This window comes from Miniopterus schreibersii (genome assembly GCF_964146895.1).
Source record: "Miniopterus schreibersii genome assembly, chromosome: 10".
Taxonomy (NCBI): domain Eukaryota; kingdom Metazoa; phylum Chordata; class Mammalia; order Chiroptera; family Miniopteridae; genus Miniopterus; species Miniopterus schreibersii.
In genome coordinates, this window is record NC_138110.1 from 9,480,344 (window position 1) to 9,624,522 (window position 144,179).

The 144,179-nt window shown below is 43.6% G+C and overlaps 1 protein-coding gene across 1 annotated transcript; it reads left to right on the forward strand.

Annotated features, from left to right (window-relative positions):
* The first annotated feature begins 34,838 nt into the window (after positions 1 to 34,838).
* B4GALT5 (beta-1,4-galactosyltransferase 5) lies at positions 34,839 to 105,257 on the forward strand. Its single transcript, XM_081150174.1, has 9 exons — positions 34,839 to 35,173; positions 86,765 to 86,899; positions 95,664 to 95,777; positions 96,608 to 96,732; positions 97,558 to 97,674; positions 98,300 to 98,487; positions 99,186 to 99,308; positions 101,411 to 101,512; positions 102,650 to 105,257. The coding sequence occupies exons 1-9, from the start codon at positions 35,059 to 35,061 to the stop codon at positions 102,795 to 102,797; spliced, it is 1,167 nt and encodes a 388-aa protein (XP_081006300.1). The 5' UTR covers positions 34,839 to 35,058; the 3' UTR covers positions 102,798 to 105,257.
* Positions 105,258 to 144,179: the final 38,922 nt, after the last annotated feature.

Consider the following 144,179-nt stretch of genomic DNA (forward strand, 5'->3'; position numbering starts at 1 on the left):
CCATAGTGATTAATTCAATAATGACCCCAGCCAGGTCAGTGAGAACCTTCCCTCAATCCTTTACTGAATTCATGCAGAAGAAAGTACTCCTTAGGGTGGCTGGGATCTGCCAAGTCCCTCTTTGTCACTTGCTCAAGAAGGAAGCCGACATAGGCAAATCTGAGCTAAGAGACTGGGCACAACCAAGCTCCTGGATCCAGCCATGCCTGAAATGCCCGTAGACTTTTCCATTATGTGAACTAATATATCCTGTCTCTGCCCCCCCCCCCTTGTTTTTTTTGGCTCAGGCTAGTTAAGCACATACTGAGAATAGAGAGTCAAACAGTGGTTGTGGTTTAGGCCATGGTCAGAGCCCATCCCCTTACTTTTTTTTACTTTCTTTTTTTACTTTCTTTAATAGCTTTATTGAGATATTAAATTCACTGAATACCATATGACTCACCCATTTAAAATACTGAATTCAATGGCTTTTCATATATATATTCAGAGTCATGCAGCCACCTCCACAATCAATTTTAGAACATTTTCACCACCCTTAAAAGAAGCTTTGCACCCATTATTAGCCACTTACTCCCCAACCCCTCTCCTTGCGGCCCTTGCCAATCACTAATCTACCTTCTGTGTCTAGAGATTTGCCTAGTCTGGACATTTCATAGAAATACGATTATATCATATGTGCTTCTTCGGGCCTTTCTTTCACTTAGCATGTTTTCAGCATTCATCGGTGTCATAGCATGTATCACTACTTCACGCCTTTTTATTGACGAATAATATTCCACTGTATGGAGAGACCACATTTCATGTATCCATTCCTCAGCTGAATATTTGGGTGGTTTCTGTTTGGCTATAATAAATAATGTTGCTATAGACCTAGTTAGTGTACATGTTTTTGTGTGGACATGTGTGTTTTCTATTTGGAGGTATATACCTGGGAGTAGAATTGCTGGGTGATATGGTAATGCTGTTTAACCTTCTGAGGAACCGCCAGACTATATTCCAAAGTGGCTGCACCATTTTCCAATCCCACCAGCAAAGTATGAGCCTCCTCCACAATCTTACTTTTGCTGTGTGACTCTGGCAAGTTGTTTCAACCCTCTGGGCCTTAGTTTCCCACATCTGAAATGGGGATGAATTGTTGTGAGGATTAAAAAGAACTCATGTATGTGAGATTTGGGTCAAACCTGAGTTCTTGACCTCAGTTCTCATCTGTAAAATTGGGATAGCAAAAGCATTTCCCTCACAGAGTTCTGAGGATGAAAGGGAACTCCGGAGGCCAGTAGTGACAGGACACACTCAATAAAAGGTGGCTGTAGACCTAGTTATAATGATTCCCCTCTTTCCAAATGAACAAAACTCGCTTGCACATTTGTGTGCTGTGCACCTGGCTGTATCACATGTATTAATGCTCTCTTGATTTTTTAGTTGGAATTCCTTTGCCTCGTGAAACTCTGGGAGATTGGTGGTCAAATCTGTGATGATCAGCTGACATTTGGGAACCTTCAGTGTGGATCAGTGGTGTGACATGATCTGCTGATGAATGACACATTCGCTGAGATAGAGCAACTATGCCAAGCTTTAAGCATGAGAGTGTGAAAAACCCATGACTGAGTCATGATCCCAAGGGAGAGGATGAGGGTGGGGAGGTAGGGAGAAGACTGATTGGGGCTGGGTAAAATCACAGTTCCCTAAAGGCATCTGCCTTTCTCTCTGACCTCAACACTTCCTTTCCCTCCTCCTAGGGGACCCATCAGTCAGAGTAAATCACTTGCACTTTCTGGAACAAGCAATGCTCTCCAGACTTTGTACATGCTGTTCTCTCTGCCAGGAGCACCCTTTCTGCCCATGTTCTTCCTGTCACCTGGCATAGTCCAGTTTACCCTTGAGATTTCCTCTTAGAGGTCAACTTCTCCAGGATGCTTTCTGCAGTGGGGATTTTAATCTTGCCTGTGCACATTTGTTTCCTCTGGTTCAGAAAAAAGCATCTCAGTTTTCCTTTGGGGAACCACTCCCTCCCCCGCTCTTATCCATGGGTTCAGGGATGGGCCCCTGGCTTCATGGGCATGCCTGGCCAATCAGCATGTTTGACTCTCCTGGCCACAGTGATTGGTTTCTGGATGGGCATGTCAATCCAGAGAGGCCAATGAGAACCATTCTTGGGATTTTGGCTGGAATTGTTGGGAAAGAGGATCTCCTTTTACACTGGGTGTGCCAGTTATAAATATAAAGCAAGCTTCCAGTGGCTGCTGGCCATCTTTGCCAGCATGTGCAAAAAGCCTATCCAAAAGTAAATCCAAAACAGAGGAAGCAGAGCTTAAAGATGGAGGAAGGGAAGGGAGAGGGAGAGAGAGAGAGAGAGGGGGAGAGAAGAGACACAGAGAAATATTTATTGACATTATTTGAACCCTGGATTCAGTTCATGCCTGAAGGCAGTTTTATATGATTTCTCAGAAACCAGTAATCTCCCTGCCCCTCATCATTTATTTGACTAGTTGGGTGGGTATTCTACCACTTACAACCTAAATACTCCTAACTAATACTCCTCTACTCTGGGCTGGGATGGGTACCCTTTTGGGATCTCTCATAGCCCCCTTGCCTCTATTTTCATTGCCGTTATTAGGTTGTGTCATAACAATCTCTTTGTTTGGTCATATCTCCCATTAAACTCAAGGAGCAGTTGTATGTTGTCTACTGCTGTATCTCTAGCACCTAGCCATGCCTGGCACTTATTAGCATGTCAATAAGTTCAATTTTAATTGCCTTTAAAAAAATTACAAATGAATTCATGATAGCATATATGCAAATACACACAAAACAATTGTAAAGCTTTTAATGGGTCCATATGGAAATGCACAAAAAGAGTGGAAATATATCACCCATGCATCATGGTGTAAGTTACCTTGCATCATGGTGGTTACAAGAAGAATGTGCCTATGTAGCAGTCATTATTTAAAAATTAATTTAAGCCCTGGACCCTGTGGCTAAGTGATTAGAGCATTAGCCCATGAACCAAAGAGTCGTGGTTCGATTCCAAGTCAAGGGCATGTACCTGGTGGCAGGTCCCCGCCCCAGTTAGGGTGCGGTTGGGAGGCAACCAATCAATGTGTCTCTCTCACATTGATATTTCTCTCTCTCTCTCTCTCTTTCTCTCTCTCTCCCCCTTCCTCTCTCCCTTCCACTCTCTCTGAAAATCAATGGAAAAAATATCCTTGGGTGAGAATTAACAAAAAAAACAGAAACAAAACAAAACAAAAACATTAATTTGAAATGAAGCGTAACAAAAGCAGCACGTGCTCTTTGTAATAATGAATGTTCACAATTCAAAAAGTATAGTTAAAAGTGAGCTCCCCTGCCCATCCCGATAAATATTTGTTGAATGAAGAGTTGAAAATCTTAAGTATAAATAGTTGATGAATGATTGAATAAGAAAACTGTTTTATCCAGAGACCTCAATTTGAGGTGACCCCCTTCCCCCCTCCCCACCCCCAGGGGGTCAGCTGGTTTCCCTGAAAGTATGGGCCTTGGGCCAAGGTTTTATTTCTTTCCGGGATGGGGCCCCTATTGAGGAATCTTTTTCCCCTGGAGCCTCAGAGAATGACTCACAAGGTTTTGCTTTGACAATTAGTTACCTAGTGACCAGATAGTCGCCTCCTGATCCTCAAACAGGTGGGTTCTATGGAGACTCCCTAGGGTCGGGGGGAAAGGGGGTGCTGTGTAGCTGTGTGGCCAGTGGCTGATTGTTGTTTCTCAAGAAACAGCCTCCAGCAGACACGCAGCTCCTAGTTGTAACAAATAGTGGGGAGAGTCTGTTGGCCCAGACAGTGGGCTCAAGGTCCGGTCCTGCCAATGAACTTGCTGTGGGACCTCTCCCTTCTATAAAATGAAAGGAGTATGTAGCCGACCCTGGTGTTTGCCTATCTAATAACTGTCCTGCACCTTCTTTCTTGCTTATAGAACCTCACTTCGGGGGAGGGGGTGCATTGGGTGGCCATGTGTGGATTTTTTATCAGCTTGGGAATTACCAGTTTGGGAGATTAATTCTAATCCCTGATTTTACCCTTTACCATCTGGGTAAGTCCTACTTCCATAGCCCTGGTTTCCTCATCTGTAAAATGATGATATTACCAACCTTAGTAGTTTGTAGCATGAGTTAACAATGGTTCCCAATTGGGGGTGATTTTTTCCCCTCAGAGGACATGTGGCAATGTCTAGACATTTTTGGCTGTTATAATTGGGGGAATGGGGGTGAAAGGAGGGTGCTACTGGCTGTTAGTGAGCAGAAGCCAGGATGTTGCTAAATATCCTACAGTGCACAGGATGGGCCCCACTACAGAAAATTTATCTGGCCCCAAATGTCACTAGTGCCAAGATTGAAAAACTCAGGTTAAAAGTATTAATGTGGCATGTGTTCTAAGGGGGGTGGATGGCAAGGATACTTTTCTATTGCCTTAGCACAAAGTTGCCCACAACATAGAGTTAAGTGGAGAAGTTCGGAGAGCCAGAGAGAGCTACACTATTCCTCATGAGGGTGGTGGGGAGAGCAGCAGTGGTGCCAGTATCTCTGTGTATGACCCCCTGGGAGAAGCCAGCTGGCTGCCCTGGCAACCCCATCGGTCAGACGATAGTCCTATGGCCACACCCAGTGTCAAGGGAGGCTGGGAAACGAAGTCTTTATTTTGGGTGCCCATGTGCCCTGCTAAACTTGGTGTTTCTATTACTCATGAAGAAGAAAATAGATTGGGGAATGTGGAACTGGCAGTGTCTGCCGCAGTCAGCTACCATTTATTGAGCTCCTGCTGTGTACCAGATGCTTGCCATCCTTTGTCCATTTAATCCTCACAAGACTTATGGCAGATGAGGAAGCCAAAGCTCGGAGAGGACAAGGGACTATCTCAAAGTTACAAAGCTAGAAATGTCCATGCAAGATAGCAACTCAGGTTTCTGTACGCTACTTTGTCAATGCTTGCTGATGGGCTCAGATTGAGTGGGCCACCCAGTTGGCTCCTTAGATGAACAACTGTTTGTTTGATCTGCCTAACAACAGTGCCTTCTTCTGATTACAGAGCCCCAGCTTTTGTTTGGAAAATGTAGAAGATGCTACTGGTGCCGTGGCCATTGTCATAATCTTCAATGCACATTGGCCCAACCTTTTTCTCTTTGTTCTAGGACTTTCTTAGGTCACCAGGAACCAGCGAGCTCTTGCATGCCGAAAGTTCTGGGCAATTAAAACTTCTTGAGAGCAGCTCTTAGACAACTATCAGGAGTTGGTAGATAAATCCCTCACTACTGCAACCCTAAAATGGGGTAACTCTGAGGTGCCTGTTCTACGCTGGTTCCCATAGTTGGGTAGAATTAAGCTCCAATGGCTTGCAGTGGTAACTTACTCAATTACACATCCTCTGTTCACTGCCTTCCCTTCCCTGTCTCATTCCCTCAACTCCCTAATGGTTCTGCCTGGGATCATCACCCAAATAAGCTACTTGTACCTCAAGTCCTTGTCCTGGGGTCTTCTCCTGGGGGAGCCCACTCTGAGGGAGGAAACTATTCTCCCCATTCTCTGGTCTCTTTTTATGCTGTTAAAGTGGTACTGACCCCACCCCCAACTCCAGGGATGGGCGGGACTCAGATCTGACCAATCACCACCATAACTCTTTAGCTACCTTGAATGGTTCAGAGACCACCATGTGACCCCCAAGCAGGCCAATGACAACTTCTTCCTGAATTTCTGTTGGAACATATGAGAAAAAGAATATTTTTCTGCTATGGTCTCTAAACTTCAGGATGTTGGCTCCGGGGCCCACATTCTCTGAGAGTGAAGCCACCTCCAGAGGATAGGAGTGCTGAGATGAAAAAGAGTAATCAGATCCTGATGGCTTTAAGTGTGTCTCTGGTTCCAAGGAAGTATATAAATAATTTTAAATGTCATTTATTAGACTGAGACATCCTGAGCTCTCCTGTTCCCCACAGGCAGGACTACTCCCCACTTACTGCCTCCCTACCTGGCCCCTCAAAGCTGCAGGGCTTGCAAAATCTCTGGGTTTGGCCAGAAAACAGTTCTTGCCTAAGTGTTCCAAGTTGCTTTAGCAACATTGTGGAGCAAGGAGAGTTACCCAAGTTTAACCTTACCTTGCCTTGCCGGTACTCACGATTGAGAAATGAGCTGCTTTCATTTCCTCAACTCCATAGTCATTAAGAAAGAATGAAAGGTATTTCCCCTTTTCTTTGCCAGGCAGCTAGCTGGGACATTGTGATGGAAAGGTCCGAGTTTCTTTTACCCCCAGGCAGAATTAACAGGCTCCTTTTTCCACAAGGTTGAAGGGTGGACAAGACTACTACACTGGGGGACCTGGAGGAACAAGTTCCTGGAGGAGCCAGGGTGACTCAGTCACAATCTTTGGGGACCAGACATAGGAATATGCCTTTCAAATATCCTTCTCCAGAAGTTGAGAAACTTAGGATTCTTTTTTGTAAATGACCGAAAACCCATTTGAAACTGGCTTATGCAAAAAGGGCAATTTATTGGCTTCAGTAACTGAAATAAAAAAACAAAACCCACCCAAGTTAAATAACTAAAGAATTCTGGCTGGCCCAGCCGGCGTGGCTCAGCCGCTGAGCGGCAACCTATGAACCAGGAGGTCACGGTTCAATTCCCGGTCAGGGCACATGCCCAGGTTGCAGGCTCGATCCCCAGTAGGGGGCATGCAGGAGGCAGCCGATCAGTGACTCTCATCATTGATGTTTCTATCTCTCTTTCCCTCTCCCTTCTTCTCTCTGAAAATCGATTACAGAAACATTAAAAAAAAAAAAGAATTCTGGCTTTAGACCTGCCTGGATCCATGAACTCAAACAAGGTTGCCGGACCCTATCTTGCCATCTCTTGGTTTTGCTCTTCAGTGAATTGGCTCCATTTTCAGTCTCCACTTGACAAGATGGAAACCAGTAGCTCCATATCTGCATCCTACCAAGCATAGCAGTTCCCCCTTATCCATGGGGTATATGTTCCAAGATACCCAGTGGATGCCTGAAACCTTAGATTATACTGAACCCTATATATACTGTTTTTTCCTGTACATACATACCTTTTAACTTAAAGGAAGCAGTTTATGGGAAGTGCAAGATTTTATTACGCTACTCAGAATGGTGTATAATTTAAAACTTATAAATTGCTTATTTTTGGAATTTTCCATTTAATATTTTTGGACCACAGTTGACCAAAGGTAACTGAAACTGTGGTAGGCAGTTAGACAGACATGAACAGAGCAAGGACAATGGGCCAGCAACAGAGGGCCACCAAGGCAGAAAGCCCCAGGTTCCTAGAAAAGGACAATTGTAGGGTGGGACCTTGCCCTCAAGATGACCTTTCCTCCCCTAGCATAACGATAGTCACGTGGTTTGGACCCCCTGACCTTTCCTCCCTAGAGATAACATCTAGGCCTCAGTTGTATTTCAGCTCCAGGCCCAGAAAAGCAGCAAAACCAGCCACAGCTGACCTCAGGACCAGCTGCATTGGATAACAGACCCTTCCCTGGTGCCAGCCAAGCAATCAGTGAGAACACAACCCGGAAAGAACACCCCTGGAAAGCTGATGAATAATTCTACTCTTAATTTTTTTTATTTTAAATATATCTTTATTGATTTCAGAGAGAGGAAAGGAGATAGAGAGAGATAGAAACATCAATGATGACAGAGTCATTGATTGAGCCCACAACCCGGGCATGTGCCCTGACTGGAAATCGAACCCCAATCGCCTGGATCCCAGGTCAACGCTCAACCACTGAGCCACGCCCGGCCGGGCCTGATGAATAATTCTATTGAGAGCTTCCCCTGGGACCTCCCCGAAAATCTCCACCCTTAAAACCCTTAGCCCAAGCCTTTCCTTTCCCTTCCTCCTCCCTCTTCCCCCAGGAACTTTACCATTAGCTTCCTCACTCCCAAGCTCCAAGGGCCCTTCCTTGGCCTCTATAACTTGTATCTTCAGCCCATTACTTCTAGGAATTACTTCTTCCATCTCTGTGATTTTATAAATAAATGTTCTCTTATAGTTTGGGTCTTGGCTCTGAATTCTTTCCTAGCCAGAACTCAAGTACTGAGGTTGCTGAACCCGGGTCCAGTGTGACCCCACTGGTCTAACGCCTGGTGCCCTTCCCGCTGTCTACAACAAAACCATGGAAAGCGAACCTTGGATAAGGGGGGACTACTATACAAGTCTGGTGGGAAAGAGAGGGTCATTTCTTGGAAGCTTCAGCATGAAGTTCTAGCATTTACTCTGATTGAACTAACTTAGGTCATGGCCCATCTCTAAACCAATCACTGTCACTCAAGGAAGGCAATGCTCTGATTGTCCAGGCCTGGTCACATACCTGAACTTCAGGGACTGAATGTGGGTGAGGTGAAGTTCTCCTAATAAAAACTGGGTGCTATGAGCAAACATAGGGGAACGAATGCTGGGCAGGCAAGGACAATTGATGACCAAGAGTGCCTGGTCTAGGCCATGAATCTCAGGGGCTCTGGGCTTCTTGGCACTCTTTCTGGGTCCAAGTTGTTCTTTGGTCCAGATCACGAAAGGAGAACCAAGGTGGCCAATCAAGAGGTCCCCAAAGCCATGAAACAGACTCTGTTGATTGCTTAATTCCCCTTTTCCTTGCCAATGGAACCTAATTTTGGGTGATAAGGAACAACATACCAGGGCCAGAGAATGAATTCTGATTGGTATAAGTCAGCCATGGCAATCTTGTCTCCTTTAGTTTTTATCTTGGGGTAAGCATGGAACCTATTCCTGGCCAACTTGGCGACTGGGGTAGTCTGCTGAGGGCTTCTGGGAAGTATTCTCCATCCTGTTCAAAGAAAGAGAAGATTTCTCCCCAGCCCCTTTTCTTTTACACACACATTCTTCCATCCTTTAGACACTGTTGTTCTAGGATGTAACATTTGAAGCTACAGTAGTCATTTTGAGACCATGATGGAAAAACCAACGGGATCCTTGGGAAGCTCATATTGAGATGCTGAAATATCCAATTCTTAAAAAAGCCTACCTATTGAATTATTGTTACCTGAGATAATAAGTGTCCTAGTCATTTAAGGCCCTCTTAATTGAGTACCCAGTTATCTGCAGCCCAAAGCACCCTAATGGTTTCACTCTAGACTATAAAAGTTGAAGGCAGGGAGGGCAGAAGGGCAGAACAAAAAAGGCTGTCACTTCTCAGAGATTATTCTGGTTCTAAAGCTGGTCAGGCCTCTTCCACTTTGCTCTTTGAATGTTCTATTATGAATCACTTGCACATGGTAAACATTAATAATTCATTAGGACCCTACCACTATGGACTGAGTTTTGTAAACTTCCTTGTAAGTCTGAAAGTTGCCTGAAGCCCTGTGCAAGCATCTACAACACAAAGGATAAGAGTGGGCTTGCCTAGGAGTCTGGTTGTTGACATTTTTATCTTTGTTTTTCCAGTGTTTTATTTGTTAATGATATCAAACCTACAGAAAAGCCAGGCAAAAATATGACAAAACACACCTATATATTGTTTACTAGATGCATCTATTGTTAATATTTTATGTTATCATTCTCTCTCTCCCTCCTTCCCTCCCTCCCTGTTTAATTTCTGAACCACCTGAGCATAGTTACATATATCATGGCCCCTTACTAGTAAATACTTCAGTGTGTATTTGCTAAGAATAGGAACATTACCTTACATAACCCCAGTAGAGTTATCAACCTCAGCACCTTTAACATTGATAAAATCCTTTAATCTACCATTTCTACCATGGTTTTCCAACTTTGCTAATTGATCCAATAATGTTCTCAAGTTTTTTTCTCCTCAGGTACAAGATCTGTTTAGGGTCAGACATTGCACTTAGTTGTCATGTCTCTAGTCTCCTATAATCTGGAACATTTCACAGCCTTTCTTTGTCTTTTATGACATTGACATGTTTGAATAATACCCACTACCCCACCCCTTGTATTATTTTTGTTTTTAAACACTGTTTCTCAGTTGGGATTTGTCTATTATTTCCTCATGATCAGATTCAGTGTAGGTATTCTAAACCTGGCTACTGATTTTGATTCTGCTAGAACCTGGCCATACGCTCCTAAGCAAGTTACACCTCCTCTTTGAGTCTCATTTCCCCTATCTGTAACCAAAAAAAAGGTTGGATTAAATGATTAAAATTTTCATATGACACTAACCCTTTAAATTCATTCTTTCATTTTTTTTCCTTTTAGAAGAATAAAAGGAAGTAATAATAGAAGTAAGTAGCTGCTGCCAATTTGGGATCCATTCATTCATTCAACAGATATTTACTGTTCACCTATAGTAGCCAGGATACTTCCTATTGGAAGGTCCAAAAATCCAACCCATACTGACTTGAGCTCCAAAAAGAAAAAGTCCAGAGATAGATGGGGCTTCAGGCCATGCTGGATGCAGATGCTCAAGTGATGTCTCATGAAACCTGTGTTTCTCCGTTTCTTCACCCTACTTTCCTTTCTGTCAGCTTCATTCTCAGGCTGGCCCATTATGCGCTGTGACAAGATCATCTCCAGCAGTGCCAGGCTTCCAAACAATCAGCTCAGCAACGCCAGTGGAAAGATTGCTTCTGCTTCCCATTGTTCCAGCAAAAATCCTGGGTCAGGCTCTCATTGGCCAGAACTGGGTTATATGCCTATGCCTACACCAATCACTGTGGACAGGAGGGTGGGATTTTCTGGATGGGGGCGTGGATTAGTCTCCTTCCCCAAAGCAAGAGGTGGTGTCTTCTCCTAGACTGTGTATTGGTCAGGGAAGCAGCGTCACTGTGAGTGATTATCCCACAGGGTAAGGGATTTATTATAGGAAGTAGGCCTCTGACAATTATGGGAGGAATCGGAGAGTAAAGGCTTGTAAGAGGACTTAGAGAATCAGAGAAGAATCACCTGTCAAACTGAGAAACGAACCGTGTCCAGCTACAGAAGTGAAACTGCAAAAGGAAGTTCATGGAGAGATCTATAGGAGCAGTTGCCTCTGCGAATCTACAGATAAGCATCTGGTCAGGAGCTCAAGGCAGCTTTTGGTCAGCAGGGCCACGGGTTAAAAAAAAAGAGCTGGAAGTAGAATAGTTGAGAGCAAGGACAAGTTCACCAGTCACAAAAAGAGATAGTTACAATCTGGGTTGTTAAGTGTTTTAATAGAGGAAAGCATAATGGGTAATGGGAGTCCCAAGGGTTTGCTGATTCTAGTCTAGAAATCAAGGAAGGCTTCCTGGAGAAGACAACATTTGAACAGAGATCCGAAGAATGAAGATAGAGCCAGATGAACTGAGGGAAGAAGAGAGAAGAGGAAATAGCACGTGCAAAAGTCTAGAGGTAAGATAGGACACTTGAGGACTAAAAGTAGTTCAGTCTGATTGGGGTGTAAGTAAGGATGGTCAGGGTTGATGTAAGGGGCCAGCGAGGGCCAGATTGCAGGTCTTATAACAAGGACTTTGAACCCTTCCCTAAGAGCAATGGGGAGTCTTAGAAGGACATGAAAAAAGGGAGAGGTAAGTGTCATATTTAGGTGTTGACAATTTGGAAATGGGAGGATTTTCTAAGTATCTCCCTTCCAGGATAAGTTCAAATACTTCCTTCCATTTGGAACAGCAAAGTGCCTGGAGGTTGGCAACTTCAAAGTTGTTGCAGTGGTTCATGGTGTTCTCAAGGACCCAGGCTCTTCTCATCTTTCTGCCCTGTCATCTCCAGCAGTTGGCATTTGGCCTCAGAATCGTCACCTGCTACCGCAGCTGCAGTGCCACACATCATATGATCACAGGACATTGATCAAAGCTGGAAGGAAGGGGTAGGGGCAAAGGGTTTCACCTCATGAAGCTCTATGTATCTTATTAATAAAGTGAACCCCCTAATTTCTCCTGACATTTCATTGGCTAAAAGCTGGATCATGTGCCCATTCTGGACCAATCATTGCTGAAGGGGAATGGATTACTGTTCCTATTAAAGCTGGATCATTATTTATCTGCTGGGATTGGAGAGCAACCCACCCTCCAAAGATCAAGGGATTTCTACCCCTAAACTGAGCTCTAAATCAGGGTTCTTTGGAGTGTTATGCTTGTGAAAAAATATGGGAGGAAGCCAAACTGGCCAAGGGAGCCTCAGGCTGGAGTGCAGATCTGATGGTCTTGATCAACTCAGTGGGAGTTACAGAATCTAGACTGCTCCTAGTCCTGCACTGTGCTCAGTCATCATTGGCTGGAGCGACTCAAGAAGACCATGGTCTTGGCTTGAAAATTGAGACAGATTCCATAGAAGCTGTAGCTGGAGGCTGTCAGCTAACAGCACTCTTCACTGGAGAATGGCAAGTTCTTCCTTGAAGCTGTGCCCTTCCAGAGCTGCCCAGTATCTGGCCTGTGTGTGCCCAAGGAGGTCAGCCTTGAGGTGACACATCCATTTCTGCCAGGATCAGCATTGGATTTGACACAGGGAGTCAGAAAACCAATTGAGAGATTAGGCTCAATTCAGAAATTCAGTTTCTTTTTTATTTTTTAAAGCGTTTCCCCACACTGAATATTTTTATTATAGTAAAATTATAACTTGCATATATGCACAAAGAAGAAGATAAAATCAGTCATAATTTTTCCACCATTGAAAAGATGATATTAATAAGATCATAATAGCTAACATTTATGTGCCAGGCACTGCAAAAGACAACTCATATTCATTACCTCATTTAATCCCAACACTGCTGCTTAAGTAAGTTACTTAGTCCCTCTATGCCTCAGTTTGCTCATCTGCCTAATGGGGAGACACAATATATTAACCACATGGGTTGTTCAGTGGATTCAAAGAGTTAATCCGTGTGAAGTGCTTGGAACATTGCCTGGTTCAAATAAATACTTAACAGAGAGTAACTATTATTTTCATTACATGTTCTCATTTCTTTATCCACAATTCTGAAAAAAAAATTTTTTTAAACTATGAAAGCCAACAATTTCCCAAAAGCCTGGTACCAAAACTTATTTGGGAGCAAACCTTTATTGTCTTATTGAGGCTCTTTATTGTCTTGTTGAACCCACTTAGTGTGAATATTCATATGTTTCATATCAATGTGTTTGATTCTGAGATTCTATAACAAAAATGGCATATATACCACATTACTTTTCTAAAATCTAAACATTTCTAAATTTTGAAACACTGATTTCTGATAAGAGACTGAACTTGTGCTATCAGTCCTCACGGCAACTCTGTGAGGTGGGTGCTATTAAAGTCCTTATTTTACTGAAGAGGAAACTTAAGTGCAGAGGCATTATATTCTTAGCCCAGGGCCACCTAGCTAAGGGATGGGAGAGGGAGGTTGTGAACCCAAGGCAGACTGATTCTTAAAATAGTTTCCTTTATTGCAAGACTTTCCAGAGCCTTTAATATCCTAAGATTCTCTGTAAATCTCCAGGAGGACGTTAGAAAATATATCATTCCCCAGACTTATAGACTGTGAATGTCAAGCTTGTTTTTCAGAGGAGATCTCCCAGTGCTAACACTGAGGACCAGGGAGGTCCCTTAGAGGAGATAAGGACTCCTGGGCCGACCAGGAGCATAAGACCAAACTAAGTGCACACAGACAGGGAAATCCTTGGCGACTCCCACCCTGTCACCAATTGACTTCATAGGACTTCAAAAATATTCCTACTTCCTGACTTGTACAACAAATGACAAAACCATCTTTGAGGTCCTTTAGTATCAGGAACGCAAGCAGGAAAAATTCTGACTGTTCCTGGAGTTCCCAGATCACCTTCCAACTCTTTAGTAACCAAACTTGTCTTTTTTCACTGTCCCAACAGCCTCTCTGAGACTATTTCAGCTAGGGCCGGGCTTGCCAGATTCAATTTACTTCATGCACTTAAAAGAAATGTAAAACTCAATTGTTCCACTGACTTTGGAAGTTTTGCCTTCTAATTTCTGAAATGGTGAAAGCTGATCCAAGATAAACAAAATTCAAGCAAGATAAAAATATCCAGAAAACATAGTCTTCCTCTCATTATTACCAATTTTGCACATCTCCTTCCAGGTGAATTTTATACGTACATCAGTATATACTATTGTATCTGTTGAGATGCGTTTGGCTGCAAGTAAACAACAATATCCAACATTTAAGGGAGCAATGATATCATCAAGGATCCAGATCCCCCCCCCCCACCCGTTCTGAATTCCGTGACCTCTGGGCCTACACTTTGTGTCTCTTTTTTTTAAAAAAAAATTTTTTATTGATTTCAGAGAGAGAGAGAGAGAGAGAGAAACATCAATGATTAGAGAATCGTCATTGATCAGCTGCCTCCTGCATGCCCCCTACTGTGGATTGAGCCCGTAACCCGGGCATGTGCCCTCACCGGGAATCGAACCGTGATCTCCTGGATCCCAGGTTGATGCACAACAGCTGAGCCACACCAGCCAGGCCACCTTGTGTCTCAATATTGGGTAATTCAGTAGTGTGGGTAGGAGGAGTATCCTGGAAGTCACTCCCATGCCGGGACAGCAGGCAGCACCTTCACTGTGCATAGAAGAGACTGTGAGCGCCACGATGACAGCCACTAAACCCAAACTGAATGGATTCCCCAATTTAGCTTCTCTTTAGCTGTTCCTCCCAAAATGCCCTGGCTCCCTGATGCCAGGGCAGGGAATGCTGGGAGTTGATGGTTTTGGTGATTGCAATTAAAACACCTTATCTTTGCTATTCTAGTCATGTAATGACTCCGTGGACACATTGAAAGGGCTGGGCAATAGACTGGCCCTGAACTCTTGTTTCATTCTCATCACAGTAGAGCTACCTCCAGATTTAAGGAAAGCAGGACCAGGCTGGGAGATGGGATGCATGTAAAGAGTGAGTATAAGAGAGAAATCGAGAGTGATTCTAATGAACTTTCGGGCTTAAGCAACCGAGTGTTCAGTAAGGGAGGAAAAGGTTCTGGGGGTTAGGAATCGAAAGCTCAATTCTAACAATGTTAAGTTTGAGATTTCTATTAGACATCAATAAGTAACAGTTGGACACAAGAGACAGGCATTTATTACCTCCAAACTTCTTGATAAGTAAATCATACATTTGTAGGTTGTTGGTTTTTGAACTTATAGCCAAAAGTACTCCAACAGATATAATATATGCATATACATATGTGTGTGTCTATATTTAAATATAGGAATCTATCATCTATCTATCTATCTATCATCTATCTATCTATCTATCTATCTATCTATCTATCTATCTATCTATCATCTATCTATCTATCTATCTATTATCTATCTATCTATCTATCATCATCTATCTATCATCTATCATCTATCTATCATCTATCTATCTATCTATCTATCTATCTATCTATCTATCTATCATCTACCTATTATCTATCTATCTATCTATCTATCTATCTATCTATCTATCTATCATCTATCTATCTATCTATCTATCTATCTATCTATCTATCTATCTATCTATCATCTATCTATATCTATCTATCATCTATCATCTATCTATCATCTTCCTATTTATCTACCTGTGGTTCATGCATTCAGGGGATGGGAGACTAGCAGCTGTGGAATGGGGGTGGGGGAGAGACTAAAAGGCTTACTTTTTCTGAATACTTTTATTTTGTTTAAACAAGAAAATGGAGGCTTGGATGTAACTTGCGTAAGGTCATACAGTGAGTGGGTGACATAGCTGCCATTTGAAAGGAGGTTGGCCTGGCCTCAGAGTCCAAACTCCGTCTATTCTAACAGACTCTCTCCTAATGGAGCTAGAAAGGGAAATGAGTTCTTCCAGGAAAAGCGCTGATCTTCTTGCCTGCCTCTCCCTGGGCTGGCTCCTCGGATGTCTCACTGTGGCCTCTCCTGTGGCTGAACATCAATAGCTGCCTGAAGGGATTCCTGTCTGTGGCTGGAAAAGGCTGTGTGCACTCTCCTTCCCTCTGATACAAAAACCACAAAGCCTACGGCTACAGCTGCAGTGAAAGTGGTCCCAGAAGGCCCCCAGACTACCCACTTGTCCCAAATAAATGGATTTCTCTTGCCTTCCTTTACTTAAGGATTAGAGCTGCTTGGGATTCCAGTCGGAGAAGCCCAGCTCTACTACCACTGATGGAGCTATGTGCTCTTGGGAGAATTACTTACCTTCTCTGTGCCTCGGTTTCCTCATCTGCAAAATAATATTAAAAACAGTAGCTATCTCACAGGACTGTCATGAAGTTTCAGCGAGTCAGCAGATGGGAATCACTGGGTTCTCTGTCTACCTGGCTCACCATTAGTCCACCTGCATCGCTCCTGCCTCACACACTCCCTCCCCGTACAAGGCCTTAGCACCAGCTGTTCCCTCTACCTGGAATGCTTTTCAGGTCTTCTTCCAAAAACAGCACCTTGATTTCCCCAAGGGAACTACAACCTCTCTCCTACTTTCTGTTCACGGTGATTAGCAAAGCTGATTCCATTTCCACCTGGCTCTATGCCAGCCCAATCACACCTTATCCCCTGAGGGTGATAAGTGGTTGGTTCAGAAAAGGACAGATGACCCCATTAGAACCAATAGGACTTCATTCTGGGATGTTTTGTTGACAGCAGTGAGAAGACAGATTCTCTTGGCCCTGTAATTGCTGAGAGGGCTGGAGCCACTGGTGCCATCTTGTCCCCAGAAGGAGAGGCTCACTGCTGAAATGGAGGAAATGTACCTGAGGCATTATTTTAGCCCTTGGATCCAACTATGCTTAAAGCTGATACTTGAAGCTAGTCTTTTCAATTAAGTGATCCAATCAACTTCTTTTTTTCACTTAAACCGATTTTAGTTGGTTTTTTGTCACTCACGCTCCTTATTAATACTCCTCACAGTGAGACCCCCTTTTCACTTGAGCTAGTTTGAATGGGTTCTGTCACTTATGACCTAAAGATCTTGGACTAGAATTAAGGATTGAGCTTCTATTCTGATGACCACGCTTCTGCTCAGTTCCCAGTGACTGTATGTTCCAAATTTCTGGCCTTACTTCCTTCTCTTGACGTTCTCTTTTGAGAACTTGCCTGAGTAAAAGAGAAGTGGGACCTCCCATTCATCAAGCGATTACAATTTTTTAAAAAAACATATCTTTATTGATTTCAGAGAGAGAGGAGGAGAGAGATAGAAACATCAATGATGAGAGAGTCATTGATCGGCTGCCTCCTGCACGCCCCACACTGGGGATCGAGCCCAGAACCTGGGCATGTGCCCTGAATGGGAATCAAACTGAGATCTCTTGGATCCTAGGTTGATGTTCAAAGCTGAGCCACGCCCGGCCGGGCAAGTGATTATAATTTTAATCATCACGGCTGTCCTCTGAGGAAGGTATTATAACCAGCCAGAAGTGAGATGGGGATCAATGAAGGCAGGGCTGTATAGATGAGGAAACTGAGGCTCAAGTCACTGGTAAAGTGACTTGCCCAATATTATCCACCTAGTAAATAGCTGATTTGAACCCTGATCTATATGACTTCAAAACTGGCCTTTAACCACCATCTCGACTGTTCAATAGCAAGAATATGCCCATGCACAGCCACCTATCTAAATGATATGCATCAGAAGTCCCCTGCAGACTCCAAGTCTAGGTGTTTATCTTAAGAAACTGAAGTTGTGCTTTGCAATATGGAAAGTGAAAAACTGGAGACAACCTAAATGCCCCTGAATGGGGATTAGATAAAGTATGATATAAGTTGTTCTAGAAAAAGTTATATATATTACAGGTTAATGGTGAAAGTCATAGGCTCTAAAATCAGACTGTCTTGAGTTCAAATTCTGACTCTGCTATTTACTAACTGCTATTTACTAGCAGTGTACTAGGGCTCCCCTGTCTCCACATCCTCCCAGCAGGAGTCGTTTGTTGATTTGTTGATGGAGCCATTCTGACAGGTGTGAAGTGATACCTCATTGTGGTTTTAATTTGCATCTCTGATGATTATCGATGTTGAGTATTTTCTCATGCAATTTGTTTTCTTATTACCCATGATTGCTTTGGCCTATAAAGGCAGACCTGAGTTGTGACAGAGACCCAATGGCCCACAAGACAAGGTATTAACTAAGTGGCTTCTTACCTAAAAGATTTGTGGACCCCTGTCTTATTTGATTCTTATGACATTTTTAAGCCCCTTTGTACTAATGAGAAGACTGGGAAGTTATGCTACAGCCAGGGTCACATGGCAGGAAAAGCTTGTCTTGGAACTCAGGTATCCTGGCTTCTGAGTTTGAGGCCTGGCCACTGGGCTAGAACCTTCCTTGCTAGCTTTCTCTGTGCCTGGGAATCCCCCAGCTTATGGCCCATCAGCACTGTTACAGTAGAGGCCGGTCCAGCATGAGAGTGGCCGTGTCTCCTCAGATGGCCTTGCGGGGCGCCTTGCCAGGCCCTTTTTTTCCCCTGGAGCCGAGCCTAGCTCACATAGGCCACTCTGCGATGCTGTGGGCAGGAGGCCTCTCTCGCCAGCAGTGTTTGGTTACCCCAGTGACATTCAATTGTTCCTAAGAGAGGAGGCCCATTTTTGGCAGCTCCTAGACCTGGATTCCAGGAAGCTCTGCCTGACTCCTTTTCTGTTTGTTTCCAATCAGCCAGGCCCCCTGTATCACTTTCCACTGGGTTGCGTAAGTCCGCCCGCCGCTCTCTCTCATTCTCTCTCTCGCTGTTATCTCTATACCACTCTGAGCTCATCACCGGCCTGGGAGGAAGACACGGGACCTACAGGGCAAGGGCAAGGGAGAGGGCATGTCAGCAGGAGTTTACTGCTGCCCACAAAGACCCAAATGGCAGCTTGGCCCAGCTTTAAAGTTTCCAGGGATGGGTGTCTTGAGCCCTGAAAAGAGACTCCTGGGGTGGCAGTTCAGCCCTGTGGATGAAGGACCCATGCCTGTGTATACACCGGCACAACCTCTTGACCCTTTGCAGGGTAGTTTGACAGGAGCTAGTGAGACAGGCTAGTAAGCCAGGACAAGTGGAATAGGGAAACTGAGGCAGAGAGCTGAACAGACTCGCAGAGCAATTTACAGCAGATACAGAAGGCCACCTCCCTAGAAATAACATCTAGGCCTCAGTTGTATTTCAGCACCAGATCTAGAAAAGCAGCAAAACCAGGTGGGTGACACCAGGACAAGGTGCAGTGACTGACAACCCCCTGCCCTGAGACTGACCAATCAGTGAAGACCACGGCACTGGAGGAGCACACCTAAAAAAACTGATAAATATTCTGCTGAAACCCTCCCCGAGACCTCCCCTAAGATACACTTTTGAGAAAGAGATAAAACCTCAGAACAAAGGACTTAGCGAGTGCTCTTCCTCTGGGGAGCACCCTTCTTCCCCCACGTCTTCCCCCACAGGAATCATCTCCTAAACTCTAAGGGGCCCCACCAGACTTGCAACCTGGGAAGCAATGGGTGGTGGCGGCTCGTAGCGGGCTAGTCCCCTGAACCTGACCCCAAGGCCCCCTTTTCTCTGACTTCCCAGAGAGCTAGGGCAGCCCAGCCTGGGCTCTCCTGCTGCTTCTTCTATACTAAGCCCTTTTTGGTTTTATGTCTTTAATAAGCGTTCCCTCATAGTCATCTGGACTCGTGTTGTGACATTTTTCCTTCACGAAGTCAAGAACCCACACACTACAGGCCGGCCCTAGGCAGACTTGCTTAGAGCTAGGTCCCCTTTCCAGTAACACCAGGAAAATTGAAATTAAACAAACAACTCTGGAGGCAAGTGCCTGAGTTCAAATACTGGTTCTGCCACTTACTGGCTGTGTGACTTTGGGCAAATTACTGAATCTCTCTGTGCCTCAATTTCTGCATTCATATTTTGGAGATAATAAAACCTCCCTTATTAGACTGTAATAACAACTGAATCATTGTAAATGGCTGAGTACAATGCTTGGCACATAATAAAGGCTCAATAAGTACAAGTGATTATGATTATAATTATAACTATTATCAATGATATTCACCAGAAAGAAAAGGTCATATATGTGCCCAAGAAGATATGAATAGTGATATTCATCGCAGCACTATTTTTAATAGTGGCAGATTGAAAACCACCTAAGTATCTCTCTATAGGGAATGGCTAAACAAATTATGACATGCCTGCACTATGGAACTCTGGGCAGCAGTTATAAGGAATGAATCAGATCTATCTGGCCTGATATAAAAAGACTTCCAAAATACAGTGTCCAGTGAAAGGGAAGTGAGAAGCATATACAAAGCATGAAAATGTATGTAAAACACAAAAATGCAAAACACTCTAGGCGTAATGTACATAGCACCATCTGACATAGTTGTCACATTTAAATGTAAATTAGTTAAAATAAAATAAAATTTAAAATTCAGCTGCTCCTTGGTGGCATCAGCCACACGTCAAGTGTCCAATAGCCACATGTGGCTAGTGGCTAGTGGATAGGACAGTGCAGACACAGAATATCTTCATCACTGTGGAACTTTCTATCTGATGGTGCTGGTCCAGTTGGGTAAAAAAGCCAAACTAATAAAAAGCAATTACCTTGGCATGGAGGGAGCAAGGATCACAGGATTGCATTTCTCTCTCTTTTTTTTTTCTCTTCCTTTTTGTTCATCCTCACTCGAGGACATTTTTTCCATTGACTTTTTAGAGAGAGTGCAAGGGAGGGAGAGAGAGAGAAACATCAATGTGAGAGACACACATCAGTTGGCTGCCTCCTGCACATGTCCCAACAAGGGCCAGGGATTGAGCCTGCAACGGAGGCATGTGCCCTTGACTGGGAATCGAACCCGTGATCCTTCAGTCTGGGAGCCGATGCTCTAACCATTGAGAAAACCGGCCAGGGAAGCATTTATTTATTTATTTTAAATATGTATTTATTGATTTCAGAGAGAGGAAGGAAGAGGGAGAGAGAGAGATAGAAACATCAATGATCAGAGAGACATTGATCAGCCATCTCCTGCACGCTCCCCACTGAGGATGGAGCCAGCAGCCCGAGCATGTGCCCTGACTGGGAACTGAATCACCATCTCCTGGATCATAGGTCGATGCTCAACTGCTGAGCCACGCCGGCCAGGCAGCATTTATTCTTTCAACAGATATTTATTGACACTCTGTTCCAGGCACTATCTTCACACTGCGACCACAATTATGAATAAAACAGGCCCAAATCTCTACACTCTTGACATTCTGCGTCCAGGGGGTGGTCTGTCAAGTGGAAATGGGTGCTGAAATGGGTGCTGAAAAATAGAGCAGGGATGTAGGTAAAGAACACTGGAAGATGACACACGGTGGTCATTGAACACATTTTTTTCATTACCTGCATTTTTTTAGAAATGAGAAGACTGCTTTATTTGTGTAATTAAAAATTTATAGAAGGAAATAGAAGTACCTCAGCCCTGGAGAGAGGAAACCTGGATTCCTGCCCGGTTCTGTCCCTAACTTGTGTGCCCTGTGCTTTAACCTTTCTGGTCCCCCATTTCTTTATCCCAATGGGCATTAGACAAGGGCTCCGAGGCTCCTCTGTCCTGTGGTTGGATGCTTCCACAAGTCTCTGCACCTGTCCAGGAAGCCCAGGGATAACTGGAGACCTTTGGAGGTGTTAACATGTAAAGAAAGACTCTGCAGGAATCACAACAAATTAAGGAGGAGGGGTAGGAGGAGGAGAGGAGGTGGGGAGATCCCCCCCACTCCACCCACCAGTCAGCAGAGGCTGGGAGCTTTGCCTGAGGGCTCTCTGTGCACCCAGGTTAAACCAACACAGAATTCTTGAGAAATTCCTGTTAACAGTAGTGCAGATAGAAACTCTGTAATATAATAGCTAATATCGCCCTAGCTGCTGTGACTCAGTGGATAGAGCATCGGCCCACGCATCGAAAGGTCTCGGGTTTGATTCCTTGTCAAGGGTGAGTACCTGGGTTACCTGGGTTACCTGGGCTGCAGGTTGGATCCCTGGCCCTGGTAGGGGCATGTGCGGGAGGCAAGTGCGTGTGGGAGCCAACCAACCGATGTGTCGCTCTCACATCAATGTTTCTCTCTCTCCCTCCCTTCTCCTCCCTCCCTCTCTTCCACTTTCTCTAAAAATCAATGGAAAAAATATCCTTGGTGAGGATGAACAATAACAGAATAATAATAATAGCTAATATTGATTAAGCACTGACCATGCTCTGGGCATCCTTTCTGTGGAATAACTCATTTAATCCTCATGACAACTCTATGGAGGTGGATATAATTTATCAAGCCCATTTTACAGATGGAAAAAACCTGAGGCTCCAACAAATTATATAACCAGATTATTGGGTGGAGGCCACCCAGAGGCCAGCCTCCAGAGCCCTAGGTCTTACCACCATGCTTCAGTGCCTGCTGTTTACAGTCAACTAGAACATAAACAGAAGACATAAAGGCTTTTGCTTGTTTAAAGCAATCCATGCATGTGTTCTGGGTGCATAGACCAAGTGAGGATTAATTCTGATTGAGGATGTTGGGTTTTCTTGTTTCTGCCCTAACCAGCCACTCCCCAGAAGCCAAAAGAATCCTGTCAGACCATAAACCTCCCATGGCTCCCAGCTTATTCATTATAAAAACCTCACCAGGATCAATGTGGCCTTCTGTGATGGCCACCACCCTCTTCACCTCTGATCTCCTCCTGCTCCCTCTCCTCTTCAGCTAGTCGTTCACCCAGTTGCTCCACCTTGACAGCTTGGCACTTCCTCTGGGTGTTTATGAGCTGTAACCTCAGCCACTGAGGCTTCCTGGTGGAGGTGAGGTCTGAGCTGAGGCTGGCAGGGTGTGTAGGTGTTAGCCCTCAGTGCATGGGAAAGGGAGGGGAGGCCTTCAGGGAAAAGGCGAGAAAGTGAGGGAGAAAATGAAAATGTTTCATTCAAGGGACATAACGAAAACCTGCGAGGTCCATGTTCCCGAGAAGAAGAAGTGAGTGGGAAATGGCAAGGAGGAATGAGAAAGGTGGGCAGAGATCACTTCATGCAGGGCCCGGCACAAGAGTAAGGTTATTTGGATTTTTTCTTGAGGGCAATAGGGAGCTATGGAAGAGTGCTGAGCCAAGGAGGGGTGCATTTGGATTTGCTTTCCCCCAGCCCACTCTGTTTTTCCAGGATGCGCTTGGCTGGTCATGGATTGCCATCTGTTTTAGCTATAGGTGACCCTGTCTCAACTCCATCAATAATTCATCCAATAATTTTTTTAAAAAATTACTTCTTTTCCCCTCTTGAGGTGTGTGTGTTTAAAGCAATTTTAGGTTTACAAGAAAATTCAGAGGGAGGTATAGAAATTTCCCCCATATTCCTTGCCCCTCCACATGCGCAGACTCCCCCATTATCAACATCACTCACCAGAACGGCCCATTTTTTTACCCAGGATGAACCTATGTGGACACATCATTACCACCCAAAGTCTATAGTTTATCTTAGTCGTACATTCACTCTTGGTTGTACATTCTATAGGATTTTTTTTTTTTTTTTTGCTATTACGACCCATGCAATAAATAATTCCATACAAATGTCATCTCACAGATATGCAGGATTATTTTGAGGATAAATTTCCAGAAATGGATCAAAAAGGTATACGTATGTATTATTTTGATTGATTTTGCCAGGTTGCCTCTGGAGAGGTTGTGGTGATTTATTCCCCGCCAGGAATCGTGAAGGTGCCTGTTGCCTCAAACTCTGATCACCCAGCATGTTATCAAGCTTCTAGGACTTTGCCAATGTGATAGATGGATGGAACACACTGGGTTCTGTAGTTTTCATCTGCATTTCTTAGAATGAGAAGAGCTGAGCAGCTTTTCATATGTTTACCAGCCATTTGATTTTCCTTTTCTGTGAGCTGTCTGTTTGCGCCCTTTGTTCATTTCTCTATTGGGTTGTTGTCTCTAAGAGCTCTTCTTACAGGAGGAAGAGTAGCTCTTTGTGGTATGAATTACAGGAATTTTTCCCTGGTTTGTTATTTGTGTTTTGACTTTGCACATGGCAGTTTTTTCTCCCCCGTCCCTCTTGTGTACTCTCTTTTCGCCCTCTCTTTGCTCATAAACTTATTTATTTTTAATTTTAATTAATTAATTAATTATAATCCTCATCTGAGGATATTTTTCCCATTGCTTTTCAGAGAGAGAGAAAAAAACAAAAACATTGATGGGAGAGAACATTGATTGGCTGCCTCCCGCACGAGCCCCAACAAGGGTCAGGGATTGAACCTACGACCGAGGTACGTGCCCTTGGCCAGAATGAAACTTGGGACCCTCCCTCCAGTCCACAGGCCGACGCTCTAACCACTGAGTCAGATTGGCTAGGGCTAACCTTTTTTTTAATGTAGTCAATATATCAGTCTTTTATGGCTTCTGGACTTCGAATCATAGAAAGTCCTCTTTCATATTTTCTTTCCTTTTAGGATGAATGCATTTTATTTTATTTTATTATTTTCATTTCATTTCACTTCTTTTTTTCTTTTTTTTAAGCCTTACCCAACGATGAGAGGAAGGGAAGGGGGGGGGGGAGACACATTGATGCGAGAGAGAAACACCGATTGGTTGCCTTCAGTATGTGCCTCGACTGGGGACCTGACCCAAAACCCAGGTATGTGCCGCACTGACCAGGAATCGAAGCAGCAACTTGTGTGTGCTCAGGATGACACACAAGGAACTGAGCCACTCCAGCTGGCCTCATCTTTTCTTATAGTTTCATTGTTTGTGTGTTTCACAATACAGCCAAAGGTTATCCTACTCTGTGTCTCATTCTGTTGCTTGCTGTTAACTGCTGCCTCATATGCCATCATGTGACTGATAAAAAACCCCATTTATTAGCCTGTTCCCCTCACAATGGAATTTAGGTTGCTCCTAACTTCCTCAGTGCTGCAGTGGGCACCCTTGTGAATTTCTCCTTTTGCTCACTTGCCAGAATTTCTTTGGTGCACACACCCAGAAGTAGAATTTCTGAATGTAAAACAGCATCTGATTCTGGTCTTAATTTGCATTTTTTCCGATTAATCCTGAGGCTGAGCTTTTTTTCACATGTTTATGGGCCCTCTGGGTTTTCTCTTTATTGCAGTAATGTTTCTTTAAACCCTTTAGTCCCTTTTCATTGAGGTGATTGTCATTTTTTCCTCTTATTGATCTGTGAGAGTTCTTTATAAATTCTGGATATAATTCCTTTGTATATTGGTTGTGAATATCTTCTCTCGGCTTGTCACTTGTCTTTTCCTTCTGTGGGGTCTTTTGTCCTATAGGAATATTTAATTTTTATATAGTCCAATATGTTAATATTTTCCTTTATAGTTTGTGCTTTTTGTGCCTGGTTTAGGGACTCCCTTTCTCTCCAAGTTCATAAGGATATTCTTCTGTATGTTCCTTTAATCATTTAAGAGTTTTTGAAGAAAAAAAATTTTTTGAAATCTAAAATAGTGTCAAAGCAGACAGAGATGCTTTTATGTTCATTGAAATGGGGTATGGGTTAAGAAAATTGAGAAACATAGCTATAACCTCTGCCATCCCGTGGCCTCTAGCTCAGGGCAACATTTGCTGTCATGTGGGTTGATTGATTATGGCTGGGCTCTGGGCTGTTAAGATCCTAGACTTAGATTTTCTCTCACTGCCTTTGATCAACACCCCTCATTCTTGCCTGTGGCCCTGGGGTTTAGCTGTGGCTACAGCTCCTCTCTCTGGCTCCCATTTCTCTACTTAAAGCAATGCTGCTGGCTCAAAGCCCTCCCCTGGGACTCAGGGGATGCATACAGGGAGAGAGGGGGAAGGAGCAGAAACAGCTGTTTTTCCTCTTTGAGACCATGACAATATCTGATTCCTCCAGACACCTGCCACAACATAATGTCCTTGGCTAATTGGCTTTCCCTGTTGCCAACATGGGAGGCCTTCCCTCCAATGAGTGGGTGATATTTGGAGTCCTGTCCAGCCCTTGGGAGTTTGGAGAGTTTCTCACCCCAGCAGTGAATGAACTGAGCCCAGCTTTGGAACGTCAGCTTTCTGTTCAGGAGCTGAGCTGGCGGGGAGCAGCACTGGGCTTGGCTATGAGAGTTCTCTGACCTAGCCATGGGAACTCTCCAGCATCCAGGGCCATGTTAGGATCTTCCTGGCCTCTAGCATTCTTATTGTTGAGGCTCTTCCTGGGCCTCTAGCACTGTTACTTTTTAAGGCCCCATCCACCTCCTATTAAGCATAACAAAATGCAGCCTCATGGCCTCGTAGATATAATTAGTTGTAACCATGTGAGTTCATAGGCAGTTATTAGTTGACCTAATATTATATTTGTAGACATTCTAATTAAACATTGATTAATTTCAATTTTTGCAGCTTCTGTTTTATATTTTGTAGTCTATTATTTTTCAGGTCTCAAATATATATATATATATATATATATATATATATTTTTTTAAATATGTCTTTTAAAAAGACATGATTTCAGAGAGAAGAAGGGAGAGGGAGAGAGAGGGATAGAAACGTCAATGATGAGAGTCATTGATCCGCTGCTTCCTGCACACCTCCTATGGGGATTGAGCCCGCAACCCGGGCTTGTGCCCTGACTGGGAATTGAACCACGATCTCCTGGATCGTGGGTCAGTGTTCATCCACTGAGCCACGCCAGCTGGGCAGGTCTCAAATATCTTTATGTGCACTTGAAATATTTGGGGATTCTGGGCTCTGGTCTATGGTGTCCATTGCTAAAACTGGCCCAGTCCCCAGTTTTCCTTCATAAGATCGAATTTGCCAAGGCCCCTACAACCCACAGACTCTCCAAGCACTTGCCAGGCACCTTCCAGTGTATTAAATCATGACCTGCTTTCAAATCTTCCTCTAGTAGGTGACATTGAGGGATATTTACAGAAATATTTTTGTCCTCTCAGCAGAATCAAAGAGTATTTGCAGGACCACTTCATCTGTGTAAAATCTGGATTGTGTTCTGAATCCTCTACATATAAAATCACAAGATATTTGCAGAATACTATATTGTGTATAGTCATGGCTTGTTTGCACTGTCCCCTCCTCCGTGTAAAATCAAAGAATATTTACAGAACACGCTCCTATCTGTAGACTCGTTAACTGTCAGTTTTCTATGTTTAGTGCCATAGAATGTTTACAGAGCACCTCTGTTCTAGGTAGAATCAGGGAAATGAATGCCTCCTGTGAGTAGGATCATTAATCATTTGTAGAGCCCTCCCCAAGATCACCAACTGTTTGCATAGCACATTGGAAGACCAAGGAAGATCTTTTCCATCTATAGAATTATATAATATTTGTAAAGTCTTGGCCTAGGTATAAAATCATAAAATGTTTACAGGGCATTCCCTGTGTATAGAATTTTAGAGCTTGTGAACAACTTTTCTGTGTAGAGAATTATGAACTGTTTGTGAGGAACACTCTCATGTATACAGAATCATGGAGTGTTTGCAGAGTCTCTTATTGTGGCCAGAATCTTGCACTATTTGCAGAACACCTGTATATAAAATCATTAAATGTTTGCAGAGCCTCTTTGCTTATCAATATGTATAGATTCTGTATAGATTCATCTGTATAGATTCAAGGAATGTTAGCAGAACCACCTTTTTCTCTGTAGTTGACTGAGCCCCCTACATATAGAATCATGGAATGTTGGCTGTATGGACTCATGGAATGTTGACTGAGCCCCCTACATATAGAATCATGGAATGTTGGCTGTATGGACTCATGGAATGTTGACTGAGCCCTCTACATATAGAACCATGGAATGTTACTAACCAATCCTCACTTTTTATATGAAATGTTTACTCTGCATCCCTACTTACATGCTGGAGAGAAGTGAGAGATGCAAAGGGTCATGGCCAGGTCATGGAAGGTCTTAAAGATCAAACGAAGCTTAGACTTTATTCCTTAAACTGTAGGGAGCCACCAAAGTCTTGGAAGTAGAAGACTGACACAATGAAAATTATGTTCCAGAAAGCTTAATATAATAAAGGAAGTAAATAGGATAAACTGAAAGGTGGTGGCTTATAAAAAGAATTTTTCAAAACAAAACAAAAATTAAGGTACTGATTGATTTTACTAAACTCAATAATCTTTAGTAAACACTTTGATAAAATATTCATTCTTTAGTGCAGAGTTAGCAAACTACAACCCACGGTCCAAGTCTGGTAACTCTTTTATACCAGTTCTTCCCATCTTACTCTCTCTTCAGAGGCGTTTTGTGGCCGAGGGTTAGAGCCCTGGAAAAGTCTGACCATAGCAACTGTGGGTGAGGCAGGAAGCCATGGGAGCCCTCATTCACTGCTGCAGGGAGTGCAAATTGGTACACCCACTTTGGAGAACAATTTGGAAACAGTTAAGCAGAAAACATGCATACCCTATGGCTCATCAAATCCATTCTTGTGTGTATGTGCTCTGGAGAAACTCTTGCCCTGACGCACAGGATACACACAGAAAGGCGCTGTTAGAGTTTTTATTGCTGTTTAACATCCACTCCAAACCAAATGGTATAAACAATAACAATTTTATTGTGCTCATGGATTTGGAAAGGACACAGTGGGGACAGCTTCTCTGGAGCTTTTGCTGTGGAGACTTGAAGGTTCGGATGGCTTGGCAGGTGGGGGCTGGAATATCTAAAGATTTGTTCTCTCACATGTCTGGTGATTGATGCTGGCTGTTAGCTGGGACCTCTGCTGGGGCCACTGACCAGAGCACCTGGGCTTCCTCCCAGCACAGTGGCTGAAGGCCAATCAACAAGTCAGTAGCTGCATTTCCTCAGAGTATGTGTAGTGTCATTTCCACTTCTTTTTATTGGCTATAAGTGATTCACAATCCCACCCAGATTCAAAGGGAGAGGAATTAAAGAAAGTTCTAGAAGAGCATGGAGTTGGGAAATATTGTTGAGGCCTACTTGGGAAAAGATTCTGCCACAGGTGTTCATTGCAGTGGTGTTTGTACTGGCCTCCGTCCCTTATCCAAACCCCTTGGGGCCAGATGTGTTCTGAAATTTAGAAAATCTTAGAATTTTGAAGGTAATATGGTACACACACTGAATATTTACAAAACACTCCTTGAGGGGGATGGGTCACTCTGTAAGTAAAAGCTCTAAATATTTCCTCAGTGGAACATATGTATAACAATAAGTGCAGTAAAGATTATAGATAGCTGCCAGGCCAGCATGGTTCAGTGGTTGAGTGTCAACCTATGGACCAGCAAGTCATTGTTTGATTTCCAGTCAGGGCACATGCCCAGGTTGCAGGCTTGATCCCTGGTGGGGGGGTATGCAGGAGGCAGCAGATCAATGACTCTCTCATCATTGATGTTTCTATCTCTCCCTTCCTCTCTATGAAATTAATATATAAAAGAGTATAGATAGCTTTCTGTCTACCAAGGTCCAGTTTTGTCACTAAAGAAGTTCAGGTCAGGCCAGGTCTTGCTGCCAAATAAATTATGAAAAAACTTTTAGGTTTCAGATTTTTCAGATTTTTGAATTGTGGCTAAGGATCTATGCATCACTAATAGCAAAATACTGGATACAACCTAACTAGACATCATCAGGAAAAAAAGACTCTAAAAAGTGTGGCCTAATTATACGCTGAAACACTATACAGCAGGGAAAAAGAATAAACTCAAGCTACATGTTTTATTGTGGATATCTTATAATGTTGAGAGAAAGCAAGTTGCAGAAGAGTGTATTTGTGATCAGTAAGGATAAGCCAGGTTATACAGTCTTGACAAACAGCCCCTATATCTGAGGCCTAAAACCGAGTTTTAGTTCTTGCTCATGCTACGTGTTCATCACTGGCCAGATGGGGTTTGATGAGAACCCAGCAGTTGGGGCAGCTGCTCTGTGGAAAATTGATGGTTATCGTGGCAGAGAGAAAAGAGTGGCAAAGGACACACTGTTTCTTAAAGCTGCTGGCAGGAAGTGATCCACCTCTGCTCTGAGCATCAGTTTCCTCGGCAAGGAGGTGTTTAACCACGAACCTCATAGTCAATGCACAGCCACCTGGCATATCTGGCACTGGAAGCACTCAATGCTAAGTAAGGCTCCTGGGACCTGGAGAACAGTTATGCTCATGTCAATGATCTTTATCTGCTGACCGCCTCTGGAAGTTTGAACTGAGGTAGTCATTCCTCAGTGATATTATCACACTACTGGTTATTAGTATTTGTGGATTGTGCAATGGCTTCCCCAAGGCGGGTGGCTGAAACCTTCTCCAGTAGGGTTTGAGAGGGTGGGCAGGACACACAGGCCCAACTGGTGCTCTCCTGGCATTTCTCCAGAGAACTCACTTTCTTTAGGCTACTCCCCTCCTCTAAAACCTTTAAGGGCTCCCTATGGCCCACAGGAACAAGTGTAAGAATAGTGATAGCTCCCATTGACTGAGTACCTGTTACATGGCAGACACTTTATAGACACCATCTCAAATCCTCACAGCAACCCCAGGAGAAAGGAACTGTGTGATCTCCATTTTACAGATGTGGAAATGGAGGTTCAGAGGGGTGAAATAACCTGCCAAATCACAGAGTCAGGGGAAGGAAGAGGCAGGACTGGTTAGTCATCAGATCTTTCTGATGCTGGGGCCCCTGCTAAGTTACAGGGTCAACCCCCCCACCCTTGTCTTACCCCTCCCCTTTTCCTTTTCCTCCGAGGGACCTGCTGCTCCAGCCAGGCTGGCCTCCTCTCAGTGCCCTTGAGCAAGCCTGTTTCACCTCCCCTTCAAAGACCATCTAGAATCTCACCAGACACCTTCCCTGCCTGCCTGCAACATGAATCCTGCCCTCATTGCACTGTACCAGTTACTCACTTTCCTGTTCATCTAGTCTCTGGGCTTCGAGAACCTCCACTTAGTCACCCCTGCACTGTGCTAGATGCAAAGATACAGCAGAGAATGAAACAAAATCCCTGACCTCATGGACTAATGTTCTGACACGGGAGACAGAAAATGGACAAAGAAACATACATGGATAAAATAATGTCAAGATGAAAAGTGCTTCGAAAAAAAAAAAGCTGGGTAAGGGGATAGAGAGTTCTGGGGTGGGGAGAGGAAGATATTTTAGAGGAAAGGTCTCTTAGAGATAACTTTTGAGCAGAAATAAAAGTGCAGTGATCTCGTTTGACTGAAGAACTGACTTGTAAATGAATAAATGAACAAATGCATAAATGTAGGCTTCAGTGAGTTGGAAAGGGAGTGTGGAAGAAAGAATTTGAGGTAGGGACCCCCTCTGACATCTTTTCCCCCTCCTTTCATTAAAAAACAACTGAGTTTTTTCAGTGCCTTGCTATTTTAGATGGGACATGAGTAGAGATTGGTCAGCGGTGTATAGTCCAGATGTGGGAAGGCCTCCTCATTTCTTTTCTCAGGGGAACAGAGGAATTCCTTGCCCACCTAGGCTATGGTAGAGGTGGGTGGTGGGGGAATCCAACTGTAGCGGATGGTTGCTGTTTTGAGTTGGCTAGATCGCCACCATCCCCTTCCTGATTGGAACCCATTTTATATGAATCAAAGGGGCCAGATCTTTTTCCCTGTCCCAACGTGGTCAGAGGTATGCAAGTCTCTGAGATCTCTTCACCTCCCGGCACGCTGTGGAAGTCAGTCCAGTGAGTGCCACTTTACAGATGTGGAAGTGATGGAGTGAGGGCTTCCAAGGACATAATGCATCCAAGGCCAGTGAGGAGCCACCTTTGGCCTATTCACAAGAAGCCTCTCTTCCCTCCACTTCTAGAGCACCCAGCCTCCTGGCTTTGCTTCCTTTCCCTCCTTTTTCCTGGCAGAGTCACACTCTATTCTGCCATTCAAAGTTGGACTTCCCTAAGGCTTAGTCCAGGTGCTCCCTCTCTTTCTCAAAACCAGCGGCCCACAGATGGTATTGAGGTGTGGTTTTTATTTGCATTTTTCAAAAGACGTAAGCATCTTTAATTTATCTTTATTGTTGACAGTATTACAAATGTCCACCTTTTCCCACCACTAATCCTTTCCACCCTGCACCACACTATTGTGTGTGTCCATGGGTTACGCATGTATGCATACAAGATCTTAGGTTAATCTTTCCCCACACACCCACTCACCCACCTCTGCCTTCCCTCTGAGAATCAGTCTGTTCCAGAAAGCATCTTTTCATATGCTTACTGGCCATTTGGATCTCTTCTTTTATAAGAACCGTATTCATCTTTTGCTTGCCTTTTTTCCCCTTTTCCTTACTGGATTGTTGCTCTTGTCTTCATAATATTTTGGATGTAAACTCTCTATATTTCTGTATCTTCTCCTACTGTGCAGCCTATTTTTCCCCCTTAATAGTGTCTTTTGATGAAGAGAAACTGTTATTTGAATGTAGACCAGTCTATCAAATTTTTCCCTTTTGGTTAGTGTTTGTGTCCTCTGACGAGTCTTCACCTACTCCGAGGGCATGAAGCTATTCTTCTATGTTTTCATCTAAAAGCTATATTTTGCTTCCTATTTCACATTTAGAGTTACAATTCACCTTGAATTGGTTTTGTGGAAAGTGTGAGGTAGCAGTGAAGAGTCTTCCCCTCCCCCCCACATGAAGTCCAATTGATGTAATACTAGTTCAATTAAACAGAACAACACTGCAAGGTGCTTAGAGGGGTGTTCGTGGTACCATTCTTGCAGCTTCCCTGTAGGTTTCAAAATGTTTTAAATTAAGCGTTGGGGGAAATGATGGGGAAAAAAAGGCAGAGGGAGTATTGTAGATAAACAAATACTAAAAATCATTCCAAATGCAATGTGTAAAACTTGATTTGATACTATTGAAAAGTAAACAGCTATAAAAGACATTCTTTAAATAAATGGGGAAATTCGGGAATGAATCATATTTTATAGGATATTATGGTATGATTGTTCATTTTCATAGGTTTGAAAATATTATTGTGGTTATCCAGGAGAATGCAATTTTTCTTAGGATTTTTGCTGAAGTATTGAGACATAAAGTACCAGTAAGGCAGCAACTTATTTTTCAATAATTCAGAAAAAATTTGTATATATAAATACAGATAAATCTGGAAGATCATAACAATTGTTGAATCCAAATGGAGAATGTTCCTTGTACTATTGTTTCAAGTTTTCTGTATGTTTGAAAATGTTTATTGAAGACATGGTAGGACAGAGGCTGATGTGTGGGCCAAACAAAAGGTAGTTTCAGGTCAGCTTGTTTTTGGCCTAGGGCCTCACCTCTGCTATCTCACTTATTCCACACCACTTCACAGAAACCAAATAGAAACTCAGAGGGGTTTGTGATTTACTTAAGGTCACACAGCTAGTTGACGTCAGGCCAAGATTTGAACCCACATCCGTCTGCGTCAAAATCCTCTGCTTTTCTTTTTTGTCACTTAAGCCTCTTCTCTCCCATCTCATTTTCCAGGGTTGATGGAGCTGGTGAGAGCTATGTGTGTTTACTACACGCACCGGACTTTGCAGATATTACTCAAATCCTCACAACAACCTGATGCAGTTGTTAACTAATAACATCTCCCATTTTACTGAGAGGCACAGTGAGGTTAAGTAACCTGCCTAAGGTCACTCAGGTTAAGAATGGAAGGGCTGGGAGTCAGAGAACCTGGGCAGTCTGGTTCTAGAGTCCTCAGTTAAAGGATCAAAGGAACACTGAAAAGTATGTCATCTTTAGGAATATAAAGCAGACTATTGTTGGTTCTCACAGAATCCCTGCAAAATCCCCTCTCCTCCTGACTGCTTCTGGCATTCCAAGACAGTGCCCCCAGGTTCAGGGAGCTCTTGCCTCAATTCTGGCAGCTTCTTGAAGCTGGGGCTGGTTCTACTGGCCCTGGCCATTAGTCTCTAGGGACTGCTCTGCCTTTGAGATCTGGCCTGGCCTGATCGAGAAAAGCAATGTTTTGAATATAGTCTCACACTTTCCTATGGAGTAGGATACCAATTTGCGTGCAGGATGGAAATTAGGGGCCAGATGGAATACGCAGGCAGTTACGACCTAGTGGTCAAGGATCTGCCTTGGGAGATAGGTCAATTTTAATTTGAGCCCTTTAAGGTGAATTGCTCCTCCCTCTAGGAGTCTGTTTCTTCTTTTTTTTGACAATAGGAATAATAAGAGTACATATCTCAGGGATGTTGGGGGGATATAATGAGATAAATAAAACCCAGTATCTCTCAACATATGTCTTCACATTGATAACTGTTATCATCACAAACTCACGATTTTGCGGGATGTGGAATCTGCATAGAGTTCCAGCCTCATCCCTGCTTCTCTCCCTATCTTACTGGAGTCAATCTGGGGACAAATCAGGCTTTTTAACCTCAGGCCTTTGCATCTGCTATTCACTTTTTAATGTTTCAGTTCATGTCATCTGTTCATTTTGGCCTTTCTTGACCCCACTGGCTTGCCTCCAACATGTTCTCCTGTTTTCTTGCGTTCGTATCACTTATCAGTACCAGATATTACGAATTGATGTTTCTTTTTCTCCTCTCATTTGAATGTAGGTTCCAAGAAGACACAGATTCTGTCTGTTTTGTTCTTTGAAGTCTCCCCAGCATCAAGATCGGTGTCTGGCATATGTCCGGCGTCCCATACATGGTAATTGAATGAATGAGTGAACTGGGTGAATGAATGAATACTTAGCTCCAGATCTCGTGCCGCACTTGGCGACCAGCCGCTTCGACATTGCAGACCGCCCCTTGGCTCCCGGGTGCAGGGGTGCCAAAGCGCAAAGCCTACGGGCACTTGAGCGACGCTCCCCGAAAGCCTGGGCGGTGGCCGCGCCGGGAGAGGGGTTGTAGCCATTTGGCGACGTTCCCTGCTGGCGCCGAGCTGCCGCCAGGGCCGAGCGGCGAGCGCGCGCGCGCGGGTCTTTTGCTACGGTGCCCGGCGGCACTGGCCCCGCCCCGCCCCGGCCCGCCCCCCGCCGCCCGCCCTCCCGCCCCGCCCCGCCCCGCCCCGCCCCGCCCCGCCGCTGCGCTCGCTCCGGGCCGCTCGGGCCCTCGCTTGCTTCATGTGTCCCGGCCCGCGGCGGCCGGCGGCTGGGAGCGGCGAGGCGGCGGCCGGCGAGACCCGGGAGGTGGTGGCCGAGGCCCAGGCGGCGGCGGAGGCGGAGGCCGAGGCGGCGGTGGACGGGAAGCGGCGGGAGCAGGCCCGGCCCGGCCCTCGAGCGGCCGCCCGGCTGCAGCATGCGCGTCCGCCGGGGGCTGCTGCGGCTGCCGCGCCGCTCGCTGATCGCCGCGCTCTTCTTCTTCTCGCTCTCGTCCTCGCTGCTCTACTTCGTCTATGTGGCGCCCGGCATAGGTAGGAAGGGGGCCTGGGGCCCGGGGGGGGACTGCCGCTCTGGCCACGAGGGGACTCCGGGAACCCCCGCCCTGCCCTGAGGGGACGCCGGCCCGGAGGCGACCCCGAGCCTGGCCCTCAGAAGCTGCTGGGACCCCGGCCTGACCCTCGGGAGACGCCAGGACATTCCCGCTCTCTGCGCTCGGACGGGCTCCGGAACTCCCCCCCCGCCCCAAGCCAGCCTCCTGCCCTCCTAACCCCATCCTCTCGCGAACGCGACCTGCTTTCACACACCCCTCCTTCGCGCCGGGACACCCCCTTTCCCGTCCTTACCTCCCTGGAACCCTCTCTTCCCGCTTCTCGGTTCGATTAGTGCCGCTCCTCCTCCCCCGGGGTCTCCTCAAGCCCCCGTTCCCGGCATTCCGCGCACCCCAACCTCGCCCGCCCGCCCGCGGGTCCTGGCCGAGCGGCGAGAGCCGGGTCTGGAGGCGCCCCACCTTCCCGGTTGCCATCCATCCTCCCCCTCCCGCCTCCGCGGTCACTCCACCGTTTCCCTCTCGTCATCCCTACCCTTTCTTCCCTCCGCGTCCCCCCGTTACATCCACCTCAGGTCCTCCTCCCCGACACATCCATTCTCTCCCGAGCGGCTGGATCCCTTTGCTCGCGCAGCGCACCCCTCCCCCGTACGGAGGTCCGCTCCCCGTTCGCTCTACTAACCCCGTGAGCGTCCGAGCCATTTCCCCGTCTCTGCCCCACCCCCGCCCGGCCTACCCCCAAGGGCACACTCTTGTCACCCCCACCTTACGCACCCCCCCCCGTTCGTCTCAAGCCCCCACCCCCTTCTCCCGCCCCCTGCCAGTTTCTTCCTGAATGAAGGCTTAAGATGCTGCCCCAGCGCTTCCTTTTTCTTTCACTTCTGCCCTCTCCGAGCCTTGAGGGTAGAGAAGGTGGCCCTTCTGTATTCTCCGGTGCCTGCTCTGGGGTCAGAGGGAACATTTAAATTGGCCCTGGGGGAGATGTGATAAAGGCCTCGCGTAGATGGTGTCAGGTGGGAGGGAGGGGAGTGGAGACAAGATGGGTTGGGTACTCATTCTGCTCAAAGGCACGTCCTTTAAAGGAAGGACAGCCCCTGGAGAAACGGAACCCCTCTGCCCAAGACTTCATAAGACGACGGAGCAGACGTCTAGGACGTGAGGAGGGATTAGGAGGAACTGTATAGGGAGTGTTAAGGTCAGAGGACGTTGAGGTCAGACTTGGATTTGAGTCCCTGCCCTGTATGACCTTGGGTTAGTTATTAAACCTCAGCTTTTCTCCTCTGTAAAATGGGGTACTATTCCTAACCTCATAAAGTTTTAAGGATGGAAGTAGATAAATTTCCTTTTAAAACGCTTATCACTATACCTGATGCATAGTTTTCATAAAAAACACATACACGGACAAAAACTTTAGTAAAAAAAGGAGTAGATGGGAGGTTTCAGGAATGTATTTGCCTGACTTGGTGTCACCATGGAGCTCTAGAGAAAACCTCAGTTTAGGTTGAAAAATGATCAGGGGATGATGTTGAGGGCAGGGTAAGGAGAGTAAATTCTGCTAGAAAAAGTCTGGATTATTTGGATGTTAGGAAAAGGCTGATGGTTTAATTAACTATAGAGAAATACCTTGTGGGATTGTAGTGGTGACTAGTGCATTCTGAACTAGCTGAATAGAGAAATTTCTAGATAGGGCAGGATAGTCTCTCCTGATTTTGTTAAAGAGTATATTTCACTTGATGGTTAGTATTGATGGTTTGTACTATAACTGGGTCTAGGAAGATAGAACAGGCAACATCAGATTGCCCTAGGTTTGTGAGGTGTCCAGTAGCCAGAGTATATGGCCTGATGGATCAGTAGATAGGAATTTTGGCAGAACAAGAACAGGTTGAGGGAGGGGAGGGGGCGGGAACAGGGTCGAGGGGGTCAGTGGGGGGAAAAAGAGGACATCTGTAATACTTTCAACAATAAAGGTAAATGAAAAAAAAAGAAGAACAGGTTGAGTAATTAGTAGAATTAATTGAGAAGAGCCCGTTAGCATATTGGATATTAGACTCTGATAAAAATGGGTGTGAAATGATGGATTTGGACCTAGAGGCAGCCTTGGAGCCATAACCCCTTTTGTGAAAGTGACAGGTTATTTCTGCTGTGGGTGCATAAATCAGGCATATCTAAATGGAAAAATATATCCCTCTGGGATTGTAATCACCCTTCTGATTACAAGGATTAGAAGCCAAATTCTCCAACAGAAATGGAACTTATCAACTTAATTAAAATTCCTCAGTGGTAGATTTTTAGGTCATTGGAACCCCAGTGAAAAGTGATGGGCTTTTACCATGCTTAGATTCCTATATCACTTATCACTGAAAAGGCTGCAAAGCACTTAAATTTTCCATTGTATCTCCTTAAATATAAGTCTTCTAAAAGGCAGATCTTCTTAGGACTTATATTCTGTTAGTGAGAGAGGATGTGGAGTGGTGTTAGGGTTCATGAAAGCATGGTTGGTTAGATTCAGCCAATTTGGTGGTTTTGACTAGGCTTTCCTGTTAATGAGCTTAATTTTTCAAATGACCAGGTTTGGACAGTGGCATCGCAAATCTTTTCAAAAGGTTAAGGCAGTCTAAAAAACTAAAAGGTTTATGTGCTTTGGGATATGAAGACCTTATTTGAGATAATTATTAAAATGAGCTTAGAAAATAATATTAGGTCAAACCCTATGAAATTTCTGTGTTTGCAGGGAAAATACAGTTTTATATAATGGCGGTTTGGTATGGTTCAACCTAATACATTTCCAAGTAATGACAATTGTTTTCTGGCATAATGGAAAGTGTCAGACTTGTATTTCCTTCCAGGTTTAATTTTTTCCAGTCCTCTCTTTTGATTTGCTTTATATACCCTGTGGCCACATTTTGCTCAAGGGCTAAAGAGAAACTATCACTCCAAGAGTGTGTTACAACTGTATTCAGAAATAGGTAGACTTGAATTTGAGATGAAAAAAAATCATGTTGGTTATAAAAGTTTTAAAGTTGTTCATATAGTATAACCCAGCCACGGTTTCAGCCTAGCCATTAACTTAATACTTTTGAGATCTAATGCTAACTCTTAATGTCAATGACTCATAGTTTCAAAGCAAAGGGAAATTTTCCTGGACTTGAGGGTCATCTGAAATGGGAGGATGTACTGTTTGACCTAGGAGATTGGGTGTGAGGAAAATTACTAAATATGACTATAATAGATTTGTAACAAATACAGAGGACTCTTAGCTACTTTAATATCCCTATCCCAATCCAATTAGTATTTTTTTAATATGGCTTCATTGGACATTATGTTTTTGTTAATTCAAAAGTAATGTTTTATATCAGCAGTTTAAAAGTAGAAATGAAAAGGATGGTGCAGGAAGTGTGATGGAAGTGGTGGATTTGAAAAAGGAAGAGGAAGGTGATAGGGTGATAAAAATGCCTCTTTCCTCGAGTTCTCTGTGCCCCACAGCCTGAGTGATTCTTGTTTATTTAATCACTTATTTTACATACACTGTTGAAATATCCCTGTTCCTTTCAGGGTTCTGAAGAAAACTTTGAACTTATTTATGATCCTTTACCTTAGAAAAGACCTAAGAGCTCAGAGTACTTCCACATTCCAGTCTGACCAGGTCTTTTAGGAGATACATGAACTATTTATAGATGTACATATGAAGTGTTGATTTAAAAACATCTTCATGAGTTTATGATGCCATCACATGGGAAGGTTGTATAGAGGTTCCTGACCTTTGCAAATTGTTAAATGTTGCCAATTTTGAGAGAGGTGCCTGTGCATGGTTAGAGGTAATACTCTATGCATTGATGAAATTTTATTAATTGCAATTCTACCATTTAAACTAATATTTCTTTTGTCCTGTGATAATGGAAAGGAAATGGGGAATGGTTTTTCCGTTTTGGCCTGCTTAGTTCCAAGAAAAGTTTGATTTATGGCTGGCTTTTGGAAAGCAGGAACCAGTAATTCTAATCCAACCTGACTTGACCAGATGACCTTGAGCAAGTCACTTGATTCTCTGATCTGCTTGGCACAAAAAAACAAAGCTGGTTGAAAAACTAGAACTACATCATAATCAAACTTTTAATGAATTGTTTTTACATATAGAAAGTTGAGAATTCATCCACATTCTATACGAATACTAGTCCTAAGATTTTAGATAAGATACATGTTTTGTATAACCAAATGCAACTTTTTCTAATAACTGCAGGACAATTGCAGATTTCCCCCAGGTTAGTATTGTATGAAAATAGCTGTTTCTCATTGTTTCTCACATGAAAATGTGCTCTAAATGCCTCAATGCACTTAGTTCCTGAGCTTTTCTGGAATGAAATAAATGTGAAATGTGGATTATTTTATTTTAGAAAATTAAGAAGCCTCACCCTGTTAAAGACACCCCCTCTTTCCATATGTGCCTGCCTGCATATGCACACTTACATGTTTTCTTCGAGTATTGTGTCATGTCATTCTTCTCAGAAGGAAACCATATTTGGAGAACAGGTTGGAGTTATAAATCTGAACAGCACCTTTTTGACCAGGACTTTGGTCATGTTTTATGTCCTCTTTGCAGAATTTTGCTATGTTGGAAACAAGGTTTTGGGTTTGGAGTTGAAATGTCTTTAACAGTGAAAATCTGCTAGACTTGGACGCTTTTTGGAAGCAGCCGTTCAGACAGTATCAGTTACTTTTCCAGGCCATCAGTACTCAAGCCAGTAGATGATTCTGCTCCAGTCCAGTTTCCTGCCCCATGCTTGACAGGCCAGTGGGAGCAGCCTACAATAAATCACCTGGAAGGAAGGTCTCTTTGTGTTGCCATGACTCTTTAGAGTTCTCAAGGGAGTAAGAATTCCAAAGCATAGATCCAAAATGCTACTGACCTACTTGCCCTAATTTTACAGTTTTTTAGATCATGGAAGATATGTTGAACACATCGAACCATATAAAGCAAGCAAAACTTTAGCAAGCAATAAGTAAGGAATGCGATGCTGCTGAGGCCTGTCAAAGAAATGAGAGAAAACTGGAGGTTAACGCTGGCCAAGATAAAAGATAATCTGAAGCAAACAGATTGGGTGTTGGCTTAAAAGAAATTAATGGCGCTATCATGAGAAGAGGGAGGCTTGTGTGTACTATTAATGAAAGGGCAGTTACTCTTTAGTTTCTAATACTAGCGACATAAAGGAATGTGTTTCTTTACACACTGTGTGTATTTTTGTGGAACGTTGTGAGGATATTAAAGGAATGTAAGATCTGTGGATCAATAGTACAGTATTTAATACAGTATGAGAGCCTATCATGTTACCAACTAGGGGAGTTAATTGAATTCTAGTCTGTTGACTGCTTTTTTTATAGATGATCATATAAACCCATGTCGAGTCATTAATTTGCCTCAAGCAGAAAATTATAAGATATTCCTGAGGCAGATACAATATGGTTGAAAAGACAAGATTCCTCACAGGAAACAACTGGAGAAAAATAGAAGGTAGTATGTAATCAAGTGCTAAATTGTATGATACTGACCCATAATGAGATGGGGTTCAGACAGGTATTCATGCATTTATTCAGCAGATAGTTTTTTTTCAATTCCTCCTCTTGTCAGATACTCTTTTGTGTATTGGGCAGTGTAGAAATGAATGTGGGGGAACATTTCTGGACGTTTTTGTCCTTGTGGTGCTTTTATTCTAATGGGGAGACAGCCAATATACAAGATAATTTCAGACAGTGGCAAGAGTGACTGAGGGTCTGTTTTAATATATATCTTTATTGATTTCAGAGAGAGGAAGGGAGAGGGAGAGAGAGAGAGAGAGAGAGAGAAACATCAATCATGAGAGAGTCATTGATTGGCTGCAGCCCGAAACCCGGGCATGTGCCCTGACCGGGAATCAAACCCTGGTCTCCTGGATCCTAGGTCGACGCTCAACTGCTGAGCCACGCCCGGCTGGGTTGAGGGTCTGTTTTAGATTGAGTGGTTAGGGAAAGGCTGATTGAAGAGCTCACAGGTCTGGGGGGAGTGGTTGGGGTGAGTTTGGGGAGCACTCAGTACATGTAAAGGCCCTGAGGCAGGGATGAGCTTGAGTGAAGGTTGACTGGATTTTGTGAGTGAAAGGTGAGTGAGTGGTAGGAGATGAGTTCAGAAAGGTAAAGGAGGGGTCAGCATCCTGTAGGCCATGATAAGAACTGTAGAATAGGACTGAACTTTTAACTTAGAAATCAGCCTGACCTAGATTTGAATCAGCCCTGAGTGGGCAAATCATTTTCAATTTTCTTATCTGCCAAATAGAGGATATACTCTCTTTCTGAGTGTTGTTGTGAGAAGTAAATGGAATATGCATTTATAATGGCTTAACACAGAGTTTGACACAAAGCTCCATATTTGTAATTATTATTTATAACCTCAGATATCCAGTTGGTCTAATGCTAGTACTACACTGAGAGTTAGGAGGATTTGGCTACAGTCTGACTTTACCAATAACTAGATATAAACTTTTACTTCAGTTTTCTCATCTGTAAACTTAAGTAATTGGACAGATTCTAGAGTCCCTTTTGCATCTGATATTAACATGATTCTGAGCAAGTGTGAGTTGAACCTTGAATTATGAAAAGGAATAGTGACTTCTGTCACTATTAAAGCCACCCCATTTTTAAAAATTCAGATTTCAGATTTCTCATTCACTTAGTCTCCCACCTCTACTGAAATACTGAGCCATAGATTCTGCAGTGCTGCTGTAATGGTGAAGTATTTGTGTGTAATCATCAGACTTCACAGTTTCACTTTTGGGGTGAATAGCAAGTTCATACTGCAATACTATTGTTTTAAGACATAAATCTTAAAGAAGACAGATTTCTACACTGAAGTCTATCTTTGAAATTGTTGTGACAAAGAAAGGGGGGGAAAAAGAAATTTGTGTTGTCTTGGTCAAAGGAAAAAACTAAAAGAATTTTATGGAAATATCTTTTGGATGTTAAGATCTTCACCTCGTTTTGTCCTCTGGGTAATCCTTTTGAGTTTTAATCTTATAAATCAGTCCTTTCCTCTAGCTTCATACTTTTGCTTTTAAGCATGAAATAGAGTCCTGGACTCATTCCCTATTCTCAGTCCTCTAGGTAACTGGATGTTAAATGAAAATGAATATTACATTTTGACCCAGTAATTCTTTTTATATTGTGGCTTTATACTGGAGAACATTCATACCTCCTGCTGATCCCGTGAATTCAGTGTTTTCCCAAGCATGGGAATCACACTGAATAATTTAAAGTGCTATCTCTTCTCAAATTCCCCCTTTGCCTCCCTTCTTTTGTTAAGTGAGTAAGCAATTATTAGACTCTAGGTATTGTTCCTCCCCCTTCCCAGGTTACAGAAATATGCAGGTACTTTGCATCAACTAGAAGGGAACCTGGTCATTGTTTCTGAGGTACCTTACGTACTGTCATCAATTATAAACAGTGCTCTGAGGCAATTAGTGGCCTGATTACGAAGATGAAAAATGTGTAGTATCAGGTACAGGAAAGTGTACATTGTAGGAAAGCTCAGTGTTGTGTTTTAGAACTTAAATTAATCTAGGGTATACTAGTGAGTGCAACTGTTTATTATTAAAGAGCTGAAAAACATTTAAATATCAGTAGAAAGGGAACTTTTTTCACCCTTCGGGTGGTCCTCTAAGTATGATTAATAGATGTTTAAACTTTTGCCTAATTCTCATGTGTTCAACACCCCTAAACTTAGAAAGATGGAAAAACGGGAATATTTTTTCCTCATAGAACTACTAATTGCCCCATTTTGAGGAGTTATGCTTTTAGGCACCAAGACTAAATTATATTCTTGATTGTGATGTGTATTTTTTCTGATCAGTAGATCATGGGCTGAGGAAGGTCAGACAATAGTGTTTTTCTAAATGTGTTGTGGTCATGTTTGTGTAGTTAAAATCTTTTATTCTAGTTTAGAAAAATCACAAAGTTGCCAGTTTAAGGAAGTTGGGGCAAAGATGATAGTAGACTGGCTTTTTAGGGTTCTTAATGTACTTATTTTGATTCTGTGTATTTTAAGTAAAAGAATTTACTCTTAACTTTTGAATAAAAGCTTATAATTTATAGAGAGAAGTTTTCTGGATTATAATTTCCTTGTGCCTAGGATAGGGCCTCCATTATATGCAATTAAATACTTAGTGATGCGAGTGAAGAAAACACTGAATTCACTGTTGCCAGGGCACGCCAGCCTCTTCGTTGTTGGATTGCATTTACCCTGAGGGAAGGAATGCTTTTATATATATATATATATATATATATATATATATATATATATATGTTTTTATTGATTTATTTCAGAGAAGAAGGGAAAAGGACAGAGAAATAGAAACATTGATAAGAGAGAGACATCAATCGGCTGCCTCCTGCACACCCCCTACTGGGGATTGAGCCCACAACCCAGGCATGTGCCCTGACCAGGAATGGAACCGGGACCCTCTTGGTTCATGGGTCTACACTCAACCACTGAGCCACATCAGCCAGGCAGAATGCTTCCTATATTAATCCTGATTTTGAAATGCTTTGTTTTTTCTTGCTTTTTTTTGTGTGCGCATGTGTGCAAACATAAAGTTTGCCATGTGTTTTGATCATTTAAATGTGCAATTCAGTGGCATTAATTACATTCACAATGTAACACAACCATCATCACTATTTTCATTACCCTAACTCTGTTACCATTAAGCAGTAACCCCTCCCACCCCCTCAACCTAGTTTCTGTCTCTATGAATTTGCCTTTTCTGGATACTTCATATAAGTGAATCATATAATATTTGTCCTTTTATGTCTGGCTTATTCCACTTAGCATGATAGTTTCAAGGTTCATTTATATGGTAGCGTTAGCATATGTCAGAACTGCATTCTTTTTATGGCTGAATAATATTACATTGCATGTCTTCATCTGTTGATGAACACTTGAGTGGTTTCTACCTTTCGGCTATGGTGAATAATGCTGCTATGAATTTTGGTGTACAAGTATGTGTTTGAGTCCCTGTTTTCAGTTCTTTTGGGTGTATACCTAGGAGTGGAATTGCTGGCTCATATGGTAATTCTATTTAATTTTTTGCAGAACTGCTAGGCTTTTTCCACAGTGGTGGCACCAATTTACATTCCTGACAGCAATGTATGAGAGTTCCAGTTTGTCCACATACTGGCCTACACTTGTTATTTCCTGTTTTTTCTTTTCTTTTGAGTATAGGTATAGGCATCCTTGAAGGTGTGAAATAATGGTTCATTGTGGTTTTGCTTTGCATTTCCTTAAAGACCAGTACTGTTGAGCATCTTTTCATGTGTTTATTGGCCATTTGTATATTAAATATTTTTTTTCTTCTGATTCTTTGAACACCAGTTGATAATTCTTTATTCACCAGAGCCTTCGTTTCCCCATGCCTTCCCAGTCCATGACACAGGCACAAGATGGCAGGTGGTGATGAGAAATGGGCTGCTAGGATGGTCCCTGGATGACTGGGAGGTATGTAGGTGTGTGATGTGAGCACAGGGTTATTTTTCCCTATTTCCTTCAAAACATTATCAGAGAATGAAGAAAGTGCTAAAGAATGAGGAAACAGAAAAATCTAACATGTAAAACCTGCTGGCTCCTGCAACTCTCCTGATAAAATTTGGCAATTTTTTTTTTTGGTATCAGCGGAACTTCAAAAGTATTTATCTAAACGTGAGTGATAATGTAGTGATTAAAGACAGGCAGGTACTTACAAATTTTTTATATTTTGGGGCCTGTGATAAAAGAAAAAAATTACAACTTGGCTATACATTTGCCTGATTTGGCTATTTTCTCAGAGCTAATTTCATTAATCTCTACATGTTACATCCCTACAGTGATGAATGAAGCCTAAATCATATCTGTTACTTTTTTTAAAATCCTCACCCAAGGATATTTTTTTTTAAATGAATTTTAGAGAGAGAAGAAGGGAGAGGCAGAGAGAGAGAGAGAAACATCAATTTGAGAGAGAGATGGATTGGTTGCCTCCCATACGTGCCTTGGCTGGGGATCAAACCTGAAACCTGGGTATGTGCCCTGACTGGGAATTGAACCCATGACCTTTCGGTGCATGGGATGATGCTCCAACCAACTGAGCCACACTGGCCCGGGCTCTCTCTTACATTTTAACTCTTTGGCTAGGGAGCACAGCTTTAGGTTAGTAAAAAATGTTCAGAGTTTTGAGTGATTTTATTCTCCCGGGTGGATGTGTTCAGTTGAGGGTCAGTTCATCTGGGATTCAATTGGTGTTAACATTCCTTAATTGCCAGGAATAATAGTGAATATATTTTAATTGTAGACATTTAAGACAGCAAAAAAATTTTAAAGAAATTTTTGAAAAGACATAGTTCAATGTCTTACCCCATTGGGCCCACTGGTTGTGCCTGTTCTTGGTAGGGATTAGTGGTAGTGGTGCTATTCATATTTATTGGGAATGTTTCTGCTGTTTATCTCCTGAAGAGCGTGATGCTGATGAGCAGTACCTGAAGTTTCTTAAAATAGATGCTCTCAGGACCAATGGAGGAGGGATGCATTTACATGCTGAGGCCTCTTCCCTTAGACCTTGAAGAGTGTTAGACTTAGAAGACTTAGACTTAGTAGGTGCTCAGTCTATTTATTTGTCAGATATGATGAATCTTGTCTCCTCCCCTTCAGTGGCTCTCATTGCTCTTAGGATACAATTCAAACTCATTATTGTAGTTTATAAGGCCGTTGGTGACCTTGGCTTCTGCCTCCCTTTTCAGCTTCATTGTGCTCCTCCTCTCCTTTCCCTCCAGCCATGTGGGCCTTCACCTGGTTTCCAGCACAGACTAAGCTCTGTCCTTGTCTTTTTCACTGGCTAACTCCTATACTCCTGCCCAACCTCAGACCTCTAATTCAGTGTTAAATGCATGAGCCCCGTCTCTCTTGTTCATTGTTGTAGTTCTAGTGCAAGGGTGGGGAATGTCCGGCCATATGGCCTGCAAAATCATTTGGCCTGGCCCTGCCAGGGCAACCACAGGCAGGACTCAAAATTCAATAAATTTAGGAGCTTTTTCATAGCTAATTTTTAAGTTGATGATTTTGTATGGCTCACAAATGGTTATAAATATCCAAATGGCCCTTGACAGAAAAAAGGTTCCCCACCCCTGCTCTAGTGCCTAGAACACTGTTTTGGCACACAGTAGATGCTCAATAAATATTTTGTTGTCAGTGAAGTAAAGTTGAGGCAGCAAATCTGAGGTCCTAAAAATGTTAATTATATTTGAAAGTATGATTCATAGCATAGTTTCAGATTAATTAAGCCCAGTGCAGTCAGATGTTTGGTTATATGGGTTTTTGATGACAAGTAGGAGTTTTAAGTTTTACCTATTTAGGATTCAACATGGACTTTAACCCTTTTAAGTGCTTTGTATCTTATGTTATATAGCATGAATATGATAATGCTTTGAAATTGAAAATCACAAATGACTGTATTAATGGTTTGTCTTGTACATAAACTTGAAATTTAGTTTAAGAAGATGGATAAACTAGGAAAACAGTCCTCATTTAGAATGGGGGCAGATGCAAGAAGTTTTACACATTGCTAGGAGCCTAGTTTCTGATTTTTAATTACAAAAGTATTTAGGTTAATGGCTTTGGTATTTTCTAATTTATGGTAATAGCTATTTCTTTATTTCTTGAATATACTTGCCTATCTTTGAGAGGGAGTTTTTGCCTAGGAAATGAGAAATTGTCTTATATTATGCTACTTTCAAGGATAGATGAGGAAGAAACACTTTCTGAAATCGGAAGTCTATATGGGTGGTATAGGAGTAAATCTGTTATTCATAAGTAGCTAGTCTCTAGTGCTCCATACTATAGGATGGAAGGTGGAAATGACCTTCTCTATTGCTGAGATTTTTCAGTAATAGCTTAAGCTTGACTAGTGGCAGGCTTTATCTGAAAGAGACAGGTGGAATCCTTCACTCTGTGTGTGTGTGTGTGTGTGTGTGTGTGTGTGTGTGTGTGTGTGTGTGTGAATGTGAGAGTGGGAGGGTGTGAAATGTTTGGGTTTTGGTGTTGGTTTGATATTCTGTTTCATTGTTAGCTTGCTTGCGTGCCTGGTTTTTTCATTCTGGTTTTAAGTATCCAGAAATCTTAAGATTTGTGTGAATTAAAAGATTTGGATTTATTTGAATTTCATTTGTCACTAGGGGTAAGAGCTACTTTTTTTGGTTGGCTTTATTTATGTTTAAGATAATGTTTTTCCTTAATTATTTTGTTTTGTTATAGAAAATTTTCAAATATATACAAAAGTAGAATGAATAGTATAATGGACCCCCATGAACAAAGGTAATTTTTTTGATGTGACCTTTATATTTATGAAAAATTAAAGGTGATAGGGCCCAAAGGACCCCCAGCCCCAAACAACAACAACAACAGTAAAACAAAACAAAAGTACAAGCTTTGCCTATTTTACCTGGATTTTTAAAGCTTTTGGATGATTGGATTTCATTTTTGTTCAGATGTCTTCTTGATCCAGTTATTGGAATGAGTGTTTCCTAGTGTATAAAAAGGGAAGCCCAGCTGGGCGTGGCTTAGTGGTTGAGCATCGACCTAGGAAGAGAGAGAGAAGACAGCTATCAACACAGGATTACTGTGAGGGCTTATTTAAAAAAAAAAAAAGTTTTATTGATTGATTTTAGAGAGAGAGAGAGGAAGAGTGGAGAGAGAGAGAAAGAAAAAAAAAATCAACCCATTGTTTCACCCATTCACACACTAATCGGTTGATTCTTGTATGTGACCTGACTGGGGATTGAACCCACAACCTTGTCTTATCTGAATGATGGTTTAACCAACTGAGCTACCTGGCTAGGGCTACTGTGAGGTTTAAAGAAGAGAATATTTGTCAGATGTTTGCAAGTCTTGGTACTAGATAGATAGATATTCAGCAGATAAACCGTTTACAGTTTCTTAGTCACAGTGCTAAATTGGAATAGAGAGAGAAGGGCAAGGAAGGAAACTTCCTACTGTGTTAGCTCTGATGAACTGGTTGTGGTAGAGCAGGGTTGAAGCAGTTAATTACAACAAGTTTAATTTTTTCCATTACCCCGTCCTTCATTTGAACTCTGAAAATTTAGATCTGGAAGAACAAGGGTCAGCATGTTTGCAAAGGAGAAGTCCTCCCATGCTGTGGTGGTATTGCCAAGGCTGTGCTGAGCTGGAGGAGCAGGTGCTATGGCTGGGGATGCTGAAGGCTCTGAGGTGCCCTGGGAGTAGAGGATTATTGCTAACGTGTGTACCACCTGTGTTCTTTTGGTTTCCTTGGCCCTTTTTTCTGAGAATATATTGCTAATTTCTGTAGCTATTCACGCCAGTTTGACCAAAGCCAAGCGGGAAGCTTGCAATGGAAAGAATGGCAAAAATAATTCTTTTAGGTCTTGTTTTGGAACAGATTTTGTGGTGTGTGTTTAGTAACATTCCCCAGTAGCTGCAAATTAAACACCACTACCAGTTTAATTTGGGTATTGTTAGTTCTATTGATTTAATAGTTCAGATATTAAAATAGTAAGACATTCTGCATAGATTGAAGTTATAGTTTCAAGTTGTGTATTGTATGTGTGAAAAACTGACTCTTTTCATTGTGATACTTGAGTAAACACAGATTATTTATGTAAGCTTGTATCATCAGACATATCCCAGAATCATGTTTAATTGGGATCTAGCAAATGTTACCACCGTTGTTCTATTGAACAATATTTTAAAACTATTAAATCAACTTTAAGAATGATAAAAGAAATTAATTTATTTATAATCATCTTTTCATCACAAGTATTTTCATTTTTTTGTTTTTGTCTCATCTTTATACACACACAGATACTTGAAAAATTTGCACCTTAGGAAGTGCTAGGCCAAGAGAACTGATTTTTGAAGGGTAATAGCAATTTAGTAAATGCTGTGTTCGTGCTAGGATAACTTTTACAATCTTTTTGCTATAACATCTTTTCCTGGTTGGTTCTGTGTTTCCCCACTATAATTCCACATAGTGCCTTGATATAAGATTATTTTTGGCAAGAAATTCTTGAAAGGAAAGCTATAAAGAAAATATACTTGCTGTGTTTATCAATATATGAAAAACTTGATGGGAAATTCTAGCCCCTTTGGTGACAAGTTGATTTAATCTCATTCCTAAATACTATTAATAAAATTAAATAGAAGAATTTCAAATTTCTTTAAATGTTATAGCAGTGTGGCTAATTTAATATGAAAGTATAATATTTGATCTACTCTTTTGATTGGATTCTACAATGTAGAAATAAAGGCTTTCTTGAAACCTATTTGTGCTTAGTGATTATTTTTTTCCAGTCTGGTAATTTTTGCCCGGTTTTCCCACTATAATGTGTATATATCTATTAGTATGGACCCATGCTTTTTAATTTTTAAAGTTTACTTATTTTTATCACCATAGGCTTGTGACTTTAATGTTACTATCATTATTTTTGTACATGCTCAGTTGTCCTGATTAGGCCAATGGGAACCCCTTTGCCCTGATATCTGTCCTTTTTAATTTTTTAAAAAAATATGTTTTTATTGATTTTAGAGAGAGAGGAAGGGAGAGCAGTAAAGAGATAGAAACATCGATAAGAGAGAAACGTCATGTGGCTGCCTCCTGCATGCCCCCTACTGGGGATCGAGCCCATAACCCGGACGCGTGCCCTGGCTGGGAATCGAACCCATGAGCTCTTCGTTCATGGCTCTATGCTCAACCACTGAGCCACACCAGCCAGCTGACATCTGTCCATTTTACACATGCCCATCCTTCTTGAACACTTCCTTATTACTTCCTGGCCTAACAAGGTGTCCTGGGCACATTTTGTACTTTCCTATCCCAGACCTAGAGTTGCCTATTTCTCCAAAGAACGCATTCTTTTCAGTGCAGAAGGGGTATTTAGAAGTCAAGATCCAGGTGCCGGGCGCGCTCATCGCTATTGGAGTGTTGTGACGTCTAGGCCATCTCAATGTATAGCGCTATGGGATATATGTATGCATACCCATGCACACACTGGCATCTATATTTAGTTTTGCATATACATATCCCTGTGATTTAAATCCTACACCTCGGGGTTCATTCTAGTTTTCTTCCTTTCCATATTTGTAGCTCCTCTTTGACAGTGAGAATCCTAACTCATTTTCCTTAATATATTTGCTCAATCCCTTGTATGTAGGTAGCCATGCGCCCATTTCCCAGTCCCTTTCGGAGATCCCTCTCACCCCAAACATAGTTCAGTTCTCTTTGCTGGGCTGTCCTTTTTTCTTCTTACCCCTCTTGAGCTCCCTTGCCCTGCGCCAGGCCATCTACCAGCATGTGTGCCCTCTGTGCCCCATGGGCTCTGACCCCCTGCATCAGGCTGCTCCTTCCCTGTGTGGACATTCCTCTGAGCCCTGCCTGCACTCTGGTGCCCCATTCCGGCACCCCCCCTTCCCGGCTGGCCGCTCTCCTCTTTCTGGCTACGACGCCTCACGCAGGGCAGCCTTCCTCATCCTGCTGTGGCCCATTGGGTCTCCCGTGGCTGCCCATGGCATAGACACCCAGCCCCACCTAATGACTCAATTGTTCTTGGAAGAAAAGGGGAAGGGAAAGGGGCTTTATAAAACTTCTTGATGAGAACATTTCTTTTTTTTTGGAGAAGGGGATTATTCCTGACCATGTCACCTAGTTTCGCTTTCTGAAACTCACCGTTTCACCTTTTAGACTGTTTCTGTGTCTCTTGATGCACAGAATAATCTTGATTTCTTCCTATAGACTGCACATTTTTCGCTAACCAGAGGGTAACAGTGAAACATTTAGCCCACATCATGATGGTGAGTCTTCTCTTCCTCTTCAGTCTTTCCTCTGACTTAAAGACGGTGGTGTTTGAGAAATCCTGTTTCCCGGAAGTGACTAACCCTGGTCAGTAGTTTCCATTTTTGCTCTCCCCTTCTTCTAGCTCTTTAGTCCATCTTCCTGTCTCCCAACATGGCAGTGACAGCAGGTGCTGCCTCCATTTGTTGAACCCTTTCTATAGGTGTTTTGTGTGCGTTTTCCTATTAATTAACACCCTAGCCCCGAGATGTAGTGTTTTACAGATGAGGAAAGCAGGCTTGTAGAGCTAAATAATTTGTTCAAGGTCACATAACTTGTAAGGGGTGTAATTTGAACACAAGCCTGCTTTTTTTTCTTTTTTCTTTTCCTAGAGCTTAAGCTCTTGAATAAGTCTATGCTGCCTCTAGAGGATCAGGACACATTTGATTAGATCAAGTTTTTCACTCACTGTTTTTTATTTCTTTTCATTTAAGAAGAGAAAGTGGAAATTCTTGAAAGTTACAGTTAGAGGAAGAAAAATAGATGCTGTTAGCTGTCTGGAAATACTGACCCTTAAATGACTATATTACTGAATTAGGCCCAGAGGAGTGGTATTAGGTGTGAAGCCGAGATAAGTGCACTTCTTTTTCTGATCTGAGTACAGTTTCTGCCTTTATACAGAAAGGGCACTTTTAAGTATGAGGATCAGAACTTTTCTAACTTCTCTTTGGAAAGTAATGTGAAAATTAAAGTCTTAAGGTATACTTAAGCTGTCTGATGCTTTTTAAGAAGGAAGAGCGGCCCAGCCGGTGTGGCTCAGTGGTTGAGCATCGACCTGTGATCCAGATCTTGGTTTGATTCCTGGTCAGGGCACAGGCCTGTGCTGTGGGCTCGATCCCCAGTAGGGGGTGTGCAGGAGGCAGCCGATCAATGATTCTCATCATTGATGTTTCTCTCTCTCTCCCTCTCCCTTCCTCTCTGTCTGAAAAAAATCAATAAAAACATATATACATATATATATATGTATATATGTGTGTGTGTGTGTATATATATATATATATATTTTTTTTTTTTTTTAAAGGAAGAGCAGCCTAGACTTCTGCTGAGCTTACTCATTTTATCAGCCCCAGTTCTGTTTTTTTTTTGTGTGTGTGTGTGAATGGAATGATGTGACTACTTGTCATGTTGAAAGCGGGTGTCCATCGTATGGTTTTGATGTATTTTCTAGGTGCAGACATTGTTTTGCACCCATCACTTTCCCTGTGACTGGTTAGGCATTTTTGAGGTAGCTGTGTGGAATTGGGGAACTTCCCCCAGCCTACTCCTTATGCAAAGAGTTGTGTGTTTTTTTTAATCCTCACCAGAGGATATTTTTTCCATTGCTTTTCAGAGAGAGGCAGAAAGGGAGAGAAACACATCAATTGATTGCCTCCCACACGCTCCCCGACACGGGTGGGAGATGGAGCCTGCAACCGAGCTACATGCCCTTGACTGGAATCAAACCCAAGACCCCTCAGTCCATGGGCTAATGCTCTAACCACTGAGCAACCGGGTAGGGCAAAGAATTGTTCTTTATGCAGAGCTGCAGGCCTGCCTTGGAGTCAAACTGGCACCATAACCTCATTTGCACTACTCTAACCCTGGAGCTGAGCTAATTATATCTGAGCATAAACACACTGATTGTCAGCCAGGCTTTTGAAAGTGGTGAGGAAAGTAAGCTTGTTTCTTGATGATGTATAATTGTGAGAATAGTAAGTGTATCTATACTCAGTTCTCAGACTTCTATGTATCAGAGGTGTAGAAAGCTAGCTTGCTTGCTTTCTGTCCGTCATCTGTGTTGTGCTTTGTTTAGACAAAGAGAATTTGCCTGCACCTGGGAGATATAAATCTCAATGAGCTCTGGAGTCACACCTTCGGAGCTTATGTACCAGCTCTGCAATTTGTAACTCTGGGCAAGTTACTGAGCCATTCTGTTCCTGCATCCATTTCTTCATGGGATGATAATAATTCCTACTTCATAGTGAAGTGCTTAGCAAGGTCCCTGGCAGTGGTGAGCATATCTCATAAATGTTAGCTGCTCCTGTGATTGATATTCTGCCTGTTGGGAGACTAATCTTAGGTGTGTTTTGGTGACTAATTCACATATATAGAGCATAACAGGATCTTGAAGAATTATAATATAAAAGAGTAGGGGAGGATATTCAAGATTACTGGAACATCTTCTGTACTTTACATGTGGAGAAATGGAAACTTAGAGATGGTGAAGGGTTTACTCAGTCTCCCAGACAATGTCAAGACTAGAACTGATTCCCAGTGTAGTTATTAAACCAGGGATTTTCATAAAGGTGGCATTGGGTGATGATATGATGACATCAGTATTTTTTTTTTTTTTGATTGGGTGTGAGGCAGAGAGAGGTTTATGTATAAGTAGAAAAAGCACACTCAACGTACTTAATTGTTTTTGTAATGCAGACTACAGTGAATAAGTTAAAAAAGAAACTCGGCAGATGGGATTACACCAAAGATAGTGAGAAAGCATGATTCTAGGGGGCTTGGTTTCAAACAGTTGCATTACTCTCTGCTGTCCTTACAAACATGGGATAAATGGAATGTCGGGGGTTTTGTTGCTGGAAAAGCCAGGTTATATGTACCTTTGGGGTGAGCAGCAAGATTAAAACTGGTACAAAGGGCATTGAAGCTCCTTAATCAGAGTGTGATGGGGATCATTACAGGACTGGTACAACTAGGGTTTTGTGTTTTTTCCACAGTAGTTTTTATTTATTTTGGGTTCTCAATGTAATATACTCAGTGTATGAAATTTTGAAAATACAGCAAAGCATAAAGAAGATAAAGACAGCCTAAAATCTCATGACCCCAAAACAATTAATTCCCAATTAACATTTTGGGTGCTATTTCTTGGTATGTGAAATTTTTCAAAAACATAATTGAGCTCACATTATATGTACAGTTTTATATGGCAACTTAAAATGTTGAAAGTATATCCTAGAGGCAAAATGACTGTCAGGTTTTCAGTGCTTTAAGAGAATGTGAACTTTACCATATGCCAGAGAACATTCTTTTGTGTGTGTGTTTATAGTAGTAACATCTAAAGCAAGCTGATTGTGCTATACCTTTGTTTTTATCAGAATGACTCATATTTTCCTATCAATAGGTAGTCTCAGAAATGAAAATAATAAATTACTTGATCCACAAGGAAGTTTTGCCTGGTTCAACAAGCCCAGTTTTGGTCACTTGAAGCTCTTATCTGTTATGTAATATTCTAGGACCAGTGTACAGGCATAATCTGCTAATTTATGTTAAATTAACTGGTTACCAGGTAAAGTATTTAACTACAGTTTACAGCAGAGAGAACAACCTATTCTTGCCAAGAAAGATTTGGTTTGGTCATATGCAGAAAGGAAAACCATATATTCAGGGAATATAAGTTACAGATAAAATTGAAATCCAAAGGTGAAGATTCTTCATTATTTTTCTAAGATTGACTCTTTACACCAGAGACTTAAAGATTGTTCAAAATTCAGTTCTGAAAAATAGTGGGTTAAAAATAGCACTTGTTCTGGGAGGGGGAAATGAGCAGGGGATTGACTGGGAAGGGGGCTAGAGGAAAATTTCAGGGGTTTTAGGAATGTTTCTGATCTTGACAGCGTTTTGGGTTACACAGGTTTGTGCAATTGTCAAAACTCGGCAAATGTACACTTATTCATTTTATGAAATTTTACACCAAAAAGTGAAAATTTTATGCAAATATTGATCTCTTATTAATGATGTGCATGCTAAAGTACTTAGAGGACCGTATACCGATCTCTGCAATTTACTTGGAAATTCATGAAAAAATAGGATGAATTGATGAATAGATGGATATATTTGCGATAAGAAAGTTAAGAGTAGATTCAAGATGCTGAGTATATGGGTGTTCACTAAAATTCTTTCAACTTTGCTGTATGTTTGAAATTTTTAATAATAAAATGTTGGTTAAGAGAATGTTATAAATTAGTACCTTTAAGGTTCTAGTTGCAGTTATTGGGCAGAAATGGCGTCATTTGAATCTGACACTGCCATGATCATTTTAATTTTGAGATTGCTCAAGAGAGAACTAGTAATTGTTGGATTCTTCATCTTTACTATGTTAAGGATCTCTCAGTTTCTTTCTTATTGAGTGCAAAGATTATTTTTGTCATTATTGTACTGCCCTGGAAATCACCAGATGGCATAAACCTTGTATTAATTGCCATAATGTGTTCCTTTCTGCATAGAAGATCCGTGGATACACAAACACCATTTTGCCCAGACACTTTCCAAGGCTAGCACTCAGTACAAATCTGTATTTTTCTGTTCACCTTCCCTACTCTTCACACTTTAGCCTGGATATTTTCTATTGTTCTGTCTTCCAGTTCACTAATTCTCCTTTTTTTGCTGTGTCTAATTCAGTATTAAATCCATCTGTTACGTTAATTTTGATTATTGTATTTCTCAGTTCTAGAATTTTTATTCGATACTTTTTATAGATTCCAGTTTTATGGTGACGTTCTCCGTTTTCTCCCCATTTTTTTTTTTTTAAATATATCTTTATTGATTTCAGAGAGAGGAAAGGAGAGGGAGAGAGAGAGATAGAAACATCAATGATGAGAGAGTCATTGATCCTCTGCAGCCCGCAACTCGGGCACGTGCCCTGACCGGGAATCGAACCCTGATCGCCTGGATCCCAGGTCGACGCTCAACCACTGAGCCACGCCCGGCAGAGCTCCCCATCTTTTTTCTTCATTTTCCCCCCCTTTATTTTCTTGAATGTAGTTATTTTTAAAGCTCATGAGTAATAACTCCAGTATCTGAATAACATGTGGATTTCTTCTTGTTGTCTGGTTCTTTTGATATTCAGTCATTTGGTCTTGTCTCTTGGCATGCCTGGTAACAGTGATTGAAAACTGGACATGGTGTATAAAAAGTTGTAGTGGCCCTAGATTATTTTTCCCTCCTCTAGAGAAGGCTCATTCCCGTTACTAGGCAAATAGGATGGGGCTGGTCCCATGCATCCTGTCAGCGTTGAGCTGACCAAAGCTGGTGTGCGGTTTACTTCCGGTTTCTCTGTAGTCTTAGGGAGTAGCCCTGCAGGAGTTCCAGCGGAGACCCTTAGGTGTTCAAGACCCTCCTCCCATGGTGAGCCCTGAACTTTCATTTTTGTCTCCTCAGCACTTGTAATGGATGAAAACTCTGCTGTGTTCTTTGGAGGCTTCTTATTTGTTCTCTTAGCCTCCAGAACTATGCAGCTTTGGTATTTACAAATCTCTTAAGGGGAAAACTCGCTCAAGTCTTTTCATCAGGATCCTTGCCCCATAAGTCTCTCTTTTTGTTTCTCCAGACCTGAGATAACTGCCAAAAGTTCTGCTGGTTTCTCTGCCTCCTAGTAGTGGCTCCCAGTCCTATGCCCCGAGTGTTTGCCTGCTTCCCCAGACTTGTTCTTAGTACTCAGAATTGGCAGATGTCTTGCAGGACAAACCAACTATAGTACGTTGGCTAATTCCTGAGGGGTTCATCCTTCTTCAAGATTTTGTTCCCTCAATTCCTGGTAGCCTCAGAAGTTCTGCAAAGCCTTCAGACTTTTTACATTTTTATTTTACCTGGCTTTTCTGGTTATTCTCTGAGGGATCCCTTGTCTACAGCAAGGTACTCAGGCATAGTCAGAAGCAGGAGCCACTTTATATATAAATTGTGGCTCATGTGTTATATTTATTCCTTGTGTTGTAGAAAAGATGTTAGTCTGTGCTCCATATATTAAGGAAGATGTGTCCAGTTTAAAGGGAATTAAAAAGAAATCTGTTTATTAATCTAAAAATGAACCAGCCAGTACAAGCTTATTTATACATTACTACTATGCTTTTTGTGTAACAATATCAGTGGTAAGTAGTGGCATAAAGAAGTTAAATGATTTTAACTAAGGCCAAGTTTCTCAATCCCAGCACTGTTGACATTTTGGGCTGGATAATTCTTTGTTGTTGGGGGCTGTCCTGTGCATTGTAGAATGTTTAGCAGCATCCCTGGTCTTTTACTTACTAGGTCCAATAGCTCCTTCTCCCCCAGCTTGTGACAACCAAAAATGTCTCCAGATATTGCCAAATGTCTCCCAGGGAGCAAAATGACCCCTGTTTGAGAACCACTGGTGTAATTTGATATATATTACCAGAGATGTAGAATTGAATTTTGAGTTACTGAAGTTGTTGCCTTTCATTCTTTCCTGATCACTTGATGGCAGGTTTGGGGGCCCTAAAATGGTTACAAGAGTAAATGGAGTTTTTCACCATTAGCTTGCCTGCTGTGATTTGGGAGCTTAGGCCACGTGTTCACTTGTTCTAGAGTTGAGAAGACTGACTCCTGATTCTAGGCAACACGAACTGTTCCAGCTCATGCGTGGTGTCTCCTTGGGCCTCTGCAGAGCAGTACTGTTGCAGTCTGTACTCATTGTGATCTAACACATGTACAGTCTTTAAGCTGACGGGAGCAAATTAATACAGAGACATCTACACTGAATGTAGATAACCATTTGAAATCTAAGGTAGGAAGGGCATAAAGAAATCAGAATTAGGGCTAAAATTAAGGGTTAAAAGAGATAAAGACCACTTAGAAGAACAATGACTTAGAAGGGATATTTCTGAATGGTATGACACTGCCAAAAATCATTTAAACTGTTTGCTACTCTTTCTCTGCAGACATTTTCCTGTTTTTCAAATCATTCTGCTTTGATGCCAAGGCTTTTATTAATAATGCATGGCCTTTTTATGGTACTCGCTTCCCATCATGCCTTTTAGGTGCTGAGTCAGAGAAGATTGTTATAGCAGCAGCTCAGCACCAGTGAAGAGGAGAGATCCCCCTGCAGTGCTCATGCTGCCATTTTTCTTGCACATATATCTCGTAGCAAGCATTTCACCTTAATTTCTGTGAAGCTTCAATTCAGAGGATGCTTTTTTTCTTACTCTTAAGGAATAAAGCTTTAAAAACTTACCCAGAAATGTTTGACATGAGGCGTTTGAGAGCCCTTAAAGTTGGGGTCTGAAAAAAGAAAACTAAGTTGTTCTGAATGTTAGTGTGAATTGCATTCCACCTCTGGGACAATAGCCACTCTTTTCTCACTTTTCTAGCTGTTGTCTGGATATGTCTCTTCTGAATCCCTAATTTATATTTTGTAAAATTTAAACTGATATTTTCACATTACCTTTGTGATAGGCAACTGCTAGGAGTCAAGACAGATAAGAGGGAGTGGGACAAGTGATTAATTGTTGGGTGAGCACTGGGATGTTGGCTTGGAGCCAGCATTTTTCTCCGTTTGCCAGCCCACAGCATTCTGGATGGCTGTTCAGAGTCTGACCTTCGAGAGCTCAGCAGCTGCTGTCCACGCTGCTTTCAAATGAGGTCTGTCTGGGCCACAGTTTTTCATTTCCTGGTTGGTTAGGACATACTGTGTTGTGATGGGTCCTGGGGCAGAAAAGGAATTTTTGAAGCCATTGAGTATGAGTTGGGTGGTACCCACAGCACCTGCTGTAGCTCCTGTTGGAGATGGTAACATGGAGGTGTTGTTAGATCTATGATGAGCATCTTAGCCTTTTACTCGTGTCTGTCTTTGAACTATGACACATCTTAAAACTTGTTAAATCAGTTAACTAATGTATGGTGTGTTTAAGTGCTTAAGTCAGGATTTTCCTAGAGTTACAGCCTTCATTATCCTGGGCTTTAAAGGTAGCTTAGAAATTATATCTCTTCACAATCAGAATAAAAATATGGGTAAAAATAATAACTGTATGGGAACTCTGTAATATCTTCAAAATTTTTCTGTAAGCCTAAAATTATTCTAAAATAAAAGGCTTATAAAAATAATAATAACTGATTTACTAGTACCAGTGAAGAGGAGCATGCAATGCTTACACTGTCCACTTTGTTCTAACCACTAACTTGTGGGTCTGATATTTGTCATTTCAAATCCTCACAAGACTGTAAGAAGTTCAGTCTTGCACTCAAGACTACACAGCTAATCAGGGTCTGGACTCAGACGTTGGTCTGAGCTGAATGAAAGACTAATCCTACCCAACTTTGCCTCCTCTGTGTTCACTGGGGAGTGGGGATAGAATTAACATGAGCAAGTGGTTTGTCGTTTAAGTTTCATTTGAGGGTCATTTAAGTTTACACATATGCCTTGTTTTTTTTTCTCTTATACACTAAATAATATTGCGTGGCACTTACTGATTTGCATGCTTGTCTTTTTTGGTATATAGCCTCTGTCAGTTCAGGGACCAACTTTTTCTTTTTAAATTAAAATAAATTCTGAATTAAAATGTGAGTGCTAACCATATACAGGGCACTGATCTTAGAGCTTTGCATGTGTTGCTTATCTTCCTAACCCAATGACATGGGTGCTATTTTCATCATTTTATAGGTGAGAAAATTGAGGTACAGAGAGGCTGTAACTTGACCAAGATTTACAGTTAATACAGTGTGGCAAAGCCAGCACTCGAGTCCAGGTAGTCTTATTCTGGAGGCCAGGCTCTGAACCACTGTGCTGCAGTCCCATTTTAATGTCTTTGGACCCCCATTGCTTCATAGTAGATACTTAAATGTTGATTGATGGTTAGATTAATAAATAATGAATATAAAAGCAACACCATGGAGGGTAAAAATAATGAAATTCTGATTTTATAAAGTATTTTCTTTTTTCAGTTAGAGGATGTGAACTCAAATGCTGGTATCTGTAAGGACTAGGTAGCCCCTAGTGAGGGATAGGGTCAGCTAAAAAGATGGTATTCTGTTAAAAGGAGACAGCCACCAGGCTGTTTAGCACCTGATCATTGCATCAAGGTGGGAATTGCATGCCCATTTTTGCTAGATCTTTCAGTATTTTAAGAGAATAAAAAATCTGGATTTTTATGTGAATAATAACAACAAATATTTAAATAAATATAGTGCTTATTGTGTTCCAGGCTTTCTTCTTAGTGTTGTACAAATATTAACTCATTTAATCCTGAGTGAGGTAGGGGTATTGTGATCCCCATTTTATGGGTGAAGAAACTGAGGCACAGAATAGTTAGGTAATTTGCTCAAGGTCATCAGCCTGTAGGATTTACCACTAGGTGGTTCTCCAAAGTTGATACTTATAATCACCAAACTACTTATCTGGCAGTTCACAGTTTAAAAATAAAAGGAAAACAAGAAGATACCTAATAGGCCAAACAAAACACATTTGTGTGTGGATAGTTTGTAATAACTTCTCATCTGATCATTAACTGTGAGATTGAGACAATTTATTTCTAACCTAAGTGCTTCATTAAAAATTTTTAGTTGAGAACTTTTATTTGTGGTATGCAAAGTTATTTCACTCTTCTATATCATTTCTCTACCTTTATTTTTCTCTTACAAAGGAATGTAAAGTTATATGAAATTCAAACAGTATAGTAGTATATAATCTTAAAAAGTCAAAAGTCCTGCATAATCTTCCCTGTTCCTCCAAGTAACCACTATGAAACAGCCTAGGCTTTTTTCTAAACATAAACTGTGTTTTTAGTTTCTGAGTTCATTTCAGGTATATTAGTGTTGTTAAATATAAAATAGCTGATTTGTTACTTTATTTGGTAAATTCAAAACCTGGAGTTCTTATACATTAGCCTTTCAGGTTTCCTTGATGTTCTTGATTGTGGGGCAAAGAATTTACTATCCTTCCACCATCTTTGATTTTGTTTGCCTGATACTTTTTTTTCCTTTTAAATATTGTTTATAAAAATTAGAGTTACCAATTTTGTTAGCATAGGGTTGGTTTGAGTTTTGCATACCATTTCTTTATGTTATTTTATTTTTTGTTATCCTCACCTGAGGATATTTTTTCCTTTTTTTTAATTTAAATTTTAATTTTTAGAGAAAGTGGAAGGGAAGGAAGGAGGTGGGAGGAGAGAGAAACATCAATGTGAGAGAGACACATTGATTTGCCTCCCGCATGCCCCAACCTGGCCGGGGATTGAACCCGCAACCCAGGTACGTGCCCTTGACCAGGAATCGAATCCATGACCCTTGGATGTATGAGTTGACGCTCTAACAACTGAGCCACACCGGCCATGGCCATACCATTTATTTAACCTACTTTATCAAACAGATTTTTTTCTAGTGTTGGTCATTTCAGCTAAGAAGGTGGATACTGGAATAGAATTCATGTAAATTAAGTTACAGACTTCTGAAGATTAAAAATAAGGTTCAGTAGGATATACATTGGAGAGCTATAGCTTGAAATAGGTTTCAAATTGTGAACATATGTGCTATTTATTACTTAATTGAAATTCTAGACTGGTGTTCGATTTTTTAATTGAGAAACTTATCTTTAACTTTGGATTTGAAATGTGTTATAAGCCAAGATTGTGCTTTCAGATTCTTTTTAAGTATGGATTCTAATTTTCCCCATCTCTTTTGTTAACCGTTTGATTTTTTTACCTCCTACAATTAGAATAGAAATCTTGAATTTTTGCCTCAGGCTCACTAACTATACCATGCATACTCTTTCAACTATATTTAACAAATATTTATTGGCTTGCTACTATATTCTAGGCACTGTTCTAGGCTCTGGATACACAACTAAAACACACAAAGATCTTTGCCTCATGGAACTAATAATTATTCTAGTGTGTAGGGGTCAAGTCAGACAAAAAGAAAGTTATGTATCATATTAGGCAATTAGTGCTATGGAGAAAGATAAGCAGAGAAGGGGAAAGTGTGGATAAGTGGATTTTGGTGAGCAGGGAGGGGTTGCAGTTTTAACTACAGTGCAGTTGGGGAAGGTCTCCCTGAAGTGACAACTAAATAAAGACTTTCAGGAGTTGCACAAGCAAGCCTTGCAGTTGCAGCCCAGCTGAGAGAGCAGCATGGGCAGTGACCTTGAGGTGGGAGCTCGCCTGGGGTATCTTGGAACTGCCAGGAGGCTCTTGAGGCTGGAGCAGAGCCAGCGAGCCAGGCAGAGCGTAAAAAGAAGGGTGAGGATGAGGCACAGACCCTTCAGAGCAGAGGTGGGCAGACGTAAATGGCCTCATGTAAATGTTTTAGGCTTTGCTGTCTGTAGCAAGTACTCAACTCAGCCTTGTGGCCTGTAGCGCTGAAACAATCATAGACAATACTGTACATAAACGAATAGGTGTGTCAGTGCTCCAATAATACTTTGTTTACAAAAATAGGCAATGGGCAGGGTTTGACCCCCAAAGTTTGCTGACTCCTGGTTTAGAGACTTGTGGGCCATTTTCCAGAGTTTGTCTTTTACTCTGAGTGAGATGAGGTTTTTGAATAGAGAGGAGTGAGATCATTTGACTTCTATTTTAAAAGGATGCTGCTGGCTGCCTGGTTGAGAAGATTGTCAAGGGCTGAGGGTGAAAGGGTAGAGTTATTAACCAGGACAGGAAGGCTACAGGTGGAGCAAGTTTGTGGGTTGGTGGAAGGACAATGGACAGTTAAGCTAGGGAGGACTGTTAGATGTTGAAGATGCAGTTGGTATACAGACTGGGTGTTTAGGGTAGAAGTCAAGGCTGGACTGGGAGTCTTCAGCATACGTATGGCATTTAAGGTCACGAGACTGAATGAGAGAAGACTGAGACTGACTGGAGCTTTGTCTGGACTGTTTTGATACTTTGGGAATTGATTCTTTTGACCCTTAAAAAGTTCAGAACCTTCATGCCCCTTGGGTTAGGTTTATTATTTACCACATTTAATCTTATTAAGTTACAATTCTGGTTTTTATATACAGCTTTTTTGTAGTAAAATACATATAACTTAAAATTTACCATTGTAACCATTTTAAGTGTACAATCTAGTGGCATTAAACACATTCACAGTACTGTGTAGCCATCACCACTATCCGTTTCCATAACTTATTCATCATCCTAAATGGCAGCTCCACACCCATTAAACAATTTCTCAGTTCCCCTTTCCCCTGACCCTGGGTAATCACGTTACTACTTTCTGTCTCTGAATTTGACTGTTCTAGGTGCATCATATAAGTGGAATCATGCAATATTTGTGCTTTTGTGTCTGATTTATTTCACTTAGCACACAGCGTTTTCAGTGTTCATGTTGTAGTATGCCAGTGCTTTCATTATTTTTTAAAACTTCTTTGAGTGATGAATATAAACCCCTTGTATTGAGTTTTATTTGTAAGAGGAATTCTTTGCTACAGAGAGGTCTCAATAACTTAGCCTTGTGTTCCAAAGTACTCATAGTCTGTGTGCCTGGAAAGCTTTAAGAGTTTATGGAAGTGTCTCTTCAGCCCATGAACCTCTCTTTCTTATTTGTGCTACTGGTAAAATAATGACAATGATTTTATGTAGCTGGGAGATTTACTCTCATAGCTAACGTGATATGATGGATTTTCTGATATTATGTGGCATTTTTAATTAATGATAAGCTTGTCTCATTTGAAATAGAAAACCTGAAAAATAAGCTTAAAAGTAGCAATCAAGTCAGAATAGATTCCTTTTGGAAATGGGAGGAGGGGTATTTTGGAGGGCATAATCTATAGCTTGCTCATTTGATAAATTGCTGAGCTTGGGGTTAAATCCTGTAATGTTTGCCCCTTGCTCTAAGGCAGTTGTAGAGTTATTTGCAATATCTCTGAAATAACCTCTTCACTCTTTGCTTGATATCAGCAGTATTTATGGCAGTGAGTGCCCTGAAGGAAAACCTGGCTCTTCTGTGGAGTTCAGGAGTTAAGTCCACTGAAAGCTCAGTTGACATGTGAACAAGGCATTGTTTGTTTAACCAACATTCGGTCTCTTAGTCAAGTCTCAGTAATGTTCTTGACTGTGGTGGCAGAGACGATGAAGGATGGAATGCAAATTAATTTTTAGCTTAACTTCAGGAATGGCAGTTGCAAAAAATCCTTTGTTAGTTTTAAAAAATTTTGAGAAAAAAATTAGAAGCAAGAGGTTATTTCCAAGACACAGCCCCAGTTTAGTCCTTTCCAGTAGACCTTTCAGGTCATTTCCTGTAGTTCATTGAGTCATCCAAGCAGTGCTGAAAACCATCAGCTATAATGAAAGTTGAAAAGGAAGATCAAAGTATCCATTGTTCTCTCTTTTTGCACTATGGTTAGCTTTGAGTCTTGGCCCTAGATTTTTAAATTTTTCTTTTTTTAATGTGATTATCTAGTGGGCAAAAGATTAATATATTAGAGAGGTTGGAGGGGACTTTGCTTTGGGCTCTGGGAACCCTGAGAACTTTTCACTTTGCTGGTTAGCAGTAACAGCAATAGTGTCTGTATTGTTGTACATATGGAGGCCAAGAATCTCCAAGGTCTTGGTAGCAAACTTAGTGGGAGCTTTTAAGCCAGATCAAGGCCGTGATTGACGCTAAGCTTGTTTTCTATAAAATTGAAATAATACTTACTTCATCTAAATTAAATGAAACCACTTACTCTTAATTTTTTTCTTGAATAAGCCTTGAGCAAGGAGGAAGTTTGAGAAGAGTGTGTCCTTGTTACATGTCCTATTTCACTTCATCCTGGAAAAGACCAAGTTCCTGGATGGCTTCCAGGGCTCAGTGATAGTGTATCTTATCAAGCATGCATTGGTAGGCTTTTTTCAAGACCTCATGGCCAGTCTTGCCCTTCAGAGGCAGTGCCCACACCAGTGGTGTATCCACCTGAGGGCTCATGGCTGCTGCTTAGCTTGTGGCTACAATAGGAAGGCATCTGCATTCTTTGAACAGTAGGTGAGTAAACTTGGGAAAGGGCCTAAACTCTTGTCTAGCCAAATTATTATCCACCTGTCCTGGACTATAAATAATGCTGTGACATACATTCAGTCCTATTTGAATTCCAGGGTTGGTTCTGCTTCTCTGTCTTGATTCCCTTGTGCTGTCTCTGGGAAATTAATAACCAAGTTGACCTTCAACTTTTAATTTAGCCCAGGAGCCCTAGGCTGTATCTGATTGGCATATCAGGAGGAGTGAGATATAGGCTCACTTCCAATGTCATCTGATTCTCTACCTTGCCATTCTCCTGTGCTCTGAAAAAATAAAATTTGTTTACTCTGTGTCCTAAGGTAGAAAATATCTTTTAGAGCACATGCCAATATTCGACTTAAAAGATATTTTACCTATCACATTAGACAAATTCATATTGAGTGTGATGTATTTTGTATTACATTCTGGTTATATTTAATTTTTGTTTCATCCATTCAGCTGCATAATAAAAAGCAATTTCTACTCTTTTTCCATGTAGACAGTTCCACTTCAGAAATCAGAAGTAGATTGAATAGAATCAAAGAAGCCTCACTTTAACATGAACACCATCAAATGTTTGCACTCAGCATTCGGGACCAGAGATCAGTGTGTTTAGCCTAAATGGTGTGAAAGGGAATAAAAAAAATGGAAATAATGGTACACTTTAGCCAGTGTTGAAGTTGTCAGTGGGTTAAAGATAGTGCTGTTCTGGAAGTACTGCTTTGGAGAAACTGGAGTAAGGGTGTGGTGCTGAGGGGGATTAAGGGGTAACAGGAGATTAGGAGCATTTTACTGGACTTAATATCTGTAGTGGTTTCTTAGAGCCAGACTTTAGGGAGGGAGATTACTTGAAGACATCTCATACGCAAGATGAACTTGTACTGTAGTTGCATGTGGCTCATTTTTGCACAATAGGCAGTATAGTTGTGGCTATTCTATCTTTGAAGCCTTGAGGTTCTCTTTCTAGCCCATGCTTCCCAGATGACATCAGAAAGTTGCAGTGCTCTGTAATACTCTTGAATTTTTTTTCTGAAAAGGGTGTAAAAATACTTAAGGGAAAAAAGAAGTCAGCAAAACTATAACACCTTTTAAAAGACAGGCACACATATCCCATAGGGTAGTATTGGAATACCCATATCCCATAATTTTGGAACGATTATGCGCCTACGTAGGTAGAAGTAATTCTGTGCTCCTCAGGATGACTCCTCTTCATTACTCATGAGAAAGCGGCAGGTACTAGTCGGCTTAAACATAGAGTCTGAGTGCTGTTTAACCTGTTCTTTTAAGGAGAGAAGACTGTTGCTGTGTAGCGTTCCCCCTCTCCTTTCCCCATCATGGGCCAGGACAGGCCTTTCACTGTCTTCTCTCTGGTTGTGCCTGTCCTTCCTTCAGCCAGCTTCCTAGTAGTTTTGTATGTGCCTGCACTAGCCCTGGGAGCATGAAGCCTTCACACATTTCACAGGCACCACACAACTGCCAAGTGCAGAAAGTGTTGCCCATAGTAGCAACGGACTTTTTAGAAGGAAGAGATCAGTTGGCAGGTACTTTTGCTCTGGGTCTTGAAGGTACTCGTTCACCCTCCCTTTTTTGGGTGCAAGGTTAGTACAGTCTTCAATCAGTAACTTCATTTCTGCTTTCATTACCATTCCCAACACAAATTATTTAGTACAAATGAGGACATAATCTCATAAAATTGCTTAATATTATTGTCCTGTGAGCATCATTTTCTTGAGTGTGTTGTGCCCTAACCACAAATTAGCAGACACTTGAAGAAAAATCTTTCTGTGGCTTCATTTAGAGGGGTCATTTAGGTGGAAGGTTATAATTGTTGCTACCTGATTTTTTTTTCTTTAGGTGAATTTTTCTTTTATTATATAGTTCACAGCTTTTCTAGAACAGTATTTTTTCAAAATATGTTTTTATTGATTTTAGAGAGGGAGAGAGAGAGAAACATCAATTGGTTGCCTCCCAAATGCACCCACCGCGTACCCTCAGGACCAAGCCTGCAACCTGGGCATGTGCCCTGACCGGGAATCAAACCGGCGTCTTTCTGGTACACAGGATGATGCTCAGCCAACTGAACCATACCGGTCAGGGTTAGAACAATATATTTTTTAATTCACTTTTTACCTGATGATATTTTAATCCCTTAAAAATGTGTCAGTTACCCCATCAGTGAGCTGAGTCATTTTATGAGCAGAGACACAGAAAGTACGAAGCTTTGTTTTGGGGATTGGGTTGGGGGAAGAGGCAGTAATAAAACTCTAACCTGAGGACTCAGGACCTACAGTTGTTGAGTTCAAGAATTAGGTTTGATTTAGGGTGGCCTCCTAGTATAGTGACCCTGCTCAATAGATGAAGTCATATTCTCTCCTCTTTAATGATTTGCAAGATTGTTGAAGTAAAGTCTAGAGCTGAAAATTTTGCTCCTTTTTAACAGTGATCTAATTGTGAAAAGCACAGATGGCCAACGACAGTTTACGAATAGTAGGCATTTGCTGATTTTAAAAATAACTGTGAGAAGGGAAAACCAAGGTGAGAAGAGAAACTAAAAAATCAAATAGCCGCATTACATTTGGGATTCAGACTGCAGAAGAAGCAAAACAAAATACAGGCATACTAAATTTGCTCAGGTGGTTATGCACTGAACCCCTAATGCATTGATTGTAATAGGTTATTGGGCAGAGGCCTCTGCTGACAAATCCACAGGGTCTTAAGCAACCTTGAACTCTAGAGACTCTAGTTGTTGGGTGTGATGGGAAATGTTAATTGGCCTCTGAGTGAGTACTGCTAGGATTCTCATCCCTTGATAAACTTACTCCCTCTGGCAGTCTTGTTAATATTTAAAAACAAAGTGCTAAATCTATTACAAAGCACTGTAATTTAATTTTTGTGGCATTTCAGTGCTACATGGTTGCCAGCAGAGGGTCAGTATTTTAAGGTCGTTGAGCTCACTGAGTTTTAACTCTTAACCTCTGCAGTTTTTTTATTGTGGGGTGTACAAGCCTAGGAATTGATTTTAGTCTGAGAGTAAGGCCAGTCTCAGGAATTCGTCATTTTTCTTTTGGTGAACCTGCTGTCAGCATAAGAAATGCCCAAACCTGTAGAGAATTTTTATGAGTTTATTTCAGTCAAGCTGATGACAGTTGCCTGGAAGCAAAATCTCAATGGATTGAGAAAATGCTCTGGAAAATGGCAATTTTACCACTTATTTTATACATCAGAGTCAAAGGAGGAGATGTAAGGAGTTGCATGAAATCCACTGGTGATCGATTAGGGAGGCAGGAGAAAGCAAAGTGGGGAAATCTGAGATTGGATAAAAAGTAAAACAGACATACTTTTACATTGGTAGGTAGGGGATAGTTACCAATATTGACAGCACATAGAGCTGGAAGTGGGAGAACAGATAACAATGAGGGTTCTGTGTTCTCTTCTTCTGGTGGGGAGAGTGTGCCCTGAGGGGTCTGGAAAAAGGGGATTACTCGGAAATTCCAAAGGTATGTTATCGAAGATGCAACAGACAGGCTCAGTTAAGGTAAAGACTGACCTTTGTCAAGGAAGCTACAGACCTAGGACATGACTACCCGCCATGACAAACTTTTAGTTAAGAAATTTTAAGTTCAGACCATCTTATGTGGTTACTTTAGGTCTCTGAGTTCGTAAGGCCCACTATGCAGGCCTCCCTGAGCTTGTCAGGTTTAGTGTGTGGCCCCCTTTCCGTCCACACTACAAATGTAATTGAAGAGGTCTGCAAACAAGCCAACCTTAGGAATGCTACAACATGTAAGAGGAGAGGGAAGCACAGCTGGGTTTGGTGTTCACTGAATCTCTTCCCCTCCTCTCCCATTTCATCCTGAGCTCATGCTTTTGTTATGATAGTTGATTTTTCCTGGAATTTTTTCCTTGTTTTCATCTTGAGTTTTGTGTCTTTAATTTTTGGACAATAGGAGCACATTGTCTGAGTTTTTGGCTGGTTTCAGAGACTTGCTGATGTCCATTGTGGCTGGAATTGGGAATTGGCAAGATCTGAGAGAGGGGCCAGGTTTTATGGATTCTTCTAAGGCATGCTAACCATGAGGAATTTGAACTTGACCTTGGAGGCAGTGGAAAGCCATTCAGAGATTAAATGAGGGAGTAACAGGAAAGTTTCTTTATAATTTCTCTTCAGCTTTCCTATGAAATTATAGCTAAAGAGTAAGTGCAATTCTTGGTTCCAAAAACAAACTAAAGAAGGGGCGGGATGGGGGGCAAAGAATAGTTGCTGAATGCTTTAACTTCTGATGTGACCATTTCTAAGGTTTTTGCTCCCTGTATTATAATTTTGGACACATTTATAGGATTCTTAGTATTAGTATGGTATTAGTTTACTTTAATTTATTTTAGTTGACAATTTAAATACATCCAATGTCAAACTTCTCTTCCGACTTTTTATTATGAAAAAAATGTAAACATACAGAGCAGTTAAAAGAAGAACACAGTGGACACATTACCATCCATCTAGAGTCAACAAGTATTACCATTTTGCTTTATTTATCTTAACTCTGGCTTTCTTTTTTCCCCCTGACCCATGTGAAATTAAATTATAGAGTGATGTCAAGATACTTAACCTCTAAATACTTCAATGTACATCTTTTTAAAAAAATGAGGATAGTATCCTCTTATATAACCACAATACTATTATAACCACTAAGAAAATTAACAGTACTTTCCTAATATCTTCTAATATTCAGTCCATATTCAGGTTTCCTCAGTGGTGCTCAAAATGTTACTTGTAGCTGCCCTCCCCCAAAATCACATATTTGATTATGTCTCTTTGGTCTCAGTCTGTAGCAACCTTCTCACTCACATTCCCCCATTATAGTAACTTTTTGAAGAGTCCAGGTCAGTTGTTTTATAGACTGTCTACATTCTGGAATTACCAGGAGTCAGTTTGTTGTGTTCCTTAATCCCCAGTATTTTTGTAAACAGAAAGATAGTTTAAAAGCTTGGTTAGATTCAGGTTAAACATTTTTGGGGAGAGTACTTTGAAGGTCATGTTGGCTTGTTCCAATGTTAGTGAAGCCCAGTTTGATCCCTTGGGCAAATGGTGCCTGTCTGATCGCTCCATTGTAAATGTGCATTTTCCCCTTCGCAATCAGGTAATCTCTGGGAAGAATTTGTTTTTAATGTTCCAGAGTCATCTTACAAGTTTTGACCGTGCATGTGCTTTTCAACATTCCCTTGTAGAGTGGGTTGGCCCTTCTGTTTCTGTGGACTTGGTGGGTCTTGCTTTATCAGGTCAGCATGACTTAGCTAAAGAAAAAAAGTTAATGCCTGATCATTCTGGATCCAGCAAAAGACAAAGTGATATAATAGATGACAGAAAATGAGCCCGGCTTTCTGCATGGCTCAGAGGACTCCTTTCTAGGACTATAATTTGATGTTTGAAAAAGACAAGCCATCTGGTCTGGAGGAAGGATTTCACACCCACAGGGGAGACCTTGTTTTGCTAAGTGTTTATGCCTTGGAGTCAAGACATTTTCTTGTGCTTTCTCTGGTAATTTTTGCCTTTCTATGGAAATCATGGCTCTGATTTCATGTGTTTCACAATTTGGTGTTAATATTGGCTAGAATGATACCTTCTGGAAACACTTAAATTCCCAAAGAGTAGATAACCCTGTTAGTCTGTTATAATCTTTCAGGCTAACAGTAATATGATTATAATGTATTATCCCCGTTATGTGGAGAATAATCTCCTTTCCAAAAGAGGATCAGGAGGGAGACCAAAGAACTGTCGCTGGAAGAACACTTTAGGATTGTCAGCTAGATAGCGGAAACTTGCTTGGTGAAGTTACAACAAGAAGCACCATAGATTTTAGGATAATTAGAAATCACTGGGGGTAGGTGAAGGTGGAATAATAGTTTGGGATTGGGGAAATCATTTGTGTGTTATTAAAAAGCAAAACAGTGGAGTAAATTTGATCTAATTGGCTTTATTAAGCAATTCATGAATCAGTCAGCATTTCTTCTAGCAACTAAAAGGTTGCTCCGAGGGGTTGTGCAAAATGGAAGGTATTCATAGGAAGAAAGGAAGGGCAAAGGTGCTATTAAAAGAGGAAATAAAAGATACCTGGGGGAGGGGTAGTGGAGAATGGGAAGGGTTTTTATCATGCAAAATGCCTCTTGTTTCTGTGGGGGTGGAGAGGTCCCAAGTGACAGATTCCTCATTGGTGTTGATCAGAAAATTCCATATTGTTTGATTAAGATTATGTTTCTGGGAGAAGTTGAAACTGCAGTTAGATCAGGCATTATCCCTAAATCTAAGTTTGGTATAATGGGCTTTTAGCACTAGTGATGCGTGTGGTTTTCTTTAACAGTCTGGAGCAGTAAAAAGGGGAACTCTCATAGGCAAAGCTTGGTTTTGGTGGGTGTTTTTATTGCACCCCTCCTCCCCATTAAAAAAAATGTATGAGTATTGTTTTAAAAAATGAAAAGAAAGAAAAAGAGCATGTCCCAAAGGCAGCATTCCTAGAATGTGTTCATAGATATTAAATAGGTGCTGTGTAAAAAAGGCATTCTCAGTAACTCTGGAAACTTTCAAATTTGGGGTAATTTCAAACAGATTTGGTTACTGCAAGAATTTTCACTGTTGAAACAGAGACTCTCTTTATTATACAAGTTTTTCTGACAGTCATGGAAATGCTACGTAGTAACAAAGAAAGGAAAGTGCAAGTGACCTATAATTTTAAGCAGAGTGATACTGAACATTTAGATGTACAATTTCTAAAATTGTTTTATGCCTATATTTTCTCGTGTCTTTTTCTTTAACACAGATTGTGATATACTATATACATTGTTATACAATATGATATTTTGTTTGTTTGTTAATCCTCACCAGAGGATATTTTCTCCATTTAATTTCAGAGAGAGTAGAAGAGAGGGAGGGAGGTGGCGGGGAGGGGGGGGGAGAGAAAGAGAGAGAAACAGCTATATGTGTGAGAGAGACTCATCGATTGGTTGCCTCCCATGTGCCCCCAACTAGGCCGGGGGTTGAACCTGCAACCTAGGGGAATCAAACCCTAGACCCCTCAGTGTGCCAGCCTATGTTATCACCACTGAGCCACACCAGCCAGGGCATACAATATAATTTTAAAAAAATGAAATAATGATTGCTTAGTTTTCCACAGTATGACTTTGATATAACATTTTTTCCCTAGGCCCTTTTGTTGTACATTTAGGTAGGTTTGGGGTTTTGCTTTGTTGGGGAAGAACAGACTTTCCTGGTTCTTCTGACTGGTCTAATAATCAAATAGACATGAGGCAGATTAGCAAGAGAAAATAACCAAATTTACTATATATATATATGTGTGTGTGTGGTGTGTGTGTGTGTGTGTGTGTGTGTGTGTGTGTGTGTATGTATGTATGTATAGGAACCCTACATCCATGAGAGAATCAGAGACCCCAAATGCAGGAGAGGTTCAGAGATAGAAAAGGGGGATTGAGGTATCTGACATCCTGAGCTAGGGATGTGGTAATCACCTTGGGGCCTTCAAAGGATCTTTTCATAAAGAAGAACAGACCTTTAGTAAAAAGTTTGCCCTGCCCTATAGATAGGTCAAAAGAAGTTATCTCTGATAGTCTCTTATTATGGGCAAAGCCCCTAATTCAAGTTCTTCTAGGTAGTTAAAGGGAGGGCGTAGAAGTTTCTTTTGAGCCTGAAGCTAAAATTGCCTTTAGCTCAAAGTAATCTACATACCATTGAGGCACATCTTGGGATGGGTCATTCTGAACCCCCACAGCTTTTTATTAATACTAAGATAGACATCCTTGAACATCTTATTTGTTCAGTTGTTTCTTTAGGATGAATACCTGAAAATGGGAACTGTTGGGTTAAAGAGTATGAGCATTTCACTTTGATATCTATTACCAGGTTGCCTTCTGTGGGTTATACCAATTTGTGTTGCTTTCTACAAGGTACAAGGTACCTATTTCCCCAATCCTCACCAACATTCATTTTGACCACTCTTTTGAATCATTTGATAAGTAACATCTAGTTTCATTCCAAAATCTTACATTACATATTTGCAAAGGGATAGAAGAAACTTAGCTGCAAGTGAAGAGCATTTCAGAGTTGAAGAAATTCAGTTCTTTCCTGTAGAATTGTATTCTTTTAAATCATCACTGAAATGCAATTTTTCAGCATGGTAAGAGAGGAAGAAGGGAAATACAAAGAATTAGAATCCCCTGATCTCTCAGAAACTAAAAAAATAGTCCCATTTACCCTTGCAACAAAAAAATTAAGATACTTAGGAATAAACTTAACCAAGGAGATAAAACACCTGTACTGAGAAAAATATAAGACGTTGAAGAAAGAGATAGAAAAAGATATAAACAAGTTGCCCAGCCGGGCATGGCTCAGCGGTTGAGGGTTGACCTGGGATCCAGGCAATCAGGGTTCGATTCCCGGTCAGGGCACATGTCCGAGTTGTGGGCTCGATCAATGCCTCTCTCATCATTGATGTTTCTATCTCTCTCTCTCCCTCTCCTTCCCTCTCTCTGAAATCAATAAAGATATATATTTAAAAAAATAATAAAAAAAACCACAACATAAACAAGTGGAAGAATATACCATGTTCATGGACTGATAGAATTAACATAATTAAAATGGCCATACTATACAAAGCAATCTATAGATTCAATGCAATCTCTATTAAAATGCCAGTGACATATTTCATAGATCTAGAACAAACACTCCAAAAATTTATATGGAATCAAAAAAGACTCCCAATAGCTGCAGCAATCTCAAAAAAGAAGAACAAAGTTGGAGGGATCACAGTGCCAGATATCAAGTTATACTACAAAGCCACTGTAATCAAAAACAGCGTGGTACTAGCACAAGAACAGGCATATAGATCAATGGAACAGAACGGAGAACCCAGAAACTGACCTAAGCCATGCTCAATTAATATTTGACAACGGAGGCAAGAGCATACAATGAAGTAAAGACATTCTCTTCAATAAATGGTGTTGGGAAAATTGGACAGATACATGCAAAAAAATGAGATTAGACCACCAACTTACACCATACATAAGAATAAACTAAAAATGAATAAAAGACTTCGGTGTAAGTTGTGAAGCCATTAAAATCCTGGAAGAAAATATAGGCTCCAAAATATCAAAAATCTCACATAGCAGAACTTTTACAGATACATCACTTAGGGCAAGAGAAACAAAAGAAAAAAATAAACAAATGGGACTACATCAAACTAAAAAGCTTCTGCACAGCAAAGGAAACAGCACCAAAATGAAAAGGGAACCCACTGTATGGGAGAACATACTTTCCAATGATACATTTGATAAGGGGTTAATTTCCCAAATATATAAAGTACTGATGCAACTCAACAAAAGGAAGACAAAACAATCCAATTTAAAAATGGACAGAAGATCTGAATAGATATTTCTCCAAAGAAGAAATACAAATGGCCAAGAAACAGGAAAAAATGCTCACCGTCACTAATCATCAGAGAGATGCAAATTAAAACTACGTTGAGGTATCACCTCACACCTGCCAGAATGGCTCCCATCAGTAAATCAACAAACACGTGCTGGCGCGGATGTGGAGAAAGGGGAACCCTTGTGTACTGTTGGTGGGAATGCAGACTGGTACAACCACTATGGAAAACAGTGTGGAGTTTCCTCAAAAAAATTAAAAATGGGACTGCCGTTTGACCCAATTATCCCCACTTCTAGGAATATATCCTAAGAAGCCTGAAACACCAATCTGAAAGAATCTATGCACCCCTATGTTCGTAGCAGCATTACTTACAATTGCTAAGATCTGAACACCCCCCCCCCCCCCAAGTGCACATCAGTAGATGAGTGGGTAAAAAAGCTGTGGTGCACTTATATCACAGAATACTATGCAGCTGTAAAAAAGAAGGATCTCTTACCCTTTGAGACAGCATGGAGGGACCTAGAGAGTATTATGTTAAGTGAAATAAGCCAGTGAGAGAAAGACAAGTATCACATGATCTCATCTACATGTGGAATCTAATGAACAGTATAAACTGATGAATAAAATAGACACAGAGACATTGAAGCATGGAACAGACTCAAGTATTTCAGAGGGAAAGGGTAGGGGGCAGGGGCAGGAAGAGATTAACCAAAGAACTTACATGCATATATGCATAACCCACAGATAATAGTTCAGTGAAGGCCCAGGGAGGGGGTGGGAGCATGGTGGAGGGAGTTAATGGGGGGGGCGGGGAAGGGAACATCTGTAATACTTTCAACAATAAAGATAAATTTAAAAACAGACAAAAAATTAGAAGCCCCATGTCCACTCTAGGTAATTCCAGTACAATCTCCTGACCAGTATGTATGAAGGAGGAAGTGGCTACAGAAATGTGCTTTTTCATCTAATTCAGACACCATTCCCCAGCTTCATCAGGAAGAGGGCTAGAGTGCCGTTGTTCTGGAATGGAAGGCCAACCTTGTAGGACAGTCATACTCTAATCCCCTGTGGAAAGGGAAAAGAGGGAAGACAGACAGATGTATATCTGAAGTGTATGTAAACCAGATTTTCCAAAATGAAGAGCAGAGAAAACAATGAAGTTATAATTGTAGGATTTTATTTTAGTATTTTAATTTAAAACTTTTATTCTTTAAAATTTTATTTTAAATATGTTTTTTATTGATTTCAGAGAGGGGAAGGGAGAGGGAGAGAGAGAAAGAGAAACATCAATGAGGAGCGAGTCATTGATGAGCCGCTCCCTGCATGCCTCCTGCTGGGGATCGAGCCTGCAACCCGGGCATGTGCTGGCTGGAGAATCAAATCTCGATCTCCTGGATCATAGGTGGATGCTCAACTGCTGAGCCATGCTGGCCGGGCTTAAACTTTATTTTTAATTATTGTTGACATACAATGTTATATTAGTTTCAAGTGTACAACATAGTGATTCATCATTTAAATACCTTACAAAATGGCTGAGCACACTAAGTCTAGTAACCATCTGTCACAATACATAGTTATATGATATTATTGACTCTGATCCCTGTGCTGTACTTTACCTCTAACTGTGGGATTTTTAAGGTGAGTGAGACTTTGCAATGTAGTGATTCTCAAGGTCCAAAGGGAAGGGATCAGAATTTACAGGGGTTTGTGTAATTTGTAAAAGCATAATCAGCATTACATAATTCATATTTTGAAAGCATGCAGTGTAAATACACACTAAGGTTTTTATTTGCAGAAGACCTCTGTATGAATGTACTCTGGTGACATTAAAGCTCAAACTAAGCTTTAGTGACTCTTTTCAGTGTATCAGTGATGGGGGTTGGGGTGTGGTTGAAAAGACTGAGAAAACCACATCCAGTTCACCAACACCGTCTTCTAGATGGGGTGGCTGAGGTTTGGAGAGGACCACAAAGCCAGCCAGGGGCCAGTATTCGCAGCAAGGTTATTGGTCTCCTCAGTCCAGGAGTTTCCCCTCTACCTTTCTTCCTTAGAAGGAAGATCTTTATGAGGGGGAAAAAGTGTGATAGTCTATGATAGGTGTTCTACATTTGTTCTGTTTATAAGATTTCATAGCTTTTCCTTTTAAAGCTATATAAGATTCTATCAAGCCCGGCCAAGTGTGGCTCAGTGGTTAAGCGTCAGCCTATGAACCAGAAAGTCATGGTTCGATTCCGGGTCAGGGCACATACCTTGCTTTTTGGGCTCAATCGTCAGTAGGGGGCATGCAGGAGGCAGCCAGTCAATGACTCTCTCAACACTGATGTTTCTATTTCTCTTCCTTTCCCTTTTTCTCTCTGAAATCAATAAAAACATAAAAAAAGAGATTCTATCAGTAAACTTATCTGTTATTTTATTGTTGCTTTTGAGTTGTTTTCCAAGTTTTTGCTTTTAGAAATAATTTATGTCCTCATATTTGGGATAATTTATTTGAAATTGCTAGATCAGAGGGTAGGAACATTTTTATGTCTCTTTGTTGAATTTGCAAATACTTTTCCCAAAGGGTTATACCAATTTACACTTACACCAGCAAAACTAGTTGAGTATCAGTTTCACTCTGCCCTTTTCTGGCTTATAGAGTCTCTTCTCTGGTTGCAGAAAAATCAGTATATTCCTAACTTGAGAAAACACCTTGGTGAAGGCACCTTCACCAAGTGGCCACAGAATGCTGCGTGCTAAGCTGTAATTTGTTGATTTAATCAATAGCTAAGTGTCTATTATTTATCAGAAATTGTAGATGAAGAACAGGATAAGACAGTCTGTAGTCTTAAGGAGTCATAGCCTGCTGGAAGAGACGTGCTCAGATTTCTAGGAATCATGGGTAGAAGTTTACATATCAGTTGGGAAGGAGCCAAGACAGTGCTAATCATGGAGGTGGGGTGCTATCAGGAAAAGCTATGAAACAGAGCCATTAAAGCTTGGCATGAGCAGGTGTCACCAAAGCACAGTCATGCAGAGAAGAGGTGTCAGCAGGGGCAGGAGGCATGGTTCTTTCTGGTTGGTGGGACAGAAAGTGGGGATAGTTTAGGCCCAAGAGGTGGGCAGAGCCTTTGTCTAGAGTCAGCTCCAGAGAGCAGTGTTGTTCTGCTGCTCTGTGTCTCTAGCACATTCCCATCCGGATATCTGTACTCATTCTGAAACTTTATCCCCAGGGCAGGCCAGAGTAGATGCAGGCGTTCAATGCAGACAACACCAGAAAGATAATTTATAGTTTCCTCTGACCCAGGGGTGCATTTAGGTTATACATTGCAAGATTTGGGCATCCTTGTTTGCCGAGCCCCTTTGGTGGGTGTGTACTTCTGGATGTTGGTAATTGATAATGCTATTAAGAATTTGGGGGGAAACAAAGCTGAATCAGTTAAGTGATTACTATAGACCAGTGATTTTCAAACTTTTTATCTCATAGCACACATATAAACTAATTAACTAAAATTTAGCAGCACACCAAAAAAATGTATTTTTTGCCAATCTGACAAAAAATAGATATAATTTTGATTCATTCTCACTGGACGGCTGTTGTGTGAGCTGTTATCATTTTTTTATTTGACAGTCAAAGGGAAAAGAGGTCAGTGCCCCTGACTAAGTAGTCAGGCATTGCATGTTTTAAAAATCATTGCATCACACGAACTGAAAATCACTGCCATAGACTACTCAGCTAGTTAGTATGTGTTTAGGCAGCATTTTTATTTCTAATCTCATGTGCAGTGTAATAATTTAACAGAACATAGACTAACAGGTCAGCGGAAATGTTTACAGGATATTTCATAGTTGTTAATTTTTACCACTTGGGTGGTTTTGTTTTTTTAAATAGCTACAGATAAAAACTAGAGAGGGTGGAAAACGTAACCTATGATCGACTTCATCGTTTTTCTGCCTCTAGTGGAAGGATAAGGAATGCAGAATATTCATCAAATGACATTTTTCCCAAAAAGTAATTGTTAGAATTCCTTACTCTTAATGTCTCTCCTCCCCTCACCCCCAAACAGTTTTCTTTTAATACTTTTTGTGTGAAAGTTGTCACACAGTTGCTCAGAACATGAAAATAGATGTGCCAAAGGGTGTAAATTTGTTGTCAAAAATTTTCTTGTATCTTAAAAAAAGGGGGGGCTTTTTTTTTAATTTCTTAAATGTGTCACCCATAACCTTGCACCTAAATATGTCTCAGTGCATATAGTATGAGTATCATTGGATATTATTTTAAGTAGATCTGAAATGTAAGAATTCCTGGATTCACATTAGAGCTTCAAACTTATAAAATTTTTATAAAACTTAATAAAATTTTAAGGATGCACCATATTCTATTATGAGCGTTGGAGCCCACGACTGAAATGAAATATTAGGCCAGTCGTGTATAAGAATATCAACAGTAACAACCCAGATCAAAGGAACCAGTAAGCGAAGTGTGGGAGTGATAGCTGTGATAGCTGTGGATTCAAGGGATTTCTGGGCTTTAGGAACCTGAGACATAATAGAACATAACATATTTTTTAAACACTTGAACTCTGGAGACAAAGACATGTAAAATCTTGGCTCCATGTTCTCGTTATTTGTTTAAACCTCAGTCCCCTCATTTACAAAATGAGGATAATAATGTACCCCTCAGTGTCTTGTGAGGATGAAATTAGATTATGCATACAGATATTTAGAAAGGCACTGGCACATAGGGACTCAGTAAATGTATATTTTTTTACAGGAATTCATCTCTTTATAAACAGAATAAGTGGATTTATTCTTTACACAACATCTGTCGTACAGAACAGTGAACACTGATAATCTCTGATTTGGGGGGTAGAGATCAGTTATATTTCAGGTTCTGTTTTTTTCTCAGAAAATATTGGTCAAAAAAGGTAGTGTGGGTTTTTCAGATTTTTCTAGTGTGGCAAAATCAAACTTCAACATTCCTAGGACACATTTCTGTTCTTTGTTTCCCCTTAATTTTTATTGTATCTTGTATGTTTATCTTGTATATGGGAGGAGGGAGACAGTGAGAACCCTCCTGTTTTCTTCTATGTATTCCTTTTCTGCTTCTGTTCCTTCCTCTCCCGGTCCCTCATCCTTTATTTTACTTTGAAAGCATTGGCACATCGATTTTCATGTTCTGGAGCAACTGTGTGACAACTTTCACACAAAAAGTATTAAAAGAATTGGGGTACAACCCCTAGTCCATACATTTGCTAGTGTTTTCTTGAATATACTTACTCTTACAGATCACACATTGTGTGGTCTGTAAGGGGTTTTCGAAACAAAGATGCATGATGTGAGTAAATCCAGGAGAGAACATCTAGTCCAGCAGGCCCACCCTAACACTAAGCAACACCTTTGCTGACTGTCAGATGCCTGCTCCCTGCCCCAGCTGTCCCTGGCTGTGGTTAGTGTTAGTGGTGCCCGGCTGTGTATCTTGACATCGTCACTCCATCTGCTTGCTCCAGGATTTGGCAGACAGCGTAGTCCTCCTGCTGAATCATCTAGAAAATGAAAATATAGCCTTTGGTAAGACTTAGACACCCAACTTTCAGTAACAAAATGGGACGCTACATTCAGGGCATCCAAAGAAGTTCCCCCCTTTAAGGAATTTGTCTGGATACTAAAAAGCTCAGTCCTTTATCTGGAGCCATGAATCTGAGTAAGGGAGAATATACTTGTTTTGATTGATACTTCGTAGTTGGCATACCTGAAATCTGATCCTGAACCATTTCTTCAGTGTCAAGCCCCTAAGTATAGCACACAAAGCCCTTTGTGGTCTTGCTCCCCTCTGTTTTTCTAGCCGCCTTCGACGTTTTTGCCATATCTGCCCTTCATTCCAGCCACGCCAGACTGCTTCAGTTCCTCAGATTTCTCCCTTTATGCCCCTTCCCTTCGTCTTCATCTGTGCTCCTCCTTTTCCCGTTTCAGAGCTCTTCCTTCAAGGCCTTATCCTAGAGTCACCTCTCTTGAATATTTTCCTGACCCTGCCCTCACATTATGATTTAGTAGCTGTTCTCCTATGTTTCCTTATTAAAGTATAACATGTATTCAAATGTGCTCAAATAAGTGACTACTGTGATGAATTTTTACAAAATGAGTGTAACTATGTAAACAGTGCTCAGGTCAAGAAATAAAAGATGACCAGAAGCCCCCTTTCAAGGTCCCCCTGCCCCCGGATACCTGTTCTCCTGACTTCTAACACTGTAGATTTGTTGTGCTTGTGTTTGGACTTTATGTATACGGAATTATACCATATGTGCGCTTTGGTGTCGTTTCACATGGTGCTGAAATTCAAATAGGCTACACATTTTCATCTGCTCTCCTATAGATGGACTTCTGGGCTCTTTTCAGATTGGGGCTATTTTGAATGGTTCCTCATATTACAAATAATGTTGCATAGAGTTTTGAATAAACTTGTGCATTATATTAAGGAACACTAAAAAACCAAACAACTTTGTGAGGAGTGAGAGTACCAGAGAACATTTTTTTGAGGGGAAGAGCTGATCTGTTTGACACCTCTGCTCAATTGGTAAAAGGAATTGCTGAACTTTTTTAGGAACAGGTTAGTGTGGTGAATCTGGTTGACTCACAACATTATGGGCTCCTTCATTAAGGAGTAGGGAGCTAATACAAGAGAAAGGCCTGAAATCCCATTATCCATGCCTCCTTAGGCACAACTGAGTTTAGAGGGCTCAGTTGTTTTGTCCCAACTTAGATATCCATTTATTTAAATATTTATTATGCATCTTCTTGCCATCAGGGAGGGCGTAGCAACTTGCCCTCATGGAGCTCATATTCTGGTGAGGGAGATAACAATAGACAAGACAAATAAGAAAATATGTAGTATGTTAAACAGAAACATAGAGCAGGGAAGGCAGAGAGAGAGAGAGAGAGACAGAGAGAGAGAGTGTGTGTGTGTGTGTGTTGGAGTGTTTGTGCATTGAGGGTAAGACAGATTTTGAAGAGTGGTCAGGAAAGGAATGGATTTCTTTTAGCTCACCAAGCCAGATGCAACAAACATTAAGGATACACATGTTTAGGATAAAAAATTGTGAACTCTTTTTTAAGTATATGCAGTCTTATAATTCTGTCTTTTGCTCTTGGGTTCATTTTGCGCCTAATCTCGAATGTCAGATTTCATTATCTTGTGAGGAATTTTTATGAGTTAGTCATTTATTAATGTGTGTGTTCAAGTGACAGCCCTGTTACCTGATTCATAAGGATATGGAAGCTGACTGGAATTCTAATGGAGAGGAAGAGTGTGTCTTCCTGTTAGGAGACCCAATGCTTTGCTCCCTGGAAACTCCAGTTAAAGCGATGCCCAAGGCTGCTTACACTGGCATCTGGCTGGAAATTTCCGATGATATAAACCTGAATGGGGCTTATTTTTCTCAACCCAGTTGTAGTCATAAGAGATCCCTTCATCTAGATACTGGGGCTGGATAATTATTACGATTTCTCATGAAAGTGTAAAAAAGTTATTAGTAAGCTTGAATTTGTAGTAACTGTAATTGTAGCACTTGTCATACTGCATCGTAATTGTTTGTGCCTGTACCTTATCCTGTGCTGTCCCCAGTGGCCTAGTGCTGTGTGAAAAGCGCTCAGGGAAGTGGGTGCTCTGTAGATACTGAAACAATGGAGGATCTAACAGCTGTGTGCCAATTAAAAAAACAAAACAAAAACACTTGAAAGCTGTGATTCAGCCACTGTTGATGGGGCCGTGTTATTGGAAAGTACTGTTTTTTCAAAGTAAAGCTCATCAAAATGTTGTGGAACCTCACTTCTCTCTGTTTCTGACTTCACTCACCTTGGGTAAAGGACTTCTGGAGGGCTTGACTTTCTTATCTCAAATAAAAAATCAAGATGATAACTGATTCACAAAGATGTGAATTTTAAATGAGATAATTTAGAGTGAAAGCAGTATGTGTGCATAGTGACCTCCTACTTTAGGCCAGAGTCCTGGGCTAAATTTAGTAACAAGACTTTTAATAGGGACCCTTGTAAGGTCCTACAGTTGGGTCTGTATAACCGACTGCATGAGCACAGAACAGGAGAAGGTGGCGTAGCAGCAACGTATCTAAAAGGACTGAGGGTTTGCCTCCAGCAAGCTTAATATGAATCAGTAATATGGTGTGACTATTTTTCAACAACATTCATTAATTATTGACTGATTACCTAACATGTAATAGAAGTTTTAAATTCTGTTAACAGAAATATCCAAAACAGAATTTCCCAAAGTGAGTTCTGCAATCACTTGATGTTACTAGTTATTACATTGGTGGCCGGGGGGGGGGGGGGGGGCTGGTTTGGGAAATGGCAGGTTAGGTAATTGAACATCTATGTTGGAGAATTTCTTTGGTCTAGAGTTATTTATGAATTGTGGATCCAAGAAGGGGCTTGAGTTGATAGTGCTTTGGTAACAGATGGAACAGGACTGCTGGTAATTCTGCTTGTTTCTGGACCCATCAGACTGCACCGGGTCCACTCTGCCAGCATGGGCACCGCCCTGTGTGAAGCGTAGGCTACAGGGGCAGGATCCATAGGAGAGCAGACAGGATGGGGAGGGAAGTGTGATGATACCATGGGAGGAGCCCTCGAAGGAGGTGAGGCTGTCTGGCTTGGGGTATGGGGGTGGTTAGGTAGGATAGAGGTGAAGGTGATTGGGTGGGTGTGAGGGAGATTGAAAATATTTCAAGTGGGGGGAAAGGGATTTGACTGGTCTGTCAAGGGGCAGAATGAGAACCAGTGGGTAAAAGTGACTGGGAAACATTTTGGACCCCACCCAAAGTAAAATTTTCTTGGATGATGGCTGTATTTTACATGCTGACTCTGTTCTTGGAAGGCATAGTTTTTGGATGGTGTAAAAGCATTAGATGTTTTTGAAAAGTGTTCTTTAAAATCCCATCCAATCCCAAGTCTATAAATTTGTGATTTTTTTCTTTTGTTTTGTAAAATTTATTTCCTCTGCTTTTCATTTTTTCAGCATTGTGCTCATTCCTGTGGATAATTAGGAAAAGCAGTAATAAGATGTGGTTTAAGTTTGTTAGTTGAATGACAAGACTGACAGACACATGAGATAGTTGTTAGCAAACTAAGAGAAAATATAAACAAAAGGCTCATTTTTTATAATCTGTAACTACAGAGATTCGAGAAGCAGGGGAGACTGGAGAAGTATGTAAACTGGGGTTTGAAGGATTAATAAGGTTTGCATAGCAGAAAGAACAGAAACACTGCAGGTCAGCAGGAGCCCAAGGATGAAGGCAAGAAATATAGAAGGCTTCTGAGCAGTAGCAGTGTGGATAAATCTATAATTAAGAAAAATTCATCAGACAGCTTTGTGTAAGAGATAAAGATTTGAGAGCTATCTCTTTAAGAGTAATTATTTAAACCATCAGGGTGCTTGACATCTTTGAGGAGATTGTGGCTAGAACATAGGTGAGCAAGGTCTTAAATAGCTTAATGGTTAGAGCATAGGTACACCTGATTCAAGTCCATTTCACTGTTGACCTATGTGGAGAAACCAAAGCCTAGAAGTTGACTGTAAATTGGATTACTTTCCTCCTAAGATAATTATGATGATTAAGTGAGATAAAGAATTTTAGAATTACTTGCTCAGTAAATATTACTTACTATTATTTTTTATGTAGCTGAAGTTCCCTAGAACTGTGATTCTGGAAATGTGGTCCTCAGACCAACCCCATTGTATCACCTGTAAGCTTGTTACAAGTGCAGGTCTTCACCACCGCTCTCACACACTGAATCAGAGGGGGTGGGGCCCAGGAAGCAGGCTTTCGAAAGCTGTCTGGGAGACAGCAGCACAGAGTTTGAGTACTGCCTTAGAGTAATCCTGCAGTTGGGATCCTAGAACTAAGAAAGGGAGAGAATTTAAAAGAGAGGCTTAACTATAGTGTTCTTTGCTGAGAAGATTGTGAAATTTGTGGGGAAGGAGGTAGTGTATTTTTTGCAGTGCCTAATAGCTTTACATGTAATGTTCAATGAATACTTTTTTTAAAAAAAATGTCTTTATTGATTTCAGAGAGAGGTAGGGAGAGGAGGAGAGAGAGAGAGAGAGAGAGAAACCTTAATGATGAAAGAGTCATTGATTGGCTGCCTTCTGCATGCCCCCAACTGGGGATCAAGCCCGCAACCCGGGCATGAGTCCTGACTGGGAATCGAACCTCGATCTCCTGGATCCTAGGTCGATGCTCAACCACTGAACCATGCCAACCAGGCAATACTTTTGTTGTGGTGGTGGTTATTGAAGACAACTGGTTTTGTAGTATGTTGGGAATGGGAGGACTTCAGGGCAATCATATATAATATGTATAATGTATATATTCTGTAGCCCAAGTGATAAAAAAATACCACAGAACTACTTTAGAAATTTGATATTGGATGAAGTTTAAATCTTATGTTTAACAGATATTTATGGACTGCCTACCAACTGTGACCAGGCACCATGCTATCTGCTGTAAACAGAAAATGAAATATAACTCATGTTTTCAGAGGCTTCACAGAATTACACTTGTTTAAGGATTTGAAGCTTTTTTGGTAACATTGTCCAGCTACAGAGAACAGTAACTATCTGAACTGATCTCTGCCAGTGCCGCAAGTTAAGCATGTGGTTGCCTTGCAGTCAACTCACCTAATTTGAAAGTGCTGCTTCATTTCTGAAAGTATTCTGAACATTGACTTATTTTGTTTATTATTTTATGGCTCAGGATATACCTTAGAGGTGATTTGAAATCCCTTGAAAGATTTTATGTCCCTGTTTAATGTAGGCCGCCTGAGGTTTTCAATATTATGCCAGTTGTCAAGTCCTGATCTCCATTCCCATCACCAGCACAAGCACCACACAAGCTTGAAATAAAGTAAATTGACTTTTAAACTTCATCCATTTAGTTATTTACCGCCCATTATATACAGGACACTGTGATAATAATGTTGAAACTGTGTCCACGAAATATATCTAGTTGAAGAGCCAGGCCAGCTGGAGGCCATGTATATTGAATCTGGAGGAGTGGTTCAACCTTTCCATTGACTACCTGCCTGGGGCCTGGTTGGAAGTCAGCCAAGTGTTCAGAGGATCCTGACACACACCAGAGTTTAGATTTGTAAATGTGCCACCCTGTGAGACACCCCCCCTTTCACAGTGGTGAGAGGAAGGTGAGGAAATTAAATAGGCTGGTTAAGAAGCTATATTTTTAAAGCTTACAATTTCTTGAAAATAGAGGTCGCAAGTGGAATACAGGAATTATAATCACTTCTATATGTGATCTCTGAGTTTCGTATCATAGAGACACTTAAAGAAAATCCAGTGGAGCTCACTTTTCCAAAATGACAATGATCGGGCAGTTAACCTGAATAATCATTTGTTAAGAATATGATTTTGTTTTGTTCTGTTTTTATTAAGGTATAACTGATGTGTATAACATTATTTAAGTTTTAGGTGTACAGTATCATAATTTGATATTGTATAATTCAAAGTGAATATGTTTCAGCTGACACTTGAACGTAGCCCCCTGCTTTTCCCCATTGCTTAAGATGTTGGGGCCAAGGTGGGTGGTAGTGAGTGCTGCTTACATTCTTTGATTACTTTCTTTTTCTTTCCAAATACTCCAAAGAAAAGTAGCTGGAGTCTTAGTCTACCACTTTCAAAAGGTTGCCAAGACCAGACCTAGATCTGAGGGTTTCATTAAGCAGAGCAGTCAGTGGTTTCCATTTTCTGTATATAGCTATGAGTATTGAGAAGGTAAATTAAAGAGATCGGAGAGGTTTTGTTAAAGATGCTTTTATTTATACTTTACAAAAGGTTGAGAAACATTATACTGTCCCCAGAGAGACAAAGAATAATTATTATATAAAATTATGTTAATATGTTAGTCATAAAAATCATTATTATTACTGTTCTTCATCAATTCTTAGATGCACATTATTCTCACATTTTAACATCCCTAAAATCAGAATGCGTGATATAATCAATGGGATCAAATAATCTCTGGGCCTGAACTGAAGTTGAATTCCCTCCCTCCCTTCCTATCTATTGTTGGCACTATTACAGATGTCACCACTTTGCCTCCCCCCCTCTCCCCCCAGCCCCTGGTACCCCCTTCCCTCTGGCCATCACCACACTGTTGTCTGTGTCTATGGGTTATGCATATATGTGAGATCAGAGATCTTTTAAAAGGTCTGTTAATTGATCCATAAAGGTCTTTTTTATTGTTACCTTGCTAGAACACAGACTGGATATTTGAAGACCTGGTGGAGTATAATTTTTAAAATGTATGGTTTTTCTGAAACTGCTGAGTATTGTCAGAAATTCCCCTAAGTCCTACTAGCTACACAAGGAATGTTGGTGTCCTGAAAACATTGAACTCAGTGTGGAAAAGAGTTAACGGCATTTGTAGGGTTTTAGAGCTGAAAGAGGTTAAATTAAAAAAAACGAAAGAAACCCAAAGTTATGTGTGTTTTGTTTTGTTTTAATGGTTGCTTTTGAATTCACCTCTTTTCCCCCTCTCCTTTCTCTTTTCTGCAGTAAACACCTACCTCTTCATGATGCAAGCTCAAGGCATTCTGATCCGGGACAACATGAGGACAATAGGTGCTCAGGTTTATGAGCAGGTGGTTCGAAGCGCTTATGCCAAGAGGAATAGCAGCGTAAATGACTCAGGTATATTTTTAGTAAAGATGTGGTCTGCTTAGAATGTCTCCTCCCAGGAGAGGAAAATTTGGTTCAAATAATTATCTTTGATGGGACAAAGTGCATTGTAAAAGATGGAAGGTTTGGCTGAGCCTTACCTTGTTACTAAAAAGAAGCTCTTGCAAAATGAATCCTAGTTTGTTTTGCTAATAGTATGTTAAGCGTGACTAAATGATTCCATATTCTCACCTAATACTTTCCAGGGATGGGAAGCGTGAGGAGAATCTTTCAAGACCTCTTTTTTTCAGTGTAGTTGCCCCCAGTAGGCGGCTTAAGCACAGGTTAGGATGCTAGCAAAACTGGAGCAGCAAAAGCTTTTCTGGAAGTAATTTCAAAAAATGTATTTGTACTGCCAGTGAGGAAAAACAACTTGCTTGGACTTCCTGATACTTAGTTTATGGCTTCGTATTGTGGGATTTGTTTGTTTTGCTTTTTCAGTTACACACGGTGATGACCATGTTCCATATTGTTTTCAGAGCTAATCTAGCCTGGTTGCCACACAGGAAGAGTTGCTCCAACACTGTTCTTCCTATTGGACTCTACTTGAATACGTTCCACCCAGTAGAACTCATTGTCCATGAATGGTTATTAACAAGTTTTCATTTCATAATAATCATGTCATCAGGGACAGTTTCCACAAATTAAAACAGCGGCTTCTGGAAGAAGTTTACTGGGTCACCTGGTTTACCTTCCCCAGTCAGGTGTGGTTTTCATCCTGTGGTTTAATTCCTGCTCTGTGGCTGAGTCTGGTGGTCAGAGTCATTCAGCCTTGAAGAAAGTTTTTCAGGCTGTTCAGCTGAACGTCGCAGTGGTGGACACAGAGTGAACATTTCTGCCTCAATCTTTGGAACTTTTACCTGTGGCTTTTATTATCTTATAAGCACTAATTCTATAAAGAGGAGGAAAGAACACAGGCTAGATGGCTTGCTTAAAATATATTGTAAGAACTTGTTCCTGAGTCATGGTTTTGACTATTTTTATAAAAGACTAAATAATAGAGTTCTTTACCTTTGAGAAAAAACTGTCTTTTTTTATATCTCTCCTTTTAACTCTTCCAAAAATTGAACAAAAGAAGTATTTCCAGATGGTTAAATGGGACTGTCGTGAGGCTTGTCCAGTCCAACCAGGGATAGTTTTCATTTTAAAAATAGATTCTGAGATTTTATTCTGCTAAGCATTCATGATTTGCCTCTTATTTCTCTGAGGACTAATGTGCTTTCCTATGGCTTCTTACTGTTTTCACTCAACATAGATTTATATGTATATTTTAAAAAATATTTCCTTCAAATTAGTTCTCCCTTCTGTAGTAAGTTCTAAGGTAGTCCGCAGCTCACTGTAGAATGTGAAATTGGCTTTGCAAACATTGCAAATGAGAATTATTCTATGGTGCTTGGGATCTCAAGAGAAAGCATTGTCTCTGGAAGGGAAGTTAAATCTTTAAAATTGACCACATCCTAATTTATCAATCAGTCCGTCCTGCTTAGCAGCAACAAAGGACTATAGTTAGCAAGCCAGATAAGCTTTGGTACTTCCTTTTTGTTTGCGAAGAGCAAGTGATTGACTTTTCAGGGCATTTTAGCCAAACTGATCTCCGAACAAATTGCTTGAGCTCTGAACTATACCTGGGAGAGGAATCCCTGCAGTTCCCAAAGTCATGAGAGAAGGCTGAGCACATTTTTGTTCCCTAATTCATTGTGTGGCATTAGGTTTTACAAATGATCCCACACACTTTGTCTGATCTGGTTAGACTATGTCTCAGTCAGATGGGCAGGATTTTATATTCTGTTTTTCAAATGTAGTACAAATCATCTTGGGAGTGTTGGAGTGCCTTGATCATGTGACTTTCCCTAAACCCTGCCCAAACCTGCTTTAGGTTGTGTGGTAAAACTAGGGGGCCCTTTGACTGCCATTCCAGAGCTCTTTGCTCTGTTTTACTCTGGATAAAGGAACATTTGTGCTGTCATGACATTTATCCAGTCCAGGCGATCATGTCGCTCCAAGGTTAGATGATGGTAGGACTTCCTTCTGGGCATCTAGTGAGGTAGTCTGTTCTCTTTGAGAAGTTAGAGGAGCGCATAGCAGAACTGTATCCCTACACTGCTGCTGGTCTTGAACACAGGATCTCACTAATTCCCCGAGGGGTGGTTTTCCTTAAAAACTGAGCTCAGAAGTGACTTGCACCCTTGGAAGGCATATCCAGGGACTCATTATTATTTGATTTTGCATGTATTTCTCAAATTATGAAACACTAAATTCTTGCCATCATCCCTCTGGTAGAAATAATCATCCAATTTGTGTTTAATGTGCTGTTATTTCCCTTATAAATTGGAAGCCGTTGCTGCTGGGGGCTATGTTATTATGCTAGCCACTTTACTTGAATTATCCCCATGGAATCTTCACAAGAACTCAGTAAGGTAACTGCTTGTCTCATTTAGGGATGAAGGAGTTGGAGCGTACAGCGCTGAGAAGATTTGATGCAGCAGTTGAGTTGAGATTTGCTGATCTCTGAGTCCCTGCATTGCCCTCACAGTCTCTATCTTCTTTGTATCCTCAGTTTCTTGTACACAGCCTAGAACATAGGAAACTCTCTGTAAATGATTTTTGAGTGTGCAAGTGAATAGATATAACAAGAAAACACATTTTTTAAGTGTTGTAGCCTAATTCTGAGATTATCATGTTGATTGGCTTCTGTTATAGGCACATCCTTAGTGAGTAAATATTAAAGAAAAATATATCATTTCATTGGATGTGTATGCAATGAAAACCTACAATTTTTCTTCATTTCAAAGCAGTTCTCTGCCTAGCACAGTCAGAGAGAGATTCTGGGCCTAAAGCTGCTGAGATAGCCAGATGACTGTTAACCTCTGACCCAGCCACTCCCATCAGGAGTGCTATGGGCTTGAGGACAGTAACCCAGACTAAGGTCGCCTGCCAGCTCCTGCCCCACCCTGTAAGTAGTGCCATGGCACACACCCACATTCAAAGGCCTTCATTAGGCAAATGTAGCTAAAAAGCTTAGTGTGACATTTAAGTAATGCTAGCTTTCTTTATCCTTGAAAGCTAAAGTGGCGATTGTCTAATAAGAATGTTCTTCGGGGGGATCAAGACTATGAGCCTGGAATAAGCCTGACGTATTGCACTAAAAGCCATGGGTGGGTGAGACTGTGAATCCGTAGAACTTACTAGTAGTAGTACAGGGAGACAGGCAAAAGAATATTGACATCAGAAGAGAATTCTCTGGGTTCATCCAGTCTCGCCATTTAGTTTTATAGGTGAGGTGAGGAGTTGGATGGCCTAGCATTTCTCATTCTTAAATATGAATTTCCAGGTGCCATCTTAACTAGTAACTTCTTACCAGAGGGAGATTTCTTATTTTTCTACACACATGCACACAAACCCCTCACTCTTGTGGTCCCAAGCCCCTCCTAGTCACATACTCAGAAAAATGTCCTGTTACCCACATCACTCAAAACAGGTCTGTTGCCATAGGCAAATAAAATGAGTGAAGTCATTGCCAGTGCACTCTATGATATATTCAGTGAAGTAAATACTCACAACCTCTTTCTCTCTGGTTTTTAGATGCTCGGTCCATAGTCATCTTTATGTCTGCTCTCCTGCAGGGGTAGTCAGCCTTAAGCATGCTAACTCTTGAAGAATGCTAATTCTTTATATTCCACAGGACATCTTTCTAGCATATATAAATTTCTACATTTTTAAAGCAGAGAGGCAAGTGTTTGTTTTTTTCCTCAGTGGGAGGGGAAAGTGGTGGTTCTTTCTGAAATCTTTTGGTGAGCACTTTCCAGACCCTGCTCAAGTAGATTTGGTAATAAAAAGAAGAAAGCTGCCTGGCTGGGTGTGGCTCAGTGATTGAGCGTCGACGTAGGATCCAGGCAATTGGGGTTCGATTCCCGGTCAGGACACATGCCCGGGTTGCGGACTTGATCCCCAGTCAGGGGTGTGCAGGAGGCAGCCAATCAATGACTCTCTCATCATTGATGTTTCTATCTCTCGCTCTCTCCTTTCCTCTCTCTGAAATCAATAAAGATATATTTTTTAAAAAAGAAGAAAGCAGATTTTTGCCACACCTCATATTGGGGTAGCCGTGTCAATTGTAACTGTTAGCCATGTCAACTATGACTGTGCATTAGAATCCCTTGCAGGTGTGTGTGTGTCGGGGGGGGGGCTTTAAAAAATACTGGTACCGCCCAGCCGGGCGTGGCTCAGTGGTTGAGCATCGACCTAGGATCCAGGAGATCTTGGTTCAGTTCCCGGTTGGGCCACATGCCCAGGTTGTGGGCTTGATCAATGACTCTCTTATCATTGATGTTTCTTTCTATCTCTCGCTCTCCCTTCCTCTCTCTGAAATCAATAAAGATATTTTTTTAAAAAAAATACTGATACCTACACCATTGCCCCCAGAGGTTCTTATTTAATTAGCCTGAGCATAGCCTGGGCATTATGGTTTTTAAAGCTTCTAGATGATTCTAATGTGCAACCAAAATTGCCGAAACACTGGTATAGAATAAAGTTGAATAGCAGGCCATTTGAATCTGGAGGTAGGTAGGATGTCTGTTGTTTCCCCATTTTATAAACATGAAAACAGCTGCCGCCTTTGCCCTTCTGCCTCCCTTGCTGGAAGAGCATGTCCTGATTTGAAACAGATTAGATTTAAATGAAAAAATAAAACCATGGCCATGGACATTCCGCAAGCTTGTTTTTTTTCTTTCAGCAGTTCCCTCATTCAGTAAGTACCTGCTTGGGAAGAGTAGACCTTGATGTTTGGTTCCCCTGAGAAGCATCTGCAGTATAGTCCACCCATTTCCAGGCAGCTGGACAGGAGGACCAGGACCCACAATAACCATGCAATTTTACCACGTTGTAAATTAATATCCGTAAATTAATATCCAGAGCAATTAATATCCTCTGCCTCTTCCACTTCTTTAAAATTTTTATCTATACAACTTAAAATTGGAAATGAGGAAATTAGGGGTTTTCAGAGGTTTCCCCCCAAGATGTAGGGCCAAGTTACTATGTTGAACTTCCACTTAGGAGTTGTGTATTTGAATATTTTTTTTTATGACACTATTAATTTAGTAACCAGAAGAAGAAAATATGTGGTGTTTTGTTTTGTCATGTTTTATTCCGTGCTAGTTGCTACCAGGCTTAGTATATCACAGTTTGAAGGAAGTAGAAAGGAATTTATCTGTGTCTTTCCCCCAAATAGGATCATTAAGGTTAGAACGTATCTTTTCTCCTCTCCTACATGTATTTTTGTTTTTTTGTGTTTTGTTTTTACTTACTTCCTGTTTAGATTGTAGCTCCAAGGCTTAGTTCTGTCATTGCCCAGAAGTGTTATTCTTTTTTTTGTTGATTTGCTTATGAAAATGCTCATTATAATACCTTTGGGGATTTCTTTGCCTTTCGGATGTAATTACCGTGATGCTATTTTAAAGAGAAGTATGTGTATGTGATTAAGAAGCAAAATCAGAATCATCCAGAGTAATGATGGGCATAGAAGGTCCTTGGCGTAGCTTTCTGAAGTGTTAATACCTTCAGAAAAGGCTCAACTTAGGACAGGTTTGCATGTGTGAATGAGGACTTTGGGCTAATTTCTGTATAAATAATTTTACCTTTGGAGTTAATGCTGACTTGGCTTAAGTTTTTATATAAATGCAGGCTTAGTGTCCTTCAGGAAAGCTACAACTAAAAAGGACAGAAAGTGTTCTGTTTCTTTCTTCCCCTGTTAAGAGACTGTTAATATTCTCTCCAAGTTGCCTCATTGAGTTTTGTCCTCTGAGTACTTGTAGAGTAGGCAGCCATGTGCCTATATAAAAGGATTCACTGTATTAGCAGTTTGATTCTTGGAAACCATCTCATAGTGCATCTGTAATACTCTCAACAATAAAGATAAATTTTTAAAAAATGAAAATAAAAACCACTGGACTACAAAAAAATACTAGCTAGGTTGATTGAATGATTATTACCTATCGGCAATTATTTTTTAAAAATCTGAGTTGAAGATTCTGGACTTTCATGTTGTGAAGTGAATTTGAATAGGAAGTTTTAATGTTCATAGAATCAGCATGAATCCAAAAGGACTGGTGAGAGAGATTGTAATACTCTGAAAAAATAGTGCAGTATAATAGAAAGATCGCCGACCAGAGTTTAGTTGGGTCTTTGTCATATAAAGCCAAGTCTCCTTGTACAAGTTGTGTACATGGTGCCTCAGTTTCCTTATCTGTAAAAAAAATAAGAGGTTAGAGGGGCTTCCTTCATACAGTCTCCTAGGAATAAGGCATCTGCTTTGTACCCTTAAATCTCACTAAATGACAGTAACTGGGCACGCGCGTGTGTGTACACATGTAATGTTACAAGCCGTTAGGAATGAAGAGAACAAGAAAGGAGACCACAGCAAAAACTTTTGGAAGTGGGAAAACAGATGGACCAATGATAAGGACTTTACAGACACCCCACAAACTTGACTGCTAATGTGGCAGCAGGGAAAGCCATCACCCCAGTTTATACCCAGAATCTTCCAGAAGCTCATGCATTGGCAATATTAAGTACTTTTGGAGATAAGAATAAAGGTAGCAAGTTAGATAAAGGTTGGTTCAAAGCTATTTGAAAAGCAGTCAGATGCCCAGATCCCTGTCCCCATCTTGGCAAAGGTCTAGAGACTTGATAACACTCAAAGATGGTAAAACAGGGTGTCCTTCAACTTGGGGTCACCTAGCTTGTTTTAGGTGTCCTCAGTTCTGGGATACTTGTAGCCAAGACTGTACAATTCTGGCAGGAAATTAGAATAGATTTCTCTGGGGATGTGACCAGACCAAGAGGAAAGACCTAACGATATTGATGCTGGAAGTTTCTAAACCAAACTTCTGGCCAGAACACCCTATGATGAAGAACCTCAGTCCACACCCTTTTAGTTAGCTGATTAGTGCCCTACTCAAATATCAGCAGAGCCTGGCCGGCGTGGCTCCGGGGTTGAGCACTGGCCTGTGATCCAGGAGATCGTGGTTCAGTTCCCGGTCAGGGCTCAGGCCTGGGTTGCGGGCTCGATTCCCAGTAGGGGGCGTTCAGGAGGCAGCCGTTAAGTGACTCTCTCACCATTGATGTTTGTATCTCTCCCTTCCTCTCTCTGAAATCAATAGACATATTTTTTTAAAAATAATAATAAATTTAAAAATATGTATATATACTTATATATATATATATATATATATCAGCAGAAGACCAAGGATTGCTATTGCTAGGGATCAAAACAAACAAGAAGCGGTGGATTGGAAGAAACGGACTGTGCTAGGAGAATATTAAAAACATACATTCTCAAGGATAAGCAAAAAAGGATAACAAATATGAAACAATAATACATTGTAAGAAATGAACATTCAGAAAATAAAAAGGACTCTTTGAAGTTAAAAATATAATAGCAGAAATGATCATTAAAAGAAGGGCTGGGTAAAATTCAGGAAATGGTAGAGTAGCAAAATGGCTACGTACAGTCAACAGTGGGTAAAACAGACCCCTAACAAGGCACCAATTTTTACCAATGTGAAATTTCCTGAACAAAGAGAAAGTTCTTTACACTTCCAGAAAGACATTATTGGTCACCTTTGACAAAGATCAGGGACTGGAATGACTTTGGACTTAACAGACACAGTGGAATCTAGAAGCAGTGGGACAGCACCTTCACAGCTCTTACGGAAAATTATTTCCGTCCAAGAATTGTATAAACCAACCAACTTAGGAGTCAAGTGAGGAAGAGTAACAACCAGATATACAGGGTTTCAAAATCACTCCCATTTCCCCTTCATAGGAAGGTACTTTAAGGATGTGTTCCTTTAGGTGAGAAAAAGGGAGAGACTGAACTTGGGGAAAATGAGGTTCCATATTGTAAAGCGATGAAAGGAATCTCCGGGACCCCGAGGCAGGAAGGTCCGAAGATAGCATCTGCACGTCAGGCAGAAAGGAAAGGCCTCCAAGTTGGAGCGGATCAGAAGGCACAACCTTTGGGGGATGAAGTTGAGAGCACCCCTGATGCCCGTGAATGGCTGAAGGAGAAATGCAGTGGTAAAGGGCATGGTGTTGAGTCAGTCATTACGCCACACAAAACTTGGCAAACAGAAAAACACGGGTCACTCAGGGAAAAATATATACAGGAAAGGACGGAAAAGTAATCATAACTTTCCACATTTCTCGGCTATGAACAGTATCGATAACCACAGTTATCATATGTGAGTGTTGGGAGACTGGAGGGTGGAAATGGTATGTGTGTGGTGGGGCAGGGGAGAAAGGGAGGGAAATCCTCATCATTCCCCAAAGTGGGAAGTCAGCAGGTAAGACTCGAAACGGAAACATCACGATGAACTGTGTAGGCGAATGGGGGCCACTAACAAAGTAGCTGGCTAACAGAAGTGAGAATAGTTCCTTTAGAGAATAAGGTATTGGGGGGGTGCTGTTTTTATAATTACATTGTGGAGTTATTTTACTGTAACCTGAGTGCATATAAAGCTGTAATATCACTAAAAGTAGAAACACTGGTTAAAATAGTATCATCTGGTTAACATTTTTATTGATGGATTCAAATTTGTGGCTGCAGTGAAGAGCTAGTCCAGAGTCCTGCTTCACAAAAAATGATGTCTAAGAAAAAAACTTATTTGGTAGACATCCGAGAATTGCAGGCTTGATCCCATGTACCGGTCTGAGTTGCCTTTTGTTCTTACCTCTCTAGATTATCTTCTTGACTTGAACCATAGCGAAACCTTCCTGCAAACCACAACTTTTCTTCCTGAAGACTTCACCTACTTTGCAAATCATACCTGTCCTGAAAGGCTCCCTTCCATGAGTGAGTAGAGCTCTTGCTTATTTGCCTCTACTTTTGAAACTGCTGTCTTTTTATTTGGTTAAAGCAAGAGGGCGAGTGTTCTTGCTCTCGCAACGTGTCTGCCTATATAGAGAACGTAAACGCCGCCCTGCCGTTGGAAACGGGGACTGTGAAAGTTACTTGTGTCCTGACTCCTTCTCAGCCCCTCTGCAAAGTTGCCCATGATCTGGGTGCCATTTTCTACATGTTTCCCTTTCTTTGCACACGCACCCTCATTTGTAACGTGGGATCTGTTAGGACATCCTAGAGAAACTATAGGCAGTGAGCACGCTGATTATAACTTGTTTGATACGAGAGACGTTATTTTCTTAACAGAGTGTTAGTTTAAAAAATTATTGGATCTTTTCTTCTTTCCTTCTTTCTTGTAATCCCATGTGCAGTCTAAAGCAGTGGTAACAAAGTGTTACACCTTCTCTGTAGCTGAGACAGTTCTGCTGCTTAAGTAAGATGATGTGTGTTCTGAGTTTGGACATGACCAGTCAGGTCACTGAGAAATCAGCTGGGACAGTGCGTCTGTACTTGCCTCAGGAGCACACAGAGATGGCTCCAAGCTCAGCCTCGTTTCTCCTTCCTCTTTGAGAAGTTCAGCTGCTGTCTTACTTGGTTTTAACTTCTTTCTACACCCTAGGCAGAAGCAGAACTCTAGTTTCTTGATTTGCTGCAGTAATAGTGATAGCCTGAAATGCACTGAGTTGGAAAAAGCATTGAACTTATCCAGAGAGTAAAACCCTGGACATAGGGGAAAGAACCTACCATTTTCCGGCCTCTTAATTTTTTCTCTCTCTGTTCAGAGGGCCCAATAGACATAAACATGAGTGAAATTGGAATGGATACCATTCATGAAGTCTTCTCCAAAGACCCAGCCATCAAGCTTGGAGGTCACTGGATGCCTTCCGATTGCGTGCCCCGATGGAAGGTAGGTTGTGGCGTCAGACCTGAAGCGCTGGGAAGCCCACCTGGGACTTGCCATTGTTTCCAATGACCGCGGGATGCACTGATTATGACATTTTGTAATTTGCTTCCTGCTACCTGATGAAAAGTATTTGCATTTGATGGAAATACTTTGGAGAATATGTTTTCCCTGAGTCCTCTCCTGTAGCCAGAAATTTGCATCATTTCAACCCTTTTGTCTTCCTTACTGAACTGTCGGCTAAGCAGGGGCGGCATTGGTAGGTCTCTTACATTTACAGAAGCCATCTTCACAAATTCAGTGCTTCATGCCTTATTCGCACGAAGTTTAGTAAAGTAAAAACCCGAGACAGCTCGCCTAACACTGAGAATGTTTAAGTGCTTGCTCTGTCCCAGCCCTGTGAGATGTCTGTGGTGCAGCAGTGACCCAAGCAAAGGCGGAACAGATCAGTGCTTCTAGCCCGTTGCTAGAATATAAAATCAGTTTAATGACCATCATAAATAAATACATCTATGTTACAGTGCATTGCACGTTGTATGGGGAAGTACTGGTTTTTGAAGCGTATTTTAGTTGTATGTTTACATATCTGTGGATATAGATAGATAGGTCTTCCTCTGGGTTGTGGTCTAGAATGAGTTCATTCAGCAGGCCCACCGTGTGCACAGCATGGTGTGTGTGAGAACAAGGTCCTCTGACTTCCAGGGTCGGCCTTCCTTTAGAGGAAGCTGAGGACAAGGCAGCCTCCCAGCCTTACTCCCCAAGAGCTGGTCACTGATTCTGCAGAAGTCGAGGGGACTAACAGGGTGGCCTCTTTTGCTTGACCCACTCCAGGTGGCAATCCTTATCCCGTTCCGGAACCGCCACGAGCACCTCCCAGTCCTGCTCAGACACCTGATTCCCATGCTTCAGCGCCAGCGCCTGCGGTTTGCATTTTATGTAATCGAGCAAGTGAGTTGTCAGTCCTTTCTTTCCTACCCTTTCTCTTCTGAGGCAGCAGTTTTTAGAGTGCTCCAAGCTAATCCATCTTTGGTGTGAAGAGCCAGTAAAACTGAAATCTTATGATTGAGTCACCCTGAGTTGGGAGGGGGAACAGAGAGCAATTTTTTTCTCCTCTTTGAAATGGTGCTCAGTCAATACCACAGATTTGCGTCCAGGGTGGAACTTTGTTTACCCTGAACAAAGGCCTCTTGTACGGTGGCTTTGCTAGAGTTGCTTTGGGTGGTATCTTCAGGCTGCAGGAAATTCCCCTTATGATAAGGAGCAGTAAGTAGAAATAGCAGTGTGTTCTTTCTTCCTTTCATGGGGCTGGATAATCTAAATGCTGTCTGCCTTTACCACCGCCTTGGGAGAGAGAAGCTTGGGTTTATCATTATTACTCCTTTTATCTCTAAGGAAATCCGAGGCTAGAGGTCAGGTGGCTTGTGAGTCAGTGATGAGTGGTGCTGGATCTGTCTCACTTCTGGCCCAGTGGGCTTTTCCAGTTGGTTTCAATAAGCTTTCCTTTAGGCAGAGCTGAGGCAGCAGCGATCTTGCTTCAAGAGTCCTTTTAAAAATAAAGTTCTGCGTCTTTTAGGTTGGCACCCAACCCTTTAATCGAGCCATGCTTTTTAATGTCGGTTTTCAAGAAGCAATGAAGGATTTGGACTGGGACTGTCTTATTTTTCATGACGTGGATCACATACCAGAAAGTGATCGTAACTACTATGGATGTGGACAAATGCCACGGCATTTTGCAACTAAATTGGATAAGTATATGTATCTGTGAGTATCATTTCTTCTTAATTAAAGAAGTTAAATTTAAAAGGATAGTGAGAGATGCAAAGATGGCAAATCCAGTTAGCTCCAACCCAAATGTCCATCAGCTGATGAATGGGTAAACGAAATGTGATAGATCCACACAGTGGAATACTATTTGTCAATATGAAGGAATGAAGTACTGATATATGCAACACATGGATGAACCTTGGAAACATGCTAAGTGAAAGAAACTAGTTACAAGAGACAACATATTACATGATTTCATTTATATGAAATATCCAGAATAGGCAAACATATAGTAACAGGAAGGAGAATAGTGGTTGTGTGGGGGAGTTGGGGGAAATGAAGAGGACTGCTGATGGGTACAAGGCTTCTTTTGGTTGTAATGAAATGTGTTAAAATTGATTGTGGTCATGGTTGCACAACTCTTGTGAATATACTAAAAGTCTTTGAATTATGCACTTGAAATGAGTGAATTACATGGCATGTCAATTATGTCTCAGTAAAGCTGTTATAAAAAATATTCAATGAGCTACTCAGGTTGATGCATCTCAGCATGAGGAATCAATTTCAGATGGTTCATGGCAGTAGCACAGAGAGCATTGTTTTACTTAAGACAAAGTTCTCCAGTGAGTTGGCCTGTTCTAGAAAAAAGTCACCCTTTCATGCACAGATGACTGATGCTCTCCATCTCCTTTTAGGCTTCCTTATACTGAGTTCTTCGGTGGAGTGAGCGGCTTAACAGTGGAACAGTTTCGGAAAATCAATGGCTTTCCTAATGCTTTCTGGGGTTGGGGTGGAGAAGACGACGACCTGTGGAACAGGTACTGTCCTTCCGGGGTCTTCTAGAAATGCTCCTTTAGACTCTCCAGACAGTTCTGTCCAGTACAAATAGAATGTAAGCCGTGTATGTAATTTAAAATGTTCTAGTAGCCACGTTTCAAACAGTTAAAAAGAAGGTCAAATTAATTTTTAATATGGCAATAAAATATGTTAATGTATTTATCATAATGTATCCAAAATAATATTATTTCAACATGTAATCAATATAAAATGTTAATGAAATATTTTACATTCCCTTTTATTTACCAAATCTTCAAAATCTGGTGTGTGCTTTCTACTCATAGCACATTTCACTGAAACCTCCCTAAACCAGAGGTAGAATGTTAGTGATGTGCACACAGATTTATCCGTGCCATCAGATAAGGCTTGTATTATACCAGTTTGTGTGAACAATCCTGTGAGTAGTGTAGTAACTTAATAAGGAATGAATATGCAAAAGAATTGCCACCTTGTATCTGTTTACTTTTAGCTTGGTTTAAAAAAAGAAAGTATGTGTTAGCTGTTAATTACAAAGTAATATTTGTTGGTGAAAATTCGTATGATACAAAAATACATAAACCAAAGAGTGTAAGTCAATCCCAGTTGCCATCCTATTTCATTCCCAGGAAGTAGCCATTTTAACAAGCTGTTTATTTCTGGGCTTCTTTCTGTTCATATAGAAGTAACTCAGGCACATCCCTTCCCACCTCCCACCACTTTAATATAGTGAGAACTGCTTCATTAGTTTTAAAAACTGCATAACATTCCTTTCTCCACATATAAAATAATTTACTTTAATCCTCTCCTGTTGTCATTTACAATTTTGAACATCCTTTGTTCACATGTGCAAATATTTCTTTAGATTAAATTCCTAGTTGTGGAACTAGAGTCAAGAAATAAACGCACTTTAAATTTTGATAGTTATTGCCAAATTTTCCTTCAAAAAAGATTGCAAAAAGATTCTAACCAATGGTGCATTCGTGTGCCCATTTTCTTACACCACTGCCAACATTGGAGATAAACGACCTTTTAAATTTTGGCTACATTTTAGCCCTTAAATAGCCACAAATGGGTCATGGCTACTACACTGGACAACCCATCTCCAGACAATTCTTGTTCAATCTGATAGGTACAAATGGCATCTCATCCTTTTAGTTTGAGTTTCTTAGGAACCTAGAAAGGATGAAAAGCTCTCCCATACACTTCACTGGTTTGGCTGGTCCTTGAATCCAGTCTCTCCCAGAACATCTGTCACCATTCTCATTTCTCTCTCTCCCCAGCTTAGGAGAGGGTGCAGTTCAAGCGCAGGAGCTGTGCTGGTTTCCCCTCAGCACCCTGCACAATTCCAGGCACACAGTGGGCATTCCATGTGTACTTATCAAATAAGAGTATAATTGGGAGTCAGGAGGATATTGAAATAATATGAAAATGAATGTAAATTTCCCATAGACTGCAAAGTCTATTAATGATTCCTTAGAGCCCTGTTAAGTTTCCAGTAAGTCTGGCTGGGAAATCGTATCTTTATCATGTAGGATAATATCCTGAACACCTCCTCCGTATGCTGGCTCCCTCACAGTGACTTTTCATAATTGTGATGATTTACATCTGGAGACTGTCATGTAAATTCCTTCATCTCCGTAGTGATGGGGGAGGTGAGCAGAGACATAATTTCTACCTAAGCAGGGAAAATGCATAGCAACTCTGACTTTGCTGGGTTGCTTTATGGTAGCTTGTGGAAGGGAAAGGTGCTGTCTGCCCATGAGAAGGTATTTCTGATAGGACCCAAGCAAGCTGGCAAGAGGGAGTGGCTGTACTTGTCTGCCAGGGGCACCCACACTTGGACTTGTCACTGAGAACCTGTGTCAAACTTTAACCCTCAAGAATTTTGAACTTCATTTTGAATTTTTTTTTCCCCAAATTTTTTTGTATTGTTGATTTCTTTTCTAAAACCATGAACTTATCCAGAGGGTATAGGCAATTTAAATACTTAGATGCAGAGGAAGTTCTGTTGTTCAACTTGGTGTTTCTTAACCTTGGCCTCGGTTTGGTCACCTATAGGACTTGATCACTTTATCTAAAAGCCCATCCTCTTTGTCTTGGACAGAGTACAGAATGCAGGCTATTCTGTGAGCCGGCCAGAAGGTGACACAGGGAAGTACAAGTCCATTCCTCATCACCATCGAGGAGAAGTCCAATTTCTAGGAAGGTTGGTGTCATTTATTTATTCCTCTTACAAATATCCTCTATGCTCTGCATTTCCAGATGTCCCAGAGCATATTATAGCCCCTCGTCTTACTCCCCAGCCTCTCTCCAAGGTCCTGTTCTGACAGCTGTTTTATAGTTCCAAACATATATATTTTTTTAATATATCTTTATTGATTTCAGAGAGAGGAAAGGAGAGGGAGAGAGAGAGAGAGAGAGAGAGAAACATCAATGATGAGAGAGTCATTGATCGGCTGCCTCCTGCACACCCCTGACCTGGGATCAAGCCCGCAACCCAGCATGTGCCCTGACCAGGAATTGAACCCCGATCGCCTGAATCCTAGGTTGACGCTCAACTGCTGAGCCACACCTGGCCGGGCTTCCAAACATTTAACTGTGAGGCTAATGTCTGAGGGTGAAATCAGACTATTGGTGAAAAATTTGATTGTAAGATCTTTTAAGGAAATCACTCTTTCTACATCTTAAGCTTTATAATCTCCTCTGCAGCCTTCAGAGAGTTGGAGGAAAGCCTACTGGGGTAAAGGTCTCTGTGACTTACATTGCCGTGACAGAGCAGAGCTGGCACCCTTCCTCCAAGCCCCAGTCCTGGAGGGGTGTCCCTGAGCTTCTGTGCGTGTGGTTGCAGTTGCTTTAATACCTCTTTGCTTTCAATAAGTAAATCCCAGATCGGACTCTCAGGGCATGTGGACAGAGTGACATCTCTGCATTTTCAAGGGTGTCTCTGTCTTTTGTTAACTGGGGGAGAGGACTAGTCTCTGGAGAGCTGATTCTGATTGCATGAACTCTGTCTTCATGGGAGGGACAGGGCACTGAATACAGACTCTGAACTTTCCTGTCCGATGTGTTAGTATCTTACCTCCCCCTTGTCCATTCTGTGACCTTGGGCAAGTCATTTAACATCATGAGCCTTGGTTTCCTCATTTGCTTAAGGGATGGTTGCATTAAATGAAATCTGTAATAAGTAAAGCACCTGGCATGAAATAGGAGGTGTTTCTAATGATAACATTTAGTGTAGAGTAGCTGAATGGCCATTCACCCACCATGTGTCCTCTCCTGCTCCATTGTCTGTCCTGAGGAGGTTGGACCCCACTCAGAGCCACCTCTGTTCTCTGCATCACAGGTATGCTCTGCTGAGAAGGTCCAAAGAGCGGCAAGGGCTGGATGGCCTCAACAACTTGAACTACTTTGCAAACATCACATACGACGCCTTGTATAAAAACATTACTGTCAACTTGACACCTGAGCTGGCTCAGGTGACCGAGTACTGAGGCGAGGAGGGAGTGTATGTTTGCTTTACCCACCACCACCAAGAAAGCGGCCTGATGAGATGTCCTGGGGCTCCACACAGGAAGAAAATTAGAAAGACAGTGTCTAATGAAGGATCACAGGGTTCAAGGAAAAATGTGAACAGAGTACACGCACAAAATGCCTTCACTGTTGGACCCGCTGGGATTGAGGGAGTAAGCTCGGGAACTTCTTTCATCAGGACTAGCTTTCTATTTCCACAAGACAGACGTCTGTCCTGCTGCTCTTCTCCCTGTCTCCTACCCCGACGTCCATCGTAGCCACAATCTCCGGAAGCGGAACTGTGATCCGCCGTGGGCCTGCCCCAGAGCCTGTCCTACGAATGGCCTTTGGAGCTTCTTGGCCTTCAGAGCAAAGAGGCAAACCCACCACCGGGCAGCTGTTTTTGGAAGAGCAAATGAAACTCCACACACCATTCTTCATCTCTGGTGTTCTCTTTGGTTTCATTTTTTAAAAAATTACCTGCTTTGGGTGGGGATTGAGGGCGGGAAGGGAGGGATGGGGAAGATAAATAGACATGTAACAATCACTTCTTGAAGAAGTATAATTGTAAATAAGCCATGTAAAATGCCTTTTTAAAATTTAATTTTATAGCTGGCTTCAATTCAAACTGGGGATTTATATTATTAGATCACTTATTTGGTTGGCAGATGCAGGACCTCAGTTAAAATGCAGTGGAAGAATATATCTCCCAAATTGCTGTCATTTTGGAAGGGAGTGGATGTAGGGCATGTTACAAAAGAACAAAATAGTTGAATCTTTGTCACTGGCAACTACTTTTGCCCCCGCCCATTCCCTACTCCCAAGGTCTTGCTCTTGGCTTCCGCTCTGGATTCTCTCCCCTGCTGGGCACAGACATGCTCCTGCCAATCTTTTGCTAAACAGGAGGTTGCTGTTTTACAGCAGCCTGCTCCCTGCTCACAGCAAGCCCCTCAGGGGCGCTCATGGGCACGCACCCACGGGCCCCTGCGTTTTGTTTTCTCCTTTCATCACCGTGAGAGAGATGAGTGGTGTCCTTTCTTCTCTCTCTCAGTTTTTTTTCTCTTGTGGAACATGGTCACAAATTCTGAAATCTGTGCCTAAATCACCAATGAGCTTCAATGATTCTTCTGAATAGTTCCCTTTTTATTTTCTGGAAAGATTCCTTGTCAACATTATTAACTATACATAGAACTAATGAGCAATCAAATGAAGAGGAACTCAACCGGGAGCAGGTGACACTTGTGTGCTGTGGGTCAGCTGGGATCCAGCTTAGACCAAATCAGAGCTTCAAAATTAGACCAACAAAGCTCCAGGGTGCAAGAGCCCTGTGCTCTGTTCACACCCTCATGTGCTTTTGGAAGTCAGATTCTAAATTGCATTTGAATTTGTGCCTCTCTGAGTTTTCCCCCTGAGCCAAATCCCTCAATTCACAGTCCCCATTGACTTCTGCAGGACTCTGAAAAATGCCAGTTTTCCCCCCTCCTTTTCCATAAAACATATTTATATATCGTGATTGGGAGTACTTTCTGAAGAGTACTTCATATTTTTTTTAATTGCCTTGTTTGCCTTCAACTTCCTTAATTTTCATGGTTTACATGATGTGTGTGTAGGGGTATATTTGTGTATACACGTGTGGGTTGGGATTTTTCCGTTGCATGTATTGGTTCCATGGACATATGATCCCCACAAGCTGTGGGAGGGATTGGCCAGTGCTTGTTTCTGTTCATGTTTTTGTCCTTTTGAAGAATAGAGTGGTATTTAGAAAATCAATTGCATTGCAAAGGTCTTATCGGCTCATATGAGAGAGCAGGCTGCTGCCCTTGAAAAGGCTGGTAAGTTGTATCATATGTTTTAAAAGAATTTGAGAATTTCATGCTTTAAAAGACCTTCACAAGGGAACATTACACACAGAAGTTCGTTTGGTTTTCCTTTGATGTATGGTGCATATAGCAATAAAGATTACTTCCCCCTTCTCCCCCCCCCCCCACACCCCCAGGCCTCTGTGCTGGCCTTGGCTTCTCACCTTCTCATTTGCCTTCCCTCCTTCGTCACCGAAGGCTGAGCTGCTCTGTGTGACAAAACTATGATGCCATTTGGAAGAATTGACCAAGACAGACTGCTTGATACTTGGCAGTGTTGTAAAGTGATCTTCTTTTAAGCTTTTTTATTAACATTTACCACCAAGAACCAAATGTTGGCAAAAGGCTAACACCTGACTTAAAAAAGAAATTGCTGGATTGAGGGCAAAAAGGAAAGGTCTCATGAAGCAGGGTCACTTAAATTATCTTGCAATCATGTGTAAGTTCGTATCATTAGTGTGAACTCTCTTACTGTGCACTGTTGATCATTTATCCACCATGCTGAGTACTGTGTGGGAAACTAAAATGTTGAGATCGTACAGCCAGGCCCGAGTGCTGTTAATGGTGTGAAATTCTCATGTTAAAAAAAAAAAAAAAAGAACCAAATGTGACCTTGTGCATATTTTGGCAGCTGAAATTCTTTAAGGCTACTGATAGGGGACCCCTTAAATCATTCTTGTCTTTGATTATTGAGTGTGGGGAAAGGTTTCTCCTTTCACACTTTTTTTGGGGGGGTGGTTATTTGCAAAAATATTCATTTTGACATTATAGGGACTCTTGCTAGAGCTCCTCTGCCACAGACATGAATAGCTGAGCAACAGCCACATGTATTGATTGTATCCACTCACCATTGACGATGACATTGAACGTAGCTAGCTTATTTCCATCACTACGTTTTTTGAGCTTGCTCTTACGTTTTAAGAGGTGCCAGGGGTACATTTTTGCACTGAAATCTAAAGATGTTTTAAAAAAACACTTTCACAAAGATAGTTCTTTGTCATTACATTATTTACTCATGTGTTTGTACATTTTTGTATGTTAATTTATGAATGATTTTTTCAGTAAAAAATACATATTCAAGAACTAAACCTTGGTGGTTGTCTCTTATTTGTCTGGGACACTGTGGCTTCTTGGGGCCTCCCTTTCTTGTGGGGGTTCAGCTCCTCCACGTGTTGCTTCAAGCACTTGGCTTTTGCTTTGCTCAGCTGGCCACTGGGTGTTCCTAAGAGAGGCACTGCCTGCCCGACCCCTGCAGCCAGACCAGTGGAGTGAAAAACTCAGCCCATGTAGCAAAAGCCCCGACCCCCACTGTGCATCCAGGCCTCCTTCCACACCTGGGTTTTCTGTCAAGAATTGGCTCAGGTGATGCCCAAGTCGGGTAAGTCACCTGGGCAAGGGGAGGGTGGGGGTTGACAGAGTTTGGGTCCAGAAGGTCCTCTGGGACCAGTCCAGAGTTTGCTGTTTGCCTGATTCTGCTCAGAGATTATAATCATGAATGCTGACCACTCTGATATTTAGTGAGTAAGAAGTGTCCCGGTGCTGGGGATACAATGATGAGCAGTAAGACAGGTCAGTGTCATAGCTTACTGTCCCCCCCCACACACACACCTTATCAAGGCTGAAGCTCTATCCTCGGTGAGTGAGTGCTATAGAGGAGATACTGTGGCCACGAGGACATGGTAGGGCAGGTGTCCCTGAGGTGAGGTGGGTGAGCTGGGCATCCAGGGAGCTGCAGGAGCAGGAAGCCGGGAAGGTTGGCGAGAGATCAAAGGGGCACACTGGGCACTGTCTGAAGTTTGAAGGGGCCAGACTGCAGTGCAGGGCCTTGTGGGCCAAGGGAAGGAGTTTAGATTTTATCCTTAGAACAGTGGGTCCGAGAGTTTCCAGCAGGTAGGGCTGGGTGTCATGTGATTAGAGAGTAATTTTTAATAAGCCGCAGGCTGCAGGGAGAAGGGGGGATTGTAGAGGGTCAAAGGGAAAGCAGGGGGCCAGTTAGGTGTCCAGTCGTGTGGCAGTGCCGGGGTAAAACAGGATGTGGACATGTGCTGCTGGGATGGAGGACTCCCCTGAGCTGCTGGCTTCCCCACTCACTCGGACGGCAAGGCCGTTCCCTGAGATGAGGGCACTGGAATTGGACCAGGGTCCCCGGGAAGATCACGAGATCAGTTGCGAGCGTGTCAAGTTCAGGGGGTTTTGAGACAATCGGCAGAAACTGCAAGTAGGCAGCCGTAGGCGCTCTGGTTTGGGGACTCAAAGGAATGGTCGGGCCCAGGGATGGACTTGAGATCTAGGAGGAGGCGAGATTGCTCAGGAACCGAGTGGAGCGGAGGCGTGGAGGGTGAAGAGGGGTGGCCTTGGCCCAAGCCTCTGAGGTCTCCGTTGAATAACAGCTGAGAAGAGAGTGAGTGAGCGGAGCAGACAGGGAAAGAGGTGGGAGAGCAGCAGAGGAGAGGCCTGAAAGTTACCGGAATGGATGTTGGAGGGAGTGGGCCCAGCAAAGAAGGGGTGCAAGGTGAGCAGTGAAGCCAACGACTAGCAAAGGGGGGACGGGGGACGCTGGTCCTGTGGTGCAAGCAGCTTTGCTGAACTTGGGGGTGGATGAGAGGAGGAAACGCGGTGGCAGAGGCGGGCGCTGCGGGCATCTCATTTCATGAGACGGGAAAGGGAAGGCTGGTGGTTTTGATTCTGGTTTTCCACAAGAGAAACCCGAGTGTGTTCTTGAACCAGAGGGAGATGGCCACCAGAGAAAGAGCTGGATCTACAAGAGCCCAGGATAATCCCGCAGGAATGCCCTCGAACTGGAGACGGGGAAAGAGACTAAAAAAATGAAAAACCCCAGGGGGAATGAGGAGCCCCTCAGGCCACTTTCAGTTGGCAGACAGGCGCCCTGCGGAGACCAGGGTTGCCCTTAGAAAGAGCAGGGGCCTCGTGGCCAGAGTTAGAGTTCCAGGTACTACTGCTTCCTCCCTACTCGCTTTGTAATTTGTGGGAAGTCCAGTCAAAAATAGTAGTTCCCGTTTATTGAGGGCTTGTTCTGGGCAGGGCTGTGCTGATGAAGCACATTGTACTCGGTGCTCAGCCCCTTTACTAGAGCACCGCGACTCAGCCTCAACTCTGGGGTTTGGGGCTGGGTAATTCTCGTACGTGAAAGGGGAAGGCTGCTGTGCCGTGTACTGTAGGATGTTTAGTAGAACCCCCACCTCCCCAGTTGTAACAACCAGAAGTGTCAGCAGACATTGCCAAATGTTCCTGGGGAGAGAAAACCCCTGCTTCTGCTGCTGTAGGGCTGAGGCACAGAGGCCACCAAAGCCACTGCTTGCCTGAGGTCACAAAACACCCATAGAGCCAGTGTCATGTGGACACCAAGCCTTTTTACCCCAAGGTTCATGCCCTGAACCCCCAAGCTGCCTCTGATCCAACGTCCTTTAGCACATGTGCTCTTAAGAGCTTTTGTTCACAGACACAGTTCACAAGTACTTTAATTGTAAATGTAATGCATGAGTTTGTGCTTACGGAAAAAAATCTCAAATCTCTCTCCCTTTAATGCCAGAGGTTTGGCTGGTATCTGTACCTATATCCAAATACCTATATGTATGTACAGGGAAACAAAGACAGGTAATGTATACTTAAAAAACACACATAAATTGTCTTGGAATTATTTTGTTTTTTGGTGTGTGTGTTTTTTTAATTTATCTTTATTGTTGAAAGTATTACAGGTGTCCCATTCCCCCCCAGTTGACCCCCTCCACCTCGCTCCCACCCCCTCCCCAGGCCTTCACCCCGTTATTGACTGTGTCCATGGGTTATGCATATATGCATATAACTTCTTTGGTTAATCTCTTCCCACCCTCCACCCCTCTTCCCTCTTTCCTCTGAAATATGATTGTCTGTTGCCTGTGTCAATGTCTCTGGATCTATTTAGTTTGTCAGATTCTTTTGTTCATTAGCTTCTTCTTAAAGAAGGCCCTTCAACTTTTCCTGTAGTGCTTGTCTGGTGGTGATGAACTCCTTTAGCTTTTTCTTATCTGTGAAGCTCTTTATCTGACCTTCAATTCTAAATGATAGCTTTGCTGCATAGAGCAATCTTGGTTGTAGTTCCATGTTTTTCATCACTTTGAATATTTCTTGCCACTCCCTCCTGGCCTGCAAAGTTTCTGTTGAGAAATCAGCTGACAGTCATATGGGTGCTCCCTTGTAGGCAACTAATTGCTTTTCTCTTGCTGCTTTTAAGAGTCTCTCTTTGTCTTTAACCTTTGGCAATTTAATTATGATGTGTCTTGATGTGGGCCTCTTTGGGTTCCTCTTGTTTGGGGCCCTCTATGCTTCCTGGACTTGTAAGTCTATTTCTTTCCCCAGGTAAGGAAGTTTTCTGCAATTATATTTTCTTTTTTTTCTTTTTTAAATATATCTTTATTGATTTCAGAGAGAAGAAGGAGAGGGAGAGAGAGAGAGAGAGAGAAACATCAATGATGAGAGAGTCATTGATCAAGCCCACACCTGGGCATGTGCCCTGGCCGGGAATTGAACCCCGATCGCCTGGATCCTAGATCGACGCTCAACCACTGAGCCACTCCCGGCTGGGCTCTGTAATTATATTTTCAAATAGGTTTTCAGTTTCTTGGTCTCTTTCCTCTCCTTCTGGCACCCTAATAATATGAATGTTGGGCCTCTTGAAGTTGTCCCAGAGGCTCCTTACACTATCTTCATATTTCTGGATCCTTTTTTCTTTTTGCTCTTCTGGTTGGGTGTTTTTTTGTTTCCTCATCTTCCAAATTGCTGATTTGATTCTCAGCGTCCTCTACTCTACTGTTGATTCCCTGTAAATTATTCATTTCAGTTCATGTCGCCTTCATTTCAAATTGGTACTTTATTATGTCATTGATAGTCTCAGTTGTTTCCATCATACTCTTACTAATATCCTTGAGCATCCTTATAACCATTATTCTGAACTCTGTATCTGTTAGCTTGCTTGGATCTATTTCATTTAGTTCCTCTTCTAGAGATTTCTTCCGTTCTTTCCTTTGTGACATGTTTCTTTGCCTCCGCATTTTGGCTGCTTCCAGGTGTTTGTTTCTATGTATTAGGTAGAGCTGCTATGTCTCCTGGAATTTGTGGAGTGGCTTTGTGTAGTAGGTGTCCTGTGGGGTCCAGTGGCTTAGCCTCCCCTGTCACCTGAGCTGGGCCTTCTAGGTGCCCCCCTGTGTGGGCTGTGTGCACTGTCCTGTTGTAGCTGAGCCTTGGTAGCTGTTGGCGTCACTGGGAGGAATTGACCCCCAGGCCAGTCGGCTGTGAGGACCAGCTGCAGCTACAGCCAGAGAGCTGCTGTGCTGGAGACACCCTCATCTCGTTGCTCCTTCAGTTCCCTCCTTGTAGGGCTTATGTTCAGCTAGATCTCAGGAGGATCTGAGTGATGGTTGTTCTGTATTTCAGTTGTAATTTTGATGTGGTTATGGGAGGCGGCGGGTACAGCTGTTACCTACGCTGCCATCGGAATTATTTTGGTTTTTAATCTTAATATTTCTTGGTGACCTCTTCTTTGTGACTGAAGAACTTCAAATAAAGCTCAGATGTCACCTACTTTGAATTCTGTTATATTTTTATTGGTTCCTCATTCATTGACTGTCAACCCCACTAAAATATAATCCCCAGGAAGGGAGAGACTGTTTCGTCCTCTGCTTTATTCCCCGTGCCCAGGACCGGTCCTGGCACATAGTAGGTGCTCAATCAATATTTATTGAATGAAGAACCCTACGTTATTCCTTTGAATGGCCACATGTAGTAACTCATTGTACGGACAGAGGTAATTTATTTAGCTGTCCTCCTCCTGATGGACATGGAGTTTGTTTCCAATTTTCCTCTATCACATTATATGCACCACAGTGAACACAGCTGCACATAAATCATGTGCAAAACCTAAGTAGGTTGACTTGAGAGAGCCCAAGAGCTGAAATGGCTGGAGCAAAGGATTTGCATGTTTTAAATATTGGTGGGGATTAAAATAAATAAATGAATATTGGTGAAACACACCAAATTGTCCCACAAAGAGGCAGTGTGGAGGAGAGACAGCTCCAGGAAGTGACCACTGCTGGGCCTACCAGCTGGATCTGGGCCAGAATGGAGGTTGCTTCCCGTAAGTCAGAGACTGTCTGATGACCGTTCCCCTAGGCCCCAAGGTGTGCTGGTTCCTGGAACAGGCCTTTGTCCTGCCCCGGGCAAGCATGTGAGGCGGCCTTTCCCTTTATCTGGGGCAGTACCCGTATCCATTGTGCCTTGTTCGACAGAATTCTTCAGCTTCCACCATGCAGCTCTTAGGATTTCCACATCCTCTTGCCACCACCCAGGGCACCCCTCATGTATAAGTTCCCTTAAGAGAACTTATTAAGGGAGCTTACCTCATTACATCTTGATGTAATGATGGAGCTGTCAGCCTCTTTCTTTGGTGTCTCAGCCGTGGGAAATTTTACAGACAGGCAGTATGACTTGACTCGTGTCCCATCTATGATTGCCCCTGCCCTTTATATCATTAATCCCCTGGGATTGGTTTTATGTGAGGTCGGGAAGGGTCCAAATATATATATATTTTTAATCCTCACCTGAGGATATTTTTTCCATTGCTTTTCAGAGAGAGTGGAAGAGAGAGAGAGAAAGAGAGAGAGAGAAACATCGATGTGAGAGAGACATATCGATTGGTTGCCTCCTGCACATGCCCTGACCAGGGCTGGGAATTGAGCCTGCAACTGAGGTGCGTGCCCTTGGCCAGAATCGAACCCAGGACACTTCAGTCCACAGGCTGACACTCTAGCCACTGAGCCAAACTGGCTAGGGCCCAAATGTATTTTTTACTGAATGAACTGCTAATTGTCCCAGCAGTTTTTATTATTATAATGTCATTTCCTCATTTATTTGAAATACTGTGTGTCATACATTAAATTCTCTAGCAAGGTTCTTCCATTCTTTTGAGCTACTTGTCTCATTCTGCCTTATATTTATATTACTGCATTTCCATAGTATGTTTTTGGGTTTTTTTTAAACACATTTCTTTATTGATTTCAGAGAGAGGAAGGGAGAGGGAGAGAGATAGAAACATCAATGATGAGAGAGTCATTGATCAGCTGCCTCCTGCACGCCCCCAACTGGGGATCGAGCCCGCAACCCGGGCATGTGCCCTGACTGGGAATTGAACCCCGGCCGCCTGGATCCTAGTTCGAGGCTCAACTGCTGAGCCACACCCAGCTGGGCTCCACAGTATGTTTTTATAAGACAAGTGTCTCTCATCCCCCATCTCTTCCTCCAGCTTTTAAACAAGTTTTTCTAGAAGTGGACTTCACATACAGAGGAATCCATAAATCATACATGAACAGCTAGTGTTTTGAATTGTCAGATTGAACACACCAGTATAACCTCATCATTATTTATTATCAATTTTTTCTTGGCTATTTTTATGTATTAATCCAGTGGAATTTAGATTCACTTTGTTGATTTCTAGTAAAAGTCTATATAGGGTTAAGACTGTCATGACATTAAACTGTTAACTTGGGAATACTTAGTAGCTTTACAATATCAAGTCTTATCTCCAAAATTATTACTTTTTATTTTTGCTGAGAGAAACCTTCGACCATCCACTCCAGCCATGACCAACTCATGTCCTCGCAAATACATTTTTACTAGTCACTGGATTTCCAACCAAAAAATAGTGTGAAAAAAGACAAATCCCTAAATAATAGGCAAACAAACCATATGGCCTTTTTCTGTTTTGTAACATTATTTTAAATTTAGTTCCATTAAGATAATTCCTTCAGCAGAAATGTCAGTAATCTTGCCACCAACTAGAAATCTTGGCTCCAATTTACTTCTCCTGTGAGTGGATAGGTCTGAAGAATTAGACTTTAACAGGAAGAGTGCCTTGTATTTACATGTGGTGCTTTATAGGGAAGCCTCCTTGGACTGACCACCTATTATGTGTCAAGCATGCCAGGGGACTCATGTATGTCGTGGCATATACTCTTTACAGTGTGGAAAGGGTTGTCACCTCCCTTTTCCAAAGGAGAATACAGGATCTGAGAACTGTAACTTTACCAAGGGCACCAGAGTCAGAATTCAAGGTCAGGCGTCTTTGGTTTTTTCTATATCCATTATCTTACCTAATTCTGTTCTTTGTCCAACTGAGAAGGTTCATTGTTTCATTCATTCAGCAAGTATGTGAGCACCTACACTGTACCTTAGGTCATGCTGCACGCTTGTCCCGGACTAAGTGCTGCGGATCGGACAGTGAGCGAAATCGGGCCCATGTGCTGCTCCTAGTTAGGAAGAAAGGCAGACAAACAAGCAACCCCCACTTCCCGGTCTTCACGGTGCTGGGGAGTGACAGGGTACAGCCCAGGCTTCAGTCCTAAACCGCTCGGCCTCCAAGTGCTGGTCGGGATGTGGAGGAAACGGGCCCCTTGTGTGCTGTCAAACGGTACAAATGCTGTGGAAAACAGCGTATCTTCAAGAAACTACAAGTAGAATTACCATGTGATGCAGCGATCCCACTTTTGGATATGTCAATAGAATCGGAAGCAGCCCTGGCCGGTGTGGCTCAGTGGTTAGGGCGCCGGCCCGCAGACTGAAGGGTCCCGGGTTCATTCCCGGTCAAGGGCACGTACCTCGGTTGCAGGCTCCATCCCCGCCCCGGTCGGGCCTGTGTGGGGGGCAGCCAATCAGTGTGTCTCTCTCACACCGATGTCTCTCTCTCTCTCCTGTTCCACTCTCTCTGAAAAGCAATGAAAAAATATCCTCAGGTGAGGATTAAAATAATATTAACAATAATAAAATGGGAGAAAAGAAAAGAATTGGAAGCAGAGTCTCAAAGAGATATTTGGACACCCATGTTCATAGCAGCCGTATTGACAGCCAAAAAGTGGCAGCAACCTCAGTACCCACTGATGGATGAGTGGATAAAGAGGGGTACATACAGTGGAATATTATTTAGCTTTAAGAAGGAAGGACGGCCTGGCTGGTGTCGCTCAGTGGTTGAGCATCGCCCCATGAACCAGGAGGTCAGGGTTCAATTCCCAGTCAGGGCACACGCCTGGGGTTCAGGCTCGCTCCCCAGTAGACCGTGCGTAGGAGGCAGCCGATCAGTGATTCTCTCTCCTCCCTGGTGTTTCTATCTCTCTCTCCCTCTCCCTTCCTCTCTCTGAAGTCAATAAAAACATTTTTTTTTTTTAAACAGGAAGGACATTCTGACACATGGATGAACCTTGAGGATATTATGCTAAATGGAGTAAGCCAGTCACAAAAAGACAAATACCATAGGATTCCATTTGTATGGGGTTTCTAGAGAAGTAAAGCATGGAAACATTAAGTAGAATGGTGGTTGCCAGAGGATGAAAGGAGGGGAAGTGGGGAGTAGTTTAATGACTATACAGTTTCATTTTTGCAAGATGAGAAAGTTCTGGAGATTGGTTGCACAACAATATGAATATACTTAATACTGAACTGTGCATATGAAAACGGCTAAATTTTATGTGTATTTTACCATAATTTAAAAATTTAAAAACTAGTAAAATACGACTTCTCAACAACCCCTTCTAACAGGAACTGCCATTATTACCACTTTAAATCTTGGTAGCCCCGAATGCAATGGGCCCTTATTAAATATTTTTTCAATTAATTTGTAAATTAAAAAACACCTGCTTTGCCTCTGTTTTGTTTTTGATCACCTGTTCAGGCAGAATGACAAACACAGAAATGTCCTGTTCCCTCCCCATTACCCTCAATCTCTAGCTCGCTCTCTCTCCACGTCCCAGGAGCAAAGACTGTGAGCTTAACACGGTAATCAGCGCGTCCTTCCTGTGGTGGGCCTCTCTCCACTCGACAGGCTTGCTTCTCCGTGTTTCTGTGTAATCTGTGTCACTCTTCACTGTCACTTTTCCTCTGTGTTGACAGAGCCCAGCTTGTTTGTCCACCCTTGTTGGGCGGTTTGATTTCCTGCCTTGCTATTGCTATTACGTTACCTGGTGATCAACCAGCCAGGACATATTGCTGGTTTCATGCTTCCTGGGCTCCTTCCTTGTTCTGTGATCTTCCTTCCCCATTCACATTGCTTTTAATTTTTAGCCTAACTCAGGGGTTGGGGGTGGGATTGGCAAACTCTGGCCAGCCAGCTGCCTGGCTTTGTAAATAGAGTGTGACTGGAACACGGCCATGCCCTTCTGCTTACATCGGGACTGCTTCAAGTTACAGTGGCAGAACTGAGGAGTGACAGAGATGTGTGGCCCCCAAACTCTAAAATATTTACTACCTGGCCCTTTACAGAAAAAAATGTCCCAGCCTATTGCCTAATTCAGGTTAAAGTACAAAAGGTTAAATTTTGTCTTTGAGCCAGGAGCTTTTTAGGTTAAGGTTGTAAGTAAATCATTAGAGTGTGGTTAAAGCCGACTTGGGGCCATTAACTTGGGGGGACCTTCCCTGGCTCCTCCCTCTGCTGGGAGCCCTGCTTTGGTTTCAGACGTTAGTGATCAGTCCTAGTCCCGGTCCCGGTCCCGGTCCCAGTCCCAGTCCCGGGGGGTTCTCTCCCGTCGCATCCTTAGGCCAGTTCACTTGTTCATTCATCTGTGCCCCGGGCTATGGCCTATACGTCCCCCCACGCGGTGAACTTCCCGAGGCCACGAATCCCAGCTCGTCTCACCATCCAGAGCGGTGGCCGGCGGCAGGTGGTGTTCAAATAACCGTTGAGAGAAGGAAAGACAAAAGCAAAGGCGATGGAGAGGGGAGCGTTTTCATTCTTGGCCTTTTTTGTCCGCAGGGAAGCGTGGCCACCCCGCTGATTCTATCTTCCCTGCCTGCTGGGAAGCGGGTCCCGGGGAAGTGAGTGACTTCCCCAGGCCGCGGGCTCTGGTGGCAGCCGTGGTCCCTGTTCTTTGGGGAATTAAGAGCAGACTTACACCCACTTTCCCTGTTCTTCACCCCCAGCCTCCCCGCGCCGCCGGGGCCTCCTTCCTCTTCGGTTCATTACCTCCCAGGAAAGCTGTCTGCCAGCCGCGAGCAGAACTCACTTCACAAACGGCATAAATGACCCTTAACAGTTTGTCCTCACAGCTAATTCTCATGCGATGGCACATGTGCACATCGCTTAGCGATCCTGATGGCGAGGGAGCGGCTCGCTCCCACTCTGCTGCGGCATCACGGGGACCAGGTTAGGAGGGAGCACTTGTGTCTGTCACACACCTGGGCCTTCACGTCAGGCATGGGTGTTGTCGTGATGGTCAGTGGCAGCATCAAGGGTGGCTTAGGGCCGTACAAGGTGACTTTGATCCCTGCCCCATAGTCTCAATGCCCCTAAAGCCACCCCAATAAACATATAAGACAGCGAGTTGCTAAGCAATGGTGGCTTCAGGGCAAGTGCCTGGCCCCACTTTTGACCCGATGGCCACAGGTCCCTCTTACGTAGAAACTGTCTGTTGTGCGCACTTTACAGATGAGGGAACAGGCTCAGAGAGGCAAAGTCACCTGGTCTAGTCAGAGCTGGTAACTGACAGGGTCAAGATTCATAGTAGGTATTTTTCCAAGCCACACTCTCATTTCATACTCCAATATAGTTAAAAAATTCTCAAAGAGACCACAAATTCTTAACTTCTTAAAAAATCAGAGCTGCTCTTCTAAATGACCCCAGAATTAGAGGAAAAAATCCAAACTGGAATGGCCAATTATCTAGACTAAAAAGTAGACACTGCTCATCCAAAGCATAGCAGATGCAGCTAATGTGCCCACAGAGGAAATTCAGAGTCTAAAGACTTCTAATATTAAAAAGAAACACAAATGAATGAAGTATATAACTTTAAAAGTATAGAAAATATAATTTTTTTAAAAGTAAGAGTAAGAAATGAAAGGTTAATTCTGCAACTAATGAAATAAAAAAAATGATAAAAACTTTTTAAGGATTTTTTGGGGGGAAGCACTGTAAAATAGATAAATCCTGGCAAATCTGATTCAGGAAAAGAGTAAAAAGAACAAGATTAGGAATAAATAAGGAGACAGAATGACAGAATCAGGAAATATTTATGAATCCATTCAAAAATAGCACCCCAGCCCCCTGGCCACCTCGCTGCCCTCAACCGTCTCGGGCACGCCCAGTAAGCCACCTGCAAGGCTCTGTCTCTGAGTCTGTTCCCCAGTGAACCCCGTCAAAGATGTTGACCGATTAGAAGAACCATAAAAATATATGTGACTCTGTGGTGACAAGTCCATTGTTTAGAGATGATGACTTGGGAGGGCCCCACCCCAGGTCATGGCCCCGTCTGCATCGCAGCTCTGTTTCCGTCCAGACTACAACCAAGAGGCTGGAGTTTGGAAGAGCCTGAGAGGGTCACAAAGACCATAAGTACATCGGCAAGGCCAGAAGTCCCCAGAACCTTCACTTCCAGTGCTGTGGGGCTTCGTGGCTTTGGTTAAAATAGCGTGAAAGTGTCTTTTTACTCATCTGACACTCACAGCTCTTATAATTGGAGAATCAGGTCATTATTCAAATCACCCCTCCCGAGAGACACTGCCAACCTGATTTCTGGTAGGTTTCAGAGTTTCTCAGTCACCACAAAGCCCAGTCTCTGCACACTTTTGAAACCAGGAGCTGTGACCTGAAACAGTGAAACTATTCCCATGTCCTAAATTTGGAAAGCTCAGCTCTCTAGGCCTCAGAAGCTTCCTGCTTCTGTGTCTTCTCACTTGCTGGCGTATTGGATCACTCTGCCACTCACTCCCACTCACCAAAGCTCTCTGATGCTGCTGACGAGATACTGAGGTGAAGGTGACTAAGACCCTGCTCTCAGATGGCTTTTACCAGGTCGGGGAGGCAGACAGCTGACTGACCCGCTTCCTAAGGGTTCAGTATGAATGATTCGCTTATCTTCTGAGGGTGCAGCGAGCACCCTATTTGGGACCAGTTTAGAAAGCTTTGAGTGCGCCAAGAAGAGTTTGCTGTCTAGTCTATAAGCAGTGGGGAGCCAAGGAAGGTTCTTGAGAGTGAGCATGGCATAATTAAAGGTGAAGTTGAGGTTTGTTTATCTGTTACATATTCACCAATGCATGCCTTCATCCACCTAGCCAACAAATATTTATTGAGCATCTACTATGTGCCAAGCACTGTTCTGCTTTCATGGAACCATCACTCTGGGGAAAAGGGGTGGATAGACCATAAACAAGTAAACAAGTGAGTCCCAGGCATGCTAAGAGCTATGAAGGCACAGGGTAATGGGGCTGAGGGTGAACAAAGGACAGGGTAAGAAGTGATGATTCACCAGGAATTTACAAGAAAAGAGGCAGTTATGACAAGAATAGGGGAAAGACAGTTACAAAAGAGGGAAGGGCAAGTACAATGGCCCTGAGGCAGGAAAGAACTTGGCCTGTTAAAGAGAGTGAAAGGAAGCCAGTGTGTCTGAAGGGGTGCGGGGGAGGCAGAGACCATGATGAGAACTCTGGAGTCTTTGGAAGGGCAGCCAGAGGCTACTGGAAGGTTTTCAGCAGGTGAGTGACATGTTTTGATTTATGTTTCTGAAAGTTCCCTCTGGCTGTGTGAGAAGCAAATATGGCACCAGAGAAGCCAGCAAGGAGGCCATAGGTGAGGATGATGGTGGCTGGGACCCAAGTGCTGACACTGGAATTAGAAGTGGAAGATCCAGCACATATTTTAGAGGTGATGGTTCCATGCAGGTAGAGACTTATGTATGTCTGCCTTGTTCACTGCTGTAGACGGAAGCCAGGTAGGCAGAACAGTGCCTGGAACAGAGCAGATGCTCAATAAATATTTGTTGGATAGATGAATGCATGCATACATGGGCGAATATGCAACCAGATACTTCAAGAGTAATGCCTCATTTTGGAGCTTGAGCTCCCGGGTAGTGTTAGGAGCAGCAAAGACTGGAGGTTGGGGGTGGGGATAGGGGAGGAATAAGTATTTGGGGAAATCAAGATGCCTTTTTAGGAAGTTTCAAGTAGGCAATTAGATACTCAGGTCCAGGGCCCAGGAGAGAGGTTGGGATGCTGATGGGAGTGTGAGGCTCGTTGCATACATTTATTTTCGGCTGCAGAATGAGTGAGGTGGCCAAGGATGTGGCCAGGAGGGTCCAAAGACGGAGCTCAAGTGGGAACATTGCTGAGAGGTTACCACGAGCACGGGATGCCATGTGACTTGGACTTGGCAGCAAAGATTGTGACATCAAGAGATACGTGGTGGCACATAGGGTGGAAACCTAGTTGAGGAACCCTGCAGAGGGGGTGGGGTGAGAAGCGAGTGGGTCAGGGAGTGTGGACAAGCCCACCAGAAACTTGATGTGGGACAGAATGGAGGGATGGGGCCTCTGTGGGGATGAAGGGATGGGGTTCAAGGGAGGGCATTTTATGGTTTTTAACACAAGAGTCCTGAGAGGAAGAAACTGAGGCTGTACAAAGAGGCAGTTGCTGGAAAAATACCCCTGAGTAGGCAGGAGGGAGGAAATGAGCCAGGCCTCCTGTCCCCTGAATATCACCAACTGTGTCTGCTCTCTCCCCGGGTGACTTGGGGCAAGTTACAGGGGCGTTCTGAGTCTCTGTTTGTTTGTTTGTTTGTTTGTTTTTAAAATATGTCTTTATTGATTTCAGAGAGAGGAAGGGAGAGGGAGAGAGAGAGATAGAAACATCAATGATGAGAGAGCCATTGATTGGCTGCAGCCCACAACCCGGGCATGTGCCCTGACCGGGAATCGAACCCCGATCTCCTGGATCCTAGGTAGATGCTCAACCGCTGAGCCACGCCGGGCTGGGCTGGGCCTCTGTTTTTACATCTCCAAATGGGCGTCCCAGGCCCCAGATGACTTGTATGCTGCAGTGGGTTCGTCCTAGGTTGGGTAGGTCCCTGGAACAGAGCAGGCTCCAGCAGGGAGGCAGTTTTGATGTCCGACACTTCAGTTTGTGAGTGGTCTGGACTGTCCCCAGGGAGGCCACCAGGCTCCCTGATGCCCACTTGGCTCCAAGGTTCACAACGAGGCCTGGCTGGCCCCTGGAGGCTCAGTCCAGATTGCTGTACTTTTTTGAGGGGAAAATGAGAGCTTAGAATCCGAGGGGCTGCCAGGCTGGGCCAAAGGGGCTCTGAAATGAGACAGGCCTGGATTTGATTCTGGCTCTGCGGCTTCCTGGCTTGGACACTCTGAGCAAGCACTTTCCTTTCTAGGTCTTAGTTTTCTCATCTGCAAAATCATCGCCATTGCTTGTTATGAAGATTAAATGAGATGCTAGATATAGAATCCTTCCTTTTTTCCTCCCTCCCTCCCTCCCTCCCTCCTTCCCTCCCTTCCCCCTTTGCTCTCTTTCTCTTACAGAAGCCAAGTTCTGCTGCTGGAGTCTCCCTCTTCTTAGGTCATGTTATCTGGGTGGGGCCTGGGCCCCTGGGGTTCTGATGGCTCTGCCCCACCCACAGGAGTCTGGGCTTGTAGGGCCCACAGGATCTCCCACTGCCAGCATTTATCTGTCTTGCCCTTCTGCCCTCTGGCCTGGGCCCAGTATCAGCCATTGGCCAGCCGGGACTCCACAAAGTACAAAGGGGGCGGGGCTCTGCAAACTTGGGGGCTGGGCCAAATAACAAGAGTATTGTGGGTCCAGAGATGGCTGGGGGCTTGCCTGAGGCCACACAGCAAAGGGAGAAGGGCAGATCTGGTGGCAGCTTGTCACTCAGCCCCCTGTGGGGCATTAAGCCCAGGTGGCAGTGGCCAGAACTGCCCGGGGAGTAGAAAGGGCATGGATGCCAAGGACACCTCCCCAGGGCTGCTCCTTCCTGCTGGAGGTTAGCTCTGGGCCCAATCTTGTGACTCAGGAGGCCTGCGTTGGGTCCAGCAGGCATCATTAGCACTCTGGAGCTTCAGTTTCCCCAGCTGTAAAATGGGGCTGATAGTAACCATTAAGCCCTTTGATTAGGATTTAAAATGCAAATAAGATCAAGCCAGCCCCCTGCTCAAAACCCCGAAGAGGTGCCCACTCCCCTGGGAAGAAAATCCTATCTCTTCACCCCACAAAGCCTTGCAGGCCCTTTTCTCCCGATTTTCTCTACTCCAGCCACTTGGGCGTCCTCCTGCTCCTCCGTCTCACTGAACTCATTCCCACCTCAGGACATTTGTCCCTGCTGGTCTCTCTGCCTGGCATTCCCGCCACTGTTCCTTCAACTCCCCTCCTCACTGTCTCACACTCCTGTTTAATTTACTCCATCCCACTGAACACTATCTGAAAGAATCATATTTATTTGTTTACCTGTCCCTTATCTGCCCCTGAAATGTGAGCTCCACAAGCACAGAGGCTAGATCTGTTTAGTTCTTGGCTCTTCCAATACCTAGCACATAGTAGGTGCACTACTATAAGTTTTTCTAGAACAATTTCTAAGCTTAGAGCTATGTGGTGAACAGCGAGATAAGGGCCAGCTTTTAGAGGCTGCTTTTTCACACATGCATTATTTCACTTATTCATTCAGAACCATTACCCTGAGCACCTACTCTGTCGCAGGCCTGGGCTGGGTGCTGGGAATGAAGCTATGTAGTGGAACATTAGGGCTGTGCTAGCTTTCATGGGAAGGACGGCCTGGCTCTCAATCCTAAACCTTCCATGGCTCCCTATCACCCCAGCCAAAGTCCACACTCCTTATCTGAACATGTCTGCTCTCCCTCTCCCTTATCTGGGTCCAGCTGGCCTTTCTAGCAGGACCTCTCAGGGCACCCATGGCCCCTGCTGTCACCGCTGTGCTGCTTTTTACTCCCAGGGGCCTTGCCCTTTCCCACCCTAACCTGTGGCCAAACTTGTAAATGTGTTCACATGAACATGCGAGGTCACCTATATGCCTCCTGGCCCTTCCAGGCCCTGTCACATTCCAATTATCCTCCCATCTCCGGTGAACTTTCTTAGTCCTGTCATCAGATTGGCCCTCAGCCTGTCAACCAATCTTCGTGTGAACTTTCTCTCATCAGGACCATACACCTACCCCATGGCTTAGTAGGGATGATCTTATCCCTATTTTACAGAAAACTGCACCAAGGCACAGAGAGGTTTAGTAAGTTGCCCAAGGACACACAGTTAGTACAGGGGACTCGAACCCAGCAGGCTCAGCCCAGATGCATTCTTCATGTCCCTGCTCTGCTGTCTTAGCTATTAGCTGGGCCTTTCCAGAAACCCTTGTGTTGCCAGCCTGTGGGGAACAAGCCCTCACGCTTCCTACCTGCCCTCCGGAGGCTGCCCTCTGAAGCCCTGGACCTTTCTGTAACCACAGTGCCCGAGCCCCATGCTGGGTGCTTTTACTGTCCTCCCTGTGTAAAGCTTCTCATAATCCATCTTACAGATGGGGAAACTGAGGCATGGAGCAGGGAGACCAGACCCGCCCAAGCTAGAAAGCAGGAGGTCTAAGTCAAACACAGGCTATCTGGGCCAGAAACCCAAGCCATGCTCCCCTGCTGGGCTTCGTGCTCGGTACCAGCATAGCGACCACCACAGCTCTGACGCTGCAGCCAGTCCATGGCCAGTCCACAGCCGGCCCGTGGCCAGTCCACAGCCGGCCCGTGGCCAGTCCACAGCCGGTCCGTGGCCGACCACCACGGCTGACCACTGGCCATCAAGCACCCACTAGATGGCGCCTGGTTTCCACGGCTCTCCCATGTGGCCTCACACTATCCTGTAAGCTCAGTCCTGTTTTTCACCCCACTTTAGAGATGAGGGAACCGAAGCTCAAAGAGTGGGATGACAAGGCCAAGGCCACTCAGTTATCAAGGAGTGTGGATGAATTTAGAATGGAGCCGTGGGACCTCAAAGCCCCTTCCACAGCGGCCCTGGTGTCCAAGTGACCAGGCTACCTGCATTCCTCTCCCTCACCCAGGGAAACTCAAGTCTCCTGGGAAGCTCCAGATTGTCAGTTACTCCCAGCCAGAGCTTCCTGGAGCTGACAAGAGGGAGCCGCCCGCTTGGACTGCCCAAGGCCCTTTCCATTCAGCTGTCAATGGGCCTTTCTGTGGCCAGGCCTACAGCCCAGCCCCTGTCCACGCTGTATGGCTTCCTGATGACTCACGGGTGCTCTCAGCCGCAGCTGTGCGTGGCCTGGGAACACACCACCCAAGTGAACAGGGCCTGCCCAGACAGGTCTGCTCTAAGGCAGGCTCTGGAGGGTGAGCAGCCCCTGGGGCTTTGCACTTGCTACTCCCTCTGCCAGGAAAGACCTTTCCTCAGTTTCTCCCACATCCAGTCCCTTCTCATCCTTCCGGTCACAGCTCGAATGTCACCACTTCAAAAAGGCCCTTCCTGACCACCTGGCTCACTAGAATGAGAGCTCCTTAGAGGGCAGGGTTTTTCTGTCATGTGTGGGAGACAAACAATAAAGGCATTAACATTTCAACAAGATCCTTTCTGCTAGTGATATGTGCTATAAAAATAATCAGGTAAGCCTGGCCGGTGTGGCTCAGTGGTTGAATATCGACCATGAACCTGGAGGTCACAGTTTGATTCTTTTTTAAAAAAAATATGTCTTTATTGATTTCAGAGAGAGGAAGGGAGAGGGGGAGAGAGAGAGAGAGAGAAACATCAGTGATGAGAGAGAGTCATTGATCGGCTGCCTCCTGCACGCCCCTCACTGGGGATCGAGCTCGCAAGCCAGTCATGTACCCTGACCGGGAATCAAACCTCAGTCTCCCGGATCCTAAGTCGATGCTCAACCGTCGAGCCAGGCCTGCTGGGCTTGATGTTCCTGTCTTTCTCTCTCTCCCTTCTTCTCTTTGAAGTCAATAAAAATCATATTAAAAAAACAATAATTAGGTAATTGGGTAGAGAGTGTTTGGGACGGGGCCTCTGTGAGGCAGTGATATTTGAGCAGAGACTTGGATGAAAGGGAGGAACCATGCCAATATCTGGGGGGAGAGGGGAAGAGTTCTAGGCAGAGGGAGCAGCAAGTACAAAAGTCCTGAGGCAGGAATATGCTGATGTGTATGAGGAACTGCAAGGAGGCCAGTGTGTTCCGCACAGAGCAACTGAGTAAGGATTGGGGGTGATGAGGGCAAGGAGATGAGATTGGCTGGGGCAGGGGGTGGGGGTAGATCATGCAGGGCTTTATAGGCCATGGGAAAACTGGCTTTCCCTCGAGTGAGGAGTGTTCCAAGGGACATGATCTGAAGTAGGTCTCCACAGGATCCCTCAGGCTGCCTTGTGGAGAATGGACTATATGGGGGCTATTTGGGGGCAAAAACGGAAGAAAGGAATTTATTCCCTCAACCAAATGGCGTCTCTGCTGTGTACCAGGCACAGTCCTGCTGCTGGAGATACAGCAGAGAACAACTTCGACAAAAGTCTCTGCCCTGAAGAGCTCACATGCTTGAGTGAGGAGCCTGATGATAAACCAGAGGAATGGGTTAGCACGTCAGGTGATGATATGGAGACAACGTAGGCAGGGAAGCTTCTGGAAGTGTCAGAGTTCGTGCGTGCACCAGCATGTGCATTATTCACACTGTGGATGCCGTTCTCCAGTCCTGCGAGCTCCTGGAGGCGACAGTTGCCTTGCCAAGGCTTGGCTCCAAAACAGACTCCTAGCTCATTCGACATATGGGGAAACAGAGGCTCAGAGAGCTACGGTGACTTGCTCAAGGTCACACAGCTAAAAAATGGGAAAACCTGGATTTCACCTAGGACTTCTCTCCCCTGTGCAGCGGATGAAGTTGACTTTTGGTATTCCCCTGCCTTAAAGGGTTATCTGGCCGTCACCTGGAGGCCTGCTCTGTCTCGGTGCCATCCCTGCTGGTACTTGGTCCTCTGGGCTGTGAACCCTGGGGGAGAGCAAACTGGGGCACACAGCGGGTGCTCAGTAAATGAACGCGGTGAAGCAGGCACCAAGGCAGGGGCTCCGACTGCTTCTGGACAGTTTCTCTCTCCAGGGGATTACTTGGCAATGTCTGAAGACAATTTTGGTTGCCATACAGAAAAATGGGGGGGGCGATGCTGATACGAGTGAAGGGAGGCCAGAGACACTGCCAAGCTGCCTGCAATGCACAGGACAGCCCTGACCACAGAGAAGGGTTCTGTCCTAAGAGGCTAATTGAGATCCTGGCCTAGAGGCCTGTGTCCCCTGAGACTCGGCTCTGCTAGTCCCGCAGTGTGCTGGTGTCACCTGGTGGCTGAACTAGACATCGCAGCAGCCGAGACTCGAAGGAGCCAAGACTTCAGAAATGATCCCTCCAATGTTCTTGTAATAATATCAGCCACAGTGGTAGCTGCGATGGCGGGCCGGCGCAGGACTCACTGTGTGCCAGGTCAGTGCGAGTTGTCTTATTCGGATAAGTCCAAACGCCACATGCATGCTAACAGGCAACTCAGAATGGACGCCCCTGAAATTGAACTTCTGATCTCACCCCCAGCACCCCCAGCTTGTTGCACCCTCCCTGGATGCCTTATGTTCGTTCACCCCTATGTTTATCCCCTGCTCAGAACCCCCCCCCCTCCAATGGCTCAGTGCCTAAATGGCCCACAAGGCAATCAATGCACTATTTAAAATGGAAACACACCCCAGCCCTTCTCCTCTTTCTGCACGCTATTTTTTATATTCAGCAAGGCACCAAGTGACATATATTTTACTCATTTATCTTGCTTATTACCCATCTCTTCCATGTGAACAGCTCTCTCTGTGTCTGTTCGGTCACTGCTCTCTTCCCAGCATCCAGCACTGGGCCTGACACGTAGTATGTGCTCAATTTATTGAATAAATGGATGGATGATCTGTACAACACCCTAGTCTCGCACTAGAATTTTGTGGATTCTAGTCCCACCTCCACCACCAAGGCTGCTCGACATTGGACAGGTTAGTTAACCTCTCTGGGCCTCAGGTTCCTAACAGGAACAAAAAATGGTACCCATCTCATTGTGTTCTGAGAACATTAAATGTGCTAATATACAAGCGTTTAGAACAGTATGTGGTGCCTAACAGGTGCTCAATAGGGTCAGTGCCTTACTTCAGTCACCTTCCCAGCCTTCTTCCTCCCACTAAACCCCCTCCACTTCTTAAACTCCTGGACGGGACAGCTCATGTCTCAGTCATCTTCTTTAGTCTTTTGCACATAGTAGGTGCTCATTAAATGCTGGCATGCTGGAAGGACATTGATGGGTGAAGGATGCCTCCTGTTCTCCATGTGCTGTGAGGCAGGCTCTCCTACCCCAGTTTACTGGTGATGAAATCTAGGTTTCCACTGGCAGAGGCAGGACCTGTCCCTCCAAGTTAGGCAACTTCCTGCCAGTCAGCTCTGGGAGCGAGGGTCAGGAACAGGAGAGAGCAGAGGGAAGGGCTGTCATTCTGCAGAGTGACCAGCAGGTAGCAGTAGAGATCTAGGGCGACTCCGTCTCTCAGAACCGGGTCTGCAGCATCCTGAGGGTGAGCACCTTCTTAAATTTTGCACCCTGGGCACCTCACGTGCCTCACCCTAGTCAAGGCCCTGGTCTGAGATGCCCTGTCCTACCAGGAGGTGCCTTTCTCTTGCCCTGCTTCAAGCATTTTATGCTGGGCTCTGTGCTAAGGACTTTCCACATATGTTAACTCATTTAGCCTTCACAACAACCAGAATAAGGCGGCACTGTTATTGCCCCATTATTTAGAGGCAGTAACTGAGGCCACATTGCGTGTTGGGTGTGTGGAAGCATTTGGATTCTATGCCATGACTGAATTACACATTCCCGTGGTCACCTTTGGGGAGGGGGTGAGTGTATCTGCATGCTGAAGAAAGGGAGGCAGACATTTGTGCCCAAGAGGGTGGACTGTAGTAGAGGATAATAGTGTGTTTAAAATATTCATGGCCCGACCAGGCGTGGCTCAGCAGTTGAGCATTGACCTGGGATCCAGGCGATAGGGGTTCGATTCCCGGTCAGGGCACATTCCTGGTTGCGTCTTGATCAATGACTCTCTCATCATTGATGTTTCTGTCTCTCTCTCCCTCTCCTTTCCTCTCTCTGAAATCAATAAAGATATATTTAAAAAATATATATTCATGGAGCCTCCATATCAGAGAATCAGATAATATCAGAGAACTGGGAGGCTGGGGGAGCCCAGAGAGGCGAAGCTTGCCCCAGCCTCAGGGGGATGTGAGGAAGCCCACCTGCTTTCTCAGGGAGGAACAACAGTTAACCCGATGGAAGCAGGGAGACATTTCAGACTGAAGGGACAGTGTACAAAGGTCCTGGAGTGACTCAAGGCACCCCAAAGGCTGAGTCTGGCTAGAATGGCATCAAAAAGAGGGTGGAAAGCAGGAGAGGCAGAGAGATGGTGGGGTACAATTTGAGACTTAGAGGCAGGGGCTGACTACTGGGGTCAGACACAGGACACACAGGGTGCCATGGGGTTCCAGAAGATGGCCTTCCGCCTTCCAGGGGAAGCTCAAAGGACAATCAATATCCTCCTTAGAGGTGGGACAACTTGTCCAACATCCAGTGAGTGGTGGACTGGAATGAACCTGCTCTGGAACCTCCATGCTTTGTTGCTTTTAGAGGAAATGCCAGGAACCTGAGAAAGATGCTCAATGAATACCAGCTGAATGAATGTGTTTCCCGAGTCTTCATGTGCTTGGCACTGTGTGGAGTGTTCTCCCAGCATTGTCTTATCAAATCCTCAGAAGTAGCTATATGAAGAAAGTGCGATTATTTGCCTTTCTTTTACAGATAAAGAACCAACACTCAGAGAGGGCAAGTGATTTGCTGAAGATCACACAGCTTACAAGTGTCAAAACCAGGATTCGAGCCCAGGCCCTCAGGCTCTGGAGTCTGCCCTCTTAACTGCAGCACCCGAGTCTCTGAAACTCCAGTCAGCTCTGAGTTTTGTGCTATCTGTGCTCTGCCTTCCTTAATCTATATTTTATTCCTTTATTATTATTTTAAAAAATATATCTTTATTGATTTCAGGAAGAGGAAGGGAGAGGGAGAGAGAGAGATAGAAACATCAATGATGAGAGAGTCATTGGTCAAGCCTGCAACCCGGGCATGTGCCCTGACCGGGAATCGAACCCTGATCGCCTGGATCCCAGGTCGACGCTCAACCGCTGAGCCACGCCCGGCCAGGCTCTTTATTTTTTTTTAATAAAGGAAAATTTATTTAGAAAGTTACAGAGGTCTAATCTATATTTTAAATGGACTTCCCACCCACTTTGTTTTTTTTTAAACTAAACCTGTTTCTGTACAAAGGAAACTGGACTATATCATTAGCAGAAACGGAAAGCCTATGTCATTTATCAGGAGTAGAAGGTAAGGGTGGAAGTAAATACAATAAGAGCGGAACATCACTACATTTTTGCCAGGTGCGGTTGCTCACCCAGTGTGAGCTGGAGCTTTGTTAAAAGGGACGTGAGAGAGAGTTGGCGAGATGAGAAGGAGGTGCTGTCACAAGGGAGCTTTTCCTCCGTGAGATGCTCAGAGCAGCTGCAAGAAAATCCCTGTAGGGGAAACTGCGCCTTTGTGATCCGATGTCCTATGTGAACAGCTCCCAGCGGCCGGGCAAGCCCCTCGACCCCAGGCCAAATCCTCCCCAGCTCATCCAGGCACCCCCGGGCCCCGCACCTAGACCCCTCATCCATGCCCAGGATGGGGCAGGCAGTGCTGGGAGCAGAGCCCCCACTGTCCCTGTCACCCGCCACTCCTCCCTGGCAGGGCCCCTCCGGGCAGGGTATACAGCTGGCACTCAGCCTGGCCTCCAGAGCCTGGGCTGCAGAGGTTCAGTGTTCTTTGGTTGGTCTGATGTTTTTGTTGTTTTTAATAGAAAAATGTTCCCTGTACCACCAACTCTTTCCTGGGCAGGGTTTGGAAACCATTTCCAGATGGGAAATAATTTTAAGGAAGAGGAACAGCTAAAATTATGGGCCATTCTGCTGCCAGCTCCCACTGGGACGAGCCAGCCGAGGCCCTGGAACTTTCCTGAGGTGGGGCGGGCGGGCCTGAGCTCGGGAGAGAAGCCAGGGTGGGCTGTTGAGACTGGATGTCTTGCCTGGCTGAGCTGTGGACAGGCCTTGGCAGCCACCAATGTGGTGGGCTACTGTTTGGGGGCTGCCCACCCATGCCAGGCACTCCCCTCACGTCCCCACTCCTCATCACTATCCACGGCCAAGGTTTGGCATCTAGCTGTGGTTTTGCAGGAAATGCTGCAGACACACCGCAGAGCTACAACTGGCACAAGCCAGCCCCACGGAAGCCTGCAGGTCAGGCGGCCCAGCTTCTGCAACAGATTAACGCTAAGGAAAAGGAAAGGTTGGAAGAAGAAACAGAAATAAAAGTCTTAACAGATATAAAAAAAAATTTTTTTAATGGGCAAGACAAAATATAGCGTCTGGGGACATGCACAGAAGTGATAGAACTGTAAAGACACATAAGCGATGATCCAAATATCAGGGTAGAGGGTATATTTGGAAGGAGGGAGGGACAGTGAGCGGGACAGCGTTCCTGCAGGCGACCTGGGGAAGCCAGCCAAGCTCTGCTTCTTCACCTGGAGGTGGTCACAAGGAAGTTTAGTTGCCTTATCATAAATCATTAAGGTATATGTTCATGCTGTGCGATTTTCTGTATCTATGTTTTATTTTAAAATAGTTTTTTTAGCCCTGGCCAGGTGGCTCAGCTCAGTTGGTTGGAGCATTGTCCCACACACCAAAAGGTTGCGGTTCGATCCCCGGTCCGGGCACACACCCAGGTTGTGGGTTCGATCCCCAGTTGGCGTGCTTACTGGAGGCACCCAATCGATGTTTCACATTGATGTTTCTCTCTTTCTCCCTTTCGAAGCCTATCCTCAGGTAAGGTTATATAGCTATCTACATCTATATAGAAATAGCCCATGCACGTGAAGAAGGGAGGCTGAGTGGGGTGGTTTCCCAATGGGTAAGCGAGTAGAGAGCTGAGATTTGAACCCAGCCTATAGCCCGCAGCTACTGAGCTGTAGATTCAAGAGGGTGAGCAGTGGGACAGGTTAGAGAACCGGGAACCCCTTCCACCAGGACACCTAGGGGTTCTGGATAAAAGGTGGCAAATAACCTTGTAAATGCACAACTGAGCTCACAGAACCGAAGGGAAATCTTCAGGGGCCACAGCCACGAGGAACCGAAAAGTGTAGCCTGAGCTAACGCCACTGGAGGCCTCACCCACGGCGGTGGGATCCTGGGGGACCTTTGAACAGACTTGATTTTGAAATAAAGTTGTACGAATAGTATAATGAACCCTAAAAAACCCATTACCCGGGGTTACTAACTGTTAACATTTTGCTACATCGTTTCATCATTCGTTCTTTCTCTCTTCTGGATAAATCTTTCCCCCGCCCCTGAACCATTTGAGAATATCTTGCAGACACGATGCTCCTTTATCCCTAAATATTTCAGAGTGTGTCTCCCAAGAACGGCAGTCTCTTATCCAACCATAGCTTCCTCCTCAGTGTTCATGACCTTCCCAGGGCTGTAAGGACGGGCTCCTCTCAAACCCTGACATCCAGGTTGGCAAAAACGCTGCCACCCACTGCTGGCGCGGGTGTGGGCAAATGGTCTGTGTCCGGGACCTCCATTGTTATGTTTTATTATATTATTTTAGTATTTTATTTTATATTTTCCTTCATCCTTGATGCCCAGGCCTGTGACATAGGTCCCTGGGTGTATATGTGTCTTTATAAGACTAGTAGTGTTATTTTATGCGTGTTTTTAATTTACAGATAAGCTCTCCCTGTTTCTCACTTCTTTCACTCAACAATCTGTTCCCAAGGTCTCTGCAGGTTGCTCTGCATGGCCAAGCCTCTCTTGCCATGCTGAAAAGACATTTATTTCTGCTTCTTTTCCAGCAGGCTGTTTGCTCATATCCTTTGGGGTGGAACATTTTTCCGTCATGAGGAAACCTGGGCCTGAGCCTGTCTCTTCAAGTTGGGAAGACACACGGACCAGGCAGGGAGAGAGCTCCAGCTGCTACGTGACTAATGGGTGACTGCTGGGCCCCGACTGCTGCGGCCCCCAGATGGGCAGGCCGGGCCTGGGCAGCTGTCTGCACGCAAGGCCTGGCATGGATTGGGGAGGGAGTTTCTTGAGAGTTGCGTCTGGTGCACAGAGAGGGGTCAGGGCCAGGACTAGCCCCTGTTTGAGCCGCCCAGACCTCAGGCCTTCTCTCCACTACTCCCACACAGAGCCCAGGGTCTGCTAGAAAAGTGAGAAGGTTGGTTCCTTCCAAGAATGGGCTGAGCTAAAGTGATGAGGGGGTAAAGCCACCCATGTCCACCCTCTCTCTGGTCTGTGGGCACAGGATTATGATGTTTGAGGAGTTCTGGCCCACGTAGCTCCCAGCCCCAGGCATGGTGGGTTTTTCAGAGTCAAGTCGCCTCATCAGTAAGTTGGGGAGCAGCCCTGGGTTGTCTGAGTCACTTCTCAGGCCTCCCTTCCCTTTAGCCACCACATTCTACTCCATCCACCCATCTAGTCACCAAAAATTTTATTGAGCACCCACTAGGTGCCAGGCACTGGGCATAAAGTAGTAAACCAGATGGACAGTGATCCGTGCCCTCCTGGAGCTGTGTTGGTGTGTGTCTTCACATCCATGTCCTAATCCCTGGCATTTGTGAATATGCTTGGTTACATGACAAGGGGGGATTGCGGATGTTAAGCAGCTGACCTTGAGCTGGGAGATGAACTTGGATTATGAGATAGGACCAATGTAACCACAGGGTCCTTATAAGCACAGGAGGGAGGGAGGAGCGTCAGGGCCAGGGATACAGCACAAGAGAGACTGACCAATGCTGCTGGCTTTGATGATGGAGGAGGGAGCCACAGGCCAAGGAATGCAGGCAGCCTGCAGAAGCTGGGAAAGGCCAGAAAACAGATTCTCTTTGAATCTTCATAAGGAACTCAGTCCTGCCCCTTGATTTTAGCCTAATGAGACCCAGTTTGAATGATAAGGTAATAAATTTGTGCTGTTCAAAGCTACCAAGGTATGATTTGTTGCAGTGGCAACAGGAAACTAATACACAAATAAACAAGTGTAACATATAATATGTCAGATGGTGATAAGTGTGATGGGGGAAAATAAAGCCAGATGGAGGAGAGGGAACATTGGGATGGTTTGCAATTTTATTTTATTTTATTATTATTTTTTAAATATATCTTTATTGATTCCAGAGAGAGGAAAGGAGAGGGAGAGATGGAAACATCAATGATGAGAGTCATTGATCGGCTGCCTCCTGCATGCCCCCGACTGGGGACCGAGCCCGCAACCCGGGCATGTGCCTGACCGGGAATCAAACCCCGATCATCTGGATTCTAGGTCGACACTCAATCTCTGAGCCACGCCCGGCCAGGCGGTTTGCAATTTTAAACAGGGTGAACAGGCAGGGAGGGCCACATTTCACAGAGGCCTGAAGGAGGTGAAGCCATGAGGTATCTTGATAATGGGGAAAGTGTACGGGTAGAGGGAACAGCAAGTGCAAAGGCCCTGAGGTGGGAGGGTGCCTGGTTGTTCAAGGCACAGCAGGGCAGCCACGGTGACTGGGGCACAGTGGGCTGGGGGGATGGAGAGAGAGGAGGTCAGGGAGGTTGTGGGGAGTCAAATGAACTCCACTGAGATGGGCCTGGCACATAGGGGCCACTTAACAAGATATTTGAGGGAGGCACTGGGCCAGAGTCCCAGCCTTAGCAGAAAAGCATGAGTCTCCAGACGGGAATTGAACCAAGATCCATCCCTTCCCCAGCTCTGCCCAGTCCTGCTGGAGTCTTGTCCAGGTCACTGAAGTAACAAAGGAATGTACCCCATCACCTCCACCCCCACCCTAGCTCCTGTTTCCTAGGCCAGCCCTTTGCTTGGAGATAGTCTATTGATCTCAATGCTGGATACAGCCTGGTCCAAGTGGGGCGAGCAGCAGTATCATGACCTGTGTCTCACCCCAGAACTGTCAGGCCTGGTAGGAGAAGGTGGCACGGCCTCCCTAGGGATCATGGCCAAACAGGCCAGCCTATGCCCTGAGAGCTGGGCTGTGGCTGGGGGGACAGAGGTTGTCATTTCCCCTCCACTTTCTATGCTCTCTGACCTGGGGCTGGTGGCTCACCCTCTCTGGGCTTCAAAAGGTTGGATTAATCAGGAGTCTCAAACCAACAGCCTGCAGCCACATCCTGCCCACAGGCATGTTTACATGTTTGAAATTAGTTGTCAACACTTAAAAGTTGGGAAACTTCTCGTAAAAGTCTAGATTGCTGGTTTCTCTTAAGAAATCAAAAGATCTGGCAGCTAGTGACTAGAGCTGAGTAGTTACAACCACAGTCCCCACCCAGCCCACTCAGTCATTTCTGACTCGTGTCTTCAGATGTTGGGGTATTTGAGTTGACAACCCTGGACTCTAATGGCCCTTCCAGCTCTGATTTCTTATACTCACTCAACCTGCCCTTGGAGAGGGATTCAGGGTGGGCTTCCTGGGGGAGGCTCAGTCTGAGCTGAGACCTGCAGGGTGAGCAGGGGAAAGAGGAGGGGGAAAGGGGTTCCAGGCAGAGGGCACAGCCTGGGCACAGGCCTGGAGGCCAGGGAGAGCCAGCCTGTGGCCTGGTCACAATGCTGGTGGAGCTGAGTGTGAGGGGAGAGGGGCTGGAGGTGTCTGGGAGGGATCAGAGAAGGTAGCAGGGCCTGGTCACAGGCTGGGGGTGAGGGGAGGTTGGGCTTGTTATGAAGGCAGTGGGGGTCCTGGGAGGTTTCAGACCAGGAGAGACAGGGTCCAGTGAATGGCCTCACAATCAATGGGTGCTCACATTTCCTTTATCTCTTGGTCTCTCCCTTTCTCTGTCCCTACTTTCCCCATCTCTATTTCTATCTCTGACTTTTCTCTTTCTTTGTCTCTCTGTCTCTTTCCTCTGTGTGTCTCTGTCAGTCTCCATCTCCCTCCCTCCTCACTTCATGATACACATACTTTCTGTCCTCTCATCCTTCCCCCCAAACCCCTCCAGCATGCATGCCGCGTGTGCATGAGCGCAGACACACACACACACACACACACACGCACGCACGCACGCACGCACGCGCGCACACACACGGGAATGGACAGCTCCCAGAGGAACCGGTTTTTTTACCACCAGCCACTCTGAATGCTTCAGGGGCCCAGCCCCAGCCCCAGGCCCACTGGCCTCAGTCCTGGGAGGAAAATCACAGGTTTTCACTTTTTCCATGTGGTGGGAGGGGCAGGCTGGGGCCTCTGTAGAGGGACACCACTGAAGCCCCACTGCTCCCCCTTGAGCTCCTCCTGGCCCCTGGATCTCCCAGGAGAGGGATTTTCCTGAGGAGAGGGTGGATGCAGGAAGGAGGGAGGCTGGGGGCTGAGGGAGGCCTGTTTAGTCCCAACTCTGTCCCTTATCCACACACTGCAGGCACATAGTAGGCCCTCAATAAATGTTTGATGGCTGGATGGACAGATGGACGGATGGACGGATGGATGGATGGATGGATGGATGGATGGATGGATGGATGGATGGATAAGACTTAATCCTGAGAACTCTAATCTTGGAGGAAAATTACTGGGTCATCATGGTTCTGAGCTCAGAGTCAGCCAGGCCAGCTCCACCTCCCCTCCTTCCTGGCTCTCTCAAGCCCAAGGATCTCCAGGGAGAGGGTGCATCTTAGTTCAGAGATGTTTGATGTGTCTAAGTTCCGAGACAAGCCACGTGCTGTCCTGGCTTCTATGTGGCTTATAACCCCCACAATGCCTAGCACAATGCAATCGTGCCTATGACGTGTGAGTAGACACATGCAGAAGGAAGCCCACGAGGTGTTATCAAGTATCTCTGGTGTCCCAGGTGTTATATAGTCAGGATCACATCAAATCACAGCAAACCTGTAGACTGACATCCTACAGACGGAGGACACTGTGGCCCAGGGGAGACCCACCGCTAGGATGGGATGGGGAGGCACTGAGCCTGAGCCAATGTCCTCTGGCTCCCAGGGCAGTGCCTGCTCAGCCATGTCTTCTGGACTTAGGGAGGTCTCAAGATGAGACCTGCTCTTTTAGGTGAGGAAAGGATATGGTGCTAATATTTCTTGAGCATTTACTATGTACCAGACTTTCTAAGTATTATTTATCTTTCCTGAATCAGTCAAGGTGCCAGCAGAGAAATAGAACCAGGAGAGAGAGAGACAGAGACAGAGACAGAGAAGGAGGGAGAGAGAGAGGTTGTAAGGATTGGCTTACATGACTGTGGAGTCTATTAGGCAGGTCTGAAATCCTCAGGCAGGCCATTAGGAAGGGCAGGCTGGACACTCAAATTTCTTCTTCCTTAGGGAACCTCAGTTCCCTTTGAATTGATTAGATCGGGCCCACCCAGGACCATCTCCTGTGCATCAGGACCATAGGTGTCACTCACACCTTCACAGAGGTCCCACCCGTGCTTGTGTTTGGTTGATTAACTGGGCACCAGAGTCCAGCCACATTGACACAGTCTAACCAAGGATCTCCTGGGAGAGGGTGCGTCTTAGGCAGGCGCGATAGCGCTTCCATTGAGGGTGGGAAGCTGGGCTTGGTGAACAGCTGGTAGGAAAAGAACCAGGTTCAAAGCAGGGCTGGGTACCTCCAGTCCCAAGTCCATACCAGCTCACAGTTAGTCTTGGCACCCCTTCCCAGCTGGCTGCCCCAGGGCAGTGGGGACGGAGGTAGGGATAACACCCAGGCCAGAGGTCAGGTCTGAAAATAGTCCATGTTAGATCCGATGCCATTTTTTCCTGTGGAATAGAGAAAGCGCTTGGGGTGTGGATCGAGTGGTTAAGGCAGGACCAAGCTTGAATGTTCAAGGAGCAGAAGAAAGTCCGTGTGGATGCCAGTAAGTGGGGGGACAGAGGGAACAGATGGAGTCGGAGGGGTGGCAGTGGCCAGACATCCGGGCCTCGAGAGCCATTATTATTGCTGTTACCGTGATATGTTAGACGGTACAACAGTCCTTTGACAAAGGACTGCAGGGGCCCACAAGGGCAGAGGAGGCGCCTCAGGAGTGTGCCACGATCACCGCTTACATGGGTCTGGCCTGCCAGCCGTCAGATGTGTGGCTGAGGGAGTCTGACAAGGAGCTTATTGTCGGAAACTGAGGGGATTTAGGAAAAGCAGGGAGGCCCGGGGCCAGCTGCTGCCTGGGCCCCAGAGTGCGGCCTTGTGAAGGCTGTCCCGACCCACCCAGGCTCTAAAGAACTTTCAAACTACTCCAACACTTGGGTAGATTCTCCTTTTAAGAAATTCAAGCATTACAGTTGAGGCAGTGGAGTCCCCACCTCGGCCCCAGCCCTCCGGGGCCCCCCTTATTTCCTCCTTAGCACTCAGCACCGCCTCGCTTTCTGATGTCTTGCTTGTTTCTTGCCTGTCGCCCCACGAGAATGTCAGATCCACGTGGGCAGAGATTTTTTGTTTTTTTTTGTTTTCCCCCTGATGCATTCTTAGTGTCTAGCACAGTGTCTGGCACGTAGTAGGTACTTAATAAATATGTATGAAATAGACAAGAGAATGAATCAGAAATGAAGGAAAAACCTGCACCCCCATCCCAGGCTTCTCATCCCCCAGAGATAACTGATCTTATCTTTTTGAAATGGGTGCTTCCAGATCTTATTCCAGTGGCTCTAAAACAATTTCCAGCGACAATTTTGCTCCCAGGGCACATTCAGCAATGTCTGGTGGCATTTTGATTGTCACCCCTGGGGGAGTGTTGCTACCGGCATCTAATAGGTGTAAGCCAGGGTTGCTTCGAAACATTCTGCAGAGCATGTGGTGGCCCCCACGACAAAGAACTCTCCTGTCCCAAATGTCCACAGTGCCCTGTTTGAGAAGCCTATGCAACCACACACATTTACACAGACTCGTAGGAAATACAAGGGGATTTTTTTTTTTTTTGGATGTAGTTTTAAACAAATGGTATCATGTTGTATATATAATTCCATGCTTGCCTTTCTCTCTTAATAATAAATCTTGGAGCTTTTTCACGTCAGCATGGGCAGACCTCCCCATTCCTTCTATCAGCAGAGCACATTCCAGAATATAAGCCAACCACAGCTCGCTTAGCCAGGCCCTCCAGGTAGACACATATAGTTCCCAGGTTTGGATCGTTACAAACATTGCTTCAATAAATATATTTGGATTTTCATTTACATGAGCCAATCATTTATCTTTTTGTTTTTATTTTTTTGCTTCAGCCAGCTGGGCTGGGATTTTAGCTCTTGCAGCAAAAGCACCGGGGAACTCTGAAGAGCGTGGAACAAGGTTGTCTCAAAGTTGCTTTTGGCTCAGACAGTCCCTGAATCCCTAAGGAGACAAAACCTTGCTGGAGGAGGTGTCCTCTCTGAGGAGGCAAGGAGCTCAGGGCGAGGCTTGGGGGAGGGGCTGGGGTGCCAGGTGGCAGGGAGGGCAGGAGCCAAGGCCTAAGGCAGGGACATGCGAGGCAGGCCTGGCCAACACTGATGAGCCTCGCCAATGGCATCGACCTCTAGCCCGATCCATGCGCTAAGGCCTGGTCACTCCAAATATGGTGCCCAGAGCAGCAGCCTCAGACCTCTTGGACACCTTCCAGCACTTTCCACTTGGGTGGAAGGACAAGGAAGGGAGAGAAGCCGCAAGCGTGCCCCTGGCCCCAGCGCACAGCACAGCCCTGGGGCCATCAGCTCGCTCCCATCCAAAGCCGGCCGACAGGCACGTGGCTCTCTAATGAGTGCCATTTCCTCCCCAAAACACGTGCCAGGCTCCAGGCGATTCTTCCCCCAAGATGTGCAAGCTCTTGGGTCATCCAAGCCCAGAGGTCAGAGGTGACCCTTCAGACACTTAAAGGACAGTCAGCAGTTAAACTGCTTGGCAGGAACAGGGCCCTTCTCCTCTGTTGCCTGGGACAAGAACCCATCAGCGGGGGCCTGTCATTTTTGATGGAGAGCCGAGGTCACTGTGGCTTACAGTGTCAGGACCTTGACTTTGATTGCTCAGCTCACCCAGAGGCCCCCCCAGCATCAATCTGCCGTCTTTAAAGGCTCAGAGTCAGGTCTCTGACAGCAACCATCTGTATAAACAAAGTTTTTTGGGGTCTAGAAAAGTGGTTTCTTCTCTGGGCAAGGTTTTTTTGACTTAATTGTCCTCTCATCTCCAACTCTCATGCTTCAAAGTATCAAGACTGAGCAAGAAAAACAGCGTTTTATTCCACATCTCTTAAGAAAATGAAACCACATTTGAATTCCATGCCTCCCTGAGGGAGATGACTGTGTTGCCACTGGGACCCAAGCTGGATAGCTTTGGATATCAAGCTGAGGGGACACACGTCCCGGGCTCCAATTACTTTCTCCTGACCTCTGACCTCTGGTCTCTGGCCTTGATCTTTCTCTGGATTCTGTCTCCCCAAATCTGATGGATCCATCTCTAAGCTTCCATCTGCTCCCACAGGAAGGAAAGAGAGCTCACAGCATAAACATTTACCCTGAAGGTCTTGGAGAGAGTTTTTGAGAGTCTCCAGCAGTAGGGTCCAGGTCGGCTGACCTCACAGCTTCTCCCATCTTGGTCCTGCCTGGCTGCTCTCAAGTCTCCATCTCCCCCAGCCCCACCACCAGGGCAATCAGTGATGGCACCCAGGGGAGGCTTGGTGGTGGTGGGTGAATTTGGGTCCCTCATAATCTCTATCACTGCTCCCAAAACTGTTCCCAGGAAACACACAATCAAAGTTAATGCAGCTCACCTCTGCAGCAGGCTGCCCTTCGGACCAGGCCACTGCCCCCGAGTTGCTCCCATGTAGACAGTCTGGGTCTGCCACTGCAAAAATTTGACCTCCTGCACAGTAGAGGTTAATCTTGGGAGCTCTGAACCAGACCTGAGTTCGAATCCTGATGCTTCTTAGCTGGGTGCCTGTGGGCAAGGTGCTTTGGCTCTCTGCACCTGTAATTCCTCCCTGTGGAATGAGGCTAAGGCAGTGGGTCTTAACTGGGGGTGACTTTGTCCCCTGGGAAACATTTGGCAATGTCTGGAGACATTTCATGTTGTCCCAACTGGGGGAGGAGGGTGCTATTGGCATCTTGTGGGTAGAGACCAGGAATGCTGCTAAATATCCTACAGTGCACAGGACAGGCCCTGCAACAAAGAATTATCTGGTACAGATGGCAGCAGTGTCAAGGTTGCAAAACCCCAGGGTACAGTGACCCCCGCATCATAGGGTTGTTGAGAGGATTAAGTTCATAAAACAGTTAACACAGGGGCTTGCACGTGCTAACTGCCCAACCCATGGCTGCTCCTGTAGTTATTGTCACCCTCTCTGTGGCCTCCACCTTCTTCTCTCCAGCCCCAGACCATCTCCTAGCTCAACTCCAAGGGCACGTTCCATGGTGTAGTGTATAGGAATGGTGCCACCTGGTGCTGTGCAAAGAGGACACCTTGTCGAAGCTCATTTCCACACCCCAAGCCTAGGCCTCTTGCCCAGAGTCCTGCAGCTACCTCCGCACTGGTCTCCCTACCTTCTGCTTGTTCCCCTCCACCGCATGCTCCACACCGCCACCCCAGTGAATCTCTCATAACCAGTGGGTTTTGAACACTAAGAAGGTCCTAAATGCTTTACGTACATTTTCTTACTTAATCCTTAGAGGAACCCTGCGAAGCAAACACTAAGATTGTCTTTTTAGAAGAGGGGAAACTGAGGCTCAGAGAGGTGTAGTAACTGGCCCAAAGTCACACAGCAAGTAAGTAGCAAAGCTGGGATTTGAAACCAGGTTTGACTGAGTCCAGACGTTTTAACTGGAGTCATCTCTGCACTCACTAAAACAGCAGGTATGTTTCAGAACCACCCGGGGGGCAGGGGTGTCTGTTAAGATGGAAAGCTCATCTATGGTGGACCCCAGGAACCTGCATTTTGACAGTCTCCTTCCAGCCCTCCCTGGGGGTGATTCTGATGCTAATGGTCTATGGCCCACAGCTGGAAAAAGACTCCCAGATCCTGCTGCTCCTCCTCCTAAAACCATCAATGGTTCCCTCTGCCCCTCAGAATTGAATTTAAAGTTTTGGGCATGTAACATGCTTTCTCTCATTCATCTTAGTTTTTGAGCTTGTGTCCTGTCTCTCACCCCTGGGCATTTGCACATGCTGCATCCCCTGCTTGCAACACACTGCAAGCCTTCCCTCTTCCTTTGTGGTTCCTGCAGATGCTGAGCGATGGGGGTTAGGAATCCTGGGTCTTAGCATCATTGGCAGCGTGACACAGAACTTTGGACACAGTCTTCATTCTTTGGGGCCTCAGTTTCTCCACTGGAACCACAAGGATTTGACTAGATGTCCAAAGCAGGCTCTCACCACTACAGCCAGGCATCTGGGCCACCCCACTTCCTGGCAGGTGCTAAGCGTTAAGTCATGCTGCTGAAAAAGTTCCAGGGAAGTCCAGCCCAGCGCCTTGGCTGCACTTGCTTTGGCCAAATCAGTGTTTCCTTACCTTATCTCCAGCCAGCTTGCTCATAATATTTAGACATTTGGCCTTAAAATGAGAAACCTAGTGACTCAGAGAGAAAGCAGCTGCAGCCGGCCCCTGATCCTTGAACCCTCTACTTCTTTCAGGGACACACCCTTCCAGACAGAGAAATGTTCTTTCCCCACCATCGGCTCTTCTTGGAGGCAGGAGGAAACAGGCCCAGAGAGGAAAAACAACTTCCCGAAAGCCACACAGCCAGACAATGGCAGACATGCATTAAATATTTACTGAGCACCTACTTTTTGTAAGTCCCTGTGGCAGGTGCCAGGAGACAGTGGTGAACAGGACAGAGCAGGAAACTGTCCTTGTGGGGATTTTAGACATGGCCAAAGAGTCTTGATCATATTAAAAGCTAACACAAAACTCTTTTCATGTGCTGGTCACCATTTTAAGTGCTTTATGTGACTGATTGATTTAATTCTCATAATAGTCCAATGAAGTGTCCACTGTCATACAGTAAGGAAACTGAAGCACAGTAGGGTTAAGACACTTGCCCAAGGTCACACAGCTAGTGTAGTGGGCTAAATGGTGGACCTCTGAGATATTAGGTCCCAATCCCTGGAACCAGCAAATGTCACAGCATATGGTAAAGTGTTTACAGATGTGATTAAATTAAGAATTTTGAGATGAGAAGATTATCCTGTAGGGCCTAAATGCCAGCACATGTATTCTTATAAGAGGAAGACTGAGGAAGAGCAGAGAGACACACAGAAGAGGGAAGGGGACAGGAAGACAGGGCCAGGGATTGCAGTGATGTGGCAACAAACAAAGGAATGCTGGCAGCCACCAGGAGGGGGAAGAAGTGAGGGACGATTCTCCCTTAGAGCCTTCAGAGGGAGCACGGCCTCACCGACATCTTGGTTTTGGTCCAGTGAAACTGATGTTGACCTGGCCCTCCAGAGTTGTGTGAGAATAAGTTCCTGTTGTTGTAAGCCACAAAGTTTGCGGTAATTTGTGGCAACCACTGGAAACTAATATAACAAGTAAGTGTTGTATTAGTCAAACCAGGACTTGAACCTTGGCAGCCTGTTAATTTTCAGCTTTACAGATGTACCTTACTTCTGTTCCATTGGCATTTGTCAGTCCTAGTCCTGCAAGATGGTAAATATGGTTACTCAAAAGCACACTCTTGCTTTTTCCCATTTTTCTGCTGCCTGGGAGGCAGGTGTGAAGGCAGGAGCTGGAGCAGCTACATTGTACCCAGAGATTGAAGTTGCATGTTGGGAATGACTAGGCCATCTCACCAGCCCTGGATCAGTGACCTCTAAATTATCACACTAGAGACAGAAATAACTTCTACATTGTTAGAAAGGACGGGAGAGAGGAAAGAAACCTTTTTCTGAGTTTCTCCCAGAAATGCTTGAATTCATAGGCTGCCTTCAAGTTTTATGGAGAGTGAAATGAGCAGCACCATTTTTCTGTTATAGTCCTTGTGTAAGGAGCCCTCACACATATCTTGGAGTCAAGACCAGGAAAACATTTGTCTCTAGACAAACTTACAAATAGCCTCTTTTTCTTTTTCTCTCCCCCCCTTTCCCCTCCCCTCCCCACCTCCCTCTTCCCCTTCCCTTCCTCCCCCCTCCCCCTCCCCCCCCTCTTCTAATATCAAGTGAACAGGCTGATGCCACTCAATACATTTCCTTTCTTGTCTTAGCTGCCAGGAAACTCAATTAAAATCATTCAACTGTCATGATTGTTTCATTCTAGGCGCATGGTAACATCTGTGCTACCATGCTCCACTGAATCAGGGTTTATTACTTAACATTTTTAGTTGTTCTGGGAGACTTGATAGAATAGGCCAAGGTCCAAATTCATCTCCCTCTCACTGGTCAGTTTCCCTGCTGTAAAATGGGGATGATAGTCATAGAGCAATAGATCCCCAAGTTCATCCTGCCCTTCTGCTAATAGACCCCATCTTATTTTAGGAAGCACCTGTCTTTCATGTAGTTTCTCATCCTCTGGCAGGCTAGCCCAGGCTTGGTCTCATGATGTCTCTGCAGGGTCCGAGAGAGAGCAGAAACGGCAAGGACTATGCTGGGAACAGGCACAGCATCGCTTCCTGTATTCCACTGGCCAGAGAGAGTCTTAAGGCCAGCCCAGATTCAGAGCATGGGAAATAAATTCACATTGCAAAGGGCTTGGGTCCAGCGAGCTCATTAATTAGGGGATCAATGTGGTGAAACTATCCCCATCCCCACCTCCACCTCTAGAAGTGCACAGAAGACCCAGGCCTGGCCAAATGAGCATCCCATATTGCTCCGGGGATTAGTAAAGGGAATTGCATCTGACTTAAATGAGGCCAACCTGAGTCAGCCCCAGACTTTCACTAAGACCACTGACAAAGAGACTCTCCTTTTACTGAGGTTGCCAAGCTGGCAGGATGTCAGAACTGCTAAGAGCCATCTTTACACAACACAGGGAGAGGCTGCCTGAGGGTAAACCAACACATAGGAACGCAGAATCCTGACAACATTCTTGGAGTTCCTGGATCATGCTGTGTCTGAAGCTGCATTCCCCCCAGTTCCTTGAAGCCAGGATTTTACCCCTGGACTTTTCCTGCTAGAGCGAATAAATTATCTTTTTTTTTTTTTTTTTTTTTTGGCTTAAGCCAATTCGAGTTGAGTTCCTATCACTAGCAACGATAAACATCCTAACTATTACTTGTAGATGAATGGCTCTCATTCTGAACTCTTTGTGGATAAGGTAGAGAGAAAGAGAGATTTTTTCCTTTCAGGATCCAATGACAAGGGTCAATGGGAGCACAGGAGCTTTTGAATCCTGTCCCATCACCGGGAATGGGAACACATAGTTGGTGGGAACAGAGAAAAGCCGGGCTTCAGAGTGGGACATGCTGGAGTCTCATGCCGCCTGCATTGCTTGCAAGCTCCCCACCATTGGTTAAGTCATGATTCCTCCTGCTCCCGGGGGGTTATAAGGATTCCAGGAGCTTATGCACCTGCATGGGCTTAATGCAGAAGGGGCACTCACTAAATGGCACTTCGAACCTCAATCTTTCTCCTTGGAACTCAGTTTCCCTGTGACCAAGATGGGGTGCAGGCAGACATAGTCTTGGAGAGAAGCAGGGGAGGGAGGGAAACTCTTCTCCCTGCAACACCTAGGTGAAGCTGCTCCTCCCTGAACAATTTAAATTGTTAGCATGGCTTAAGATTTTGTATTTCTTGCCACATGAAGCTCATGAAAAGATCAGACCATGGACAGAGGACAGTAGCTAAGCCAAATTTATTATTTGACAGACACTGGTTACACATGTCCTCCCAAGGGAAACTGAGGCCCAGAGAGGTTAAGTAACTTGCCTGAGGCCACATTGTAAGGGGCAGAGCTGGGATTTGAACCCAGGCACTCTCACTCTAGAAAATCCCCACTCCTAATCATTGCACTAGATGACCTCTCTGGAGAATATAAAAGGTAAAAGGCTTATTTTTCTTTGCATAGCCAAAGTCAAAGTGAGGACATTAGCAATCCTACTGGTATCTATGTAATAGGGCCATGATTTTTGTGTGTACAAAGTAACATTCCAGGGCTTACAAACTAGCCATCCTTAGGCTGTCTCCAACCTGGACATGTTTTATTTGGTCCATGCAAGTGTTTTACATATTGGAAAAATAACCTCTAAGCCCACACCCCCGCTTCTCTTAAAAAATATAGGGCTGGAGCTCAGGGGAGGGGCTGGATTTGAAGGAGGGTCTCCTCAGGGCAGAGGGAGGGACAGGAGAAGGCAGCTTCGACCCCTGAGTAAGTCTCAGGCTGAGGCCTTTCCCTGCGCTCTGGGGAGGCCTCGTCGGGGCCCAGCACATCCCGGTGCCAGCCCTTCATGCCCGCCGGGGGCACGGTGCTCTCTCGGTCCCCGGCCAGCCCGGGGCCTCTGGCTGGAGCCCAGGCTCCACCGTCCCTGGGTTGTGTCCTTGCCCAAAATGTCATCCGTGCCCACCCTCCCGACCCTGCTTTCTGATCCTTCTTCTTCGGGGATCCACTCTCCCGGCTTGTTTGGCTGTCCATCAAGGTCAGTGGGTGGGCACATGACCCAAACTCAGCCAATCAGATTCTCTCTTGG

Coding starts and splice junctions, on each gene's coding strand:
- B4GALT5 (XM_081150174.1), top strand. CDS start 35,059: ATGCGCGTCCGCCGGGGGCTGCTGCGGCTGCCGCGCCGCTCGCTGATC. Junction 95,778..96,607: donor TGAAAGGCTCCCTTCCATGA/GTGAGTAGAGCT, acceptor CTCTCTGTTCAG/AGGGCCCAATAGACATAAAC. Junction 99,309..101,410: donor GACGACGACCTGTGGAACAG/GTACTGTCCTTC, acceptor TGTCTTGGACAG/AGTACAGAATGCAGGCTATT.